Here is a 114,140-nt window from a genome sequence, read left to right as displayed (position 1 = left end):
CTGACATATGTTTCAAATAGTGTATTTATATTATTATATTGTTATATTGTTGTTCTTTCATTTCTGGATAATTGGATCATTTCCGCATGTTGTAATAACCAGCATTTTTTCATAGTTCTGAAACCTAAGAATGCAGAGAGTCTTCATGGAATAAGAGAAGACAGGTAAATAAGAGGCCCTCTGAGTTCCCTCTAAAAGCCCCTAGACAATCTAAACAATGGAGCTCCTCTTCCGCAGCAGTGAGTGCTGAAAGCCCCCAGGCTCTGCCGCCCACCTCCAATCCCAGGCCACACACACGGAAACGAGGCCAGATGCAGCAGCCTTCGATCGTTCTTGGCTTAGGATCGGAAACCCAAGCAGCAGTGGTTTGGGACTTCTATAAAGCGTAAAGATTGGGTAAAGCTGTTTTAATCCTTAGGCTCCTCGCAGAAAATTACGCAGGGCTACAAATGATTTCTTTTCTCTTCACCTAAGGCATCATTTGCCTGAAAGAAATGAGTTGCAGAGTACAGTTAGAGGAAGGAAGTCCCCCTGGCTAGACTAAATTTGTCCTATTAGAAATGCAATGGGGTTGTAAACAAACACCTTCAAAGAGCAGAAGAAGGCAGGGAGAAATTTGGGGTCCATTTTTCATCTGCACTAGTAGTTTTGAAACTCAGCTGTGTCTCCACTGGGATTCACGCACGTGTGGCGTATCTGAGAAGATGTGGGGTTGTGAAAACTGCACATGCATTTTTCATGCACTTTTGAGAGTAGCTGGATTCGAAAAGACAGAAAGTGTTATTATCACATTCCCTGCCCATCCACCCATTGTCACCTTCCCAGATCTAGAGATTCAAGCCCTGGGAAATAACTACAGGCAAACACGAATGGAGATATTTTTCTGGATATTGTTCCAGATATTGTTCTGGAAGATATCGAGGCATCAGCCGGCTGCTTTTGTTTCCAGGCAAGGAAATGTGATGTGGAGTCAGGGAGCAGGCCATTGTCCCCACCCTTCCAATTTCAGGCACACTGTCGGGCAGCACATGGACCTCAGGCTTCCCATGGAAGGCGGCAGCAGGCTCAGTGGTGTGGCAGCCTTAAGTAGCTGCACAGACGGGAAACATAGAGGAGCTGGAATGTGGTAACCAGAACTGACTGGGTGATAAGCACTTGAGTGAGAAGCCCTGGCATCCTGTGACACAGCTGCATACTTGTCTGAGAGGTGCTGGAGATCTTATTTTATGTAGGAGAGGGTAAGAGTCAGTGCAATTTGAGTCACTCCCACTAAAGAGTGCTTGGGACCCACAGTCTTCTGAGACTCAGGGAAAGGCACAGCCACTTAACATTTATTAAAGACCCACTAAATGCCAGTAATGTCCCAATGAATATTGAATGAATGAATGAATCAGTGAGTGAATGGATGAAATAATGAATGAATAAATGAAACTATTAAGATAATAAAGCGCAGTCTCTAGACCACGGTTTCTCAAACTGTGGCCCCAGACCATCAGCATCAACTTCCCCTGGGAATTTATTAGAAATGCAAATACTTAAACCCCACCCCAAACCTATTGGCCTCCAGACTCTGGAGGAGAGGCTCTGCAATGTGTATTGTGACAACCCCTCCAGGTAATCCGAGGTGTGCTGAAGTTTGAGAACCATTGCTCTGGTGGAGGAACCCCAAAAAGAATGGGGCAGGCCAGGAAGAAGACAGGAAAATGCCAAAATAAAAATGATAGAATAAAGCAAAAAGTTGTAAGAAGATTCGAAACAGCATTTGTAATTTATGTGAAGTTATTCTCTACCTTTTCCTTCTTTATGAGAGTTCGTTTCCTCCTTGACACCTCATCCGTTGGTTGAGAAAAGACAGAATACACTAATATCACATGTTCTGCCAGCCAGACAACCCACCTACCCAGCCCTATTGATTCTAGCCTCTTTCTCAAAGCAGGTTATAACATGTAGATACTGGGAAAAGAAGAAATCTGGGAGACGACAATCACAAACCATAGAATGGAAACCAGGAACACTTCTGGGTGTGGAGGAACTCTCTATGGAAAATTACAAGAAGAAATCAAACCCTCTACAAGCCGTCACCAGCTCTGGACCCATAAAGAAACCTTCGATAGGAAAATCACACTGTTTTCCAAAAGGCGGTCATAGGGTTCCCAGGGCCACATAATGTGTAGCATAGACAGCAATTATAAGCCAAAAAGCTTTGGTGAGGAGCCTGGAATGGGTTCTGAATTGTGAAAAGCGAGCAAATATAAAACAGTATAACACATAGAAGAAAATTAAATATTTGCATAAGAATTAACAGGTTGCTTCCTTATATATAACACACCTCAACCATTTTTTTCCCAGGAAGTAACCAAGGCTTTGGTTAAGAATGCACATTATTTTGCAGTTCTTTGTGTTGGCTAATAAAGTAAACTTGATTGAGGTAGTCACCAGGTTGGAAACAACACTTTTTTTTTTTTTTTTTTAATCTTTGGGCTAGTTGCTCATAGTATAGAAATAGCCAAAAATACAGTTTATGACAATAAATCTGCATCTAATTCCATTGATTTAAGGAATTTGTAAACAAATATTCTTAGCTGGGTGCTTTTGGCAAGTGTTATGAACTGAGTGTTTGTCAAAATTAGTATGTTGGAATTCTAATTACCAACCTGAGGTAAATATGAGGTAAATGGAGAAAGGGCCTCCGGAAAGTAACCAGGTCATGAAGGTAGAGCCCTCATGATGGAAAGTGCCCCGGTAAGAAGAGACAAAAGAGAGCTTGCTTCCTCTCTCTGGTCTCTGCCTTGTGAGGACACAGAAAGAAGGTAGCTATCTGGGAACCAGAAGGAGGATCCTCACCAGAAGCCAACCATATTAGCACTTTGATCTCAGACTTCCCAGCCTTCAGAACTGTAAGAAATAAATTTCTGTCCTTTAACCCATCCAGTCCAGGGTAATTTGTTATTGCAGTCCAAACTAAGACACCAAAATATTTTATTTTGCTCAGTTTCACCTTCTGAAAAACTTGTTATATCCAGCTCATAAGGTTATTCTAAAATCTGTTATACATAAAGCACTTAACACACTGCTTGTACACAGAAAGAAGTAATGGCTCATTCACTTGTTCTTTTCTTCTTGCAAGATGATGCTATGACTAAGATCTCTCTAAAGAGATCCCAAGAAAATGCTGATGGATAAAACATTGATCAATACATAATTTCAGGTTTAAAAAATAGTTGTCATCTTACCAAGTTACCGATGCAACATATTATCCAGAATTTGCTTACTATCTCCTTCTATACTTGACAAAGTACTTAAAATTAATCAGGAGCATATTTGGCATGCTACCTTGGATTAAAATCTCTGGTCATTTTTGCCATTGGTATTTAGAATGAGTCTACGGTAACCATGGTGAGGCTCTAGTAAGGTGGGTCCTTGACAATGTAATTGAAATCATGGGACATTTGTCATACAAGGTATTTAGTGTAGATCATACTTTAAAGATTTGACCTCAGGCAATTTGACACTTTCAGCCTGGTTAGGCACACTCCCTCTAGGTCTCTAACAGTATTCCCAGAACAATAATAACTTGTGATAATAGTAGTACAATAGTTTAATAACAGCACTTCATAGAGTTGGTATGAGGATTAGATGAATCCATAAATAAAAGCCATTATCATGCAACAACAATAAAATGCTAGCTTTTTCACTACTGGGACACGTGATAGGGAAAATAAACTTTAGAAATATTCACCTTTTATGGGCAAAGAGACATTCAGAGTTCATCATGCCCATTTACGTACTGATCTGGGAAGACGTCATTCAATCATTCGCTCACTTTATCTCGCCAGTTCTTTTGCTCGGTATCTCCCTATTATGGAGAAACTTCTAATTTTCAGAGACTAATTTTCAGAGGCTGAGTTTAATTGTCTTTGGACTTCTATTCTTTTGGGGTTTTTTTATTTAAAACCTTTCTGGTGCAACTACAATGTGACAAGCATTATCAAGTCACTTTTGATATAGCACCAAAAAAGATACGCAGTGGGCTAGCAGTCAAGGAATATACAGGATCCGACCTTCCAGACTGGATTGTCTTCTAAAACTTTCAGCTTTGTCAGTTCTCCGCCTTCTGCCCATCTGCCACCCTTAGAACCTGCCCACACCCAACAGACACAGCATCTACGTTCAGATTTCAAGTCTTCCCATTGTTTTGTAGAGCATGCCTACACACAGCATCAAATATGACAATTCTAATCTGACCAAATCTGTCATTTGCCAAGTAATGGTACTAGACTGAGTTGATTTGTTTTATAGATTATTCATTTTCATTTAATGAATAATTCACCCACCATCCATCATAAGTTTCAAACTGAACCAAAGCTTATTTTCACTTATTCCTTTATTGGATCCTGGAAAAAAAATGCATTTTTTCTTTTCCTTAAGTAAGAAAATAATCCTTTAAAATTAGTTGAATTTCAGCTAACAAGTAGGTAACTTTCCCTCTCAAATACATATTTTTAAATAAATAAGTATAATAAGATGGGCTTAGAATTTCTGCAGCTAAAGGTTTTAAATGCCCAAGAAGTTGGTGAATCTAAGTATATCACAAAATGTTTGTATTGCTTTCTTAAGTTTTCCATGAAGAGAATAATTCAAGATTAAAATATATAACTTATGCCTCAACAGTATGTCAGGCTAGATACTCTCAAAGGCCTTCTTACTTTAAACCTAAACCCAGGATAAATAAGGAAAAAAAAATACATAATCCACTGTTTACAAGTTTTCTAAAAAGAAAGGACTCTCCAATTCATAGCTTTCACAAATTGTTATCACTTTGTATGAGGTGAATATAAGCATGCAAAGAAGAAGAAGAAAAGAAAAGAGAAATTTTTAAATTATCAGAATCTAAATACGAATTTAGTGTATATACAAAATTTTTTTTAAAGTTTTTTTATTTATCTATTGGACACAGAGAGAGAGAGACTGCAAGTAGGCAGAGAGGCAGGCAGAGAGAGAGGAGGGAAGCAGGCTCCCCGCTAAGCAGAGAGCCCGATGCCGGGCTTGATCCCAGGACCCTGAGATCATGACCTGAGCGGAAGGCAGAGGCTTAACCCCGAGCCACCCAGGCGCCCCTATACAAAATGTTTAAAGGAAGACAAAGTGAGTATGCAACAAAAAAATTAAATAAGGACATATTAAAGAGAAATTTTAAAAAATAACAGAAAGGATAAAACAAACTGTTGAAATTAAAATTTAATGGATGGGGCATCTGGGTGGCTCAGTTAGTTAAACATCTGCCTTCAGCTCAGGTCGTGATCCTGGGGTCCTGGGATGGAGCCCCACAATGGGCTCCTTGCTCAACGGGGAGTGTGTTGCCCCCTCTGCCTGCCTCTCCCCGCTGCTTGTGCTCTCTCTCTCTGACAAATAAATAAAATCTTAAAAATTTAATGGATAAAAATTTTAGAACTTCAGAAGGAGTCCCCAAAACTGCATTCAAAAATGCCCTCAATTGGATGGTCAGCTTCTGAGCTGTGAATGTGCAAGGCAATCCTAGAGAAATGCAGTAAACGGCAGACAGGAAGCTCAAGAACGGAGGTGGATTTCAGCAACCAGACAGAACAGGGGTGTTAAAAGATTGCTATTAAAGATGGAGGAGACTTCAGGCCTGAGACCTACCCCTGTGAGGAAATGCAGAACAGAAAAAGACATAACAAACCTGAAAAACAAGTTTTGACTGAATCAAGGTCATTCACTACAACATTTTGACTAAAAATCTTAACACTTTTTGGAAGAATGTCATCTAAGGCCTCTACAGTTTATCATCCATAATCTGAAAAGCAACTGAAAGTTATAAGCATACTAAAAACAAAAGCAAATGACCAAAGAGAAAAGGCAAGAAATAAAGAGATATAGGTGGCATCCATATGGCCACCACAGGAGCAGGTGTGTTGCTTGCCCTAGCCACCTGGAGAAGCCCAGTCCAATGCTATTTGGCCACATTCAGCATCTGGGAGTGTACCTCACTACACACTGGACTTCCCTTAGCCCAGGCTACTTCTTGGCCAGTCTTCTTCCCATGTGCCTGTGCAAGTCAGGGCCCTCCTACACCAAAATGGCCCCAATGGTAGGCTGCCAGTGGTCATCAACCCCAAAAGCAACTGAAAATTCTTGTCAGAAGAAATTTGGCCAGCATAAATAAGTTCTGTAAAATAAGACTTGAAAACCTTGTCCTATACAATAAGACTTGTATAAATTTTGTTTGGACCATACATTAGAAGGCAGGGGGAAAATGGCTGTCCATCACATTTTTAATTGCTGAGAGGTGCTCCAGCTTTAGCCAGGAGTTGACCTATATTTACAGGATTCAGACTTTTTAGAATTACTTGTTCACTGTAAAAAGAGATTAAAGAAATTATGAGGTAAGGCAAGAAATCTCACCACATATAGGAATCTTTATAGTATTCACATGACTATAAAGCTATAATGTGCTATAGTTTTTATGGTATCCACATGACTGTTCAAAGTATAAACACATTTATCCTGAGATCTATGTAGTAAGTAAGAGCCTTTTGTAAAGTGTTGCTTATTTGTAAGCTGACGTATATGAAATAGTCCTAATGAATAATGAGAGTTACTAGATGTGCTTGAAATGGGAACTTTGTTCCTGAGAAAGTTATAGCAGTCTTTCTTATTTCAAGTGTATTATGGTGCTCACTTGTCTCTTTTGTTTTTTAAACAATAAAATATGCCATGTTATGAAGGATTATAATCTTGTTGCTGAAACAAGAAAAAATTTTCAAAACAATTCCCGCTTCTGTATAAAATAAGATGTTCTACTGCTATTGTTCTTTCTACCCGTCCAGCATATTAGTGGTTCCCTGATGTGCTGTGGGCAAGTCCATGAACTAGCAGAATTTCTGCTGGAATTAATTTAAGAGTGTCTGATTCGATGCTAAACAAACATCAAGTGACAATGTCCTTTTTTTTTTGTCATGGCTTTAGCTTGATAATTAAGGTATATTTTTGTTTAAAACCACGCCATTAGTTTTTAATTTGCTTCCAGAATTGGAAATCTTTTTCAATCAATATTTTAAAGAAATAGGAAACCATGATTATTTTTACTCTGGAGTGCTAGTTAATGAATACAAAGAAGTTAGAGAGATTTAGAGATATTCATCATTTAATAGTATTAATGTTTATTTCAGTATATTTAATATGGATAACATTTTAGGAAGAGGAAAAATATTTATTGATTTAATGTGGGAAATGAAAGGGGTCCCAAGAGTGGCTGACTCCTGATTTTGGCTCAGGTCTTGATCTCAGGGTCGTGGGATAGAGCTCTGCATCAGGCCCCATTCTCAGCCAGAGTCTGCTTAAGATTCCCTCTTCCTCAGCCCCACCTCTCTCCCTAAAGTGAATAAATAAATCTTTTTTAAAAGTGTGGGAAATGATGGTTAGGAACCAAATTCTATTTCAAGACCTGTGACTATATTACACATTATACAGCGGATTTCATTTTTCATGACATGTCTTATTTTCCTAAGCTATAAAGCAGAGATAATGATTTTTAAAAGAGAGAGAAAGAGAGATAAAGAATCCACAAGTGACTCAGACTTTAAAATACTAGGATTGGTAAGTTAAAAAAGCAAAAGATAAGGAGTGAGAAAATTTCGACAGGAAATTGGGACCTATAAAAAGAAATCAAATGGACATCCTTAATCTGATATATATATATATATATATATATATATATATATATATAATTATGATAAATATATATGATACATATCATATATATACCCAATAAAAAATTTATTTGGGTTTAAATAAAATAAATTGAAGGTTTCTAAAATCAGAAAGAGTTCCCTAGGAAATATAAAAAAACTAAGTGTCAGAGAGGAAAACAGGGAAAAATAAAAACAGTGTTTAAGAGAGACATTGGACAAACTTCAAAGATTTAATGTGTAACTAGATGTACAAAAGAAAAGAGAAAGACAATGTGGCAGAAACAATACTGGAAGAGATAATGACAGAGAATTTTCAAACTGGCAAAAGACATCAATTCAAAGCTCCAAAAAAAATGCCCTGAGATCAAGAAAAGATATGTTAAAGAAAACTATCAATAAACACCTCATAGTTGACTTACCAAAAATGAGACCAGATGGCGCTGAGAATTTGTAAACTGAAAGGGGGGTCAGACAAAGACAGATGAACAGAAGCACAGACAGCTAAAAGGATGGGAAATATAGAAAGGAAGATATGAGACACAGTAGACATAGTGATGAGACAAGATTTAAAACAAGAATAACCTGAGGTGTAAAAGAAAGGAGATAGAATCTGACTAAAGCAGTATTTGAAAATAAATTGGCTATGATTTTTCAGATTTAAGAAATGCTACAAACCTCAGGAAGGATTATTACAGATAAACATTTTATATAAAGGAAGCACTATAAAGTTTGAACAGTTGAAGCATAGTTGTATTTTACAGTGGAAGCTTAGAGATAAACTTTTATAACACACTGATTTTAAAGAAGAAGCAGATCAACAACTGCACAAGCAAATGACCTAAGGAAAGGCACAGATAAGGCACAGCCAGAATCAGAATTCTTGAATTTAGATTAGGTGAGGTTTTCACTATACAAGACTTTCTCTCTTATTTAACTTTATATGTCAGCTGCATTTTCCAAAGATATAGATCCTCCTATCATTTTAAAATTATACTTTGTTAACTAAACTATTTTTAAATCTTTCTTGCTGACTTCCATATTGCCAAACAGATTGGTAATGTAAAAAAGTAATTCAAAGTCCATCACTCGCTCAGGCTGCTTTATGTTAGAGGTAGAATGGGGACAGAAATTCAGATGATTGAACTTCCAATCACAGAGTATTTTTCACATCCAGCTTGTTGATGTTGCTGGTTTTTAATATCAATGGTGCACTGTGTGTTTTTTTTTAACATAAATGTATTATTTGTTTCAGGGGTACAGGTCTGTGATTCATCAGTCTTACACAATTCACAGAGCTCCCCATAGCCTATACCTTCTCCAATTGTCTATCATCCAGCCACCCTATCCCTCCCACCCCCTACCTTCAAGCAACCCTCAGTTTGTTTCCTGAGATTAAGAGTCTCTTATGTTTTGTCTCGCTCCCCGGTCCCATCTTGCTTCATTTTTCCCTCCCTTGCCCCATGATCCCCCACCCTGCCTCTCAAATTCCTCATATTAACTGAGATCATATGATAATTATCTTTCTCAGATTGACTTATTACTCTTAGCATAATGCCCTCTAGTTTCATCCACATCATTGCAAATGGCAAGATTTCATTTTTGATGGCTGCATAATATTCCTGTGTGTGTGTGTGTGTGTGTGTGTGTGTGTGTGTGTGTGAGAGAGAGAGAGAGAGAGATCTATAGATATGTGAGATATGTATAGACATCTTTTTTATCCATTCATCTCTTAATGGACTCCTAGGTTCTTTCCACAGCCCAGAGACGCTTCCAGATTTTAAAGAGTGATCTTTAAGTTAGAGCAGCCAGATCATTAACGTGCAGCTGGGGCTGCTACTCTGACCCCCAAGCCCAAAGGGGCAAGTGTAAGTGATGGGCACTTGAGCTGAAGATTCTTTAGGTTCATGGTTTAGAAGAGACCCATTTCACCAGTAGTTAGCAATCTTAGAAAGTTAGATAATCAGGCACTATGCTGACAGAAAAGTTGAACTGTCTACCACACAATACAGGAAAATTGATTTTTTTGCACTCTTTTCTCCAAGATTAAAGATTACCTCCTCTTCCTCCCTTAATATATTCTTCCTCTGTAAATTCAGTAATTCCCTCTACTTATTTCCGTTATTTTCACTCATCCCACTGGTATTGTCATTTGAAATTAGTTGGTTGCTCTTCTTGGTTTCAGGCAACAGAAAACCCAGAAACCCTACTGAAGTTTCCACAAAAAGAAATGTTATTGACTAGTTTCACTCAAACATCTGGAAGTAAAGTAGGCTTCCATGCAGTTCATTCATGTCTGGCTAAGTTTCTCTGTAGTCCTTTTGGCTACATCCTTGGCTGACTTTCCTCCTGATCACAAGGTGGCTTCATGAAGCAATGGACTCTGCCTGATCCCTCTTTCACATCTAGGTAAAAAAGAACAAGCATCTCACAGCCATCAAACAAGATTTCTCAGGTATGTACAGAAAACAATCACTATAGATAAAAGAATGTCATATAGGTTTACAACTTGGTTACATGTTTATTGTTGAAATGATAACCATTGTAAATGATACTGAATTGCCTCTGGAGCTGGGTGTGATATTCATCCCACACAAATCCTTAATTTCCTGGCTGCTACACAATGGGAAACAAAATGGCATTAGGTAGACATGCAAAACATCCATTATAACTGTGGTGGATTTTGTTTTTCCTATTGTCTCTATAAAACCATGACAACCTGCAAGATAGAGACAGTACTGACATATCTCTGTATCTTCAGGTCCTACTTCAAAGCTGGCATATATAATCAGTATTCAATAGTCACCTGAATGAATGAACAACTAAAATAACTAATAATTCTTCTCAGAAATGTATTTGTCATCAACCATCTCGTAAATGTATTGTAGTTGTAATAATATTTGCACAACACCATATTGTTCAATCCCACCCTGCATGGTTATAATTTTTACCTATTGCTTTCTGGGTGTTTCACTTTGTTTCAACACATTACCGATTATTTTTAGAGCTGCTATTAACACAGACTTCAATTCCTGTCCTGTTTTCCCCTTGAGCAGTGAAGCAGTTGCCATGGAAACGGAGTCCAATACCTCCCTCTAGAGCTTCACATCAATGCAATTTGATGTGGGGGACTAACATACTACTTCCTACCTGTATTTTATAAGTCTGGAGGTATAATACCTCAAAAGATGCAAGTCATTACTGGGGTAAGGCGTTCTCGATAAAGTATGGGCTTGACAGCTTGTCCAAGAGATGTATCAGAGCTCTCATCAGGAAATAATCCCCTAATCAGAGCTGGAAAAAGGTTTTCATGCTTGAATTGACTAAAAATTCCAAGTCACAAGGTAAATTTTATTTCAAGATGGGAGGAAGGATCATTTTAATTGGCACCATTCATTCAGCACAAGGTCACAGACACATAACCTTTCTTGGAGAACCGAGTGTGGTGATTACACGGGATGCTTCTTCCCCATCTCCACCCTACACAAAAAGTGAGGTTTGGAATCAAATCCAGGTAGACTGATAGAGGAAGAGAAGTAATTTCCCAAGTATATCTTGCTGAGGCAACTCCCATCAGCCAAAAGCTGTTCTCTGAAAAATTTATAGATCTAAGCCTTAGCTTTAGTACTCTCAGCACCTGGGAGAAGGATACATTAGCTATGTGGGAAGCTAGGTGGGGAACCAATAGCATTGACTGTATATGAGCAGAAATGGTTAATTACCAAGTCCTAAGCTCTCGGCTGGAACTGATTTTCATAGTGTAAAATGAAGCTTTGACCAGAATCTTTTATTTGGTGGACATATTTGTTATGATGGAATTTTCCATCCTTCCATGAAATACATGTTTACATAGTCTATCTCTACGGGTATATATCTGTGGGTAACCTGGCTTAACTCAAGGACATGGAATGGAAGAAGCCGAAATGGGGAAGATGCAGGTGATGACAAGGCTGTGAGAGAAAGATTAAAATATTAGATGCAATGATATCGACAGGACCTAAAGTGTAGTGACCTAAGCAAAGTGGGTTGTGAGTAGACAAGGCACAGCCCACTAATCCTAAGAGGTATTGAATCTTAGAAACGAAGAGATAACAATGAGCACACGGATGAGAAACAAAACAAAAAAGTACACATACCAACTGGAACAGGGTATATAGACTGAAATCAGCACCAGAAAAGAAGAGCCAGGAAGTGAGTTTAGACTGTAAGACAATAGTCAGGATATCCCCGATTCTGTTGTAGGATTCCAATAGATTCCTTTATGCCATGTTTTTAAGTTGGAGAAGCAAAAGATCTGTTTTTAGAATTTGTTTTGTTTTTAACTGTCTACTTCTTTGGTTTACAGTCCTGGCTCTACCAAAATGATTTTTTAAAGATGACACTCAGTGTTGTCTGTTCTTGGTCTGTGCCTTCCCTGTCTCTTTCAAAAGGGAAGTCTAACCATGAGCTAGATCAAGCCTCATATTCCCAGTGCCTTGTTTGCCACAGTTTTGTTCTTTGCTGTGTAAACACTTGCCCTCATCCTAGCCCCCTCCCAGCTGCTCCCAAGGAACATTCAGTTCCCATCATTTTTCTGGAAAGAAGGAGGTCAATGTTATTAGTGGAGTGTTTTCTACATACCACCAGGTTTGGAAATATTTTTTGTCAAGACATGCATAGGCTTTCTCACACTGAATACTTCTACAACAAAGCCAGCCCACACTTGGCCCGTTTCTACCTAGGACTCAGGAGCATTCAAGTTTGCCAGGTTCTCTGCAGGGTATTAGTTGGGGCTGTTTTCTTGGCTCCTTCATACTAGGCCCATTTCCAGGTGGCTGGGTACAGATCTTGTTCTTACTTGATTTGCTTTGGACAGAATTGTTGACCTGCTCCTTCTCTACCCCTTTCTTTTTTCCCTATATTACTTAAACCCAACCCCCCACATATGCCACCACTTCATTCACTATGTCCATTCTTGCTTTCTCACCCATTCTTATTTTCACAATCCTACTCTTCTCCCTTCTCTTAGTCCATTATATAATGGCTGGTGGGGGCTAGACTGGATTAAGTGAGGGAATGTAATAGAAGGAGATGTCAGAGGACAGCTCAAGGCCTTATGGGCCATTATAAAGACTTTGGCTTTTACTCCTAAAGAAATGGGAAGCTACTGGAAATTTTTCAGATAAGGAGTAGACATGGTCTAAAAATGATGGAAAAGAATCACTCTGGTTGTTATTTTAGGAACAGTCTGAGGGGTTGTGGGGCCACAAGAGTGAAATCCAGAAAACCATCTGTAAGCCATCAAAATAATTCAGATTGAAATGATGGAGTCTCGATCCAAGGTGGTCATGATGTAGAAAAGATGTCAGGGTTCAAAGCTGGTGGCAAAGAAAGAATTCTTGATATGTCTTTGGTGCAAAAATCTGGTTTTATCAAAGCATGGTGACAGGACCCATGGGCAGAAAGAGCAGCAATCATGTCATGAGGAGTGGCCCATCATATACTTTCAAGTTGGGAGGGGGTTACGGATAACATAAGCCTCCCAGGTTGATTAAAAACATGGTTTCCAGGATCCTGATGGAGCTATCTATTGTAAGGAAAGGTGATTTATTACTGTTTAGTAAATACTCAGTCATGAGACTCTTCAGATATGTATCACTGGGCCATATGCTTGAAGGTTGATTGCCAACATGTATCTTGAGGGGTAGAGATAAAGTAAGTTTCCAAAGGAATTTTTATATGTTGAAGTAGACTTACAGGATCTTTGGGGTTGGGCTAAGATTGCCCCTTGCCCTTAGCAAAGTAGTAATGTCAAGGCAGCTGAGTTGCTAGAGGAATGTCACTCTGTCCATTTCAAGAACTTGTCAATGGGCAGTAAATAGTAAAGAAATTGAATTTTTCTTTTGCCTTTGTTTCCCACACCAGTCACAATAGAGGTGATAAGATGAGGTCATATCCAAATATATGTAGTCAAGCTGAGGTTCCTGACAGTTTGAATATAGGGTATGAGAGAAAGAATGGAGGAAATTGATTCTATAGGTTTTGAACTGAACAATATTTAAACATTTACATACTATTTCAGGAAATCATGATTGTGTCAGGCATTATCCTAAGCCTTTTGCCAATCACAATTCACTTAATCCTCATAATCCCATGAGACAGATGTTATTAGCATTCCCATTTTATAGATGAGGAACTTGCTATGCAGATTGCTTAAATAACTTGTGCAAGGTCCTTGTGAATGTTGTTGCCATTAGTTCAGATGGATCAGTGTAGGAGTAGAATGAATTTGGAACAGCATTAGAAGCTTACCTTTCTACTTTTTAAGGTCTAGAGACCACTAGTCATCCAGGCTCAGCCCACATTTGCCTTTAGCTGCTATTAGTTCATGGTATATACATTTTTTACCTACAAGGGTTAAACCAGCTACTCTAGGTTGGCATAAGGACTCCCACAGCTTCAGCTTCCACTGGAAATAGTGGCATGCTGGTAACATTTACCAGTCCTTCAGTGGGGAAGAAAGTAGCATTTTCTGAGCATTTGTTGATTTCTGTGATGCAAATATCCTCACCAAGCCAATTTCAAACAACATAGTTTTGTTGAATATGAAGTTTAGAAGAGAAATACACAATTTGCCCTCAGCTATAGCACACCACTAATTGGAACCTTTATAATGATTTTTTAAATGCTACTGAATATCTAGCAATGGTAATTCAGGGCTCTCAAGTTAGGAGAATTTATGATTGGAGACATAGCCAAACTAGCTGGGAAAAATAATTTACATTTGAACTAGAAGTTGAAGTATAGATGATAAAGCAAGAATAGACAGAAAAAAATCAAGAATGTGGAATAATGAAGGGGTTATATAACTATAGGAGAGGTCAGCGGTTGAAATAGCTGATTCCTGGTTGATGGCAGAAGGGTTCGGAGCAGAGATGACTAGGTTGCAGGATTCAGCCAGTCAGAAGTCTCAAGAGTAAGTGGAGGAATCCAGTCAATGTAGCAGAGAGGAATCAGAAAACTTCAAGAGCAGGCAGTAGCAAAAGAGGCTCAAGCATAGTGTTTATCAAATGAGTGCTTCTCCAAACCATTTGCTTCTGAAGCTCCGAAAAGCATTTTAAAAGATCTTTATGATGCAATGTGTCTGGGTTGGATAAGGACCTTCTTAAAAGTTCCATAAGTTGGGGCGCCTGGGTGGCTCAGTGGGTTAAGCCGCTGCCTTCGGCTCAGGTCATGATCTCAGGGTCCTGGGATCGAGTCCCACATCGGGCTCTCTGCTCAGCAGGAAGCCTGCTTCCCTTCCTCTCTCTCTGCCTGCCTCTCTGCCTACTTGTGATCTCTCTCTGTCAAATAAATAAATAAAATCTTTAAAAAAAAAAAAAGTTCCATAAGTGATTTATATATAATACTAGCTTTAAACCTGGTAAACAATAAAGGCAGGAGGACTCGGGTTATCAAGGCATTCCAAGACAAAATAAAAGACACCTAATTATGAGATTAGAGTTTAGGACCAGGATAGCAATACCTGAAAAGAATGGAGCAAAGATAATATTGCAGCCAAGTAAATGTGATACACAAGAACTGATACTGAGACCTGAACACCAAGAGACACATAAGGGACACTTAGCAAAACTATGTAAAAGCTCCTGTACACATCACCAAGAAGTTTTCAGCTTCATGGCAGTGAGTGCCAAGAGAAAATTTTATACAGGGAAATGACACCACCATTCTACTTGCAAAATAGAGTGGAGGATAGAATGCAAAGAAACAAGACTGAAAGGCAGAAAACTAAGGGAGCAAATGAAGCAGATGCCGATAAAGGCATGAACAATGGCTGTGACAATAAGGTGGGATAGTGAGATTGGTTTTAGAAATATTTTAGAGTTAGAACTCATATAGGATATTCGATTGAATATAGAGAGGGAGAAATAGGCAGAAATTGAAGAAGATTGCCACATGTCCAAAAAAGGTGATTCAGCAAATACTTGCATTCAGGGAGATGGGCACCTAAGAAGAAAAAGAGATGAGGAAGTGTATATTCATTAGGAATCTTGATTGCAAATGAGAGAAAATAACTCAATTGGCTTAGGGAGAAAAGTGGGTTTTCTTGCTGCATGAAATCTAAGAAAGGATTAATAGTGTAGTAGTGTACGACAATAGTGTAGTGAACTATGATAGCTACAGTGTAGTCTTCTTAGGACATTTTTTAATATCCCTTCTAATAAGGTTCTCAGGTTTTGAGCACAGCCCCGTCTGACCTACCCATGCACACAGATGTACCATGTGAACTGGGTCTGGCCAATTAGAGTACCCCATGCTTTTGGCCAGAGTGATTAACTCAGAAGTGGTAGCTCATAAGACATGAGCTGAGCCAATCAAGGGCCCTCATGAGACTTTTTATTAAAACTAGCAGAGAGCTTTTGTCTTTGGGGTCACTGTGTAGGAAGGATGAAAGACTGGGGCAGCTTGCAACTCTCATTCTCAGCAACCTAGAAATTGCCTAATTGCATGAAGTTCAAATGAGACTAACTGAAACACTGAAACAAGCAGAGATGAGAGATGGATAAAAAGAGATCCAGTGGAGCCCCGCGTTGGGCTCTCCGCTCGGCGGGGAGTCTGCTTCTCCCTCTCCCTCTGCTCTTCTGCCTGCTTGTGCTCGCTCTCATTCTCTCTCTCTCTCTTTCAAATAAAAAATAATATTAAAAAAAGAGAGAGAGAGAAAGATCCAGCTGTTCTGAAGTGTCACTTCCAGGCATAAACAGAGGCCTGGTTATTTAATGATCATGTTAGCTACTTTAATCTCCCTCCCAACCATATAAGTGGACATATAAGATAAATCTCACTTTATATGGACATATAAGTGGACATATAAGATAAAAAAATTCTTTTTTCTCCCCTAAGCTAGTTAGCAATGGGTCTCTGTGATATAAAGTATAAGGTTCTCCGTTAAGACCTCCAAAAGGCTAGAAATACAACTAGGCCTCAGGAAAACTACATCCAGGGTCTGAAATATCATTCGTCCTACACCTTTCACCTGCCTTTCTCTGGACATTGGTTTCATTCTCTCTCACTACAGACCACTTTCATTTACATCGTTAGAAATGTGACCACAACGGCTCCCTAGTTTTACTTTCCATAGGTTCTATCTCTATTTTTGAACTTAGTTCTATCTCTATTTTTAAATAGGTTTTATCCCTATTTTTGAACTTGGAAGCACAGAGAGTAAAAGGCAGTCTTACTCTCTGCCTTTTAGTCTCTGTGCTTCCAAGTTCAAAAATTCTAAGAAAGGATTCTAAGTGACCCACTTCAGGTCATAGAATAATAGATCAATCAATCGTAACTAGGGTTTTGAAATACTCTGTTTGACTTAATATGGGAGAGGCTGACATCCCTGAACCAATCAAATGAGGCCAGTGGGGCAAATTCCTGTAAGAAAATAGCAACACTCAGGGAAGCTTAAGGAGGAGGCACAGGAACAATCCCAAGAAGAATGAAGTAGTATTCCCAGAACAAGGACAAATATAGCTATCAGTGTCCCTTACTGGAAGATGATGTTTTAAACACATTGAATTTGGGGCCTGTGCAGGGCCAAAAGGCGACCAAGGAAGTATGGCCTGTTAAAATTATCAATCAGGTCTATCAGGGACAATGTCTGGATATCATTGATTCTGATGAAACAGATCCCTTTGGACTATAAACTGCAAATTTAAACTATAACCTATGTATAATTTTACCCCAAGATTACCTAGAATTTCAGTGTTCAAGACAAGCATGCACAATTTAATACGGTTATGTGCTATAGTAGAGTGGCATTGTGAAATAGGAGAAGAGAAAAGGTTGGGAATCAGAAAGGAAGGACTTTAGGAGCAAAACATCCTTATCTATGTCTCTGCTCTCTTGGGCAAGAGACCAAGAAACAAGGTCATGAACTAACAGAGCCCTGGGACCCCAAGCTTTTTGGTCTGAACAACTGGAATAATGAGATTGCCATTGACCAAGAAAGGGAAGATTGTGAGTAGAGCAGAGTTGGGGTAAGTTTGAGTTTTATCTCAGATATTTAAGTGGATATGTCAGGTAAGCTATTCAAGAAGTTATTGGATTTCAGAAGAGCAATCTGGGTGTTCCAATATTAAGGGTCAGGGATGAAATGAGAAACCAGATTGATGAAGGAGTCTTCAAGAGGCTGGAGAAAAACTGGGAGAATGTGGTGTTCTGGGAGCCACATCAATGAGAAACATCAAATAGAAGGGGAAAATCAGCTGTGACAGATCCTGATGAAGGATCACATAAATAATGACAGAGAAGTAATTGTTGGATTTAGCAATGGGGCTGCCATCGGTGATTTTGACAGTTTCCATTAAGTGATGGAAGCAAAAGACGAAAGTAACACTTTAGCCATGGATGCCAGGAGAAAAGACTGAAATTAAATGGGACACAGTTCTGGAAACCAGAGGATGCATAAGATGTAACATCTTAGGACTCGGACTTATCCATGTTCATGATGTCCCATAAGGTGACACGTCCCCCATCCCCAGAGACACCATGGGAGAGAGAAAATCAGGTTTGGGGAGGTTATTTGATAAACTGAGCACTATTGGTATGGCTTTTATTTTGCTAAGAGGGACTGAGTATTAGATAAAGCTTCTGTTTAAATGAACAATCAGACTAAGATTTAAATTAAAGTTAATGTTTTCCTGCTTATCAGCAGTGGAGAGAAAAAATCAAATCTATTAAGGACAAAACTAAAGGAACTACCTTTATTCTCATATTGGATTTGTTGCCTGTGTTAAGTTTTTCACCTTCATGGGCTCTTTTTATTATGTTTTTTCCAGGTATACTGAGGTATCATTGACAAATAAATATTGCATATATTTCTGGTTATGTGATGATTTGATATACATACACATTGTGAAATGATTACCACAATCTAGCTAGTTAACATATCCATCACCATACATATAGTTATCTTTTTGTGAGTGTGTGTGGTGAGTATGCTTAAAGTCTCAGTAGCAAATTTCAAATTTACAAGTCAGTATTATTAACTAGTCACTACACTGTACATTACATCCCCAGAATTTACTCATCTTATAACTGAAAGGTTGTACTCTTTGACCAACATTTCCCCCAGGTCCTGGCAACCACCATTCTACACTGCATCCTTGAGTTTGATTTTTTTAGATTCCATATAAAGTGAGATCATGCAGTTTTTCATTTCCTTTCTGTGACTTTCATCCACACCCCCAATGACACTTCTCATTTGGCATTCCACCATAAGTATTACATTGACTGTGAGACCCTGTGAGATATTGAGAAAAATCACATGGTCATGCCAACCATCAAGGTATGAGAGGCCATACATGTTCATTGGAGGGCATGTTAAAGATGATTTATGCAAAAGGATATCCTAACATCGGGCTCAAGAGATACTACATTTTTGATGAGTAAAGCTAAGTAAAAACTTTTAATTGAATGTGGCACTGTAATAAGTTGTTCATCGTCTAAAGATGTAGACTTTAAATTACCTAGATAAACTGTTCCCTTATTTTTAGATAATCAACAGGTGAGCCCTCCAACTATACAAATTTAAGGCATGTCCTTTGTTCTTAACAAAATTGTGATGACCTGTAGGCCAAAGTCAAGTGTTGTGGTTTGATCAGTCATTATGTAAGGTAGAATCAGAGCTAGATCTGTGAGAATATGGATTTCATTTTTTATTAGTTTTAATATCATTATTATTATTACTGGTTGACTTGTTTCTTTGATTTTGTTTTTGGGGGTTTTTTTGTTTATTATAATTTTTGAGGATTACTTGTAAGAGATGAGTCACAGAAGACAGAAGTATCTTTCCTAGAAGATAGCATGAACAGAATACTCCAACATCCAGAAGATATAGTGAGAAGAGACATCCTCTGAGGTCCTTTTAGAACCAACAACGCTCTGCTCCCTTGGTGAGCTATAGCTATGAGAACATGGCTGTGGTGCCACATACTCATCAGTCACAGCAACAGATCTTTCTTAGACTACTTGGTTGCTAGCCTGGGGAAGCTAGAACAAGAAAGGAGAAATATGAAAGATGTCACACTGGGAGTGTGAACACCTGGGAGGCTCCCGTTGGAGATTGGCAGACAAAATTGCAAGACTCTTGGATGCTGAGATCTTGTAAACATAGTGTGGGAGACATTGTAATCTGGGTATTAAAAATAAAACAGGTTTAATTTTATATACGAAGACTGGTGAGGATTTCTTTCAACCTCCTTATTAGGTACAAACTAAGTGTCTTGAACAAGATTACCCAGGAGGAGACCACGACTTGTGCATCAATATTTTAAGCTCTAGGAACTTTTAATAATGTCAGCTAAGAAAGTAAAATAACACAAAAATCTTCTCTGCCATAAAGTCAAATGCAACTTTATCGGAAAATAATCTTTCTCCCAAATACACGATGCAACCGTAAGGTACTGTAAGAGCCCAATTCTTAGAGTATCTCCTGATTTCTTACTGAGAAATCTTCTCTAAAATCACAGATTATCAGAAACACTTTTGTTTGAAATTATTTCAGTAGGAAAAAACATCCCACTCTTGTCTGGAAGAGTTAAGTTGTGAGGCAACAAAGCAGCCTTGATTTCCAGGCCATCTGTAGAGTTTCAGATAGTGGGTCTCTGCACATAACATCTGACATCTATTTTTAAATGTTTCCAAGAAAGGTCCATTTCAGTTCTGGACTGATTTTGGCCTCTTTACAGATAGCACCACTTTGCTTTGAGCCCATCGAAACTCTGATGCATTTACATTACACCTAAACTCCATTCTTTTGCAAAGTCCTTAACTCTTTTCCTTCCTTTGCTGAAACACGCCATGACTCCTTTGATGTGCAATCCCCCACATCTCAATGAGTCAGTAAACCGGATTTATTTAGTCTACAGGTTTTTCCCACAGGCTCTCAGGTGTATTGGGCTAGGAAAAGACCACGTCTTAGATTTTAGAGTCTCCTTTAAGCACAGTAAATTATCTGTATTTTATCCTGTTCCTTAGCAGAAGTAAAAAAGTGATCTGATTGCAAATCAAAGTATGTTTATAGCTGAAAGTTTCCATGTTATAAACATAAAAAATTCTTAAGACCAAAGACAGAAAAAAAAATCAGCCTTTAAAATGAAAACAAAATAAAACAAAACAGAGTTGGTTTCCTTTCACTTTGCTAAAACTCAGGCTGTGCCTCTTAGAATACAACAATGGCCAAGAAGAGGGGGTTTTCTCCTTATTAATATGATAAAGCAAGTAATAGGATATGACCATTGCATCACTTGAGAGATACTGATAAACTTGAAATATGAACCTCCAAAAACCTTCTTCCCAGTCCTCGTTCTTGACTTATGACATTATTTTCTAGCTCACTAAGAAGCAGAAAACAACAACAACAACAAACAGAAGAGAATATGCTCCAACTCCCACCACTTCTTCCCACCCTCCTACAATTGCACCTGGATACTATTACTATGGGTGACCTCTCTGTGCACCTAACAAGGGCTATGCCCTCTGCTCTCTTGCTAGATCCCACCTGCTCATGCCCATTCAAGGGTATTGTTCCAGTATTTCGCTTCTTTTTTTCCCTAGTATTCAGCATCCAGGTCAGTCCCCAGCAATCTCCACTCCTGGTATCTATGCCATCATGTAATCTCCTCTCTCATTGAATCAGGGAAGAACCACGTGACCCACAGAAGACTGTGAAAGCAATAGTGTGTGACTTCAGAAGCTACATCATAAAGGACAATGATACTTCCACTTTTTTAATTTCTCACACTGAGAAAAGCTGCATCATGTCCTGAGAACATTCAAGCAGTCCCATGGTGAAGCCCATGTGAAGAGGAACTGAGGTCTTCCACCACCAGCTAGACCCAACTTGACAGTCACGTGAGTAAGGAAACTTGAAGGTAGAGCCTCTAGAACCACATCTTCAGATGTCTGGAACCTCAGCCAACATCTGCTGCAGCTTTATGAGACATTCAGTGAGAGTCCACCCAAGATGCTCCTGAATTCTTGACTCGAAGAAACTGTGAGAGATAATAAATGTTTTGTGTTCTTTAAGCCACTACATTTGGGGATAATTTGTGTACAGCAGTAGATAACTAGTACATCTCCTGTGATCAAAATACTTCCGTGGCTCCCAATTTTTCTCAGAGAAAAACCAAAGTGCTCTTGATGACTTACATCCTATTCATTGTTACCTCTCCAACTTCATCTCCTCTTTCACTTTAGTCCCAGCTATAGTGACCTCTTCACCATTCCTCAGATATGCTTCAGGGCCTGTGCTCACCATTCCCTCCCCCTCTCCCCTACCTCTTTCAGGTCTTTACTCAAATGTCTCTCTCTGGGTGAGGCTCTTCCTGGCTGCTCTTCCGAAAACATAGCATCCCTACATGCACTCACACCCACACACATTCTCCATTATCCCTTTCTCCTCTGTTTCTTTTCCCCCAGCATATATTACTATTTAATATACTATATATATTCCTTATTATCTGTTTCCCCTTATTAAGGCAAAAGTTGAGTCAATGCAAGGAATTTTGTCTACTTCCAATGCCTGGGGCAGTGCCTGATTTGTTATAGTACACACTCCATAAAGATTTGTCCAATGAGTATATGAATGTTAAGGCTGTAAGAATACTCAATAGTAGCTTTAAAAATGCTTCAGACATAGACCTTTTGTGACCCACTCCAACTTTATAAAGCTCCTTCTAAAATTTACTGCTAGAAAGGGCTTTTCTTTCCTAAATAATTATTTCATCAAAAAAATGCAGTTAAATGGTAAACTATCCAAACCAACTGTTTGCCTTTTTCCTTGTAAAACTCAGACAAAAATTGAAATTAAACTATAGTAATTATGTGAGTCCTTAGGGTCTGCGCCTTTTGTTTCATCTTGATTGTTTTTCTTTTTTTAAGTTCCCTGTGTTTTATCCTTCATTCTTATTATTTCACTGTGTTCCCATTCTACACTGCTTCAAAGACATTATGAAATTAATATAAATAAAAACAAATAAGTAAATACTGTTTTCCTTAACTCACAACAGGAGATTAAAACCATCATTGGTTTACTATACTTATGGAAATACGAACTTTTTAAGGAACAAAGCTTTAACTCTTTTGCGAACCCTTTTAAAAAGTCAACATAAGGTAATAGTTTTATTATTCATCAAGATAAACTTTATTGTAAAATATTTTACTGACAAATATGCTATGAGTCAAGACAAGAATATTTATTTCAACATTAAGTCATCAATTCTGAGTACCGTAGTATATTTTATCCAATTTCAAATTATTCTTGGAAAATTTTATTTGCTTTCATTATATTATAAAACTCTTCTTGAAAATTATTTGTGTTAAATTGTTTCCTTCTTTTCCAAAGAACCTAGGAAGAGTTCTTTTAAACACTAAAGTACAGGATTACACTATCTGACAAATCAGCAGGGTTTGTTTTTTTGCCTTCCCACAATTCATAATTTTTCATCATATATAGAGACCCTCAAAATGGGGAGCAGGAGCACACACCCTACAGGATTCTCTAGGTCCACTTAGCAACTAGGGCAAAGAGAGAAAATAACTGAGATTTTTTTAAAGCTGTTATATCCACACCTACCCCAACGGATCATAAAATGATAAACACAAGTTTAGAGATCACATATGGGTAACATTGGTTTTGATTCTATAGGAAAGTAAAATAGTACTTGACAGTAGATGTTTCACTTTGTAAATACTTCTCATAGTTAGTGAATAGTTGAAAAAGATCAACAAATAATATATAAATTATATAATATATATACATATGTATGTATATAACCATATTTTAAATGTTATATACTTGGTACAGTTCATCTGACTGAGAACAGTATAACTGCTATAAAATAATCACAAACTTAAAGTGATAATATTTTCATATATTTTAATTTTTAGAACAGTTTTAGATTTACAGAAAAAATGAGAAGATAGGACAGAGTTTCCATATACCACCTCTCTCCCCTCTCAGATTTCCCCTATTATTAACATGTTGCATTGGTATATATCATTGCACATTAATGATGTGTTGCATCATTACAATCAATGAGCCAATATTGATAGATTATTATGAACTAAAACCCGTAGTTTATATTAGGGCTCATTTCTTAGGTTGTACAGTTCTATGGGTTCTGAGAAATGTGTAATGCCACATATCCACATTACAGTATCACACAGAGTAGTTTTACTGCCCTTACAATCTCTGTGCTTCACATACTCATTCATCCCCTCCTTTCCTTGAAATCTTTGCAAACACAGGCCTTTTTCTGTCTCCATAGTCTTGCCTTTCCCAGAACAACACATAGTTGGAATCTTTTTTTTTTTCAGATTGGCTCTTTTCACTTAGCAATATGCATTTAAAATTCCTTCATGTCTTTTTGTAATGTGATGGCTCATTTCTTTTTATTTTTAAACAATATCCTATTGTACGATGTACTATGGTTTGTCTATCCACTCACCAATTAAGAGATCTCGGATGATTCTCGTTTTTAGAAATTATGAATAAAAGCGATACAAACATTTGTGTAGGCATAAGTTTTAATTCATTTGGGCAAATACCTAGAAATGTGATTGCTGCATAATATGGTAAGACAATGTTTAACTTTGAAGAAACCCCTCAACTGTCTTCCAAAGGAACCATACCATTTTGCGTTCCCACCAACAAGGAATGAGAGTTTCGGTTGTTCCACAGGCTTACCATTAGGTCAAATTTTTGGATTTTAGCTATTTCATTATGTATAAAATGGCTTTAAAATGCAATTTAATTTGCAACTGCTGTTTTAATTTGAAATTGCTAAATGATATATTATTCTGAGCATCTTTTCATATGATTGTTTGCCATTTTTGTATTTTCTTTAGTAAGACATCTGTCTGAATCTTTATTCCACTTTTCAAGTCGTATAGTTGAGTTTTAAGAGTCTTTTAAATAATTTTGGATGAAAGTTGTTTATCAGGTATGTATTTTGCAAATATGTTCTCCTGTTTGAGGGTTGCCTTTTCATCTTTTTAATAATGTCTTGCAGGGTAGTACTTTTTTAATTTTAATAAGTCCAATTCATCAGTTGTTTACTTCATTGATTGTGTTTTTAGTGTTGTTTATGAAAACTCATCACCAAACCCAAGTTCACCTAGATTTTGTCCTATATTATCTTCTGCAAGCTTTTAAGTTTTGTGCTTTACATTTAGGTGTATGGACCATATTAAGTTAATTTTTGTGAGAAGTGTAAGGTCTGTATCTAACTTTGTCTTGAACATGGATGTCCAATTGTTCCAGCACCATTTATTGAAAAGCCTATACTTTCTCCACTGAATAGCCTGTGTTCCTTTGTCAAAGAATAGATGATTACATACTTGGAAATCTATTTCCTTGGCTCTATTTTCTGTTCCACTGATCTGTATCTATTTTTTCACTAATACCACATTGTCTTCATTGCAATACCTGATCGTAACCCTTGAAGTTGGGTAGTGTCATTTCTCCAACTTTGTTCTTCTTCAGTACTGTGTTAGTTATTCTGGATATTTTGAATTTCCACATAAACTTTAGAATTGATTTGTCAATTTTCACAAAATAACTTGTTGAGATTTTTATTGGGATTGCATTGAATTGATAAACCAAGTTGGGAAGAAGTGATATCATAACATTACTAATTCTTCTATTCATGAACATGGGATATCTCTCCATTTACTTAGTTCTCTGATTTCATCCATCAGAACTTTGTAGTTTTCTTCATATAGATCTTGCAAGTATTTTGTTAGATTTATAGTATTTTTTTTTATTTTAGTGAGTGCTAACATAAATAGAATTGTTTTTAATTATAAATTTTATTGTTCATTGCAGGTATACAAGAAAACAATTGACTTTTCTATATTAACATTGTATCCTGTAACCTTTCTGTAAGTGCTTATTAGTTCTAAGAGTTCTTTTGGCAATTCTTAGGAGTTTTCTATATATACAATCATATCATTTCTGAACAAAGACAGTTTTATTTCTTCCTTTCCAGTCTGTATACCTTTTATTTCTCTTTCTTCTCTTATTTTATTAAGTAGGACTTTCAGGATAATGTTTAAAAGCAGTGGTGAGAGGGGTTACCCTTAACTTGCTCCCGATCTTAGGGGGAAAGATCTAGTTTCTTACCATTATGTATGCTTGCTGTAGGTTTTTGCAGATGTTCTTTATTCCCTCTCTTTTCCTAGTTTGTTGAATATTTTTTTCATGAATGGGTATTGGATTTTGTCAAATGCTTTTGTTGCATCTATTGATAAGATCATGCACTTTTCCTTTTTAACCTGCTGATATGATAGATTACAGAAACTGATTTTTTATTGTTGAACCAGTTTTACATAGCTGGGATAAATCCCATTTGGTCATGGCATATAATTCTTTTTTATGCATTGTTACATAGCTTATATTAGCTAATATTTTGATGAAGATTTTTGCATAAATGCATCTATAAGAGATATTGGTCTGTAATTTTCCTTTCTTGTAATTTGCTTATCTGATTTTAATATTAGGATAATGCTAGCTTCACAGAATGACTTAGGAAGTGTTCTTGTTGCTGTTTTCTGGAAGAGATCATAGGTAATTAGTATAAGTTATTCCTTAAATGTATGATTCACCAGTGAACTCATCTGGACCTGATACTTTCTGTTTAGAAGGCTACTATTAATTGACACAATTTCTTTGATAGATATAGGCTTATTCAGATTATCTATTTCTCCTTGAATGAATTTTTGGTAGATGGTGTCTTTCAAGGAATTGGTCTACTTTATCTAGATTATCAAATGTTTGAGCATAGAGTCGTTCAGAATATTCATTATCCTTTTAACATCCAGGGGATCAGTAGTGATATGTCTTTTCCATTTCTAATAATAGTAATTTGTGTCTTCTTTATTTCTTTTTTTAACTAGTCTGGCTAGAGGTTTATTAATTTTAATGATCTCTTTAAATAATCAGTTTTTTGTTTCATTGATTTTCTTTATTGATTTCTGGTTTTCAATTTTATTAAGTTCTACTTTAACCTTTTTTTTTTCCTTACTTAGGATATAATTTGTTTTTGTTTCTGGTTTCCTACTGTATACAGTTAGATTATTTATCTCAAAACTTTCTTTTCTGATATATGAATTCTATAAGTTTCCCTCTAAGCACTGATTTCACTTCATTTCATAAATTTCATAAAGAGTATTTTCATTTTCATTTCGTTTGAACTTTATTTCATTTTGAGAACTTTTCTTTGACCCATGACTTATTTAGGCATGTTGTTTATATTCCAATATTTTGGGATTTTCCAACTATCTCTCTGTTATTTATTTCTAGCGTAACTTCACTGTGGCCTGAGAGCATACTTTCCATGATATTTATTCTTTTAAACTTGTCAAGATGTAGTCTATTGTGGTCAGTGCTCTATGTGAACTTAAGGAGAATGTCTAGGCTACTGTGATTGGATGAAATATTATATAACTGCCAATTAGATCCAAATGATGATAATGTTATTCAATTCAACTATATCTTTACTGATTTTTTGCCCACTGGATCTATCAATTACTAATGGAGGGGTTGAAGATTCCAACCACAATAGTAAATGTGTGTTGATTTCTTCTTTCAGTTTTAACTGAAACATGTTTTTGCCTCATGTACTCCGACACTCTGCTGTAATGTGCATAGATAAGATTGCCGTGTCTTCTTGGAAAGTCAACCCCTTTATCATTATGTTATGCCTCTCTTTGTCCCTGATAATTTCCTTGTTCTGAAATCTTCTTTGAAATTAAAATGACTATTTTCAGTTTCATTTTGATTAGTGTTAGCATGGTATATCTTTCTCCATCCCTTTTAATCTGTGTCTTTATAATTAAAGTGGGTATCCTGTTAATAGTATGCATCTGGGTTCTGTATATTATTTGCTCTATTGTTTAATTAGTGTATTTAGACACTCACATTTAAAATGATTATTGATAGAATTGGATTAATACCTACTATAGTTTCCTATTTGTTATCCTGTTCTTTGTTTCCTTTGTCTTTCCCTTTTTTTCTACTTCCTTTGGTTTCAATTAAGCATTTTATTTTTCCACTTTCTCTCTCTCTTGGCCTATCAGTTAAACTTCTTTTTTACCATTTTTTAAGCAATTGCCTTAGAGTTTGAAGTATACATTTAAAACCAATTTAAACCCACTTTCAAATAACACCATACCTCTTCACAGATAGTGCAAGAACTTTATAGTAGACTATTCCCAATTCTTCTCTCATGTCCCTTCTGACTTTATCGTTATTTTACTTATCCTATAAGCTATATAACCATGTAAGCTATAACCACCTAATATGTTCTTGCTATTTGTTTTGAAATTATCTATTAGGTCAATTAAGAATGCAAATAAAAGATCTTAGTTTTGCCTCCATTTACTTTTTTTCTAACTTTCTTCCTTTCTTCATCTCGATCCAACTTTCTGAACTATACTTGTTCCTCTCTGTGAAAAACTTCTTTTAACATTTCTCCCAAGATAGGCCTACTGGTAATAAATTAATCAATTAATTAATTTTAAAAGTCATTAGTTTTTGTCTGAGAAAATCTATATTTCCTCTTTACTTTTAAAAGAATAATTATACTTAATTCAGATGTCTAGATTGATGGACTTTTCTTTCAATATGAAATATTTCACTATATTCTCTTCTTGCTTGCATGGTTTCTGAAGAAAAGGCTGATAAAATTCTTACCTTTGTTCATCCGTAGATAAGGTATTTTCCCCCAAACTGGCTCCTTTCAACATTTTTCTTAATCTGATTTTCTGCAATTGAATATGATATGCCCACATGTACATATGTTCTGGTTTTACCTTGTTTAGTGTTTGTACTTCCTAGACCTCTGATTTGGTATCATCTGTCATTAATTTTGGAAAATTTTCAGCCATTATTACTTTAAATATTTCTCTTCCTTTCTCTTTTTTCTTTCCGTATTCTCATTACTTTGTGTTACACTTTTTTGTGTGTAATTTTCCACAGTGTTCAGATATCCTATTGAGTTTTTTCAATACTATGTTCTCTTTACATTTATGTTTGCAGAGTTTCTATTGCCAAATCTTCAAGCTCACTGACTATTTCTTGGCTGTAAAAAAGCATTCTTCATTTCAGTTGCAGTGGTTTTTGTTTTTTCTTTTTTTCATTCTTAAAATGAATGAAAAGCATTTTCTTTTCATTCTTAAAGTTTTCATCACCCTTATTACACTTTTTGTCTTGTATGTTAACTTTTTCCAACAGAGCTCTTACCATATTAATAATAGGTATTTTAAATCCGAAGTCTGATAGTTCCAAAATCTTTACCGTATCTGAGTTTGGTTATGAGGCTTGCTTTATCTCTTTAGATGTGTTTTTTCTTGCCTTTTAATATATCTTGTAATTTTTTTTACAAGCCAGATATGATGTATCAAATAATAGGCACTGTTGTAAGCAGGCCTTTAGTGTGAGATTTTCTTTTTACCTTGCCAGAGTTAGGTTGTGTTTAATATTTGCTATAGCTGTAGGTGTCATAGGTTTCAGTTTCTCCTAATATCCTTCCTTCTGTCTCTTGTTTTGTCTTTGAGCTTTCCTAGAAACTCCTTAAACTGTGTCTGTGTCTTGCAGCCCTCTCAGTTGTAATCCACTGTTATTGTTGGAACACTTTTTATATGCTCATAAGGTATTGGGGAATGGAAGCACTCTATACTCTTATGAGTAAGTCTCCATTTTTAGTGAGCCAGGATCCCTGAACTGTAACCCTCAGAGAAGTTTCCTAACCCTTTTTTTTCTTCATCAGAGACAGGAAAACTAGAAGGGGCTCAGATAACCCAATTATTCTTCTTCCAAGTCTGATAAAGCTCTGATAAAAATGTTTATCTAGAAAACTAGGCTTTATTTCAGAGAACGGAGGTTCTGGGCATGTTTCATAATGGCTACATTTCCCCTCCTTTTGCCCGAAGCAAGAGGACATTTTTCTCTGATCTTTACTCTGAGAACCTAGCAAGACTCCTGAAGGTCAACTCCTGAAGGTATGGGTGCTCTCTGGTCACTGGGTCCTCACCATTACTGTTGAAGAGCCCTCTACCCATTACTGGCTCTGGTGAGGTCATAAGGTATGATTCTCTGCATTCACCTACCTTTGCAGTTTTCAGGGAGGTGATTTACCTTGTGACCTCAATTATCTGGTAGATGTAAGAAGAGTTGCTGATTTTCAGTGTGTTCAGCTTTCTTCTTATCTGCATGACAGGAGTGATAACTCCAAGGTCTTCAAGTGCCATAGCAGAAACCAGAATTCTAATGATATTTTTTAATACATTTTATCTTTCGACCACATAAAAGGGTGAGGTACACAGATCTTATTATGTCAGTAATAACATAAAAAGGCAAATAGGTTTAGAGAGAGCAAATGAATTTTCTAGAGATAAATGGCTAGTATATGCAGCTAACCTGGATTTTCTAGTGCCTCCCCAAACTTTTCTGATATAGGCTTTTATGTTTAGACATTAATGCATATGAAACAACTCGAAAGAAGAATTTTAGTTAAGCGGAGGACCATCCGGGTTTGGATTAGGTCTATGGCATGATGAGAAAAGCACTGGACTTGAGACATCCTTTAATAAATGTCCTCAATCCTGACTCAGCCCCCAACTCACTTTAAGATTTTAGGAAATTCACAACAATGTGAGTCTCAGTTTCTCAATGTGAATCTGAAGCAAGAATGAACCACATGATCATTGAGGTCTCCTGAAATCATGAAGTGAAACAATTCGAAGTTGGACTTAAGCACTCATATTTTGGGGGGAGAGAGGGTTTGTGAGGAAAGGAGAATTTGTTTCCTCAAAATTTTTCCGAACTCTGAATTTCTGAATTAATCTCTTCCCTTGGGTGAAAAGCCTTAGCTTCCTTAATTCTTTATATGATGTGATACTTTTCCTTCCCATCTGCTGCTTACATTATTGGGTGTGTATGCTTACACTATTGGGTGTGTGTGTGTTTGTTTATTTTGAGAGAGAGAGAGAGAGCATGAGCAGGGAGGGCCAGAGGGAGAGAAAGAGAGAGAGAGAGAATCCCAAGCAGGCTACACACTCAGTATGGAACCTGAAGCAAGGCTCAGTTTCACAACACTGAGGTCATAACCTGAGCCAAAATCCCAAGTCTGCTGCTTAACCGACTGAGCTATCCAGGTGCCCCTGGTTTTTCATTATTGTTTATGAATATGAATACTGTTTAAAGATTTTATTTTTATTTATTTATTTGACAGAGATCAAAAGTAGGCAGAAAGGTAAGCAGAGAGAGAGGAAGGGAAGCAGGCTCCCTGCTGAGCAGAGAGCCTGATGCAGGGCTCAATCCCAGGACCCTGAGACCATGACCTGAGCCAAAGGCAGAGGTTTTAACCCACTGAGCCACCCAGGTGCCCCGTGAGTACTGTTTAAAGCAGGACTTCCTTCCAGGATAACTCATCTTTGAGCAGTCCTTATGCTTTCTTCCTCTTACAACTCTACAGTCATTACCAACTACTGAATTGTCTCTGTTAACTGTCACTTCCTCAGAGAGGCCTTCCTTGATCTCTTAGACTAGGACAGAACCCGCCACTTCCCCTTTTCTGAGCTTAATTGTTCATATCTACGTTTTTTGCTCTTCTGGAATCCATATGAAGGAGGACTCCTATAGGTCACTGCTGTACTCCCAGGGCTCTTGAGTTCAGAAAAGTGCTGTCCAACAGAAATTTTTGCAATGATAGTAATGTTCTGTAATCTGCATATGTGACTATTGAGCACTTAAAAAGTTTCCAGTACAAATAAACCACTGAATGTTTACTCTAATTTGAATTCAAATAGCCATATGCAGTTAATGGCTACATCCCTGACCATGGAGGACTAGAGCAATGTTTCTCAAAATTGAAATTGAAATGTGAGGAATCAGTATTTTAACTCCTTCTCCAGGTAATTCTTCCCAACAATAAAATTTGACTATTGATCTAGAATGTGATTCTCAAGACTGGCTACACATTAGAATCATCTGGAGGAGAAAATGATACCTAAGCCACATTCCCAGAGATTCTATTTCAGCTGGTCTGCTGTGGGGTCCAGGTATTAGTATTTTAAGAAACTAAATAAAGCAGGGGCTTCTGGGTGGCTCAGTTGGTTAAAGCCTCTGCCTTCTGCTCAGGTCATGATCCCAGGGTCCTGGGATCAAGCCCCACATGGGGCTCTCTGCTTAGCAGGGAGCCTGCTTCCTCCTCTCTCTGCCTGCCTCTCTGCCTACTTGTGATCTCTGTCTGTCAAATAAATAAATAAAGCCTTAAAAAAAAAAAAAAACTAAATAAAGCAGAAAACCTCTTCAGTGATCATAATGTACAATCAAGTTTCAGAGGCCTAGAACATATGTTCTCACATGGTACTTAGTACCTATTAGATAAATACACAGAAAAACCGGTCTGTGTGCATTTAGAAATGATCAGTGATTACAAGTGAAATCTTATGATGCCACAGAGATGTTACTGACATTAGTGATTCAGAAGAATTTCTTGATGGTGATAACAAATTCAGCTTTAGGTAGCCTTTTATGATTGTATGAAATTCCTTGGCCCTTTGCTTCATCCATAATTAGTACAAATACCACCTAACTCTGTCACCTTTAGAGGGTGACTCGCACAGAGCTCCCTAAACGATCATCTCTTAAAATACACAAAAGCCTTTCTAGTTTCCTGGTTGATCCACACACTGCCCAAAGACGCCTCCTCAGGGTCACGTGAGTCACAAGACCGCGCTCCCCGCGCAGCAGTTGGAGAAGGTGTTTCTCAACCTGCAGCCCTGGGTGGCCTCCACGTCTCCTTTATTGCAGTACTCCCTCCTTCTCCAGGCGTTGTGCCCTAATTGTCCCCGCAGGAAAATAATGGCTGGCTGGGCAGCTGGGTCGCGCGGAGGCAACAGACCTCTGGGTCATAGGTGCTAGAGCCCGCCCTTCTCCCGCCCAGTCATAGGTAATTTGTCCCGGCCGGAAGTAAAGGCCGGCGGGGCTGTCCCAGCAGCTGGGGAATAGGCGGGTGCGGGCTCCGCCGCTGGCACTGGGGAGACGGACCAGACCGAGTGGGTGCTGAGCTGGAGGGAGTTACAGCGCCAGCCCCGATCGCAGTGAGTACAAGCAACCAACTCGAAGGAACCCGGTAGCTTTGCAGTGGAGCGTCTCCTGATTTTTCAGAATGCGCTGATGATTAAAAAGAAAAAAAAAATCAAAGCTCAGAATAAAAAAGAGAAAAAGAAAGATCAGAGCTCAGAATAAGTATGTTCAAGCACTGAGAATTTTACCGAGGATGTCGGCAGATCTTGCCGGGAGAGTTGAGGAAATTAACATGAAACTAAAACTGAAATCTTAGTCGCAGTAGAAGAAGCATTATTGATTAGAACGTGCCAAGTCCTAACAAAAAAAAAGGTCTACATAGAAGTTTAAATTGACAGGAAAAATTAAGAGGAAAAACATTTACAAATAAATGAAATAAAAGTACAAAAAGAAAAATGAATGAATAAAATATCAGAGAACACTTGACGGCAAGCACTTAAAAACTATTTTATTTAAGTGGTTTGAGACTTGTTAACAAGTCTGCACTAAAAAGAATTGGGAGTTATGTGCTAAAAGTGATATTGCTTCACTTTTGCATATAAATTTTATTGATTTAGGAAGGTAGATTCTTCCTTAACAATGGTGTGTATTGCCAACTTGCCAGCCCACATTGAAATTAGGTCACTTGCTTTCTGAAATGTCCTGGACCTGTATGCAATAAATTTCATTTATTTGCAGGATATAACTTTAATATTGATAATGTTTACTCAGCAGTCAAAATGCAGTTCATACTCTCAGATTAGCTCTTCAAATTATTACTGCAATAGCAATGAAATCTAAGAGGTTTAGGGCTGTCAATGGTCTTTAATAAAGCCATCTTTTCACTTAAATAATTTGCCACTTCTGAAAGTTAGGCATTCTCTTATCAGTTTGTGTTTATAGAGGTTTTGTTTCACTTTGCTTATTTTAATTTAAATGGAAAAAACTAATTTCTGAGCTATCACCAATATCGTGTCTTCTTAGTCCTGTGATATCCTTCCCAGGTAACTCCAGTTCCTTGGAGCTATTACGGTCCTGATATTTTAGCAGCAGTACACCTGCTTGATTCTTGAGCGATATTCCATGTAAGCCATTGCAGGGCTAAACTTTACTTGTGCCTAACAATAGGACTATTATTTTTATTGAAGTAGTGTTATTATGTCAGTGTTTCAGTATGTCTCAGGGTCTCTTCCTCAATTTCATCCCCAAGGAGGATATTGTCTTACCAGCATTTGTTTTGGTTTGTTTTAAGAAAGCCCATACAATTTCAAATAGATGTTTTTCTTACTAAGATTTATTGAGAAATTTTGAAGTTATCCCTGTTTTCAGTTAAATTATCCTTAATAATGCCAAAGGATATATGTCATAGGCAGTTCTATATTTAATATTCTTTGCAAGAACACATAACAATACATGGAAAAATGAAACACCTTTATTTTTTTAAGATTTATTTATTTATTTGAGAGATAGAGAGAGTACCCCAGCAGGAGCATGGAGGGGGGTGCAGGGAGGGATAGAGGAAGACAGAGAGAGCATCTCAAGCAGACTCCCCACTGAGCATAGAGCCCCATGCATGGTTCAATCCCAGGATCCTGATATCATGACCTGAACTTAAACCACGGTCAGACGTGTAACTGACTGAGCCACCCAGGTACCCTAAAATACCTTTATGGTAAATATCATTGTAAAATAAAACAGCAAGGAAAGCTGATTTCAGGTGTACTTTATTCAACACATACCCCAAGAAGTCATCATAACATTAAATTTGGAGGGGGGAAAAAGACTGGATTGATTACCTTCCATTCCTGAGGGCTTAAGGAGATGAAGTGAACCAAAAAGTCAGTGCACAAAATATGATTTCAAAATGATATTGTGGGAAGATTCTGATTACCTCCTATGATAAAATGACTCATTTGTGTTATTTTTTCCTCAGGTAGATTATACAATTAAAAGAGTAAATTATATTCAATAGCCTTTTCTAATGTTATGAAGAATGTCTGATTCTTGGCTCTTTGTGGTTTAGATCCTTTTCTTCAAAAGGAACCAGAACTTTTTGACAAGCTTAGCAGGGCTCTCCAATAGAACTTCCTCTAATGGCGGAAATATTCTATCATCTGCATTGTTCAGATAACTACTGGCTATATGTGACTATCAAGCATTTCATATTAATTACCTTGGCTAAGGAACTGATTTTTTTTACCTAATTTTAATGAAAATTTAGGTAGCCACATGTGGCTAGTGGCTACCAGATTCCACAGATGGTTAACTGCCTCACATTGTTCTACTGACTAGGTGATAGCATTGTGCTCCATACCACAGTCATTCTTGTATTTTAGGAGATTCCTTTTTTTTTTCATTCCAAATTTTTATTTAAATTCTAGTTAATTGACATATATTGTAATATTGACTTCAGGAGTAGAATTTAGTAATTCATCACTTACATATAACACCCAGTGCTCATCACAACAAGTATTCTCCTTAACCATCGCCCGTTTAGCCCACTCCCCACCCACCTCCCTCCATCAACCCTCAGTTTATTCTCTATCCTTAGGAGCCTAGGATAGGGATCCCTAGGTGGCTCAGGGTGGCCTGGGATCAAGTCTGGTTTTTCCCTCTGCCTGCCACTCCCCCTGCTTGTGCTCTCTCTCTCTCTCTCTCTGACAAATAAAATCTTTAAAGAAAAAATGTTAAAAAAAAAAAAAAATTTTAGGAGATTCCTGAAGGGATACCTCAAGGACCTAAACCTTGAAGAGATTTAAGAAATTCTTGAAGAGATCTTTAAAGGGTTCTTTTATCTGTTTAGTTATTTTTTCTTTTTAAGTCATAAAGATATAAGGTTTCATGAACTACTTCAACTAATACACACCATGAGGGTACTACTGATGAGGACAGTGCCTTTGTCTCTACGTAATCCCTGAATCTATAGCAGCAACACAATCTACATGTGCCCTTAAGCTCCTATCTAAAATTTTTTAAAAGCTTTTGCTTTTGAAGCACTGATAGTTCTTTTTTTATATATTTATATTAAAAAGAGGGGAAGGGGCAGAGGGAGAAAGAATTTCAAACAGGATCCATGCCTAAGGCAGAGCCCCAAATGGGAACCGATCTCATAACCCTGAGATCATGACCTAAGCTGAAATCAAAAGTCAGATGCTTAAACAGCTGAGCAGCCCAGGCTCCCCAGACTGTAAGTTCTGAAAGTCTTCACATTTTTAATTGTCATTAATTGTCATTTCATTTTTAATTGTCACAACAACCGTTTGAAGTAAATTGAGTCCTGGTCCACCACAAATCTTTTCATTATGCCAGTCCACGTACACAAGAGAATTTTTTTATAATATAATAAGAATTATCTGCAGAAGTGCCTGGGTGGCTCAGTTCGTTAAGCATCCAGCTATTGGTTTCAGCTCAGTTTGTGATCTTGGGGTCCTGGGATGGAGCCCTGAGTTGGGCTCTGAGCTCAGTGGGGAGGCTGCTTAAGGATTCTCTCTCTCCTCTCCACCTCATCCCCACTCTCTCTCTTTTTCTCAAATCAGTGAATGAATCTTAAAAAAAAAAAAAAAAACTGTCTCCAGATTTTGGAAGAAGTTAGATTTTCAAGCTCTGAAGACAAAGTTTTTTTTTTTTTAAATTGTAGATTAATGATCAAAAACTATTTGTTGGTAAAATAAAAGAAAAAAACAAATGAACGTGGAGTATGAACATAATACATAATTTCATAGTGTCCTAACTTTTTATCTGGAAGAAGGAATTTTAGCATTACTTTTTGAAAAGCTCAATAAATATCACATAGTAATCACAATTTATTCATAGTCTCACAATTTCTTACTGGTTTTATTTTTATTTTATTTCAGAAGCTCTTGAAAAGGACATCAAGTGCAAAGTGAACCAGCTCACTCCCAGGCAGTACTGGAACCATGAGCAGTAACGCAACAGACCTGACCGTTGGTTTTGTGTCCTCTTCTGTAGCTGTCCTTTTGTTTGGCTCAAACTTTGTACCACTTAAAAAATACGATACTGGTGATGGTAATTATTCTTCCTTCATAGTTAACTTTAAATTATATATAAATGTGAAGTTCTCTTTTTTGGTGGTTTTTTTGTGGTTTTATTTGTTTGTTTGTTTTTAACGATGGCTACAAACTTTATTCTACCTGGCACCACATAAATAGAACTTATAAATAAATCCTTTGATAATGCTCATTCCATTTTTTCTGAGATTTAGTCAGTATAGATTGGTCTTAAGGTTGTGTTTCATGGTAAAGCTAGGAGAGTGACTATCAGGAAAGACTTTTAGCCTTATCTGTTATGTTTACAGAAGAAGAAAGTTAGTTCTACCAATATACACTTGTTTTGAAAACGCAAATTGCAAATACACTTCATATAATAGAGAACAGTTTGAGCACAACATGGATTTTGTGCTTATGCGCCATTTTGACTCTGATACAACACTAGGTGAGCACAGAAAATGGCACCCAGATGAATAAAAGTACATAGGAAAGCATGAGATGCGCTTGCTCACACACCCCTCAACATTCCAAGGCTCCCTCAGTACCACACCTGTTCACATCTGGTGTTAGGATCCCCCCATCCACCAGCTTCACAATAGCTCCAAACTGCCTCACTTCTGATGCCCACTCCCATAAACAACCTTCAAGTCTTTTTCAAGTTGAGGTGCCATATTTATTGTAATACTTGTGAATTTAACCACTTAGCTAGTGTAAAACTGTACTTTTTTTAAATTGGGTTCCTGTCTTTTTTTTTTTTTAACTAGGTTCCTGTCTTTTTCTTTAAACACATTGTTGATGAAATGTTTTTTGAGTGTTGTTCCCTTTTCCCCATAAAAACTGTGGTTTTTATTATGTGATTTTGCATAGTGCGGTGTTTTTAGGAATGCACGTGGCATGTTAAAGTTGACCTGACTGTAATGTGAACTTCGGGAAAGAGAAGCAGGAGGTTGATTGTTTGTTTTTTGTTTTTTAATCCACCTGCCTATATATAGTCAGGAGAAGAAGACGTTCAGATGTTATGCTGAACACCTGGTGGGAAGCCCTTACTTTATCACCTCTGTTCCTTTTGTCTTGCTACTACTTAATAGAATTACAAATCTTTTTCCCCAGAGCTTTTCTCCTCTTTTTCTTTGGAATTAGGATGGAAATGGAAACTACTAAAAGAAGAACAAAATCTATACTGAGGGGTAGAGGAACTGGTTTTCAGGTGTCTCCCAACTACTGTGATCCTGGACAAGTCTCACCAGCTCTTCTGTTCTCAGTTCTCAATTCTAAAATGAAAAACTTGTAAGATGAAGTTCTCTTTCATCTCTGTGATCTTCCTTTTTTGCCCTAGGGGCTAACAGCCACTTTTTTTTTTCTCTCTCTCTCTCTCCTCCACCATGAGATTGAATTGAAATAGGCAAAAATCTTCCACAGGTAGAGTCAGAAGTGCTACAGTGAGTTATCCCTGCCCTAGTATTTCTTCCTATATCGACTATTTCTTTAACCTATGAATCCCTAAACCCTTGAGGGAACAGAAGCCTGGTATAGCTAGACTTCATATCACCATGTCATCTTCAGCTAACTGGCAGATGGCAACCCAGAGCACAGAAAGGAGAGTGCCCCAACCCAGAATGCTAATTCTTAGGTTTGGACTGTCAGGCTCATCACAGGCATTCAACTCTAGCTGTGAGGGGTCTACCTGTGGCCATAAGTGGCTTTGTGTTTATCCCAATGGTGGTATAAATGATCCCGAATGGTCTAAATTACCATTGTGCTATTGAAGTTCTTAATGCTATGTTTTGGTGAAAGATGGCACTAGGTGTGGCATTCAAATAAAAATATATAGATTTGGGCTTACCAATACTCTTTGGTAGAAAATTCTTGATTTGTCTAACAGGTGAAACAAACAAAAGAATGTTAAGCAGGAATGCACTGTCCTTGGCAAGCTCTGGAGTAAACAGTAGGTTTAAATTTCAGCTCTACATTAGCTGTTGAGACACATTGCTTCATCTCACATTCATTTTCTCCGTCTTTAAACTAGGGTTAACTATGATGCATAGTAGTTGTAAAAATTACATTAAGTGTGCAAAGTACCTGCATATAGGCATTCATTAAGTGGTGACCATTCCTCTAATAATATTGCTTTGATACCCCTAAGGGTTAATTTACTCAAATCAGTTTGAACCACTGAAACCAATTTCTTTTATTTCCAGGAATGTTTCTCCAGTGGGTACTTTGTGCTGCCATATGGTTGATTGCCGTGGTGGTCAATCTGATATTACATTGCCCTAAATTTTGGCCTTTTGCAATGGTTGGCGGCTGCATTTGGGCAACAGGTAATGCATGATTTAATTTATTTGGTAATCACTTAATACTATGACCACAATAACTCTGGTTCATAATAAAAAGAGATAGCACAAACAACAATTCTGAATAATCCTTAGACATAGATACTAGAAATTCATTTCATTCAGATGCTCAATAAATATTTTGGGTACATTTTCTGACTTTTTCCTCTTAATGATTTCTTTCTTAGTTCCTGATAAAAATGATAGCAAAAATGTTTCAGTTGCTCTCTTTCTGTTCAAGCATAACTCATATATTAGTTTAAGTGCTCTAGGCTTTCTTTTCTCTATGTTAATTGGAAAATGTTTTTTTTAAATAGTAGTCTCTACTAATATAGTATTTAAGACTTGTTCTTAAAAGTTGGCAGACACATTTTCATTTCAAAAGCATTGGCAAAAAAAAAAAAAAAAAGCAAACAAAAATCTTCCCTCTGTTGCTTTAACAATATCTGAAATTATGTAACTGGAATTTATACCTTTGGCCCGTCAGGACAGTTTTTCTTCTATTAATATAAATATATCCCAGGAGAATTCTATTCTATTTAGCAAAAAGATTTCCAAGTATCAAAGATTTTTGGAGGTTAATTTCATTAAAAGCAAGTAAATTTTAAAATATTAAAAACTTATTAGGTACCCACTAAATTTGAATCTCTGCAGAATTAAATGATTTAGTGAAGTTCCTGAGTTGGAGGACAAAAGAGCTCACTTTTAAATTTCCACTGGAATTTAAGTTATTATACCTCATTTATACCTTGGTACAATTATGTTTATCACATCTAATGGGGAGAGAGAAACAGAAAGCTCACTGTATCCTACATCTCTTTATAACAACTATAATATTTATAATTACCCAGCAGGCTCTATTGGGATTCAGTGGGGAGGGTTGTAATTTGAGAAATATTGCAGATGTGGATGGTATAGGTCATAGTAACGGAATGGAGATGGGGAGTAGAGGAAAGGGAGCAGCCAATGATGATGTAGGGATTTTATCATAGGTGATTAGGAGGGTGGTGGTATCACTGATACAGGTGATGAAAATAGAAGTATGTGTCCAAAAAGAAAAATGATGAGTTCAGTTTGGGACCTTTTGAGACTGAAGTTCCTGTTGTTCCCACATTGGGGGACATCTGGTTGGAGATGTCCTGTTGGGAACAGACACTAAAACTGTGAGAAGGTCCAGGCTAGAGCAATAGCACTGGGAGTATGTGTCTCTAATTGATAGCTGAAATCTTGAAAGGGCAAGTGCCCAAAGAAGGCTATATAGCAAGAGGAAGAATGTGTTCAAGGGGAAATATTTAGGGGGCACCTAAATCCAGACAGTATGACAAGAAAGAGTACCCTGTGACAGAGAGAGACAAGAAGGAATCAGGAAATGAAGGCATATTGAAAGCCACCAGAGGAAATCTTTCAAGAGAAGATTGCAGGACTGAGGCCAGACTGCTGAGTGGTTAAGAACTATTAAAAAAAAAAAAAAAAAATCATGCATTTGGTCCTGAGTGACCTTCCAGAGCACAAAGCACTGAATACAGGGTTTTAGAAGGTATGTCAGTGAGCATGGGAGAGCATAGTCTGGGGCCATATTGGGCCAAAGACTTCTGGTCTTTGGCTCTGGTTCAAGTCTAAGAGGATAGTCACCACTGATTTTATCATTGACAGTTTCTACAAGAAGTTATAGAATAGAGACCTACGTTAAGGATAAAGAGTGCTGGTGCAATTAGGCAAAGAGCTAATTCATCATTTTTCTTTGTAGGATTTTGTTTTATGCCTAGTTCTTTTAGCAATCATCAACCTGAGTTTAATGCCCAAAAGTGTAGTTACTTAATTTAAAAACTGAGGAATTGTGCTTGTGCTTTCCTAAATTTGTCCAAATCCCATAAACTTCATCTGAAGTTAAAAATTAATTCAATTTGGGGCACCTGGGTGGCTCAGTGCCTTCGGCTCAGGTCATGTTCTCCGGGTTCTGGGATATAACCTCTCTGTTCAGCAGGGAGCTTGCTTCCCCCTCTCCCGCTGCCTGCCTCTCTGCCTACTTGTGATCTTTCCCTCTGTCAAATAAATTAATAAATCTTTTTTTAAAAATTAATTCAATTTAAAAAAAATTAATTCAATTTATAAATTTATTTTTGTATTAGAAATAACATATTTTTTTCTGTATGTTATATCTCCAGGGAACATTGCTGTTGTCCCAATTATCAAAACCATTGGTTTAGGCCTTGGAATCTTAATCTGGGGATCATTTAATACCTTAACTGGCTGGGCAAGCTCAAGGTAACACAAAGTAATTTCAACTAAGATTCTCTACACTGATGTAAGGCAAGTCCTAGGGATTGGGCTAGCTGAGAGGAATAACCTGGTTTTTACCCTTACAGAGATTATAGCTGGTAAGACATACACATGAAATATGCTACTTTTAATTATTATTTGCCTGAAATTCTAATATCCCATCTAAATATTTGGTTAAGATACAGTAAAAAATTAACTCCTCAGACCAGAAGAAGGAAGAAAGGAGGGAAACTGATGTGCATTTCCCTTTTTTATTGTGTGACAATTTCTTGGACATGTTATATGCATCATTCTCCTCTCACTTTCACAAACATGAGGTAAAGCACTGCCTTAGAGCTGAGAGACAAGGAGACTGAGTAACTTGCTGAATGTCACGGAATGAATAAGCTAGGCTTCAAACCCAGGTCTTCTAGTTCTAAAGCACATATTCCTTATGGATCCTGGGCCATGGTCAAAAAACCATGGCCCACCTTCCCAGCCACTTTTGTAAATAAAGTTTTCTGGAACACAACCAAACCCATCCATTACATATTGTCTCTGGCTGCTTTTAAGCTAGAGTGGCAGAGCTGAGTAATTGCAAGAGATCATCTGGCCCACAAAGCCTAAAATATTTACTCTCTGGCCCCTGCCAGCCCCAGCTCTGGAGGGGTCCAGCAGGGTCACCATAAATTAAAATTTGATAAAATTAAATATTCAGTTCCACGCTGCACTGCTCATAGATCAAGTGTTCAATAGCCACAGATGGCCAGAAACTACCCTGTTACACTGTGCACCTGTAGAAGACCCCCCCCCATTATCATAGAAACTTCTATTTGATTGTGCTGCCCTTGTTCGGTATTCAAATTAACACTCAAGTGGAGTTTGAGAAAAGGAATACAAAGGAGGGTGTCACTCTTACCTTAATTTTGGGGCTCCTCTTCCCTCTCAAAGCATCAACCTCAGTAATAATAAAACAAATTAACTTCCAATCTGTTCTGTCCTTTCCCCGTTCTTTCACCAGCTTCTCACAGGTGTATTTTCTTTTGCTTCTTCTACTTGCCTCTTTCATTCTTGCCCTGAATGGGCAACAGTACTAACAGTAATTGTTAGTAACAAATGCTACAGTTGATGTCAAGGCATGAAAAAAAAAAAAAAGGTGATGCCAAAATGTTGTGATCTTTAACCAAGCAGTTACTTAAACGTCTGTCTCAATAAACACTGTACAAAATTGCAGCCAATTAATTAGGATTCACTGAGCCACTAATGTATTTTGTTTTTCTTCTTCCTTAATCTTAATAAGAAAGGACACTCACAAGAACTTTTATGTATACTAACTCATTTTAGATATCTTTATAAGAAGGAATGGATATATATGACAATTATACCTACCTTATAGGTATCCCATTTTAAACATGAGGAATTGAAGCACGGCAAAGAGTTGTTCAAGTCACAGTTAGTAAGAGAGGGATGTAGGATTTGAATCCAGGGATCTGACCCTGAGTTCATGCTCTTGAACACTGTGATGAACACATTTTCAAAAATAGCTATGCTGATGCAGCTTTCTCAATTCCAGGTTTGGCTGGTTTGGAATGGATGCAGAAGAAGTATCAAAACCGGTGCTAAATTACGTCGGAGCTGGATTATCAGTAGTGAGGTACACAGTCGTTTTGGACTTAACTCTTCTTCTAAAAGTTTAGAATGCCTTTCAGAGATCCCAATGTGTTTACATTTTTTTTAAACCTGCATTTCATAAAAGTGCGATGATTTGCCCTCTGATTCTTCATTTATATTCACAGATTTGGCTTTCAAGGACAAAAGTGTCAGCTCTGGGGTCCCAAGTCCCAAGCCCCAGCTTTAGTTCTCAAAAGCTCTGAGACCCCGGAAAATCATTGAGCTGTTTTGAAGCTCATTTGCATTTATCTGTGATCTTTAGAAAAATCTTAGTACATAGGTCCTAAATTAGAATCAAAAGGCACATTATTTTGCAAACTCAACTATACTCTATAAATAAATGTTATGCTGGCTCCCCAGTGCCCCTGGAGTAGTCCTTGATTCTCTCCTCTTATCTTCTCTCATTACTCACTTCCTCTTTGCTCACCCCTCACCCCCCACCCCACCCCCACCTGCTGTCACTTCATCTCTGCTCATCCCAGTCAGATAACTACTCTCTCACATATGAAAACATGTATTCATTTAAATATGTGTTTTGGGATGTATCTGTGTCTAGTCATATGCACTATGTGAATAAAGATGAAAATGACTTTAGCGCCTGGGTGGCTCAGTGGGTTAAGCCGCTGCCTTCGGCTCAGGTCATGATCTCAGGGTTCTGGGATCAAGTCCCGCATGGGGCTCTCTGCTCAGCGGGGAGCCTGCTTCCCTCTCTCTTTCTCTGCCTGCCTCTGTCTACTGTGATCTCTCTCTGTCAAATAAATAAATAAAATCTTAAAAAAAAAAAGAAAGAAAAGAAAATGACTTTAAATCTCTATAGGTCAGTGTTCAATCAATAAAACTCCAGCAGGAATTAGGTCACCTTAAATTCAGTCCCCTTTCCTTTCTAGTCTCCATTTATATTCCCTCAGTGCTTCACATAATGGATAGCCGTGCCTGGAAAGATTTTAGTACTTTTTTATTCTTCAGGGAAAGAACACTCTATTTCTCTTCCTCCTGCAATGATGGCTTTTCCCCTGCCACATTCAGGAACAATCTCTTTGTCATTGAAATGTTGCCTAAGAGAGTGGTTCCAGGCCAATTGGAGAAGAAATAACATAGGTTATTCTAAAAAAGCAGATTCCTGACATTTTTGGTTAGAGGCAATTTTCTGTATTTTGTACAATTCACAGAGCATCCTAGCTTTGAATAGCTCTCCCAAAAACAATTTATTTACACCCCAAAATTGTAATGTAGCATGCCCTAGTTTTGACTTAATAGTAATTTAAGGCCAAATTATTCAGTCTGTCAGGCATTGTTTTTCTCCATATTTCTTCTTTCTTTAGAAAGTGTCCATTCTCTAAAATGGCAAATTATTCATGTTCTACCCACTTCTATCTGTATGCCCTTGGGCAAATCACTTAATTTCTCCAAGTCTTGATTTCTTCATCTGGGGCTAAAGTGAGGGAAATAATTGTGTCAGCCTTATAAAATATTTTGAAGATGAAATGAAAAGAAATATGCTAAGTACTTTGTATATTGCTAGGTAGATGGCTAACACTCTAAAATTTGGGTAATTTGTACTATAATAATCATTATTTGTATCAATAGCTAGTTCATGTTCAATTACTGGTTTCCCCTGGGGGGGGTGTTATTCAGCTCTGTAGTAAGCTGTCGGTGCACTTGGAGATCATGCAGTTTGGTTTGGAGCTTAGTCTGTGCCACAGAAATGTGATTATCTCTTCCTGTAGGGCATTCCAACTCCCTTCTGGGTTTCTTTACCAAGAGGACCTCTGGAAGCTTTTGTTTCATTATTTTAACTCCATTAAATCAGTTAGTTCAAAAGGCATTCATTGAATAAGCTTGGAGTTTCATGGCCTGTATAAGGAAACTTAGAATATGGTCATATTTGTTTAGTCACCTCCTATTGCTCTTCTTTTTAAAAGGATAGGTGAGATAGATTGTTTCTAGCCTTACATTTTTCCTATATGTGGTATCACTCAGTTTCTACAACTAAAATCACTCTAGGTATTTTATTTTATTTTATTTTATTTTATTTTATTTTATTTTATTCGGGAAGGGGGTTGGCAGAGGGAGAGAGAATCTTAAGCAGGCTCTACGCCTAGCATGGAGCCCCATGAGGGGCTCAGTCTCATGACCCTGAGATCATGACCTGAGCCATAATCAAGAGTCGGATACTTAACCGACTGAACCACCCAGGCACCCCAACTCCAGGTATTTTAAACAGCAAAGCATTTCATACAGGAAAATTTTCACAAAATTGCAATAAGGCCCAGTGGTGCAAAAGGAGGAAGGGCGCTCTGCCCAAAGCCCTGGAGCCCACACTCCAGCCAGCCCAGCTGCCTCTGCCCTGAGTTACCACCACTGCTGAAACTACCGGAGCCGCCATCAAAACAAAACAGCCTCTCCCAACTTTTAAGCCTGTTCTTATGCCTCCTGTTGGCAAAACTTAGCTGCTAATAGAGTTTGGGAAGACATGCTTTTCAGCTTTCTAGGCACCATGGTTCAGGAGAGAATATATAAGAGTGGGTGTGAAGCAGACACCAAGAACAGTGTTTTCTAAAACAAACTTAAATGAAAATCCAGGAGTCAGAGTTCATTAAAAAGCCAATTTCTTTGCCAATTAAAAAAAAAAAAAAGTGCTTTGGATTATCCTTGAGTCTGCTCCCTATTTCTTTCTCAACTTGCTGTTCCTGGAGAGTTGTATGTAAGGAAACCAGTTTTTGTTTCCAGCCCTTACCTTTCTTCAGAGCCACAGTCCTTATATCTAACTAGGGTCAAACTCCACATCTCTACCGAGATGCCCCCAGGCACCTCCTCCCCAGCCTGAGGTGAGATAACCAGTGGAAGAGAGAACCCTGCGGGGTCAGGACGTGGTCAGCAGTCCTACAGACACTAGCTGTTAGTTCTTTTCTCTCTACCTTCATTATTTCCCAGTCAGAATTACTTTTCTTGTTCTCCCCTTCCCTGTCAACTGGTTCTTCTTCCTGTGTTCCCTGTCTCATAGAATGTAATAGCCATAGTTATTCAAATTCAAAACCCTAGTCATCTTGAGTTTTTTTCCCCTTTCATATCCCATCCTATATCTAATCCTGTAAACATTTTTTCCCTAATGTTTCACAGGTTCTTTCTCTCCTTTCCCCCAGTTCCTTAATATAAATTCACCTGTATATGATTGTAAAAATCTCACATCTAGGGGCCCTTGAGGGGCTCAGTTGGTTAAGCGTCTGACTCTTCGTATTGGCTCAGATCATGATATCAGGGTCATGATCTCAGGGTCATGAGATGGAGCCCCTAGTCAGGCTCTACACTCAGCTTGGAGTCTGCTTGGGATTCTCTCTCTCCCTCCCTCTCTGCCTCTCACCCTGCTTGCTTGTTCTTTTTCTCTCAAATAAATAAATAAAAATCTTTAAAAAAAAAAACAAAACAAAACTCAGAGCCATGGCCAGGGAGTAGCAGCCCCTGCTGCCTAGGCTTAGGTCCTTAGGGAGGAGAGATGGCAGATGACCTCAGTGCTGCCAACAGGAACATGGAGGCCTGGAAGATCAAGAAGCTCATCAGGAGCTTGGAGGCGGCCCACAGCAATGACACAAGCATGATATCATTGATCATTCCTCGCAAAGACCAGATTCCACCAGCTGCAAAAATGTTAGCAGATGAGTTTGGAACTGCATCTAACATTAAGTCCCAAGTAAAATGCCTTTTAGTTCTGAGAGCCATTACATCTGTACAACAGAGACACAAGCTTTAAACAAAGTACCTCCAAATGGCCTGGTTGTTTACTGGGGTACAATTGTAACAGAAGGAGAGGAAAAGAAAGTCAGCATTGACTTTGAACCTTTCAAACCAATTAACACATCATTGTATTTGTGTGACAACAAATTCCATTCAGAGGTTCTCACAGTGCTCCTTTTGGATGACAGCAAATTTGGCTTCATTGTAATAGATGGTAGTGGTGCACTTTTTGGCACACTACAAGGAAACACAAGAGAAGTCGTGCACAAATTCACTGTGGATCTCCCAAAGAAACATGGTAGAGGAAGTCAATCAGCCTTGTGTTTTGCTCTTTTAAGAGTGGAAAAGTGACGTAGCTATGTTCGGAAAGTAGCTGAGACTGCTGTTCAGCTGCTTATTTCTGGGGACAAAGTGAATGTGGCTGGTCTGGTTTTAGCTGAATCAGCTGACTTTAAAACTGAACTAAATCAATCTGATATGTTTGATCAGAGGTTGCAATCAAAAGTTTTAAAATTAGTTGATATTTCCTATGGTTGTGAAAATAGATTCAACCAAGCTATTATCTACTGAAGCCCTCTCCAACGTGAAATTCATTCAAGAGAAGATTTTGATGAAATCAGCCAGGACACAGGCAAGTACTGTTTTGGAGTTCAAGATACACTAAAAGCTTTAGAAATGGAAGTTGTAGAGATTCTGATAGTCTATGAAAGTCTGGATATAATGAGATATAGTCTTCATTGCCAAAACACAAAGAGGAAAAAATTATCTAACTCCAGAACAAGAGAAGGATAAATCTCATTTCACAGACAAAGAGACAGGACAAGAACATGAGCTGATTGAGAGCACACCCCTGCTGGAATGGTTTGTTAACAACTATAAAAAATTTGGTGCTGTGTTGGATTGTCACAGAGTCACAAGAAGGATCTCAGTTTGTGAAAGGATTTGGTAGAATTGGAGGTTATCTTGCAGTACCAAGTAGATTTCCAGAGAATGGAATACCAAGGAGGAGATGATGAATTTTTTGACCTTGATGACTACTGGGTAGTCGACATGGGTCTGGCAAAACGTGCCTCACCCTCCAGCATCCAACCCAAGGAGCATACCTGTGGTGGAATCCAAACAGTTCAATTATATAAGAGAATATTATGAAAATGTATACAGCAACAAACTGGGCAACCTGGAAGAAATGGACAAATTCCTAGAAACATACAAACTGCCAAAACTGAAACAGATAGAAACAGAAAATTTGAACAGACTCATAACCTGCAAAGAAATTGAATCAGTAATCAAAAATCTCCCAACAAATAAAAGCCCTGGGCCAGATGGCTTCCCTGGAGAATTCTACCATACATTTAAAGAAGAGTTAATACCTATTCTTCTCAAACTGTTCCAAAAAACAGAAATGGAAAGAAAACTTACAAACTCACTCTACAAAGCCAGCATTACCTTAATTCCAAAACCAGGCAAAGACCCCACTGAAAAGGAGAACAAGAAGCCAATATATCTAATGAACATAGATGCAACATTCTTTTTCTTTTTTTTTAAGATTTTATTTAGTTATTTGACAGAGAAAGATCACAGGTAGGCAGAGAGGCAGGCAGAGAGGCAGGCAGAGAGAGGAGGAAGCAAGGCTCCCTGCTGAGCAGAGAGCCCGATGCGGGACTCGATCCCAGGACCCTGGGATCATGACCTGAGCCGAAGGCAGAGGCTTTAACCCACTGAGCCACCCAGGCGCCCCTAGATGCAACATTCTTAATAAAATACTAGCAAATTGAATTCAAGAGTACATTAAATTATTACTTTATTATTTATTTTTATTTATTAATTAATAATTATTAAATTATTCACCACAATCAAATGGGGTTTATTCCTGGGTCGCAGGGGTGCAGATCTCTGCCTTACAACTCGAATAGTTCCAGAACTTAATCCATGAGCATTGGATATTGAGAAGAAAACCAAAACAAAACCAGACCCAACCCTGCACTTTGGTTTGTCATGGCGTCACTGTAGCAGCCTAGAACTAAGTTCCTAAAATGCCACTTTGGACTAATTTAGAAAAGAATTCCAGTTGTAACTTTTACTTGGTGGTAAAATTGGTTGTTCCTCTATTTTATGAAAGAAAATTATTTTTTTAACCTACATACATAGAATCAAAAATACTTTAACTACTGTAAACCTTCAAAAGTTAATAGAAATTAGATAATTAAAAACAAACTCACATCTACTTTACCTAGTTCCATTTTTTTCTATTGCCAGTGTAACTTTCTTGTATCTTGTATCAATCATCACTCTTCTAATTAAGAACCTTGGAAGACTCCCATTGGATTCAGAATAAATCTGTCTCCTTAGTCTGGTATGTCTTCACCATCACAGATTCAACCCTTCCTAGATTAGCCTTCTCCCTGTATTATCAATTCCTGACCCAGATTATTTATCACACCATACCCCAGACACTTCCCCCAGCCCAAACACACTTTCCTCAGCTTCCTTGGCCTCCTGTAAATATCAGTTGAGATTTCTTGGGTTGTTTTCTTGTGTTATTTTCTTTATTTCCCTTCTTCCTAATTAGAGTGAGTTGCTCCTAAACTTCCATTGCATCTTGAACTCTTATTATAGAAGGGTCTGTTTTGTATTATTCTTACAATTCCTTTATCCTTGAACTGTGAGATCCTTTGAAGGATGAAGTCTGTTATTTTCTTAAAATACCATTCTCCCACCATCACCATTAGACTTTGCCACACAGTGCCTGAAACTTAAAAGATGCTCAATAAAGACTTGTTAAATTGTCAGGGTAAACACATACAAACAAGTTCTATTAATAGTAAGATGTATAGAGGTACAAATCTAGGGAAACTGGAAAGATCAAAAATGTAGAGAAGCACTCTTATGTATAACATTGATTTTTTTTTTAAAGATTTTATTTATTTATTTGACAGAGAGAAATCACAAGTAAGCAGAAAGGCAGGCAGAGAGAGAGGAGGAAGCAGGCTCCCTGCTGAGCAGAAAGCCCGATGTGGGGCTCGAACCCAGGACCTGGGATCATGACCTGAGCCGAAGGCAGCGGCTTAACCCACTGAGCCTCCCAGGTGCCCCACATTGATTTTTTTTAATTGTCCATGCTTTTGACAATATTCACAGACTTTATCATATATCTTTGTGTCTTAGACACTGTACCAAGTTCTGTAAGTCTGTAGCCCAAAAGGCCTTGTGATCTATTTGGTTTTATGTTCGTATGCATAAGATAAATTTCATTACCTGGTCCTAACTTAGTGCCCTGCACCCCCTCTTGACCTAACTGATCTGACTTACCTATTTTGTGACAAACACTAGTCACACGAGCTCAAAACCACTGAATTCTTGGTCCTGATTTTTTTTTTTTTTCTCATGCTCAAAACCCCCCTCCCATCCAATATTCCCTTTATTTCCTAACATATTTTGAGATTTTACCATGTTCCCAAAAGTACGCTAAGCATTTTGCATGCATTGTTATTTAATTCTCATCACATTTCAGTAAAATTGGCCCATCCCCACTTCTTTAGATGGAAAAAGTTGAGACTTAGAGAGCCTAAGTGATTTGTGGGAGGTCATATAGTTGTTTGAAGAAACACTCAAAGACTTTCTCCTTGGTACCGTTCAAGTATTTCTAATATACCGTCTTATATTGTCATTAGGAAAACATACTCATCTATACAAAGTTGAGGGTTTTCATGATAATTTTGAGAAGAAAATGCAATTGAGATGTCTAATAATAGCTTTGCAAATTAGCAGATATGTAAGCACACATTTAACTAAGATACACACGTTTAATTAGGTTTCATGCATTCATTCTTAGTGAGTGTCAAGCGCTTTGAGGACCTTGAAGGAGATCTTATCTTCCATTGATATAGAAAATCTGTAGAGAAAAAAGCTCACAAGGACTTGTGGTAAATGGTCTGGATTATGTGATGACTATTCTTAGTATTGTGGGAATTCAGAGAAGAGGAAGAGTCAGTGAGGACCAACCTGGGAAGAGGGAGGATTCTTGTCACATTCAACCTTCAGTTCTTCTTTAGTGTGGATAAGAGGAGAGTGTGTGCTGTGTTCAACTAAGAAAGATAAACAAGCAAGAGCAGGTGGTTGTGGAAGATGGGGGTGGCGGAGAGGTTGGAGCAGGGACAGGTCAGAGACGAAAGTCGCTGTGGAGAATTATGTGGAGTAGGTTATGGGGAACATAATGCAGAGAGTAATAAAACTCAAAAAGGACAGTTACATTTGCTATAGAAGGGAATATGGAACCATTCAATTTTTGAAAGCAAGTAAGAGGCTGAACTAAGAAATTTTAAATTCGTATTAAAAAAAATCACACAGGGGCACCTGGGTGGCTCAGTGGGTTAAAGCCTCTGCCTTTGGCTCAGGTCATGATCTCAGGGTCCTGGGATCGAGCCCCACATCGGGCTCTCTGCTCAGCAGGAGGCTTGCTTCTCCCTGTCTCTCTCTGCCTGCCGAGCTGCCTGCTTGTGATCTCTGTCAAATAAATAAATAAAATCTTAAAAAAAAAAAATCACACATTATCAGCACTTGTCTGTCCTTTGCTACCTACACTATTTCAGCCTCCTCTGTACTTTGAAAACTCCTCTTATATCTTTAACTTTTGAACCATGCAAACATATTTTTTAAGATTTTATTTATTTATTTGACAGACAGGGATCACAAGTAGGCAGAGAAAGAGGAGGAAGCAGGCTCCCTGCTAAGCAGAGAGCCCGATGCGGGGCTCGATCCCAGGACACTGGGATCATGACCTGAGCTGAAGGCAGAGGCTTTAACCCACTGAGCCATCCAGGTGCCCCCATGCAAACATATTTTAAAAAAGGAATGTCAAAAGTATACCAGAGTTGTTAATTTCCTTAAGTTAATTTAATATTTTAACACATTTTAACCTATTTGCATGGTTCAGAAGTCAATAATGGTAAGCGAAGCATTTGTTACAAAGATACTGGACATGAATAGAAAATGCAGTATGCAACAATGTCAAAGGGGGGAAGTCATTAGGCTTATGCATGTGTTTTCATCTCTTAAATTATACTCTGGAGATCTTTCCATATCAGAGCACAGAGGGTGTCCTCATTTCTTTTTTTATATCTATGAAGCATTCTGTTGTGTGACCATGAAGACTGCCTCATCTGAGTGTGGGTGTAGTGGCCACGGCATCTCTTCCATGGGGGCTGTGCATTCTCTGCTCACACCCGTGGTACCTGTCTGCTGAAGTTTGTCCATCAAGGATGTTGTTAAACGTCTAGGGTTTTGTCAGTATAACAGGTGGTTTTCACTTGTATCTTTTTTTAACCATGTGATTCCAGAGATAAGCAAGAATAAAAGAAAGATGCAGCTATAGACTGAAACAAGAAAATCAAGAGAAAGATCTGATTTGAGGGGAAATTTCATGAGTTAGGCTTCTAACTCATTGCATTTCAGGACACAGGAGATGTCAAAGAGAATGGCATCCTAGAGAAACGGCAGGACCCCTGGAGAAGCAGCAGCATGGCAGTAATCATCCGAGCATTAGGACTGGATTTAAGCTGTGTTTTCTCATAAAATGCAGGCAGCTTGATATGAACCAGGGTTATGATAAACATCACTAAAATTTATTTTCTTTACAGTGCTTTCATATTTTTGTTCATCAAAAGTGAAATACCAAATAACATGTGTTCTGTGGACACCACACCATTAATGACAGATCATGTGAGTACAGTGTGAGAAACAATATGATTTGAAACATAAAATTTAGATAAAAGGAAGATTTGAAACAGATGAGAAGGTAGTTTTTTTTTTTTTTTTCATTCAAGGCCATTTACACTATGTTTGAGTATTTATTATAGTTAGGTCTGTGTGGCAACCAATCATGATTGCCACAGGAAAGCTTCTCAGCAAACTCAGAGGTCTATTTATATCTGTTAATGGTAGATCCCAACTAGAAGGTGTATATACAAGCCCATATTTTGGAATGGCTTAAGGATTTCTGTGGTGGGAGGACCCTAAGTACAAAAGAGTAATATGAAAGTTACTTAAGAAAGAGGGAGGGGGGCGCCTGGGTGGCTCAGTGGGTTAAAGCCGCTGCCTTCGGCTCAGGTCATGATCCCAGGGTCCTGGGATCGAGCCCCACATCGGGCTCTCTGCTCAGCAGGGAGCCTGCTTCCCTTCCTTTCTCTCTGCCTGCCTCTCTGCCTACTTGTGATCTGTCTGTCAAATAAATAAATAAAATCTTTAAAAAGAAAAAAAAAGAAAGAGGGAGGAGGGAGGTATTAAAGTAGGCCAGGGGAGAGCAGTGGGGAATAGCTCAGAGGCAACCAATGAAAGGAAAAATCAAGTTGTAAGAAAGGAGGAGTAGTACTTGATTTTCTTCCTTTTTCTCTTTCATCACATCCTGTTCCACTCAAAGGTAATGACAAGAAATATGTAAGAAGTTGCTGTTTGACCTTGAAGAACCTGAATTAGTCTGGGGTAGCAAATCTATATTAAACAGGAACAAACTATAAGAGATCTGATAAAGCACAAGGGCCAGTGGCTACATATACAAAAATGATTGCAGAGCAAACCCCCATGGCCATGAGCCAGACTCCAGTCCTTCCTGTTTCAAGTCTCTCTTCTGTCTGCTGTGGGTCCAGTGCTATCCAACTGCCCTCAGAAAAACCAGAGCCCTACACCCCCACAGCCACACTATCTCCGTGGAAGGTGCTGGCTCTACTCCTTACTTCAAAATTAACATTTTCTTCTCCCTTCCTTCTTCCCTCTCAAAACGCTTATCGAATAATGTGACTGAAATGTTAGTTAAGTTGACACTAAAGTTAACTAATAATTAGCTTCAGGATAAAAGGAAAGAGATTTATTAACCTATAGACATCTCTAATCTGGAAAATGTTGCAGAGAGAGAATGGAGGAATTGAGACAGAGTGAAGGGTCCAATATTCCTTACCTCCCCTAGGGATTCAGATACTTGCTGACCAACCACTCTTCACACCTAGGGAGAGAAAAAGAAAAATGCAACTCTGAAAAAGATACATAATAGGTTAACTGCCTTAGATTTTTCTAGGCACGGTGGAAGGGTATAAGCAAACCAAGTGTAAAGATGCATAAACTGCATGATTGGGTAATAGGCAGCCATACATTATGAGCTCCTCATCATTGAAAAAAAGCATTGTTACCAAACTTGCGTGAACACATGACAAGTAATTCAAATCTAGTCTCTTAGCTCTTACAAAGGCATCAGGAGTATCACATTAAAGTAATTTCAGCTAAAATGCAAAGATGATTACATTTGACATTAGAACTATTATAAATTGGCCTATAATTTTTCTTGACTTAGAATATTAACCTAAAAATGAATCTTAACCTCATCAAGAAACATGGCTGGAAATGTTTTATTAACTAATTCAGTTAAAGAAAACTGAATTTTAAAAGTACCTGTCAATTTTAAGTATCCCATAGAAGAATATGAGTTTTCCTTGGTTCTAATTTTTTTATAGATTATTAAAACTTGCAGATGAAACACAAACATTGTTAACTTATGTTACTTTTGATAGGTGTATCAAAATAGCCATAGGTTAAACTGAAAAAATGTAAACAGAGAAGTTGCCAACTGCCCAACCTTTTCTGAATGAAAGAGTAACAGAATCACAAACGTTCGAATCTGAAGATAGGCCCAGGATCAGAATGCATAGTGTCACGTGTTCCTATTTTAAAGTCTGTTTGAGAAAGAAAGATTAAAAACATTGAAAATCTTCTTGACACCAGGGTGATTATCAGTTGAATGCTGTTTTTGTTTTGGTTTGTGCCACTATTTTCCATAGGTGATCAACAGCACTCAAGATTCCTGCCCTGACTGTTCCTGGGTGGATAAACTTTCTACAGCACAACAGCGCACAGTGTAAGAAGAGGTTCTGTTACCCTTTTTCTTATTTGGGTAAAGTAAGGATTCCCGGAGTGAAGTGGTAGTCCTCTAAGTTCAAGAAGCAAATGGTAACATAGGCTTTGACCCTCATAGTTCCATGGTGGACAGACTTTCTTGTTTCCTGCTGAATTTTCAGGTAGGGAGGTCCGTGATCTCAGTGTTTCAAGAAATTCCTAAGCCACTGCAGTATATCTCTAGCCAATAAGTAGCTGACAAAACCAATCTCCTTTTGCAGCACTTTTGTGCCTAAAGTAAAAGAGGTAATACAGGCCACAGCATATATTAATCAACAGGCTCTCAGCAATTATAGTCAAATTAGGCAATACACTTCTCTAATACTGCTTGGCCTCCAAAGGAAATCCCTACACTCATATTGGATGATTTTATAATCTCAAGATATTCATTTTCAAATATAGTAGTAGAATATTTTGGGTCCATAATAGTTATACCCCTCACTGTCGTAAAGACTGAGTTTGGCTCACCAGGAGCCCCTGTATTTTAGAGTTTCTTGTGGTATGTTTTTGGATTAGCAGAGAAATATGGAAATATGTAAGTGGTACCTTGCATTTTACAATCGGTGACTGTTTTGAACTTTATGTGGTGACACACATAAGCGCTTCAAGAATATAAAGCATTTCCTCTGTTAGTATCCACACTAACCTCAGAGTGGGGAAGAGGCTGTGCCTGGTGCCTAAGAAATGCTCAATAAATATTTGGATCAATTGAGTGAAAGAATGAGCTCACAAATAAGCTTCAGAAGATAAATACATTGTTGTTTTTGCTTAGAGTAAAACAGCTCCCAATAAAAGGCAACAACAAAAACAAGAACATTTTTTCACAAAGTTTCTCCCTTTTAAGGGAATATTTGTTAAGAAAAACATTTTTTATTGTCTCATGATTAGCCAGACCTGGTGTGTTAGTCTGGTCTGTGTCTGGGACACCGCTTTCAGGACAATGGAGTCTAGGCTTCCCCATGACACAGGGATTTCCAGTGTGGATGGAACTGATTGTCAGGTTGGTCCTGTGAGTTCCCATTGAAATAGACTTTAAGAATTTGTTTTTACAGGGTGCCTGGATGGCTTAATCATCAAGCGTCTACCTTCAGCTTGGGTCCTGATCTCTGGGTCCTGGGATTATGTGGGGCTCCCTGCTCTGCAGGAAGCCTGCTTCTCCCGCTCCCGCTCCTCAAGCTTGTATTCCCTCTCTCGCTGTCTCTCTCTCTCTCTCTGTCAAATAAATAAATAAAATATTTTTTTAAAGAATTTTTTTACATTGAAAAGGAATGTTTTTTTGTTTGTTTTTGCTTAAAATTCTTTCCTGTTTCATGCCATTGCCCTTTATATTAAGTTAAAGGGAGTGTTCCAAAATATTAATCATCTCTCCCCAAAATTATTGGGAAACTTACCTCATGCAAACATAGCACAAGTCTCAGGAGTCCACATGGTTCCATTGCTTAAGATGAAATATTTTCTTTTTACAATAGGAAATGTTTTACCCAAAATTGCCAAATTATTTGATTAAATCAGTGCCTCCTGACCATACCCTAGTCAACGAAGGCATGGGCAAGTCCAGGGATATCAACAGTTCTTGAATGAGCATGCATTAGTATTTTGTCTATCCTAGCCCTGTACTAGATATTGAGTGTTCAAAAAGAAGCATAAGGCATATAGTCAGTCCACAAATAGTTCATATTTAGAGAGCCAAGTTCATTATGCAGACGGTATAATGATAGCAATGGTTATGTCTGTGTTAGAACAATTTATAATGATAACCCATTATAATTTCTGTAAATTGTATATTTCTAAAACTAGGAAGTGGGGGACAGAAACTGCACTTTCAGTCCTGATGCTGCTCTGACCCTAGAGGATATTGCATTGACTTTTTGACAGTCATAGAGTTTGAAATAGATGTGTGATTCTGCATAACTGCCTGTGATTTACACTTAGAAGCATGCTTTAGTTATGATTGCATTTGTGTGTTTGTCAGAAATATTGCTGTGGGCCAAGATTAACAGTGATGTGTTTGTTTTTTAAGGGGCTGCACTCTTGCAGTGATATCTGGAATACTCTATGGGTCTACATTTGTGCCCATCATTTATATCAAGGACCACAGCAAAAGAAATGACAGTATATACGCAGGGGCAAGCCAGTATGGTAAGAGTAAAACATTTTTCTTTATAAATGAACTCAATACCTGTTTTGCTACTTAAGCATATAAAAAGAATGTGATCATAGTAAATCCTGGTACATAGATTCGACTTACTTTTTCATTGTAAGTGGTAGATTAGAAAACCACCGAAGACTAAAAGTAATAAAGGACTGTTTGAGTCTTTTAATATGATCGTCAAAATACAAATATAATCAACTTTATTCTAGTCAGGGTTGATATAGGCTACTTAGATCTTAACACACAGTTCCTGGATTTACAGTAAGATTTGGAGATTATTTTCCAGTTAGGTAATCTCTGAGAAAATATGTATTCTTCTGCTCTTTTAAAAAAAGCTAAAGTGCAGTACATACCACTTTAAAATCAAGTAAAGGCCAAAGTATAACCTGCCTAAAGGTCAAAGTATAGCCTAGTCAGAGGATATTGTTTTTAAAGCATAGAGTAGTATATTGAAAAGCCCAACATAATGCCCCCAGATTATCTCAGTTTCTAGGGATAGATTGAGTCTGTCAGATATAAACTCAACACCACGTGCAATAGCCCTTGTACAGGCTCATCAGGAGATTAAAGAAGGTCTACTTCAGGGGTCCTATCATTTTTTTGAAACATGGCTTCCACCCATGAACTCATAAAGGAATGAGATCATAGGTAATAAAGTTCTAAATTGGATGGAACAGAAAATTAATGTGATCTACATTCAGATAAGGGAGAAATTTGGCAGGCAAAAGTCATGAAGGAGAGACTGATGACAAAACTGGGATTTGAAAGACTTTAACTGAGTGGCTAGACTGTGTAGACACCATTGTTTCTTCGTTCTTGTTTATATTCAGTCCAAATAACATTCAAATCTTTTATGAACTTGTCCTTTTTTTTAAGGTATTCTACAAATACTTTTTGGGTTTTTAGTATTTTCATCTGTAAAGGATAAGAACCAATAAAAATAGAATAACATAAGATAAATTAAAAGAGAAGGAAAAACAAGAGTGAAAAAAGTAAAACAGAATCAGGAATGAGTCTAAAAACTGTAACATATTTTTACACTTGCTAGAAATGAGCCATAAATTTGGCTCTAAGATTTCTTATAGACACAAGGGAAATCAAATCTGTCCCACAATTCAGTGAACACAAGATAAAAAGAACTAATCATCCAGGAGTACGGTTGTTCTTGGTCCTGGGCCATAATAAATAATTTCAACAATCTCTTTACATAAATAGTACAATCAATCCTTAGGGACCTTTCTTACGACAACTTTAATGCCATCTAATAGGAACACACTTTATTCCACTTTATTAAAACATAATTCTAGGGAGGTGCAATTTTTTATTTAACAAACACAAAGTATTATATGCACTGTACTAGCACTCTTCTAAGCACATTACAATAATAACTCAGTTGACCCTCATAACAACCTTATTAGTTAGGTACCATTATTATCCTTGTTTTACAGTTGAGAACATTTAGACTGTGAGAGATTAGGTAATTTGCCCAATTCTCAAAATTAGCAAGTAGTAGATTGCAGATCCCACTCATGTGGTATGTGCTTTTATTAACGATGTTATGCTGTCCCTTGTGGTAGTTCATACACATGTTGTTCTTATATGATCCAGAAGTAGGGTTTAAGATTTTAGAAGAACAGACACACTGATTGACCTTCAAGCTTTTCCCCTTAAACATGACCCCTCACTTTTGCCAGAATTTCCTTTGAGAGAAACATTGAGTCTAGTATGACCTTCCCAGCCAAGCACCTATCATATACACATCTGTATGACTAAAGGACAGTCTGCTCAAACAGTCGGTGCAGTTGGGGTTTCTCAGATATTATACCACCATCATGTGTCATTAACTCCCCCATGTAATAAGGCCTATAGTAAACAACTAAATAAAACCCTTTTTGAGATAACTTCCTGAATATCCTCTCATATAGTTGTCATCTGCAACAGAGATGTTCGTCTCCAGATTGGTCACCATATAAAATTAGCACTCTCCCGTATTTTTCACACCACCCCCACTACTGTCTACTTGGAGATTTGCTACATTGGCATTAGTAAAATTAAGCCTGAAATCTATTTTTAAAAAGAAGATGGTTTTCACATAATATTTATAGTTTCTTATTTATCTTTCCAAGATAACTGTAAAAATTAGCCTTCTAGATCTGATTATAGTAACTAATTTACTACTTAATATTTCTAAGTTTTAGATATGTTAATTAAAATTCTTTATAAACAGTATGTAGAAACCTAAGATCATAAAATATAATTAATAGTTCCTTTACTTTTAAGGTTAATTTTGGTGAGTTTGTTTTATTTTTGGAACCCTAGATATATTTGAAATGAATAAAAGGATACATTTGAGTCTTATGGTCTGTATTTTCAGATTTAGACTACATTTTTGCACACTTCAGTGGCATCTTTTTTACAAGCACAGTCTACTTTCTGGCCTACTGTATAGCCATGAAAAATAACCTTAAGCTATATCCTGAAGCAGTCTTGCCAGGTAAGAATATTTACTACCAAAAAAAATCTTCTTACTCTGTGAAAGTATTCTCTACTCACTTAGCTTGAATAATCATCTCCTGGAAACCAAGCCACCCTGTGTGTCTTTATCTGTGTATATATGTTCATTCCCTAGTTGCTCTGGCCCAACTCACCAGTAAATGGGAAAGATTTAAAAACCATGAAACTTGATATGAAATGCCAGTTATTATAGAACCTGAAACTTGAAAAATGAATCTAAGGTGATTTCCTATGCCAAAATACCTTGTGTATTGACAATCAGACTCTATTATTTCTTCCTCATTATCTAAGGATGCTTATTAAAAGTCAGAGTCAATAGAACTTTGTAGTCACTTAGGTAAACAAACATTTTCTCTGAAAAGGAAGGAGAAATCCATATTAGAGTTTGAAAAGGATATATGATAAATGCACATGCTTTGGACTTAATCCATTTGGCACTGGTGGTAAAAAATATATATATATATATAGTTTCTTATTTTTTAGGAGTTTGCCATAAAGCAATATGGAATATAAGTCCACAAGGAAAAAATTTTAAGAACAAAATAAAGCATATGTCAGAGATTCATTTTGAATACCTGATTTGTTTAGGTCAAAGTATGCCTGTATACCATTATAAAAAGTGATAGAGTATTTATTGAACACCTAGGTAAATATCCTGAAAATTTTATCTGGTATTTCCATTCAAATTCTAGGAGCTTTTTTTTTCCCCCTTAAATGGTGTTCTCAGAGCATGCCCAGATCCATTATCTTCCCTAGGTCCCTCTCCACTACCAAATCTTTATCTCAACTACAACTTTGGGTATTTTATTTAATGTCAATAAACTGAAAAGGTTGATAATTATACCCACGGCCATCAAGAAGAAAAAAAAATGACTCGGTTTCCAAATGGATCCTAAAACCATGTTGGCCAAATATGTCGATAAGAATGCTTTGATAGCGGGTGCCTGGGTGGCTCAGTGAGTTAAGCCTCTGCCTTCAGCTCAGGTCATGATCTGAAGGTCCTGGGATGGAGCCCCACATCGGGCTCTCTGCTTAGCAGGGAGCCTGCTTACCCCCTCTCTCTGCCTGCCTCTCTGCCTACTTGTGATCTCTCTCTGTCTGTCAAATAAATAAATCTTTAAAAAAAAAAAAAGAATGCGTTGATAGGAGCACTTTAATATTCCCACTGTATCTAGAGTGTGGACTTTTCAGGAGAGGAACATGGCTTGTAAGTGTGCACTGTTTACGTGTGTTTCAGGATTCCTGTCAGGAGTTCTTTGGGCAATAGCCACCTGCTGTTGGTTCATAGCTAACCATGCTCTCAGTGCTGTGGTCAGTTTTCCGATAATCACTGCTGTAAGTAGCTGAATGTTTTTCCAAGTTGTTTTTCAAATGTAAATCTGATTTCTCTGAAGCATTCTTAGTGAATCACTGGGGACTACCATGGAGTTCGATTTTTTAGGAGTACAGTTTGTATGACAGATTCATGTAGATTCACCAACACCCTCTCATCTCACGTCCCTAATTGCTCAGGAAACATCGCTAACCTCATTTTAGCAGGTTTGTTCATTCTTGATATCCTTGCAGTTTTTGTCTGGTCATTTTACTTACTGTCATTTTGGATACATTGTAATTTTCTATTTATAACAATGCTTATCTCTATGTAATATTTACAAATTAAAAATGCTTTTGTGCATATTCTAAATCTCCTGACAACCTTGTGAGACAGAAAGGACTTCAGACTCCTCATATGGTCCTTTGGTATTTTTAAAGGCTTTCAGAAAGTTCTAAAGCAAACTCTTGTCTCTGGATGAGTCATGTGATTAAACATTAAGTTTTGCTTTGTGTTTACAACAGGGAGTAAATACAATGGGATAGTAATTCTTCTTAACTGGTAACATTATTTCTTCAGAAGATATTATTTATTTTCTAGCACTAAATTCTTAATAGAATGTACCATATGGGGCCTTTTACAGGGGACACTGAATAACAATAAATACTATTTCTTTTTTTTTTTTTTTAATTTTATTTATTTGACAAAGAGAGATCACAGTAGGCAGAGAGTCAGGCCGAGAGAGAGAGTGGAGGAAGCAGGCTCCCCGCTGAGCAGAGAGCCCCATGCGGGGCTCGATCCCAGGACTCTGGGATCATGACCCGAGCCGAAGGCAGAGGCTTTAACCCACTGAGCCACCCAGGCGCCCCTAAATACTATTTCTTAAAAAAAAAAAAACTTATAATGGACAAGATTTGGTTTTTCTGTCACTGTTTCTTGTATTAAATTATGGTAAAGATTTAGGATAAAACATTAATGCCTAATTCCATGGAAATAAATTGCTGAGGTAGGTGCAGTATGGGCAGAGAGTTGATGGGAGTAATCACCGTGGCTCTTGGAGACTTGCCTGTCAGATGAACTATTCTCCAGCCACTGTGATATAAACACAGTCTTCTCACCCACCAGGTTCAGCTTCTCTTGGTGCGTGGGGATTATTACCTGTGAATAACAGGTGTTTCTGGGACTTGAGGGAATTGGGAAAAATTGCTATTAGGTTCTTGCTTGGTTTCATTTTTGTTATTCTAGTCAAGAACAATATTTTCCACATACAGAAAAGATCCAGTCTTTTCTTTAAGGAACTTACATTCTTCTTTATTTCTTGAGAGAACTGGATTTTTTTTTAACATCATTTTTTTTTAGTGGAAAATTTTAAACATGCCCATCATCTAGCTTCAACAATGATAAATATGATCAACTTTATTTTATCAAAAGAGCACATTTTTTGTTATTCTAGCAGCACTGTTCTTCCCAGGTACATATATTTCCACTGTTATATAGCCATTGGTAGCTAGATTGTGAATTTCTTGAAGGTAGCATCTATAGTTTATTACAAATAACATTTAATTAAAAAGGAGAGAGAGAAAGGAAGGAAGGAAGGAAGGAAGGGCGGGAAAGGGAGGGAGGGAGGAAGGAAGGAGAGGAGGAAATGGAATGGGAGGGAAAGGGAGGGAAACGGGAGGGAGAGAGGGAAGAGGGGGGGGAGAAAGAAAACAGAAGAAATGATGTAGCAGCAACAAGGGCTTGATATCTCTGCTCCAAGTCTTCGCTGACAAATCTGAAAGCTGACTCAGTTTATCCAGAAGTTCAGCTTCTCAAGGTAGCTCAAGCTCACCTTGTTTTCAAAGGCTCATTTACAAATATGTAATTTATATTCATTTTACGAAAGGAAAATATGCAATCCTAATTGCCAAAACAGCTATGTCTCTTATCTAAGATGTGCTTCCTATTTGGCTCTCTTTTGCCTGAATCAAAGAGTATGTACACACTTTGACCTGTGCTTGTTTTACTTTTAGCAAAGCACCACTTTCTGTAACCACATTACTCCTCGCAATAACCCTTAGACCACGTCTAAAGTAATATTTAGGAAGTGATCAGCCAAAAAGCCTCAAAGGTCAGTGATACCTTTTGGCATTGTCTTCTATCATGTTCTCTGAAGAGAAATAAATTTCCAGATTAGAGAGGATAAAATTCTTGAGCGATTTTGGCTTGATAACATTAGTATTATATTTCCTTTTCTATTGTTTCCTTCCATCCTGTCCAAAGTCAGTATGGAATTGCCTAAAGGACACAGATGCTTCTTGTTTGGTTTGGATTTTGAGGCTTAATATCTTACGTCATTGATAAAAGTTCCTTTGACCTATTTCTCTGGCGCTTTTGATGTTGAATTTTCCAGACACTGATAAACAGAGAGTAATGTATTTTTATTGCTTCGCTTACATCCCTGGAGTGGAGTCAGACTTTGTTGACCCAGTCATGTAGACAGTTGGAGTAGTGGAGGGCAAAAAAATCTGTTGGAATTGTTTATGAGAAACCCTTCCAGAGTTTATGCAGGGCTGGAAAAGGAATCATAAAAATGCTGATACGATACACTTTCTCCACAAAGACCATGATTAATCCAAATACCAATTTTTTTTTCCTTCTCAGCTAAAAAAAGTTAATAAACTTGAGTAGCTTCAAGTTTCAAACTTCAGAATCATTCTTTCTTTCCACCTCGTTTCTTCTCACTTACCTTTCCTAGATTATTTCATTCCTGTCTGAATAAACCTTTTGTTTATTTTTCCTTACATGGCTTTTCTATCATCCTATAATACTGTCTTTAGCATCCACTGGAGTTTAATGTCAGACATAGTTCACCACCATGCAATAGTACCAGTTTAAGAATTTTTTTTTTTTTAAAGATTTTATTCATTTGACAGAGAGATAGAGAGATCACAAGTAGGCAGAGGCAGGCAGAGAGGGGGGCAGGAAGCAGGCTCCCCGCCGAGCAGAGAGCCCAACGTGGGGCTCGATCCCCGGACCCTGAGATCACGACCCGGGCCGAAGGCAGAGGCTTAACTCACTGAGCCACCCAGGCGCCCCAAGAATTTTTTTTAAAGTACAGTATTTGACGGGTCCAAAAGAACATACTACAGTTTCTTCGGTTATGAGATTGCTATATGGCAAATAAAGTTATAAATTATTCCCACACTTTGGGGGCACCTAGGTGGCTCAGTCGGTTAAATGTCTGCCTTCAGGTCATGATCCCAGCGTCATGGGTCGAGTCCCACTCGACCACTCGATGGGACTCCCCCATCGAGTCCCACTCCAGGTTCCCTGTTTGGTAGGGAGTCTGCTTCTCCCTCTCCAACTCCCCCCTGCTCATGCTCTCTCTCTCTCTCCCTATCTCTCTCTCTCAAATAAAAATAAATAAAATCTTTAAGATAAATTATTCCTACACTTTCTCCTATTATACACATTTCTAGTGTCCTAAGCTCACTAGAAAAAAAAATAAATCATTTGCTTATTAAAATTTACTATAAATAGATCACATTTATTTATGTAAATCACATAATAATATGACATCATCAATGTAATAAATATGAAAACTATAAAGAAACAAGAAAAATCTTTATTTTTTTACTGACTGCTACCTTAGTTTAATGTTGAGTTAGTGTTGAGATTATGAATAGTTTTCCCTGACAATACTGTTATACTGTTTTTACAGTAGAAAGTTACTCAATGGAAGTATTAGGTCAGCTCTCCAATATACTATATTTATGTAGAGTACAGGTCACAGAAAAAGTAACCAATTTAATGACAGTTTTTCTTTTTATTCTAGGGTCCAGGATTTATAGCTGCAATGTGGGGTGTCTTCATGTTTAAGGAAATACAGGTATGTATAAGAAAGGGGACAGATTAAGAAAACAGGTGTAGAGCCAGGTAAGAAAGGTATTTCATACTATGTTTGTGTCATTTCTGAAAACTGTATGTGACCCCTAAGCACTTCTGCCTCAGATGTTCAAAATGTTATCATCCCTAACAAGGAAAGAAAATACTAAAGATATGATAAGTATTATGAAACATGTTTCTCTCCACTCCAGTAGCCAGTGGAAAATGATTTAATTGACTTTTTATTTCCCATAAGAGATTTTGGTTACATAATCCAATAAAATATGATAAAAGGAAATTTTATTTAATGTAAAATATGATAGATAAACAAAATGAAAGTTTTTTTATCCTAAAGATTAAAATATCCTTGAGGTAAATGGAATTTGGGAATAAATTCTTCTGTTGGTTCTCATGCCTCCCAAAGGCCTCCATATTAAACCAGCAATTTTATAGGAAAATAGTATGGTAGCAGGTGACTACTACCCCTTCTCTTTCAAGTGTAAATGATAATGATTTAAAATTTCATTTATTAAATAGCTCTAGGATGTGTGTGTGTATTTTCACTAAAAATTGTTAGGGACGCTTGGCTGGCTCAGCTAGTGGAGCATAGGACTCTAGATCTTCAGGTTGTAGATTGGGTGTAGAGATTGCTTAAAAACAAAATATTTTTTAAATATTTTTAATTGTTTTAGAATTTTTCTCATTAGCCTTTATTTGAGGAATATATGTGAATAGTATTTTGAAATAGTTTTTATTATAAATATATATAAATCAAAGACAGTCTGTCAAGGTAGCATAGATATATTTTCTGTCTTCATATGCAGCTGTAATAACAAATAATTCCTGCTTCTAAAAAGATCTGATGTTTCTAATCTCTGGGAACCAAAAAGCAACCTGTGTACCTGGATAATTCTTAAAATGATTATTCAATTTTAGATTTAAAATATCATTTCATTTTTCCCAAGTGAAATGTTTTGATTTAGAAAGCCATAATTTGATAGCACAGGATTCTCAGACTTAAAAAATAATAAATTTGCTTAGGATATATGCACCAAGATCTTAATTTTTGTACTTTTTAAAATACAAAAGACAACTTAAAACATTTATAGATCCATAAATTGCTTCCATCCACATTTCTCATTTGTTTTAGTTAGGGTTGTTTTCCACAAAAAATAATTATATGTTCAAAACATGCCATAATCTTTTTGCAAATATTTCTTCTGCCTCCCAAAGGATAATTACTGCTATTTAAGAATTGGGTTTTTATTAACCAGTATAACATCCTGAAGCCTTAGAAAACCACAAGTGAGCATAGCTTATTTGCAGTTACAGATAGAAAGAAGCACAAACGAAGAATAGATTTAATATAAAGGATTTGAAAATTCTTTTAGTCACTACTACTGTATTAATTATACAAACTTAAAAAACCCACTTCCATAGTTATAAGAACTTGAGAGAGAGAAAGAACCTCTAGCCATTCAGCCTAATGGTAATTCCTGACTCCTCTAAAATGATGCTAAAAGTCATTTAAAGAAAACTTTTTTTTAAAGGCACCTATAAAAAGACAGCTCAGATCGAATAGAGAAGAATTTTCTTAAAATGATAAGCCATGACCAAGTAGGGCTTAATTCAGGAGTGCCAGGAAAGTTTATAAAATGCAAATTAATCAGAGTATTATAATATTAGGTAAACAGAAAAACTATGTGATAATATATATTCAAAAGACATATGCTGAAATTAAAAACCAGTTTTTAATTAAGAGAAAACCTCTTAGAAGTGCTACAAATAGGAGAAATCTGTCTATCAAAAACAACATAGCTAAGATAACACCTAAAAGTTCTCTCCCAATTATACCTCAGTAAAACTGAGGAGTTGAAAGTCAAAGATTTATCTATATTATTCAGTATCTTCTGGAGATCCTAGCCAGTATGGTAAAATAAAATTTAAAAAATAAAATTAAAAAAGAAGAGAAATAGATGTAGGAAAGAAAAATGAGAAAACTGTCATTTGCATGTAACATTATCTGCTTTAGAAAGCTAAGTGAATCAGCTGAAAATCTCGAGATCTAATAAGATCATTTGGTAAGTTCTGAAATAGGATAAATATAAAATCAAAAGCTTTTTAATATGCCACCAATAACCAATTTTAAAAAGGAAAATAAGGGAAACTGGATGGTTAAGTAGGTTAAGCGTCTGGCTCTTGACTTCAGCTCAGGTCATGATCTCGGTGGTCCTGGGATCGGGCTCCATGTAGGGCTCTGCACTTAGTGGCAGGGGGTCTGCTTGGGGATTCTCTGTCTCCCTCTCCCTCTGCACTTTCCCCCGCTAGTTCTCTCTTTCTCTCTCAAATAAGTAAATAAATCTTTTCTTAGAAAATGAAAATAAATGCTATTAAAAATTACAAAAGTTATAAAAATATAAGAAAATAATCAACAAGGAATTGTTAGATTTAGAAAATCATTCACTTTACCACAGAAGTTTCCTATAGAACGTAAGAAAATATCAGAACAAATGGGGAAGCTTACCACATTCCTGATGGAGCAACTCACAATTGTTAGTAGGCAGTTGTTTCCAATTACATTCAGTGTGATTCCAACAAAATTCCAACGGAGTTCTATCTGGAATTTTGAAAGTGTGCTCTAAACTTTGGCCAAGTTTGTATGTAAATGTAAAGAGAAAGAAGACCAAGCTGGAAGCAAAGATTGACTTTTATTGACTTCTGGACTTAAAAAAAAAAAAAAAAACATAAAAATGGAAAAAAAAAAACCTACTTACAAATCTGTCTGCAAACAAAATTCAAAATTTAAGAAATATCCAGTGAGACTTGTAATAAAGTGAAGGTGCCTAATTGCCTCTTAACAGGTAGTTTAAAGCCAAGTTTTAAATACTCTACCTGCCAACTCCTTTAAGAAAGAGCTAGGAACTAAACACTGAAACCAAAATCCTATTGGAATTTTTTTTTAAGATTTTACTTATTTGAGAGAGTGAAAGAGAAGGCAGGAGCAGGAGGAGCAGCAGGCAGAGGGAAAAGTAGGCTCACCACTGAAAGCCCAATATGGAACTCCAACCCAGAACCCTGGGATCATGACCTGAGCTGAAGGCAGACATTTAACCAACTGAGCCACCCAGGCGCCCCCTATCAGAATTTTTTGAATTATTTTTCTTAGAAACAAGATAAGACCTAGAGGAAAACAAAAGCAAAACATGTATCTTTCCTTTTAGGCCCTATTAGTTATGTCTTGAAGCAGTACTTGAAGACACATATTTGAAAGTCTACAACCTACAGCAGTAAGAACTTAATCTGAGATCCAAGCACTTTTTGTGCTAAAGAGTTTTAATGATTTTAGTTAGTCCTAATGCCATCCAGGCACCAGCTGGAGGCGTTTCCACTTTCCACAATGCTCTTTTATATCTGGTATTTGTTCATCTTTGGGAAGTTTGTTTTAGAATTTTACTTTTAGCTATTTTAAGCTAGATGTACATTATTATCTTTAGAAACAAACTTCAGACACAATGTCTACAGAAGTAACAATGCGGGGAATTACTACCACAACAGTTTGTAGGTCAGTAGCTACTCCCAGATAAAGAATGGGATTATCTGTTATCTTAGTAGCTGTTTCAGAGATCCAAGTTTAAAACTTTTTGCTTTGGGGAGAATGTTAGTATGATCTTTCTAAGTGTTAATATTCACTTTTGACAAAGGGAAAATATTGCTATAGCCCAAATATAATCAGTCTTTGTCTTTAGGAGACTGGGCAGTTTAGACAGATTCTTAACCTTAAAAGGGAAAAATACTTTAATCTCTGAGAACATCATTCTTCTGACTACGTAGACAATAAAGGAGAGAGCCCAACAAAGTATTCACATAATTAGGTTGTATAAAGTGCCGATAATTGTTTTTCTTATTTTTTTTAAAGGTTTTATTTATTTGACAGAGAGAGAGACTGCAAGTGAGGGAACACAATCAAGGGACGTGGGAGAGGGAGAAGCAGGCCTCCTGCTGAGCAGGGAGCCCAGTGCAGAGCTTGATCCCAGGACCCTGGGATCATGACCTGAGCCAAAGGCAGATGCTTAAGAGTGAGCCACCCAGGCACCCCTATTTTTCTTATTTAAGTCATTGTATCAATTGTCTAATTCACAAAGGAGATTTGGGAATCTCCTGATTGTATTCCTTCTTTGAGCCTATATTTGAGTGCCTATTCTCCATCAGTGCTGATATCTAGGTAAAGTTGCAGTCTTTAAAACTGACAAGATGTCAGGGAAACTTAAAGCTCAGAAGGAGAGAGAGAGAGAGAGAGGTTTGAGAGTGTGTGTGTGTGTGCGCGCGCGCGTGCGCGCGCGCACCCGAGCACGCCCAAGCACATAAATAAGCTGCTCTGTACTCGGCGAGGCTTTGTGGTGCTTTCATTTGTGGAACTTGCATTAGAGTGACTTCTGGTAGTACTCATACTCACAGTGAATCAGAAACTTCAGTTGGCCCCAGCCCAACTTAAAAGACCTCTTCCTGTCATCAAATACAGATCATTTCATCCATTTTCCCCCCAATTCTTTATGAAGTTGAAGAAAAAAGATATGAGCTTTTGGAATTTCGGCTATGTATTAATTGATATTAATGTTATAGTAAGAGATAAAAATAATATTATATGATTTGACTATCAAGAGATCTCAATGCTGTTTTAGAATTTTATCTGAAGTTAGGGAGGTACTGGTCCTGTTTTACTTTATAATGTTCAAACCTTGCTTTAGAGCATCAGGACTTACAATTAAAGAGGGATATAGTGTGACAACCATTAAGATGGAAACAGCCAAGGAGCCTGAAACTATTTCATATGAAACATGGTCAAAGGAGCTAAAATAATGATCCAGAAAATATAAGCTTTAAGAGCATAAGACAGTTATTTTTTTAATATTTGAGGGTTTATCTTTTGGGATAGAGATTAAAATTGGTCTATCTGTACCTCTGGAGATAGATAAAACTTACAGTAAATAGGAACACCTGGGTGTCTCAGTTGGTTAAGCATCTGCCTTTGGCTCAGGTCATGATCTCAGGGTTCTGGGTTGGAGTTCCACATTGGGCTTTCAGCAGGGAGCCTGCTTCTCCCTCTCCCTCCGCCTCTCTACAACGTTCATGCACTCTCCCTCTCTCTCAAATAAAAAAATAAATTTTTGAAAAGGAGAACTTAAAGTAAATAAAATATCTCTACTTAACACAGAAAGATACTTCTTTGTTAGGGACACTGGAGTGGACTGTCAGTTAAGCGTCCAAATCTTGATTTCAGCTCAGGTCATGGTCTCAGGATAATGAGATAGAGCCTGGTGGTCAAACACTGAACTCAGTGGGGAATCTTTTTGAGATTCTCTCTCTCCCTCTGCCCCTTCCCTCTCTCTAAAATAAATAAATAAATAAATTGTTTAAAAAAAAATAGATACTTCTTTGTTAATCAAAGGTGGACTGGCTACATTGGGAAGTAGTTGTCAGTGTTTCCTGTCTTTAAGACCAGTGCACGTACCCCTAGCTGGGCAAAGCAAACTTAGTCTCTGTTTCTTCCTCACCCTTCAGATCCATCTCTGTCTCTCCATCTGCTCCTCAGCACCTTTGCCCAGGAAGGCTGTCATTGCCTCCTTCATCATCTCCTTACACCCATTCTGGACCCCTCCAATCTGTTCACCATCTGCAAAAAAAGGGTGGACTTTATGAAATGTGAATCCCATCTTTTCACCACATCCAGCTGCCTGTTTCTTTAATGTCTTCCCATTACTTGGAAAAATAAAACCCCAAAGTGTACATGGACTGTGAGATCCCCATAAGCTCTGACCATAGCATTCCAACCTGGTTTTGCTCCGTTTGACTCTCATAATCTGTGGACACACTGCCTTCCTTTCAATCCCTGGCAAGTATCACACTTAATCTTACAACAGAGATTTGCACATAAAATTCCTTCTACCTGGAACCCCTACTTGTTTCCCTACCCGATTAATTGGTACTTATGGTTAGAAGCTTAATTCCTCACCCTCCAGACCAGCCTCACTAAGATTTCTTTGTAGCCCCCCTCAGAAACAATCATGGTCGTTTACTTATTAACACCCCTCTCACTTCGTAGCATTCTTTCTGTGATGATTAACTTCTATCTCCCATCAGGGCACATTTCCTCAGCATTTTAACCCCCGCATATGTTGCTGCAAAGTGGGTGCCCACGTGTATTTACTGAGTGGGTGAATTAGGAAGGTTCTAATGGGTTTTTGAGAGACTCTGGATGATTATTTGGCAGGATAGCAAAAGGCATACTGGTGGATAGAGCAGATGGTTAGTAAGGTCCCTAGAAATCTTGACATTCTGTGTTTTCTGCATGTTTGATTCATGTTTCCTTAATTACACTTACTTTTTTTTATTATTCAGGGTCTACAAAACTACCTATTGATGATATTTGCATTTTTCATCATCTTGACTGGAGCATTATGCACGGCTTTCTCCAAAATCTAACAATCACAAGACCAGCAGATGGCAGCAGTGGGTAAGAGAACCCTGCTACAGGACTTGAGTGATTATGCTGAGAAGAGAGTTCATTTTCTTCCAGCAAAGGGATCTCAACCCGTCTTGGACTGGGTAAATGATTTTTTTTTTTTTCCACAAACGTGAGAATAAAGGAGAACTAAGTTTCAATCTAGTAAAAAAATGGAAAATTCTTCTAATGAACTATTTATGGTGGTAGGACTTTACTGGGTGACTAAAATGTCGGCCTTTTACAGCATTATAGACAAGAGTGCTCCTTTTATCACAATACACACTCGGTGTTGCATAATCAGCAAAACAGGGTGAAGTTCATATACACAAAGAATTTTATACATGTCCAAGTTTCCAACGTATTACCCTCGTTAATGAAGAGAGGCAGAAAAATGTTGGGGAGAGAAATGGGGAGAATACCTACCTTAAAATAGAATTAGACTCCAAAGCTATCTAGATCCTTTGCCAGAAAAAGTAAATGTCAGTGTTAGTAATTGAATATGAAAAGGCCATTTCATTTTTTGCCCAAACTTAATTTTACTTCAAATTAATATTGCTCAACTCTACATCATCCCCTCATCTTAGCTCAAAATGCTTTTGATTATCTCCAGATAAAATCCATCTTCAGAGCACAAAAGTTTCCAACCATTGAGAATATGTGTCTAATACATATACAGACATATGCAGGTAGACACACGTAAATACACACATGTGTATGTCTGTATGATTCTAAACTTGGGGGGAATTCTAGAGTTGCTATAGTGAGGGTCCTGCTTATTAGAGTAAGAATTTGCAGGGGTCAAACACTTTGAATGTAAAATTTATTATTATTTTTCTGAACTATACCTTTCTAAAATCCCTTTTTAAACTGGAAGTTTTCTTCCTGTTTTAACTGGTGGTTTCTATTAGGGAAAGAAAATTAATGGACATGTTATTTTTATATATATATCAAAAGAGACAGAATAGCATTCTGCTTATGTGTTTGTACTCTGGTACTAACCCAGGTGGGTTTCATCTTCATTGTATGACTTCAAAGAAGTTCCTGAGCCCCCTGTATCAGATTCCTCATCTATAAATAATAACGATAATAATAATGGTTATTGTAAGGCTCAAATTAGTTAAAATCCATAACATGTTCATGAGTATCTGGCACTTGGCAAACATTGTATAAGTCTTAGCTATAATTATTATCTATTGTTTAAGAATGAAGATGTGTCTATAGATTGGAAGATATTTTGTAAGAGCTACTGGTCTCACCACCAACCCATCCAAACAACTAATTATTATTCATTCCTCTATTTGAGTACAATTTAAATAATGATGCTGGAATCTCTATTTCATTATTGAATTCTTTGATTGTAACACCTTACCAAAACTCATTTGAATTTTAACTGGAAGTATCACTAAATTATGTTGATAACTTTAAATAAATTGACATGACAGAAAAGCTATTTTGCTTACTTGAATATATTTTCAAATTTCATATTGATTTAATTATTTAATTAAGCATTTAATTATTCTGTAGTTGAGAATGCCAATTTATACACAAAATTTTAAATGTGAAGTAAAGCAATTACAGAAGAAAAATGAGGGAAAAAATCTTATTACCACTATACAGTTTCTGCTACCACACAATGCTTTTAGTGTTAAGAGTGTTAAGAGGTAAGGGTAGTGGGGTTGGGTGGGGGGACAAGCTTTTCAAAATGGTTACCATGTAGAAAACTTGCTATGTAGAGATTAGTCTAAACAAGTGATTGCCAAATTTCTACTTTCTTTGCTCAATTTAAGAAATTAACACCTATCTCTCCAGAACTTTTGAGGCTTTGTTTTTCCTTGTCTAGTATGGTCAGATTCTTGTGTTTTAACTTTTTCTTGCTTCGCTTTCTGTCTCTGTATACAGAGAAGTCACTACCTTAAGTAGGGGAGTGGCAGGCCAATGAGGCCGGCATCCAGATTATGGGAATTATTTATTATCAGAATAAAAACTCCTAACTTCTCAAAATTCCTAATGGGCTTTATGGAATTAATAGTGCAACATTTCCCCAGAGTTAACAAATCTCCATTCCTCTTGTATTCATTTATTTGTACTACCTATATGTATCAGTATTTGTGAGCTGAAAAACACATTTGAGTTAAAAAGGCAAATTGTAGAACCATGTGCAAATATGATACCATTTAGGTAAAATTTTAAGAATCAAAATAGTTTATATTTTTCAATAAATACGATTCTATAAGTATGATTTCTATAAATAGAAAATCAGAAAAATACATATAAAAAGGTCATAATAATGCTTGCCTCTAGTGAGGATAAATGAGATAATGGCAACACTGGGGTCAATGTGAACTTGAGCATTATCTGTAATACTCTAATTTTTATGGCAATGAATTCATATTTTTTCTTTAATATCTGTTAAAGAGTCAATAGCAAAAGAACTCCAAACACATGTCTAAATGTTGAAGTAATTAACACTAAGTAAGGAAAATATGGGTGTATGTTATTTTCCTCATTTTTTTAAGTACTTTTTAATTTCAAAGCAAGCATGCACATGCACAGACAAATAAAAGAGATCAAGGTAAAGTTGGGAAATTTTCCAACTTAAAAGTCCCACCTTCTAAGGATAGAATCTAGAAACTCACTTTCCTAGCCTCCCTTACAGTAGGATGTGTCATTCATGGTTATATAGCCTCCAAATAGACAAAGTAATCTAGAATGACAGAAAACAAATTATGGTAGCCTGGGACATGAGGGTTAACTACGAAGAGTATAAGGGAAACTTATGGGTTGCTGGAAGTGTCCTGTATCTAGATTCTAGTGGTAACTACATGAGTGTGTATATTTGCTCATAATAGTCTCCACCTGAGTGGGAGAATTTTATTGGATGCAAATTATACCTCATTAAAGTTGATTAAAAGTTTATTAAAATAGGCTATCTGTGTGTGTGTGTGTGTGTGTGTGTGTTTTAATGAGGCCAAATTTCTGAAACAAGTGTTTTAGATAGGTCACAGAATATCCAGCAGGACCATGGAATTGACGTTGGAGGCTACATAATCAGGAACGATACATCCTACTGCAAGAAAGGATACTATATTTTATGAAAAAAATTTTTGCCTCTTTTGAGATAATCATGTTTTTTCTTTTTACTCTGTCAATATGGCGAATTACATTTATTACTTTTCAAATATTAAACCAATTTTGGATTCCTCTAGTAAACACTACTTAGTCATGATGTGTTTTAGCCTTTCTATATATTGTTGGATTTAATTTGCTTTTCTGTTCATGATGGATATTGTTCTGTAATATCAGGGTAATGGCTTTAAAAAGTTTGCAAAGGATTGGTACTATTCTTCCTTAAATGTCTGGTAGAATTCAAAAGTAAATCTATCTAAGGCTCATTTTCTTTAACATATAGGTTGATTCACATCATCTATTTCTTGATTGAATTTTCTTAATTTTTTTCTTTCAAGGAATTTACTCATTTCATATACATTAAGATTATTAGTATAGTATTGTTTATAATATTTCTTCATTCTCCTTTTCATATCTATAGGATCTGTAGTAATATCCACTTTTTTTTTAAGATTTTATTTATTTACTTGACAGAGATCACAAGTAGGCAGAGAGGCAGGCAGAGAGAGAGAGGAGGAAGCAGGCTCCCTGCTGAGCAGAGAGCCCAATGTGGGACCCTGGGACATGACCTGAGCCGAAGGCAGAGGCTTTAACCCACTGAGCCACCCAGGCACCCCAGTTGTCCACTTTCTCATTCTTGATATTGATAATTTGTTCCTTCTCTTTCTATGAACATTCTAGCTGAAAGTTTATGAATTTTATTCATCTATTCAATAAATTAGCTGTAGATTTACTTGAGTTTTCTCTACCCTGTTTTTCTCTTCAATTTCATTGATTTGTGTTCTCTATTATTTATTCTGTTTCTTATAAGTTTTTAACTTGCTCTTATTCTCCACCCCCCTCCTCTTTTTCTGTATCTCCAATTATACATACATATATTCTACCTTCCTTGATCTTCCCAAACTCTTATTTCTATCTACTTAACTCAGGAAGCCTTTTGGGCTCTGTGTTCCTCCTTACAGCACTGCAGCCTGTAAACTCTATGTAGGCAGTAAAATTGAAAATTACAGTGCTCAGCTTATTCGATTCCCCTTCTGACAGGGATCATGGTCATGTCCAGCGTTTGGTCCAATGTTTCATACGTTTTGCCCATTTTGTTGTTTCTTCAGTGTATAAAGATTAACATGGTTCTTATTACTCCATCTTTACAAGAATTAGAAATTCTCTGATTAGCATTTTGTTATATTTTAATTTCAACTTCTCCTCCGTCATATTTTCATGAATAGCAACATCAAAGAATAATTAGGCATTCTAGTTGGTTGAATATGTCTCCCCCCAAAATATGTCTAAGTCCTAATTTCTAATACCTGTGAGTATGACCTTATTTGGAAATAGGGTCTTTGCAGATGTAATTAAATTAAGGATCTCAAGATGTGATCATCTTGGATTTAGGATGGACTCAAAATCTAATGACTAGTATCCTTATAAGAGAAAAGAAAGAGATTATTTGATACAGAAACATGAGAAGAAAGCCACATGAAGATGGAGGCAGAGATTGGAGTGATGTAACTACAACCCAAGGAAAATGAAGGATTGTGGGAAGACACTGAGCTAGGAGGCAGGCTTGGAAAGTGGTTCTCCTTCAGATCTCCTGAAGGAACCAACTGTCCCAGACTTTAGCCACTAACTGTGAGAAAATAAATTTCTGTTGTTTTAAGAATTCAAGTTTCTGATAATTTATTGTCTCATCCCTAGGAAACTAATCCAATGATCTTACAAAATAAGACACACAAATGCAACCCATAACCTTTAATATTGGCAATACTACTATCCAGATAAAGATGTTGGCCAAGCTGCAAAGCAAACACAGAATAAGTAGGAAAATTACATGTTATAAAGATCTCAAAAAGTGGCTTTTTGTCTTAACAGAGTTAAGTAATTTATCATTGGATAATACAGGATGGGGCATACCTCTCTTCCTCTATAAAATGCAATAGAATATGTCAGATGCAGAAAAACTCACCACAAAAAAAAAGAACAAGAGGCAATACCAAAGGCTAGGGACCTAATCAATACAGACATTGGTAAAATGTCAGATCTAGGGTTCAGAATGATGATTCTCAAAGTTCTAGCTGGGCTCAAAAAAGCCATGGAAAATATTAGAGAAACCCTCTCTGGAGAGATAAAAGCCCTTTCTGGAGAAATAAAAGAACTAAAATCTAACCAAGTTGAAATTTAAAAAGCTATTAATGAGGTGCAATCAAAAATGGAGGCTCTCACTGCTAGATTAAATGAGGCAGAAGAAAGAATTAGTGATATAGAAGACCAAATGACAGAGAATAAAGAAGCTGAGCAAAAGAGGGACAAACAGCTACTGGGCCATGAGGGGAGAATTCGAGAGATAAGTGAAACCATAAGACGAAACAACATTAGAAAATTGGGATTCCAGAAGAAAAAGAAAGAGAGAGGGGAGCAGAAGGTATATTGGAGAGAATTATTGGAGAGAATTTCCCTAATATGGCAAAGGGAACAAGCATCAAAATCCAGGGGGTGCAGAGAACCCCCCTCAAAATCAATAAGAATATGTCCACACTGCGTCACCTAATAGTAAAATTTATAAGTCTTAGCGACAAAGAGAAAATCCTGAAAGCGGCCCGGGAAAAGAAGTCTGTAACATAAAATGGTAAAAATATTAGATTGGCAGCAGACTTATCCACAGAGACCTGGCAGGCCAGAAAGAGCTGGCATGATATATTCAGAGCAATAAACGAGAAAAACATATGGCCAAGAATACTACATCCAGCTAGGCTATCATTGAAAATAGGAGGAGAGATAAAAAGCTTCCAGGACAAACAAAAACTGAAAGAATTTGCAAACACCAAACCAGCTCTACAGGAAATATTGAAAGGGGTCCTCTAAGCAAAGAGAGAGCCTAAAAGTAGTAGATCAGAAAGGAACAGACAATATACAGTAACAGTCACCTTACAGGCAATACAATGGCACTAAACTCATATCTCTCAATAGTTACCCTGAATGTTAATGGGTTAAATACCCCAATCAAAAGACACAGGGTATCAGAATGGATAAAAAAAAACAAACCCCATCAATATGCTGCCTAAAGAAACTCATCTTAAACCCGAAGACACCTCCAGAATTAAAGTGAGGGGGTAGAAAACAATTTATCATGCTAATGGACATCAAAAGAAGGCTGGGGTGGCAATCCTTATATCAGATCAATTAGATTTTAAGCCAAAGACTATAACAAGGGATGAGGAAGGACACTATATCATACTCAAAGGGTCTGTCCAACAAGAAGATCTAACAATTTTAAATATCTATGCCCCTAACATGGGAGCAGCCAACTATATAAACCAATTAATAACAAAATCAAAGAAACACATTGACAATAATACAATAACAGTAGGGGACTTAACACTCCCCTCACTGAAATGGACAGATCATCCAAGCAAAAGATCAACAAGGAAATCAAGGCCTTAAATGACACACTGGACCAGATGGACATCACAGATATATTCAGAACATTTCATCCCAAAGCAACAGAATACACATTCTTCTCTTGTGCCCATGGAACATTCTCCAGAATAGATCACATCCTCGGTCCTAAATCAGGTCTCAACTGGTATCAAAAGTTTGGGATCATTCCCTGCATATTTTCAGACCACAATGCTCTGAAGCTAGAACTCAATCACAAGAGGAAATTTGGAAAGAACCCAAATACATGGAGACTAAACAGCATCCTTCTAAAGAATGAATGGGTCAACCAGGAAATTAAAGAAGAATTGAAAAAAATTCATGGAAACAAGTGATAATGAAAACACAATGGTTCAGAATCTGTGGGACACAACAAAGGCAGTCCTGAGAGGAAAATATATACAGTACAAGCCTTTCTCAAGAAACAAGAAAGGTCTCAGGTACACAACCTAACCCTACACCTAAAGGAGCTGGAGAAAGAACAAGAAAGAAACCCTAAACCCAGCAGGAGAAGAGAAATCATAAAGATCAGAGCAGAAATCAATGAAATAGAAACCAAAAAAACAATAGAACAAATCAACGAAACTAGGAGCTGGTTCTTTGAAAGAATTAATAAGATCGATAAACCCCTGGCCAGACTTATCAAAAAGAAAAGAGAAAGGACCCAAATAAATAAAATCTTGAATGAAAGAGGAGAGATCACAACTAACACCAAAGAAATACAGACAATTATAAGAACATACTATGAGCAACTCTATGCCAACAAATTTGACAATCTGGAAGAAATGGATGCATTCTTGAGACATATAAACTACCACAACTGAACCAGGAAGAAATAGAAAGCCTGAACAGACCCATAACCAGTAAGGAGATTGAAACAGTCATCAAAAATCTCCAAACAAACAAAAGCCCAGGGCCAGATGGCTTCCCGGGGGAATTCTACCAAACATTTGAAGAAGAACTAATTCCTATTCTCCTGAAACTGTTCCAAAAAATAGAAATGGAAAGAAAACTTCCAAACTCATTTTATGAGGCCAGCATCACCTTGATCCCAAAACCAGACAAGGATCCCATCAAAAAACAACTACAGACCAATATCCTTGATGAACACAGATGCAAAAATTCTCACCAAAATACTGGCCAATATGATCCAACAGTACATTAAAAGGATTATTCACCACGACCAAGTGGGATTTATTCCAGGGCTGCAAGTTTGGTTCAACATCCACAAATCAATCAATGTGATACAACACATTAATAAAAGAAAGAACAAGAACCATATGATACTCTCCATAGATGCTGAAAAAGCATTTGACAAAGTACAGCATCCTTTCCTGATCAAAACTCTTCAAAGTGTAGGGATAGAGGGCACATACCTCAATATCATCAAACCCATCTATGAAAAACCCACCGCAAATATCATTCTCAATGGAGAAAAACTGAAAGCTTTTCCGCTAAGGTCAGGAACACAGCAGGGATGCCCATTATCACCACTGCTATTCAACATAGCACTAGAAGTCCTTGCCTCAGCAATCAGACAATAAAAAGAAATTAAAGGCATCCAAATCGGCAAAGAAGAAGTCAAACTATCACTCTTTGCAGATGATATGATACTATATGTGGAAAACCCAAAAGACTCCACTCCAAAACTGCTTGAACTTGTACAGGAATTCAGTAAAGTGTCAGGATATAAAATCAATGCACAGAAATCAGTTGCATTTCTCTACACCAACAACAAGACAGAAGAAAGAGAAATTAAGGAGCCAATCCCATTTACAGTTGCACCCAAAACTATAAGATACCTAGGAATAAACCTAACCAAAGAGGCTAAGAATCTATACTCAGAAAACTATAAAGTACTCATGAAAGAAATTGAGGAAGACACAAAGAAATGGAAAAATGTTCCATGCTCCTGGATTGGAAGAATAAATATTGTGAAAATGTCTATGCTACCTAAAGCAATCTACACATTTAATGCAATCCCTATCAAAATCCCATCCATTTTTTTCAAAGAAATGGAACAAATAATCCTAAAATTTATATGGAACCAGAAAAGACCTCGAATAGCCAAAAGAATATTGAAAAAGAAAGCCAAAGTTGGTGGCATCACAATTCCGGACTTCAAGCTCTATTACAAAGCTGTCATCATCAAGACAGCATGGTACTGGCACAAAAACAGACACATAGATCAATGGAACAGAATAGAGAACCCAGAAATGGACCCTCAACTCTATGGTCAACTAATCTTCGACAAAGCAGGAAAGAATGTCCAATGTAAAAAAGACAGTCTCTTCAACAAATGGTGCTGGGAAAATTGGACAGCCACATGCAGCAAAACGAAATTGGACCATTTTCTTACACCACACACGAAAATAGACTCAAAATGGATGAAGGACCTCAATGTGTGAAAGGAATCCATCAAAATCCTTGAGGAGAACACAGGCAGCAACCTCTTTGACCTCAGCCACATCAATTTCCTGGGAACATTGCCAAAGGCAAGGGAAGCAAGGGCAAAAATGAACTATTGGGATTTCATCAAGATCAAAAGCTTTTGCACAGCAAAGGAAACAGTTAACAAAACCAAAAGACAACTGACAGAATGGGAGAAGATATTTGCAAATGACATATCAGATAAAGGGCTAGTATCCAAAATCTATAAAGAGCTTAGCAAACTCAACACCCAAAGAACAAAGAATCCAATCAAGAAATGCGCAGAGGACATGAACAGACATTTCTGCAAAGAAGACATCCAGATGGCCAACAGACACATGAGAAAGTGCTCCACATCACTCGGTATCAGAGAAATACAAATCAAAACCACAATGAGATACCACCTCACACCAGTCAGAATGGCTAAAATTAACAAGTCAGGAAATGACAGATGCTGGCGAGGATGCGGAGAAAGGGGAACCCTCCTACACTGTTGGTGGGAATGCAAGCTGGTGCAACCACTCTGGAAAACAGCATGGAGGTTCCTCCAAAAGTTGAAAATAGAGCTACCCTATGACCCAGCAATTGCACTACTGGGTATTTACCCTAAAGATACAAACGTAGTGATCCGAAGGGGCATGTGCACCCGAATGTTTACAGCAGCAATGTCCACATAGCCAAACTATGGAAAGAACCTAGAAGTCCATCAACAGATGAATGGATAAAGAAGATGTGGTATATATACACAATGGAATACTATGCAGCCATCAAAAGAAATGAAATCTTGCCATTTGCGACAACGTGGATGGAACTAGAGGGTATCATGCTTAGCGAAATAAGTCAATTGGAGAAAGACAACTATCATATGATCTCCCTGATATGAGGAAGTGGAGATGCAATGTGGGGGGTTTGGGGGCTAGGAAAAGAATAAATGAAACAAGATGGGATTGGGAGGGAGACAAACCATAAGTGACTCTTCATCTCACAAAACAAACTGAGGTTGCTGGGGGGAGAGGGGCCAGGAGAGGGGGGTGTGGTTATGGACATTGGGGAGGGTATGTGCTATGGTGAGTGCTGTGAAGTGTGTAAACCTGGCAATTCACAGACCTGTATCCCTGGGGATAAAAATACATTATATGTTTATAAAAAATTTTTAAAATTTAATTTAAAAAAAAAAGAATATGTCAGATGATTTTTGTTTGTTTATTTTTAAGAAAGAAAAGAACCAAATAACCTGGAATATTGCATAAAGTGTTTTAGGCACACATCTCTGTATAGAAAAAGCTGTGACAAGAATTAGATAAAAGGAATAGGAACTTTTTTTTAAGTTTCTTGATATTTACAGGAAGATTCTTCTTGCAGACAAAGGACACCAACGCTAACTCTGTTGTTTTTTAGCTACTGAAGTCTTCATGAGGGAATGTATCTCACTTTTTGTTGAAAACAACAGTTAAACTCCTATCTTTTTAAGCATCCTAAGGAAAATGAAAAATAAAATTGAACAGAGGATTTTAATATGTGTTGTAACTTATCATTTGTTTACAGTGATGCTACTGTAATCTTTATATACTTGACTCACATGACATGGAGGTTGAGAAATCTTAAGATCTGCAGTTGGCAATCTGGAGACCTGGGAAAGCTCCTATAGTTACAGTCCAAGTCAAAAACCTGAGAAAGAGAAGCATTGATGGTCGAAACTGCTGTCTACATTTGAAGGCCTAAGAACCAGGGTAGCCAATGCTCAAAATTCTACTCTTGAGTCCAGGTCCTCCAAAGGCATGAGAAAACCCACATTCCAGCTTAAAGACATTGAGGCTGGCAGTGAATTCACTCTTATCCAGCCTTTAATGAATTGGATGAGGCCTCTGACATGGGAAGGGCAATCTGTTCTACTTGGTACACCAATTCAAATGTTAATCTCTTCCAGAAACACACTCATACACACACCAGCAATAATGTTTAACCAAACACCTGGACACCCTGCAGCCCAGTCAAGTTGACACATACAGTTAACTATCACAAGTATGGTAATGCATTTTGTGGTAATTAGCTCTTTAACCATAATAAGAATTTGAGTTTAAACCCTTAAGTACACTGCTTGGTATTACTATTCTGTGAAGATTGTTTTATAAGGTGTCTGAGACTATAAAAACATGTTTATTATAAACACACAGAAGAACATGGAATTCTTGGGAAGTTCTCCTCTGGGTTATACCTGATCTGACAGTAATTAGAATTTCACTTGCTTATATTGAAGTCAAATTAATCAAAGGTGTTGGAAGCAGGAAAGTAAGGAATCTAATAAAAAATATGGTGAGAACTTTTTAAAAAATTACACACAGTCTGAAGAAGGAAATGATATAGCCTCTCCACATACATAATGTATTTCTCAATTGAAACATGACATATTGCTCTTGAAAGACAAAGTAAAGTAAGTTGTCATTTACTTGACTGGACACAGCATTATGAGTTTGGTGGTCAATTCATTCATGATAAGTTTTAAAAATACCTAAAATGTTTTATTATATATAAAATTCCATAAATTTTGAGGTTAAAAACCTGTTAAGACTATTTTCAAAAACAATGTCTATATTTGGTTCAAAATATGATATAATAAGACATAGAGGTTTGGGGGAACTTTGAGAATTAGTTTCAGTGAGGCAATTTATGAAACTTGCATGTTGATAGAACATGGATAAGAAGAGTTAAAGAGACAATAACAGTCCAACAAATAGAAAAATTGTAATTGAATATGACATTTACTTGATTGAGGCACAATTTATATACAATAAATGCTCACCCTGATCAATTTTTACGAAGTTAAACATTTGACCTACCATGACACAAATCAAGTTATAGTCTTGCTTCTATCACCCAAGAAATTTCCCTCATGACACTTTGTGGTCAATTCCCCAGGCCTAGGCCTTCTACCCCTCCCCACGCACATCGTTCTATGCAATAGCTGTTCTTCCACCACTATAAATTTTGCTTGTCCGTATAATATATATAGTGAAACCATAAAATGTTTCCTTAGTGTTTGGTTATTTTCCCTCTGCATAATGTTTTTGAGGCTCAGATATTTTGTTGGTTGTCTTTGTTAATGAGTAGTAATCCATCGCATTTTATGAACATGCCACAGTTTGTTTATCCACTCTTCCATTCATAGACTACGAACACTCCTGCACTAGACTTTCTATGGATATATGCAGGCATTTCCTTTAGACATGTACTGAGGAGACAAGCTGCTGGGTGGAGGTGAGTGAACGCTGAGAAAAACGGCCCTGATAGCCAGGAACTGGGTCCAGTACTCTCAGGCCTTGGGTTTCTGTTGAACAGAAGCAACTTCACAGAACAGTATCAGTCAAGGCCTCTCTGTAACCAAATGGATCAAGAAAAAAAACTCACAATCATGTCTGAACACAGACAAAACATAAATATTGTCCGAGCCACAAAACACCCCTTCTGGTTGAGATGAGTGACTGGCTGCTTTACCAATGGACAGCTTTGGCCTCTCTCTAGTCTTCCCCCGTCCTAGACAAGATTTATAAAGACAACCAGTCATAGAATTATCCACTTCCTGACAACATCCAATCCAGAGCAAAGATCCACTTTATTAAACCCTCTCCAAAACCACCTAACAGAGTCTCAACCCTAATTGTAATTACCAATATACACAAAATAGGGAAAGAAGGAAGAAGTTAAGGACACCACAGGAATCAAAGCAGCAAAATACCAAGTGTGGGAAACTGTACGGGACAGATGATGACTTGATTCCTTCAACAAATACGCATGTGTGTGTACATACGTATTTCTGTACATCTATATAATGTATATTCAGCTGTTTATATGTATGCATGTGTGTGGAGGTATACATTCAGAGAGAGAAAGAGAAAAGGATCTATAGATTTAAAACAACTTCATAGACATGTGAATCAAAAGCAGTATGTGGACCTTATTTCAATCCTTATTTCAAGAATAAAGCAATTGAAAATTTGAAAACTGACTAAATTACCTTGAAGTACGTTTAGGTTTGATAATGGTATTTTGGTTACTTTTTAAAAGTGTCCTTTTTTAGAAATTCAAACAGAATTACTTCTGAATGAAAACAAATGAGGTCTGGGATTTGTTACAAAAGGCTACAGGGCTGGGGTTAAGTGGGTTGGTCTTTTAATAACAAAGCTGGATGTTCACTGAAAGTTGCAGAAAATGGTTGATGGGTTCTTGGGGTGGTGTTATGTTATCATTTTGCACATTTGTGTATGTTTGAAATTTTCCCTATTAAAAAGTTAAAAGCATTTTTTAAAGTTAATATCCAGTAGACTAAAAATAGCCTGTCATTTACTTAATTTGCCTTTCTTTTATTACTTGTTTTAATATTTTTCTGTCAAAGTTTTCTCTTCGATGAATTGACATTTTGTGCCGCAATCCTTTGATCTATTAAAATACTAATATTTTCTTCTGGATTTGCATGCCTTCCACATTAAAAAAAAAAAAATTGCTCCTCCTTCTAGTTTACCATCTGCCCATCTCCTCAAGGAGTTTTATTTCAGCTTAAGCACACTCCTGGTCATTTCTGTGATACAAGTGCATGTCTTCACCTTCTCTTTACAGTCTCACTTTCCTTAGACCCTTCGTGCCTCTTCGCAAAGCTCCAGGCATCTTAATCTCAAGATAGGTTTCTGATTTATCTTTGTAGTTCTCCCTCACTGAATTAGGTAGCCAACACAATATTTTTTTTAAAAAAGGTACACCATGAATATTTATTGAATGAATTAAAATAAGCCAAATCCCAAAGGCCTTGTTTGGTGCTAAAATTATCTTCTATCACATATTTAGGCTTTATATTGAAAGATGTTGGGTAAGCCTGGTGGTGGGTATTAAGGAGGGCAAGTATTGCATGGAGCACTGGGTGTGGTGCATAAACAATGAATCTTGGAACACTGGAAAAAATTAAATTAAATTTATAAAAAAGAACCCCCCCCAAAAAAAGAAAAAAAAGAAAGACGTTTATTTGAGAAAGAGAAAGTTTGAGATACTAAAGTTCAAGACCATTTATAATTTCACTGTGTGACTTTTTTAATAAGAGCTCACATCCAGTTAATACAATAGATAAAATATACAAAGTTAACAGGAAACCATTTTAAATCCTCTAATTATCTGAAAGAACAAAAGTAAAACATAGATTCTGTCCTATCTTCCTTAGTTAAAAACATGTCTTATGATTAGAATAAAAAGAGGAACCAAATAAAATTATTTATACATTTTAGGGATGGGGGGGATTTTTTTGAGGCTCAAGTAATACAGCAGTAAAAAATTTTGTTGGCTCTCATATGAAATTATACAAGATGATGTTAAAACTAAATAGTCAAGAAAATGCAGGCTTTAATTTTCTCTAGGTAGAAAAATTAATATTCCAAATAATGTATCTATTTATCTATTTTTCTTAAGGATCCATACTCTAAGATATGTCTAAGGTTTGTATACAGTAGCCAAAAAGCACTAGGTTTGGTTGCTGGGTGAGATTCTATATCCTGATATTCTTTGACAATCATGTATGTATCTGTGTTCCTAAAATTTTCATTTTAATGTTCATGATAAAATAAGGCATTAAATAAGTCACAGCCTACTTCCCTAAAATGAAGTAGCCTAAGAAATCTAGAAAAACATTCCTATTTATTCCTACATAAATTGTAATGTACATGAATACCTAAATTCCAAGTATATAGGCTGTGTCATCTAATACAACTTACTACTTATAGCCCCTGCATTACAGGGGAAAGTTTCATCTGGTTGCCTCACCTTTAGTTATTAATGTGTATTAAATAATCATTCATTTAATTTCTCTGTAAAAATACATTTTCAATTTTGACCACCAGAGGACAGTGTAGGTTTAATTGTTATAGTCTTTATGTTTTTTAAAAAAAAAGTTTGGACTTCTTTCTCTTTTTTTCCCCCTGCATCTCTCCTCTGAAATGCCTATATTTTGTCATTTATGGATTTTTTAAAATCTGAACTGAGAAACCCTACTTTCTATCTCATACCATACATTCAGTTGAATTGTCAATATGACATCTGATTTTCAGTCTTGGGTTTTTATTACTTTTTGACTTTAGTCTTTATCATTTAATTTCCTAGCAGTGGAACACATCACAAAATAAATCCATTTTTAGAGTTATGTAAACAGGAGAGTGTGTTGCCTGAGAACATTCAGGACATAGGAAAATTCTAAAAGCCAGGGCTACCCGCAGTGGTGAATGTGGCTGATTAAATACTGAGCTAGCAGTCACATTATTCTCTGACCTAATGACAGAGAGACATCATTACTAAATCATTAGGCTGAATAGCTTCAGGTTTCTCTATGATGCTCTAATAACTCTTTTTCAGCTTCATTAGACATTTTAGGTCACAAAGACCTGGGACTATTTGCCCTGCTATTTTTGAAGACCTTTTTGCAACCCAGAGGCGGAAATGTTTTCCCAATAGGCTATTAAGTAATCATTTGCTGTAATTGGATGGATTCTGAATATGGATTCTTACAGCTTCTTACCACCACTGGGTGGAGTGGCTTGAAGAAGGGGTGTCCTCAGTTCCTATTTCCTGGGTACAAAATGATGTTTTACTAAGGTAAACGTCTGAGGTGAAGTCGGGTACCTAATGGTCCTGTTTCAGCTCTGAAATGCCTAGTGGAAAATTACCAAGAAGCAAATTCCATGGAGATAGGAAAGTTGGACATGTCTAAAATACTCAAATCATAAGCTGAGATATTTTCCAGAACCTTTTTCATTTCTCTTCATTTACACAACAAAAGTCATTTCAAATCCTGTCTCTTCACTGGTATCATCTTATTTGTGATGCTTCTTATTGAGGACCTCAGGTCTGAAATTCAAAATCACATATATGTGCTGTCCTGGTAATAAAGCCGTCAATTTTAATATGGGAGTGTTACAGATTTCTTAAATAAGTGGTAAGAAAATATATAAAAATCTAAATCTCACAACATATTCCAAGAGATTTTTTTTGTGCATTTTATGTGGGGGCTGGGGAGCCAATTGGAAGGCAACTTGGAATTGAATGTTTTCTTGTAGGAGGGATTTTCTGCAGAAACCGGGCTTTCTCTACGTGCTGCGCCATTTTATGTAAATTCGGGTCTCTTTTCTGTGGCTGTTGCAAAAATTCAAAATACCTAATTATTTCTGAACTTCAATGCTTTGTGGAATTGATTTCTCCTCCTGAAAAGATGTTTCAAAATTATAAATCAAAGGAAGACAACGTAATTTCCCTCAGCTTTTGTGTGGTTTTACTAGGTTCTGTAGCCCCAGCTGTTTGACTTAACTATTCAGTCAGGCGAACTTTTCAGAAAAGTCTCACAGAATCCAACAGGGCTTTCTTATGGCCCTTCCTTAGGCAGTTCAATTGTGGAAGAGAGAGAGAGAAAGAGAAAGGAAGAGAAAGAGGGAGAGAAGCACATCAATATAAATTGTTATTCACATTAGCTGGAGTTTAAACTACACTAAAAGAAATTTCTTTAAAGAACAAGAACCTTCTTTTTTTATCATAACTTACGATGCCCATCTACATTCTCACTGAAATGGACATAGGTTTTGTTTAAATTGGTTTACCAATAAAAGGAGTTTATTTTAAAACAATGAAAAAAACAAAAGTATAAAACAAAATTAAATAGCATCTTGATTCATTCTATCATTCTTTCCCAGTCTCTCAGTTTCTATCTTTCACACACACACACACAAACACACACAGGCACACACTCGGTCTTAGAGATTATTTCTTACATCTGTTACTAAAAAACAAAATGCTGTTATTAATATACTTGCATGTATATTTTGTGCATTTCTGTGTATATGTTTATAAGTCATATTCCTAGTAGAATTATGATATCATAAGATAGATACACATTTTAAATTTTGATAGATATTGCCGTAATACTCTGCAAAAGTTGTAATTGTATTTTAACCCTGCTAACAGATTTCTCTGTAAACGCAAAGTGATTTTTATCAGTTTCTCAATTATTTACCAATATGATTTGGTTAAAAATGGCATCTAAACATCTAAGTGTGTCTAGGTATGTATTAGTTTGTGAGCAGAATTGATCATTTCTTTCTATGTATTACTAACTCCTTGTATTAGATTTCTCTGGAAATTTCTTCTTGTTCCTATCTCTTGACAATTTTTTCTAGGAAGTTTGGGGACTTAAAATGATAATTCGTAGGATTCTTTTGTATATTAAGGGAATTAAACTCTTTGCTTGTGGTGTACTTTTTGGTAAATACTTTTCTTAGCTTATTTTTCATTTTGCTTTTGTTGATGATTACCACCCATACGTTTAATTCTTACAAGGTAAAACATATCAAGTGTTCCCTTTTAACAGATTATGGTCACACTCTCAAAATAATTTTTATCAATCTCTGTAATTTTTTCCTAACACTTTTATTTACATGTCTTATATTTAAATTGTTAGTTCATATGGAGTTAATATTAGAGCTATGGGTGAAGATTTACCTAAGTAATTTTTCCAAAAACCCCTTAAGTTTTCCCAGCACCATTTGTTGAATAATTCTGCTTTTCTTCGATGTTCTGAAATGTTTTCAATGTATGCTAAGTCCTATAGGTACTTGAGTCAATCTCTAGATCATGTAATCATTTTTTGTGCTAGACAAAGAGTTGTGCTTACTGTGTCTTAATAGTACATCTTAAAGCTGGTTAGCTTATTCACTGGGACTCCTCTTCCCTTTCAGGTTATTTCTGGTTATTCTTATATGTTTACATTTCAAGCTAAATTTAGAATATGTCTGTCTTGCTCTAAGCAAACAAATAGCAGCAATAATACATCTGTTTGTTTGTTTGTTTGTTTGTGGTTTTGGAGTTTTTTTTAGAGGAGGGAAGGAGCAGAGAGGAAGAGAATCTTAATAGGCTCCATGCCCAGCACGAAGCTGGGCATGGCGCTTGATCTCACAACCTTGAGATCACGACCTGAGCCAAACCCAAGAGTTGGCCACTTAACCAACTGAGCTACCCATGGGCCCCCATCTATTGGTATTTTGATTGGATACCATCTAAATCTGTAAATTTAATTCTGGGGTGATTTACAGCTTTCAAATTTTTTAGTGTTTTGGTTGTGCTACTGCATGGTTTTATATTTTATTATTATTGGTTTAAAATGCCAGTTTGGGGAAGAAAAACAGTTCTTGATTTTATTTATCAGTTCTATGACTTGTCTTTTATATTTCTGCTGTAATCATTTTAATCCTCTATTTTTAATCTGAGTTGGGTTTTTTTTTTAAGGTTTTATTTATTTATTTGACAGACAGAAATCACAAGTAGGCAGAGAGGCAGGCAGAGAGAGAGAGGAGGAAGCAGGCTCCCCACTGAGCAGAGAGCCTATGTGGGCTCGATCCCAGGACCCTGAGATCATGACCCAAGCCAAAGGCAGAGGCTTAACCCACTGAGCCACCCAAGCGCCCTTGAGATAAGTTTTTAATTCAATATTTTATTCTATCTCCTATAGTAAAGTATAAGTATTTACATCTATTAATTTTTCTCTGAATATAGCTTTCGACAAGTCACCTAAATTGTGATATATCTAATTTTAATCTTCATTTTCTAGACATTCTGTACAATTAGTTAAAATATTGTTCTTCACAAGAATAATTAAGATCGCATTTTAAAATTTCCAGATGGTTGGGCACCTGGGTGGCTCAGTCCATTAAGTGTCCAACTCATGATTGCAGTTCAGGTCATGGTCTCAGGTGAAATGGAGCCCTGTGCCCGGCTCTGCACTCAGTGGGGAGTCTGCTTAAGATTCTCTCTCTCAGCCCCCACCATCTGCTCTTCCCCTCTTTCTTTCTCTCTTTCCCTCAAATAAATAAATAAATCCTTAGAATTTCCAAGTGGCTAAAGTTTTTAAATTTTTATTTTTGTAATTTTTATTCTTCATAAAATTAATGTAATCCATATTCTTTCTAGTTAATAAAATTCATTGAAGCAGTTTTTGTGCACTAAGATAGGATCAATTTCTATAAATACTTAATGGAAGCTTGAAAATAAGATGCCATGACTGTTCTCAAGCATTTAAATTCTGCATAAACAAATCAAATCAACCCCATTTATTGTCTTTTTCGCACCCTTTAAACCAAATAATTATTTTTAAAATCTAATCTGTCCATTAATGTTTCCCAAAAGGATTGTTTTCCTATTCATTTCCTTTTCTATTTCTTATAGGTTTGCTTCTTGAATTCTGATGTTATACCATTTAGTTCAGAAAAATTTATTCCAGTTAGATCTTCATCACAGAAGGTAAAAGTTCCACTGTGTCTTTTGAATGCACTTTTTGACCTACCTTTAGATGAGCCGCTTGTGAACAGCATATAACTGAGCTTTGCTTTTTGACCCAATATGAGTCTTTTTATCTGACCAGAGAGTTTATGCTTTATCATTATCCCTACAAATCCTGTCTAGTTTCCTTTCTTCCATCTTATTTTATGTTATTTTTTCATTTTTCGTAACTTCCCTTTCCCCTTCTTTTTCTGTTTAATCTGTATTTTCTGACCCTCTGTCCTTGTAATTACAAAGTGTGTGGGCCCCTCTTCACTTTTCTGGTGTGGTGTACTGTCTCTAAAAGCGTGAACCAGAGACTAACAGAATCAGCTCGGTTCTTGTCACACAGGCAGATCCCAGGGCTCCTGAGAGGAGAAAAGTTGTGTGCTCTTCACAAGCTTACTGTGGTTCTTTTAACTCAACCCAGTCTTATTTTGCAAAATATCAAACATATCAAACATACTGAAAATTTGTGTGACAAACTCAGGTTTGAAAATTTGAAAGAATACTAATAGAAATACCTGTATCCCCTTCATCCAACTTTAATAATTGTTAACATTTTGCTCCCTTAACTTGTGCTCTCTCTCTCTCTCACTCTGTCTCTCCTCCCTCTCTCCAGCCCTCCCTCCCAGAGTTCCGAAAGATAGATTCCACCAATCGTGTAACAAATCATGTCACATTATTTTAACAACTTCAGCCTTTATTACTGAAGACTAGAATATTGTGCTTCATGATCACAATCTTATTGACACAGCCAAAAAGCTTAATATTGATCCAAATCCATTATCTAATATGACGTCTGTGGTTGATTGTTACATTGATGGGCACTGTGAACCTCTGAGACATTAACAAAAGAACCCATTGCAAGCAGAGACTAAATAAGCATATGCTGACCAGGGCCTGTCCTCATGGAAGGCTGCTGATGCCACTGAGGACACTGGTCTCGCCCTCTTCGAAAGTAAGAGAGCCTGTGAAGAGAGGATCCCAGCCATCCAGTCGTTCCTCCAGCTGCATGAGCGAGTACTAACAATATCAACAGAAGAACCTCCCAAGCCATCCACAGATCCCTGATAAACAGTAATTATTTAAGCCACTGAATTTGAATTTGTTACACAGCAATAGCTATTTGACACTTAGTCTATATTTAAATTACCCTGATTGTTAAAATAATGTCCCTTATAGCTTCTTATCACTTTTTTGATCCAGATCCATTCAAGACTTACACACTGAATTTAGTTATCATGTTTCTTTACTGCCTTTTTATTTATACCAATTCCCTGTTCTAGCTGTTTTTATCTTTAATGATATTGACTTTTTTATTAAAGAATCTCAGCCTGTTGTCTTATAAAATAGTCTATAATCTTGATTTGTCTGATCATTTCCTTGTGAATAGCTGTAGTGTAGATATTTTTGTCAGACTACAATAGTTAATGTGGTAGACTTCCCATTATATCATATCAAGAGAGGTGCTGAGTTTGATAATTTGATTAAAGTGTTTCCTATCAGACTTACACATTATTAAAAAAATACTTTGAGAGTTTGTAAATATCCTGTTCCCCACCTAACTTTCACACATTGGCTATAGCACCCAGTGATGATCCCTGCCTGAATAAATTATATCAGTGACTGCAGAAAGGTGATTTTATAATTCTATCATTAATTGTGCATTTTCTACCCAGTATTCATCTGTGAAAATAAACTTTTCCTTCTCCATCCCTTCTCTCTTTTTCTATGGGCTTGAAAACTTGTTGTTGTTGATGTTGTTCGATGGGTCAAAAATCTATTGTAAACGTCATTGTTTTTAATAGTTCAGTTCAGCCAGCAGGGAGGTCCCTCAGTGCCCCCTCCATCAATCTTTGTGTGCTTCTTAGCTTTCTGGTACATTAATTCACCCTGCACTTCTCCCACCCAAACCATTATCAATCCTTTCTTCAACGAGATTAGTTCCTTTTACTGGGAAATGACATTTAGAAACCAAGAATGGTCTAATTCTCTTGCATACTGGAGAAATCATTTTACTTATCTGTATTTTTCATTTGTCATTTACTTCCCACACTTCTTTTCTGCTGTTTTGTACTATCCAAGGAAAGGCCATGTGTTAGACCTTTCTAAATATCATGGTTTTAATGAGGCTGTTATACTTAGATATGCAGTTTGCTCAAGAATATTGTGGGGAAGGGGCTGGACCTAGAAAATTATAGCTTTAATTTCAGCAATTCCTTTCAGAATTTTTCAGGTCTACTGTGTTCCTGTCCCAGCGAGTTACCTCCTTTTACCTTCTATTACTTCCTGTTCAGAAAAAGAAGATGCCCCCGGCAACAGCTGGGCATAGCTCAAAGAGAAAGCATGTAGCTCATAGCTGTTCATTTGGTTATTAATCTGTATTCCTCCAACGTTGTTCAGCAGCCTGCTTCTCTGGACTAAGAGTCTAGATCTGACAGAGTAGAGAGGACACCTCTGCACTTTTCCTTGCTCTTCTGCAGCAAAGAAGAAGCCCTAACAGAGGCATTTCCAACTTTTCCTATGGCTACCCTCACTCTCATTTCTTGGTCTTTCTAATAAAGGATTTTAGCAGAAGCCACAAGATAATTTCTGCCTGGCTTCATCTAGCACAGCTCATGTGTTAAGTCTTTTTATTTCAAGGGGGAAAAAAAACCAACATAAACCAGCTTGAGATAAATAGAAATTTATCCATTTATATAAATAAGGAGAGAGTAAGTGTAATGGTATTCAAGCATGACTTGAGAATTGGAGGGTGCTCAGTCTCTGTCCCTCATCCCATCTTGTTCTTGTGTCCCACTGCTCCCCTATGTTTTCTAGGACTCTCATTCAGCCCCACATATCCTTGCTTGCTTCTGCTTTCCTTATTCTTATATAGGCTATCCCTACATGGTAGTGAGACTTCACAAGCAGCTCCAGCTACTTGCCATTCTTGCTCTAACATCTCTTTAAGAAATCACCTTCCATGTCAGCTAGGAAATGGAGAATCCCAAAAGAGAACGTCAGGCACATGCTTACCCTTGAAGCAATCACTAGACTGGGGGCATAGACTACCATGAGTGGGTGGACTGTTTATTCCCAAGTGAGGAAGAAGGAATCTGTGAGTGGCACCCCTAATAGAACATGAATGAAGAGAGAAAAAGACCAGGAGGGAAGAGGCACATCAAACAGAAATAGCATGTATCTACTACAGCTCAGCTTTTATAATAGCGGTACCTCTGGCCCAGAAGATATGAGGCAAACATTTTGGTATTGTGATCACTATGTCCAATGTTGCAGCATCTGCTAATCCAACATATCAATGGCTCTTCAGAAGCATATGTGGCTTCACGGCATCAGAAACTGACCCTGACAGAGAGCCGGAACGGAAAAGGAAGTGGGAAACTCCAAGAACTATATCATTCAGTTTAGACTGAGTCAGGCTGCATCTCCAAACAATCCCAGAACTACAGTGGCTCACACAGCAGGGTGTCTGTCTTGCTTTGAGCTCTGGAGATACACATTGTCTTCATTCCAGGACCAAGGCTGAAGAAGCAGCTTCCATCTGGAGCCTTCCATTCTCCTGGAAGAGAGAAAAGGGAGAAAGCAGAACGACATGATGGTACCTAAAACTTCTGAAGTGTCACCATTACTTCGACTCACACTCACCTTTCCCTGGTCAATGCCAGTGTCCTGGCCAACCCCGGTATCAACAGGGTAAAAAGTATATTCACTCAGCAGAGACAGCGGAGTCTCTGGTAGTGTAGCCAGGTAGAAAGTGGTCCAGTAGAGAAAGCCAGCAAATTATTTTCTCAGTAATACAATTGACCACAATATTAGAAGGACAAAGAGAACTGTTTTTTTTTTTTTTTGAGGAGATATAAGCTATCTCTGAAGACTCCTAGGAATCATGTGTCAGTAAATTGTAAGGGATATCCTAGCGAGAGTTTCTCTGAAATACCACCCATTGGACCCAAAGAGATATTGCTTATATGCTTGTTCTAGGGACACAGTGAATATACCGAGCTAGGGAAATGTGAAAGGAAGAAGGAGAAGCTATATATATGTCTTCCCTATTTCAGGAAAGAATGGCCTATTCTTTGGATGGCCATATTGTTGTATCACATAAAGTGGGATACTTTGGAGTATAGAGGGGGAATTTTTGATAAGTATATTGGGCCAACTCATAAGCCTTAGCAAGTCAGGACTTATAATCACTCTACTTTTATCCCATGAATTCCATTGATTGTAATAAATAATTTTTGTATATTCTAATTTATTTATTCCCACACATGGGTCCCCTCACTGGACTTACCAAAATTTTAAAGAGCACTGTTAAAAGTACAGCTTACTGAGCCTTATCTATAGAATTTAAATACCCACATCTGAGTGAGTCTGGCTGAATGTGATAATATCAAAGTATCCAATAACTTCCACTTCTGGTGCCTCCTGTGGAAATATTATACTTCCTACTCCACTGACAGGTACTTTAACCATGTGACCTATATTGGCCAATGAAATGTAATTGGAGTGAAGCTCTTGTCAGAGCAGAAGCTTCAAGGCCGTTAGTGCTTCCACCTTCTCTTTTTTTCCCTATGCCAGGAAGATCAGCAATGTTCCATATGGGGACTCCTTCTTCAGCCTTAGTCCTCAAGGGAAGAGGACATGGATCACAGCTACAGCCAGCCTAAAAGGGAAGTGTAGCATGAACAGAAATAAATCTTTTTTGTAAGTAACTATGATTTGGGGTGCATTTGTTTCCACAGCATAACCTAGGAGGATGTGTCTGCCTCTCGCTTGAAAACCCTAATCAGCTTAATTATTCATGCTCCATTAATTTTATTCATTGCTCAGTTCTGTTTTTTAACCTAAGCTTCTTACACAGGACAAAGTACAGATGATGTGTCCAGTTATTATCGACCGTATTAATTTGATTGTTGTATTTGTAGTACTATTAGATTCACTACCAATAATTTACCCTAAATAGTTTTGAGGTACTCTTGCATTTTTTTTCTAAAAGAAGGAACTGTACACTGTAGACAACTCGAAAATAGAGAGTATAAAAATTCACACACCATCCCATAAAACTTAGATTAACTACTGTTAATATTTTAGTTAATTTTCAAGTGCTTCCCAAAGATATATTAATTATTCAATCATACTATACAGTATTAAATATCATTTTCTCATTTATTTCTACAAGAATATTTCCTATATTGTCAAATATGCCATAAAAACATTTTAATTAATATACAGTGTTCCAACATGTCAAAGTCATAACTGAGCTGACCCTCTCCCAATTGGTTGTTTCCATTTATTACTATAATTAATACTGTTACTAGCACCTTTGTACTGAATCATATAAGCATCTCTATTTTCTTATATTAAAGTGTTGGAAGGCAAATTACAGGGCCAAAGAGTATAAACAATTTTAAGACTTGTAATATGTATTGCCAAATTGTTTTAAAGAGAAGTTCTACCAAAAATATACCTATGTGCATTTGCCTTACTGCACACTGACCAGCATTGTACCTGACCCTTATTTTAATCTTTCCAGTCAGATAATCAAAACTAAGCTCATTGTTGCAATTTCCATTTCAAATACGCTAGAACATTGTCATGTGTTTTTTAGCCATTTGTCTCTTCATATGATTTCTGTTTCTGTAATCTTAATGTAATTGGTCCACAGGGAGTTTTATACAAAGTCCCCACCAATTTGCAAATGAACTTTCAGAATGTATCTCATTTGTAAGTTAGAAGCTATTTATATTAGCTACAAGAAAGATAGCACACTACCAAACTCTCCCTCAGTGCTATGCAATAGAACTTTCTGCAAAGTTAGAAATGTTCTGTTTCTGCATCATCCAGTATGGTAACCACTAGCCACATGTGAATACAGAGCCTTTGAAGTGTGGTTTAGTGTGACTAAGGAACAGAATTTTTCAATTTTATTTTATTTCAATTAATGTAAATTTTAATTTTAATAGCCATATGGGGCTGATGATGATCATATTTGACATCACAGGTCTAAACAACTTACTCATCTCAGGGAATGGGTCAGCCTAGGGTTCATACTTGACCTACTAAATCCATAAGCACGAGGGACAAAAGCAAGATCAAGGGGAAAAGTGCATAGTGTGAGGCAAGCTCAGTATATATGCTCAATACATTTCTGCAGGGTTTTCTTTTTTAATTATTTAAATTCAAGTTGGCTGATATATAGTGCAGCATGGGTTTCAAGAGTAGAATCTAGTGATTCATCACCCACACAAAACACCCAATGCTCATCCTATCAAGTGCTCTCCTTAGTGCCCATCACCCATTTAGCCCAAGGCTCCCAACCCCCTCCCCTCCAGGAGCTCTCAGTTTATTCTCTATAGTTAAGTCTGTTATGGTTTGTCTCCCTTCCTGTTTCTATCCTATTTTATTTTTCCTTCCCTTCCCCTACGTTCATCAGTTTTGCTTTTTAAATTCCACTTGTGAGTGAAGTGGTATGATATTTGTCTTTCCGACTACTTTATTTCACTTAGGACTCACTATACTTCTGTTTCCATCCATGTTGTTGCAGATGGCAAGATTTCATTCCTTCTGATGGCCGAGAAATAAATAAATATATGTATATGTATATGTATATGTATGTGTGTGTGTGTGTGTGTGTGTGTGTGTATATATATATATATATATATATATATATATATATATGTAAACTCACCTTTTCTTTATCCATTCATCAGTCAATGGACATTTGGGCTCTTTCCACAATTTCCATTGTTGATAATGCTGCTATAAACATGGGGGTGCATGTGTCTTGGGTTTTTCAATTCAAGTGGTCATGTTACCCTTGCATATTTCCCATGTACCAGTCTGTGTGCCAAATGCTTTTATATAATAACACGTATCCCCACAATAAGCCTATAATATAGCTACTATCAATTTTTCCTCCATTTTACAGGTTAAACAGCTGAGTCACAAAGAGGTCAGCAGGCCTAGGAACATAGAGCTAATAAGTGCCAGAGCCAGGGTTCAAGCCCAGCTAGTCTAGCTCTGAAATCCTTGCTTTTAATCCATCCACTCCCTTATATTGCCTGTGGGTATATAATCACCAGGGGAACATAGTATGTATTATACTTAATGAAACCAAGTATGCTATTGCCTGAAATGCTTCTAACAAGAGATAAACCTTTTATTTCAAAACTTAGAGTTGTTTTTGTAATATAAAATAAAAATTTTAATAAAAATCAGCCCTGTCTGGCACATGGTTATTTGGAGGAACAAGGGAAGTAAAGCAAAGGGAAGCATTATTGTGTAAACTAATGTACTGTAACAGTAAGTGCTCATTTTTATGTTCTATACTGTTCTATACTATTATGTTCTATACTGTTCTAATCAAGTATACTTAAGAGACAGCTTTGCTTACATCATTATCCTAGAAAATGTAAATGTAATAGTAGTCAAATTAATAGTTATTCTGAGTATCTTTGCTGCTTATGTGAAACAGGAGTAGACATGAAATCATGCACATGTGTTTATATTGTTTAGGATTTGTATATCTCTGGTGGATATTTACTTTTACTTGTTTGTTTCATAATACATAGCAACTGAGCTTTCTTTATACTATATGAAAGGTCAACAATCATGTATGACAAAGTTGAACATGGAATAATAATTTGTAGTGATTTAGTTGCTTATTACTTCTAGATACTTCAGGACTGCTTATAATGTCTGATAAGAATAGGCTCTGACACTTTAAACACCTGGGTTAAACCCCAGTCTTACCACTTATCACCTGAGTAAATCTTATCATAAGTTTCAATTTCTTCTTCATTTGTAAAATGGAGAATATCATCCCTACAGAAGTTCAAAGAATGAATGAAATAGTAGAAAGAGGGTGTCATTGGGTCAATGCTAGCAAGTTGCCCCACTTTGTAGGTGTCCACAAATGGCATTGGTCTCAGCGATTCTATAACAGCTGGAGTCTGGATTTCAGTCCTGAAAGCACAGAAACTAAAAGTCGTAGGGACCTTAGACAGACTGGCCTCGGCAATTCTGAGTCAACCTACTTACACAGAAGAGACAAGTATACATTGTTGTACTTTAGTTTTAATGAGAGCCTCTGCCACGTGAACCCTCTGGTGCATTCCATCCCTGGAAGTACGCTACATGGAAAGCCAGCTGAACAGAAAGGTTCTTGCTGAATGAGGAATCAGAATGAGGAAAGTGGATTGTTTGATTTAGGCATACAACATAGCTGGCGTATCTTTCTCCACCAATGTCTATGATCAACATACCACCCCCAAAATGCCACTTGGGTACATTATTTTGAGCCTAAGGCAGTTGAAGAAAAGCAGATGTAGAAAGGCTCTCTGATCTCTCCTTTCTACCTAAAAAGCGGGACATAAATTTCCTGTGGAAAGTATTTCCTCTCCCAGAAGAGAATATTCTTATCAACTCTCATCACCGGAGAGGAGGAGTTAGCACCAAGATGAACAACTATACGAATAAGCCTACTAAAGTAACCATTACCTTCCCTTAGTCTTCCCCTATACCTGCCAGGCACTTTCCCACAGTACCACCCTAGTGCACATACCTTTTCTCTTTGTCTTGTCACATCTCCCCAAGATATTGTTAAAATGGTATATAAGCTCTCAGGCCCATCTGCTTCTTTGAGTCCTCATTTCTTACCTATGAAAGCTCTGTGTACATGTACAAATATTAACATCAAATAAAATGGGTATGCTTTTCTCCTACTAGTCTGTCATTTGTCAGTTTAATGAGAGGCTTAAACACAGAACCCAAGAGGGTCTAGGAAAAGTCTTTTCTCCCCTATAGCTGTATTTGTCATGTTGTCATACTATTCCAGTTCAGAGGGCTCCTGATTCATTCATAGATGGGCGTTCTCAAAATTGGCCTCCACTTTTTGTTTTTCCTCCAAGTTTCCATCACATTTTTTTGTTTTTCAAGTTTTTTATTTATTTGACAGAGACCATGTGTGTGCACAAGCAAGAGAGGGAGAAGTAGGCTCCTTACTCAGCAGAGAACGCAATGCACCTGGATCCCAGGACCCTGGGATCCTCATTTGAACCAAAGACACCCCCCTAAGTTTCCATTACTAATCAGTTTCCCTTTTGATTGATACAGTACATAAAGAAAGGCATATTAGGGGGACGCCTTAGGGGGACGCTCAGTTGGTTAAGCGGCTGCCTTCAGCTCAGGTCATGATCCCAGCGTCCTGGGATCGAGTCCCACATTGGGCTCCTTGCTCGGCGGGGAGCCTGCTTCTCCTTCTGCCTCTGCTGCCGCTCTGCCTGCCTGTGCTCGCTCTCTCTCTCTCTCTCTGACAAATAAATAAATAAATAAAATCTTTAAAAAAAAAAAAAAGAAAGGCATATTAGGGGCGCCTAGGTGGCTCAGTGGGTTAAAGCCTCTGCCTTCGGCTCAGGTCATGACCCTGGTGTCCTTGGATTGAGCCCCACATCGGGCTCTCTGCTCAGCAGGGAGCCTGCTTCCCTTCCTCTCTCTCTCTCTGCCTGCTTCTCTGCCTACTTGTGTTCTCAGTCAAATAAAATAAAATCTTAAAAAAAAAAAAAAGGCATATTAACCTTCAGTTTTTTTTAGAAAGGAGTCTTCTAGGCCTAGTGCTCTTCTTTCTTTTTAGGGCACTTTTTCTGATTTTGTAGATAAACTCTCAAGAGATGGTCTTCTTTCTCTCCCTTTATTGTTTTTTGTGCATTCCTCAGTTCATGGTCAAGCATTAACTATAATACCTACCTCATACCACCTGGTATTTAGTAAGTATTTGATAAATGCTAGGGTTTTTAAAAAATTTTTCCTCATCATGAGTTTATCTTTATTTATAACCATACTCTACATCAGAGAAATAAAGTCAAATTTTGTCTGCCATCTCAGTTTTCTGCCATCTCATTATATTCTCTCAAATGATATTAGCTAAAATTAAAACTACCCAAACTGCTTTGCAGCTGCTACTCAATCATCCTATCAGGCAAACCTCCTCAGTGTTAACAGCATATTAAAACACAGGTCTCTCTGGTGTGCCTGGGTGGCTCAGTGGATTAAGCAGCTGCCTTGACTCAGGTCATGATCCTAGCATCCTGGGATGGCATACCATGGTGAGCAGGAGGGAACCTATTTCTCCCTCTCCCTCTGCCCTTCTGCCCAACTTGTGCTTACTTTGCAGTGCTCTCTGTCTCTCTCTTTCTAATAAATAAATAAAAACTTTTAAATAATTAAATTAAAAAATAAAATAAAAAGCAGGTCTTTCCTACTGTGTGGAAGTAGAACATTCCGATGAAAACTTCCAAAAATTAAAATGGCATAAAGTGAAGAAGAAATCAACATCAATTTATATGAAAAATGTTTGAGCACTCCCAGACCCAAAAAATTACCATTCTTAAGCTTTTCAGATACCTTAGAACACATCTTACTAACAAATGGACAGAATAAAATTGAGATAAAGCACGGATGTTCATAGACACGATTCAGAGCTCTGGCAGCTTGATGCTGAGAGGCTGAGTGTCCTTCCTAAGCAAGGAGCTTGCGGGGGGGGGGGGGGGGGGGTGGCTTGCTGCTCCAGGCACATGTTGTCTCTATAAGCTGGAGAAAAACCCACACGAAATGCTGTTTTTCCTTTTTTTTTTTTTTTTCTTTTTCGTAAAAGTAAAATTCCCTTGGATTTCTTTTAGTTGCCGAAAACAGGTTTGTCATCTAGGTCTTTTATAAAAGTGACATGGGGAAACATGAACTTTCAAAAAGTTGAGGATACCTGTAGTTTCACTGATGATAGGTTTAGGAACTTGGAGAAGAGTATTCTCAAAGGAGTTTTGTTTTAAAGGAAGAGCAGGAAAGAAATCAAGAGCAGCTATATTCATAGTATTCGTTTAGCAGTTTGTTTCTTCTCCTTCACTTCATGTTAAAAAGAGAAAAACAAAATGGGATATGGAAAGGATGAGGCACAAAGAGAAAGGCATTTTTAATATTTCAAAATCACAGGTAAAAACTACTTAACCGTTTTCCTCTGGAGACATTCTTCGCAACAGTGAGGAATAGTGGTCGCCATTACAATTTCTGCTCATTTGTACAGCTGTTTGACCACCTGCTCCTGCACTTAAAACATGCCTCTTAACTGCTTCTGTATTTTAAGTGAGAACATTTTCTTTCTTTTTTTTTTTAAAGATTTTATTTATTTATTTGACAGACAGAGATCACAAGTAGACAGAGAGGCAGGCAGAGAGAGAGGGGGAAGCAGGCTCCCTGCTGAGCAGAGAGCCTGATGTGGGACTCGATCCTAGGACCCTGAGATCATGACCTGAGCCGAAGGCAGCGGCTTAACCCACTGAGCCACCCAGGCACCCAAGAACATTTTCTTCTTTTAGTCTTTGATGTATTGATTAACTAATGAGAAGCCCAATGGCTGGTAGACAGGCAAGAAACTCTGTGAACAGAAGACCACAAATCCATCAACGGAGGAATAAGCCTCAAAAAAAGAAGCGAGTGGGGCGCCTGGGTGGCTCAGTGGGTTAAAGCCTCTGCCTTCAGCTCAGGTCATGATCTCAAGGTCCTGGGATTGAGCCCCACATGGGGTTCTCTGCTCAGCGGGGAGCCTGCTTCTCCCTCTCTCTCTGCCTGCCTCTCTGCCTACTTGTGATCTGTCAAATAAATAAATAAAATCTTAAAAAAAAAAAAAAAGAAGAAGAAGCGAGAGCATTGAGAGGAGCTGGGAGGGTTCAAGGCTGGGTAGGCTTCGGCCTCCCACTGAGGTATTTAAGGGGCCAATGCCCCAGGCCATGGACAGACTACATTAAGCCAGGGTGCAGAGGACAGACTCAGTAGGTCCAAACCTGCACAATTTGAATCATCCACACTAGGGATCGGTAGCAAATAGGTGACCTTAGTGGAACCAGACAAATGGGAATCGCCAGCAAGGAAACCATTTACACCTACAGAAGTGTGAAGTCTTTCCTCACGTTGTCACTAGAGATACTCATTATGAAAGGAAACTAGACATTATGCCCCTTAGGTGGGCGACTTTTGAGGCTACTTGTAAGTGAGGGAAATGTCTAAATATTTAGCTTAACGATTCTCTGAAAAAAAAAAAAAGCCAAATTTTCATTTAGACACTTATAAAAACCTGGAGTAAAAACTCTGAAATGTTTATCTTCCCTCTGGAGACAATTATTTAGATTTCCATAGGCAAGAACCCAGAGACCTTTTCTTTTCTTCCCAAATGGAATTTGTTTACATTAGGGAGATGGGGTTTCTCTTTGTCTCTCCAGAGACTGTACTTCTCCTATATAAGTGCCTAGGCTCCCAGTTTTGAGGTTCCCTTCTTGTAATGACCAAAAGATCCCTTTGCACACACTGGTCTGCCCATGGAGTCCTCCTCACATTGCTAGAGAAAGGGCAAGACCTGGTGCCAAGGGAATTGATGTAATTATTGCTCTAAGTAATAATAACCTACTTTGATCTAGAAATGCACAATATGAATAAATACAGAAATTAAAAGCTCATCATATATCTTAGGTGGAGAGACAGGTAAATAATATAGAGATAGGTATGAATATATAAAATGGTAATATATATTTTGGTAATACTCCTTATTCATGCTCCGTGAACATGTGTAATTTTCAGTGATTGAACTTTGCACCATCACTATTTGAGGGTAGCGTATGATATAGAAAATCACAATGATTCTAAAAATGTGGTTTGATTCACATATACAAGCTTTTGCACTGGAAACCAAAGCTACTTGGGCTATAAAAGAGTGCCCTTACCACCCAAGATAGCCATGAAATTTCAAGAAAAATAATTAGTATCTTCCTGCTATTATTAAAATGACCAAGCATGTTTTGCATAGGTCACTATATTCTAACTTTTTCCTCCACTTTTTATAGATACTGGCATTATCTACCGACAGTCCCATTCCAGTGTTTTGCATAGAAAGTCCTTACTGGCCCACTGCAATGTCAAGACATTCAAGGTTTTCGGGGCAGAACATTCGACTGGAGAGATCACAAACTTGACTGGGACTTACTTGATATAACAGCATATTTTAGAGATTTATTTTCACTGTTGACCAACCAAAATATAGAGTGCATCCATCTCCTGCAAGCAGTGCAAAGTGAATGTAATAATACGGTGATAGCAACAGTGGACACATTTTCTGATGATGTCATGGTAGCTTCTGTTTTTTATAGGACCTGATCATGAACAAACTTTAAAGAACTGCCTGAAAACATTTCGACTATTATGAAGAAACATTTAAAAGACAATAAAACAGGATATTCATTGAATTAAATGTTTAAATGATTTGAATAGGTGTCCCTGATGATATTACCTTGCGGATTCTGTGGGTATTTGAATTCAGAACCCTTGTTTAAAGTATATGAAAGGAAAAGAAAAACAGTATTTCAACACCAATAGACTATTCTTAACTGCTGTAGCTCCTTCGCTATTTTGTATAGCTTGATTCAGTCTTCAAAGACCATTTCAAATAGAGATATTTTTTTCTGAAGAAAACTTTCCCTAGGCACTACAGAGGAATTAACTGCTCTCCCAAAAATGCTTCATTCATTCCGCTAATCTGTTACTTCCCTCACAGTACAAATTAAGTTCAAACATGCAGCCGCCATCTAGACACCTGCATCTTTCGTATGCATTTTTTTAAATCACCAGAATATAACAGATACTTAATAAATATTTGTTGATTTTTGAAAAGTGTAAATGCATTTTTTTAGCATTTGTATTTTTATCTATGAATGCTCTCAGACACTATTAAACACATATGGAAATACATTAATTTTTGCAAGTTAGAAAAGTACAAATTAATTTGCGGACAAGAATTCAATGCCATTCATGCCACTCTGTGACACCTCAAGCAACTTCAGGAACATTCTAACCAACTCCTCTAGGTTCTATATTCTTTCTTTCTTACCTCCACCACATACTCTTCATGATTATAGTCCTGCATGTTATCTTTCTTGCCCTTCTCTCCCTGACTCCTCGTGGTTGATGGCAGAAAAGAGCATCTCTTTGAGTAGTGCTGAGAGCCACAAACTGTTGAATCTTGATTTGGAGCATTGCATTGGTCTGAAAGAATTAATACAGCTTTTGTTAGGAGTGAATTAGACTTTGGAGAGGGTATCACCCAACATTCCCTGCATGATAATTTTCCTATACTTTTCCGTATTTTTCTAGAACTATGGCTTACTGATCTATAATTCATTACTATGTATATTGTTCACTTCAGCAAAACATGATTGCCTTTAATTGTGGAAAGAAAAATCATTTTTCTTTTAACTTTGTGTGATTATAACCAATCCAAGTAATTTCCTTTACGTGAAACATCTCTGATGATAAATACCAAACCGTTCACAGAAGTAGCTCTGTTTCCAGAATTTTGGAAAAAAAAACATTGTTATGTGGAATGAATTCTGATATTTTTTGAAATTGTTCTCAGGAGTTTGAACACAAAGCAGGTTGTATGTCAACATTTACATAAGCCATTAGAACTATCAGTTCACAGTGTAGAAACGCTGTGAAAAAATGGACATTACTATGGATAATAAGTTTTGCTCCATTATATCTGGCAATAATTAAGTTGAAGTTGAAGCAAGTTGGAAGATAAGCAGTTGTCCTCTGGCTAGAAACTAAAGACATATTCATGCTCAGTATTTGAGGGGAGAGGTAAGGCTAAAAGGAAGCCTATATTTTAAACCTTAATGCCATCAAAAATTTCCTTTAAAATCCTTCTGAAGCTTTGAATATGAGAATATTGTATGTCATTCCTTTTTATTATTCTAAGACCAAATTTACTAAAAATTTTATGCATTGCTTCAGTAATAACTTGACATCTTTAAGTATTTTCTCAGTAACAGTATGCCATTGCTATATTTTCATTTTAAATATTTTCATCAATTGTTTTATTTCTATGAATTTTTATTTATTCAATATAGCCTGAGTTACTGAGATGAAAAAAGGTATTTCAAACAACAAAACGTATATGATTTAATTTCCATCAGGCTTTCAAAATGAGTAGATTAGAGCTAAACAGAATTTTGTATTTAGCTCAGTTCAGTTTTTCTATTAAGTTTTTTTAATTTTAATTTCAGTATAGTTAAAATAGTGTTATGTTAGTTTCAGATGTACAATATAGTGATTCAACAATTCTATATATTAATCGTGCTCTTCATGGTAAATGTATTCTTAGTCTCCTTCACTTATTTTACCAATTTCTTTACTGACCTCCCCTCTGGTCACCTTCTGTTTGTTCTCTGTAGGTAAGAGCCTATTTTTTGTCTCTTTTTTTTTTCCCCTTTGTTCCTTCATTTTGTTTCTCAAATTCCACATATAAGTGAAAAGTATATGGTATTTGTCTTTCTCTGACTGACTTATTTTGTTTAACTTTATACTCTCTAGCTCCATCCATGTTGCTACAAATGGTAAGATCTCATTCTTTTCTATGACTTAATATTCCATTACGTGTATGTATATACCATATCTTCTTTATCAATGGACACTTGAACTGCTTTCAAAATTTGATTATTGTAAATATCATATATCCTTTTGAATTAGTGTTTTCATAGGGTAAATATCCAGTAGTGTGATTACTGGATCATAGGGTAGTTCGATTTTTTAATTTTTTAAAAACCCCTGAAGTATTTTCCACAGAGACTGCACAAGTTTACATTCCCATCAATAGAGCACAAAAATTCCTTTTTCTCCACATCCTTGCCAACACTTGTTTCTTGTATTTTTGATTTTAGCCATTCTGACGAGTATGAGGTGGTATCTCATTGTAGTTTTGATTTGCATTTCCCTGACAATGAGTGACATTGAGCATCTTTTAATGTGTCTGGAGAAATGTCTATTTATGTCTTCTCTCTATTTTTTAAATTGGATTATTTGCTTTGGGGGCATTGGGTTGTAGAAGTTCTTTATATATTTTTGGATACTAACCCTTTATCAGTTATGTCATTTGCAAATCTCTTCTCCCACTGAGTAGGCTATCTCTTGGTTTTGTTGATTATTTCCTTTGCTGTGCAGAAGACTTTTATTTTGATGTAGTTCCAGTAGTTTATTTGTGCTTGTATTTCTCTTATCTCAGGAGACATATCTGGTAAAAAGCTGCTATGGCTGATGTCAAAGAAATTACTGCCTGTGCTCTCTTCTAGAATTTTTATGGTTTCAGGTCTTACATGTAGGTACTTACTTCATTTTTGAGTTTATTTGTGTGTATGGTGTAAGAAAGTGGCTCAGTTTCATCTTTTGCACATAGCTGTTTAGTTTTCTCAATATCCTATGTTGAAGAGACAGTCTTTTTCACAATACGTATTCCTTCTTTTGTCAAGGTGCAATTGACCATATAACCATGGGTTTGTTTCTGGGCCTTCTATCCTGTTTCACTGATATATATGTCTATTTTTGTGCCAGTACCATACTGTTTTGATTACTACAGCTGTGTAGTATAATGTGAAATCTGGAATTCTGGTATCTCCAGCTTTGGTGGTTTTTTTGTTTGTTTGTTTGTTTTCCCAAGATTGTTTTGGAAAAAAAAAAAAAAAGATTGCTTTGGCCATTCAAGGTCTTTTGTGGTTCCATACAAGTGTTAGGATTATTTGTTCTAGTTCTGTGAGGAATGCTGTTGGTATTAGTTCAGTTTTCTTTCAGGTGGATATATTGTCTTCAGAGCTTTTACATGTTAAGTTAAAATTACCTTAATTTAAATTTTTTAAATTAGCTTCTACATTGTTTCAATTGCAGTCAATCCAGGAAGTAAGAAAACAAACCTTAAACTCTGCCCCACCCCCTCCACTGACATGCAAAACGTTTCTTAAGTTCCAAAAAGTTGAAAGGATTGAAGTAGCATAAAGAAAAAAATATAATAAGGAATAATAGAACAAAGCAAAATTCCAAGGTGCAGAAAAAGACTGAAGTTATTGGTAAGTAAAATTAGTAAGAATGTCACTGAAATTAACTAGTGCCATTAAAATTAATTAAAAGAGAAGAAAATTGAACAGAGAAGAACAATAGAAGAGAAAAAATGTGTACTTACTTGCATGGTAAAACATTACAAAATATAGCAAAACAGTTTCTGAAGCTGGCTGATTTAGAACTTGAGGGTTACTTTATACTTTACTGAAAAGAAATTATGAGTTGTGAGTTGTGTAATAAAGCTACATCTTCATTTTGTCTATAAATCTATAATGCAAGGAAATTGGACTATACTATATTTAAATCTCTTCAGACAAAACATACCATTGATTGATAGATTCTCTTCATGTATACCCACAACATGTGAAGATGTTCAGGATGCCAGGCCAAAATATACCACTTTGATATATTGATTACTTTGAGCTGAAGGCATTTGAGAAAGAGCAAATGCAGAAAGATTTCTCTGAACTCCTTGTAGGTGTTTAAAGACAGAACCTTGAAAAGGAACTCAGTTGTCATAATCTCCTCCCCAGGAGTTTCACCAAACAGGGAAGACGCCTCTTATTACAGGAGAGGATGCTAGAAGTTGACACCACACCCAGATGAACTTTGGCCCAGATGATCATACTTCTTATCTATTCCACTAAGGGCCCTACATCTTTCCTAAAAAGAATTTACTCTTCCCCAGTGACCTACATCCTCCCTTCCCCTGTCTCTATTAAGACAAAGATAGGCGCCCAAATCTCACTGGTTTTTTCCAATTCACTTTTGTTTTCCTGTGATACCCCAAGCACATAATATTAAAATTAATGAATGTGTATATATGTTCTCCTATTAATCTACCCATTGTCAATTTCATAGACTAAGCTATTGAGCCTAGGAGGGTAGAGGAAAAGTTTTTTTCTCTGCTACATATGCAAACTTTCATATTTACCCTGGAATTCAGAGATAAATTTTTCACACTGAAATCTGCCCAAATACTTTAAAAATATGTTTAGTCTAAGTTTACTGACTTTTATATTACTATAGTGATGGAAAAACTAAAAAAGATTCAACACTGGAGGCAAGAGAAGTATCCAGTTAATAGACCTGGCAGGTTCCTCTTCTGAAGGCGGACATTGGTCAGAGCTGCCTCAGAAGAAAAGCAGATACAATGAGCCACTGAGACCATCTTGTAGGACTCACAAAAACCCTGATCATCCCAGCGTCTTGGGCTGAATTGAAGTCAGAGAGAGACACCTGGCCTGCACTGAGTTAAGGAGGTCCCAAGAGCACAAAGTCAAGAAAATTTTCACATGTACTCCACTTTTCCATAATTAAAGTCAAGCATTTGCTTGCAAAATTTGAAAATACATTTTGGGAAAGTCTGAGTTTACCTTTGCCAAAAATATTCACTTGAAAAACTAATCTATTTTTTGTATGTCTAAACAGATGTCAAAGATGCCTTGAACCACCTTAGCATAATTATACTTTTCAAACACATCAAAGTATTAGTCTCCCATAGAAACTCGCTTATGAAAATAGATGTTACAGCAACAAATAAAAATGGAACAGACAAGTCTTGCCTGTCAATTTTAATTATCAAATGTTTATTATTAAGTTGGTAGTTAGTTTTGCACATATTAATGTAGAATAAATTGGAACTGGCAATTACTTTCAAAGCAAAAAAAGTTCTGTAACTTTTACTTTCTAAAGGTACAATGACCTGAACTTTCTAAGTGATGGAAAAAAATGTGCTGTGCCATTTTCTCCCCCTTGATAAGTCATGACATCCAAAGAAATGTATATTACCAAGCTACTAGGAATTTAAAACAGGATTTTTTTAAAGATTTTATTTATTTATTTGACAGATAGAGATCACAAGTAGGCAGAAAGGCAGTTAGAGAGAGAGAGAGAGGAGGAAGCAGCCTCCCCGCCGAGCAGAGAGCCCGATGTGGGGCTCAATCCCAGGACTCTGGGATCATGACCCGAGCCAAAGGCAGAGGCCTTAACCCACTGAGCCACCCAGGCACCCCCTTAAAACAGGATTTTAAAAGATAAAGCATTCTTATTTTATGGGTTATTTTGAATATTAATAATTATAAGAATGTAAGTTTTCTTAGAGGTTGTCTCATGTTCAGAAACATGTGAGGAGGACAGATGTGAGATTAATCATATACAGTAATCCTAAAATAAAATTAACACCTTTGAACCAACCAATAATAACCACAAGACACTTTCTAAATATCCTTATCCACTGGAAAGAACAAGATATTCTTTTTTTTTTTTTTTAGATTTTATTTATTTATTTGACAGAGATCACAAGTAGGCAGGCAGGCAGAGAGAGAGCAGGGAAAGCAGGCTCCCTGCTGAGCAGAGAGCCTGATGCGGGGTTCAATCCCAGGACCCTGGGATCATGACCTGAGCTGAAGGCAGAGGCTTTGACCCACTGAGCCACCCAGGTGCCCCAGAGCCAGGTATTCTTAAAGAAATAGCTGATCCAGGGGTTGAGTAGGGGAAGTACATGATGATCCTAGACCAACTTGTGCCAGAGAATAAGGAAATTCTTGAGAATGATGAGAACCTACCAAAAAGACCCAGGAGACAATCTGAAGAAGTTTTAAGTGGCCAAATGTATAAAATTTTAGAACTGAATAAAATAAAGATGTAAATGAATTAAAGAACTTAACAAACAAGAATCCATATTGATATAAATAATACCTAAACTAGAAGAAAAACTTTACCTTAGAGCTTTACCAATAAATATTGAAGGAAAGATGGAATTTAAAAATTACCATTTGGCAGCCATGACACTAACACTTAATTCAAGGCAAGACACAAAGAGTGAAATTTTTATACATATTACATGTACATGTACATATACATACACAAAGAGAGAAAGAGAAAGAATGACAATGGGAAATGTGCTAGAAGGCTAACAATTAAGGAATTTGGGCAATGCGTATATAGATTTCTCTGCCCGCACTTTCCAGCCTTTCCACTACCATAACATTGTATCAAAATTTTAAAGTTACTGGAAACCTCATTATTTCAGACTCCATTAAGCCAGCCCCCAATATAGTATTTTCATTTGTTAACAATGTCTTATTCTTAAAATTATTTGATTCAGTATTTCTGTAGATTTCCAATAGCTATACTTGAAATTCATAGAAAGAAAGTAATTTTTAAATAGTTCTAAATGTCTGGTAAAGATTAAAAAACAACTAATAATAAAGACTAGAGTCTAATGTTTTAAATATTAAACAAATATATTGCAAATTTGCTATTTACAGAGCCAGACAGTATTCTAGGCTCTGGATTCAAAATGAGATTGTCTTGGGAGCGGGGGTAGGGGGTTGGGGGGGTGGGGGTGCTGTGGTGAGTGCTGTGAAGTGTGTAAACCTGGCGATTCACAGACCTGTACCCTGGGGCCAAAAATACATTATATGTTTATTTAAAAAATAAAAAATTTAAAAAAAAATAAAATAAAATAAATGAGATTGTCCAGGAAGTAATGACCAAGTAGCTATGCATTCAATAAAGAATGAAGAAAAGTGTGAAACACTTTTGTGGATGGGGGAAGAATGAGTCTTTTCTTTAATATACACCATTGTGCCTCTTCTATCAATTTAATCTATGAATCCTTTGTGGAACACCTTTCGTGGGCAAAGACTGTTCTCTGATTCTGTGTCAAAGATCATGCAGATAACACATAGGTCTTATTTTTCATGAACTCAAATTTTAAAAGAGTAAGCAGGGGGGAAAGAAGTATACTTAAGTAGTGCTAATATAATGGAGACCAAAATATGGAGCTATGGAAAGAAACTTTCTTCTTTATGAAGAGAACCTTTCTTTTTTCTCTTTTCTTCTTTTGAGAGATCTGTTAAGGTTTCTAGAAGAAAAGGATGTGATCTGCCCCATTAAGGATGGATCTATGCTACTATGGGTAGGTTGGTCTAGATGGAAGGAAAATCTTCTTTTAAAAATGTCTGGAAAATGCAGATTATGTTTTGAGAAAAGAGAGTGATCATAGGGCCAAGTCATAAACAGCAGCCAGTCAACTATTCTCTCTTGCCTTGCCATTCTCTGGAAGCCAAAAACCTGTGAACTCAGGGAGATTCTGTGAGAGAAGAGAAAATCTATATATAGATTTGTCTCTGGCCACAGTTCCTGGAACAGAGTTCCTAAATCCCTTGCAATTTCCTAAGTGATAAGAATAGTAAGAGCACTTTTTGTTATAATGAAGCCACTCTGAGTGGGCTTTTGGATGACTCCAAGATGGAAGCTGGTCACCAGAAAGACCAAGCCATTGAAGCTTAGGATTTTCAGCTCCACTCCCCCTTCTACCCATCCTAATAGTAGACATTTCGGGGAGTTTCCACGTTGGAGAACACATCCACACTGGGAGGGGGATGTACTTCACCTCCATGGAAATAAAAGCTTCTGTGCTCAGGACCCTTTAAGACGTCACCCTATGTTTCTCTTCATCTGGTTGTTCATCTGCATATTTCATCATATCTTTTAATAAACTGGTAAATGTAAGTAAGTGTTTTGCTCTAACAAATTAATTGAACCCAAGAAGAGGATTTTGGAACTTCTGATCTGTAGCTGGTTGGCTAAAAGCACAGGCAACAACTTGGGCTTGCAATTGGCGTTGTCGTCGTGTAGCACTGAGGGTGGGGGAGTCTTGTAGGACTGAGCCTTTAACCTGTGGAATCTGATGCTGTCTCTGGGTAGATAGTGCCAGAATTGAGTTGAATTGTAGGACACTTAGCTAGTTCACAGAGGTTCACAGAGACTGGCTTGTTATTTGCGGGGGGTGGGGAGCGGCGAGTAGGGAACCTCTACACATTTGGTGATCAGAAGCAAAATGTTTCATGTGACTAGTAAAGGAGACACACAGCAGAGAAAATCATAATCAAGAAGAGCCAAGTGATTCTGGGGGAAAAAAACTGAGATTTTTCCATTTATATCTCCTTCATCTCTGGAAAAGTACAGTTCAAGCCATCTCTACAAATTACATGAAATCATTTGTTTTGGTTTTTCCCATCATTCTGAGTTCAGAGCCATCAGCTGCAATCCTGAGATCATTAAGATTGAGCTCTGCTGATCATTCTCATAATACAAAGTGAATTTTATTAGACATGAACCTGGAAATTATATCTGGCATTAAAACTAATTATTGACATCAGAGGTTTTAAAAATGACATTTTGGGGATGTCTGGGTGGCTCAGTCAGTTAAGTACCTGCTTTTGGCTCAGGTCATGATCCTAGGGTCCTGGGATCAAACCCCACATCAGGCTTCCTGTTCAGCAGAGAGTCTGCTTCTTTCTCTTTCTCTCTCTTTTTCTCTCTCTCTCTCCCCCACTCTGTCCTTCCCTACCACTTGCTCGCTCTCTCTATTTCTTTCAAATAAATAAATAAAATCCTTTAAAAAAAATGACATTTTGGTCTATTTTATAAACCAAACCAACATGTCCATTTCTAACCTTTATTAAAATAACATTAACTGCAAAGATAATATTTCATTAAATTACTTTCTGCCTCGCTTACTAAAATGTAAAATGATTTCTGATTTTGGTAGTTGCCATTCATAATAATCTATTGTAAGGAACTTTTATTGTGTGAAACTTTAAAAATGTCTAAGCACAGACAATAGGCTATAAATATGTGAGCGCGTAGGTTTTAATTTGGACTCAGAGTAGTTTCTTAGCATTTGAAAAACAGTAATCAGAAGCCTATGTTGCACAGATAGCTCCCCGAAGTGTTTCAACCCTCTTTTTCTCCAATGCTAAAGGGGTTGTTATTTAACATAAGGAATATAAGACCTTTTCCCCGCTGGCAGAATAAATGGTCAAGATGTGGGTCAACTAGAAATAGTATACAGGTACCTCAACTCCTGCAGAAGAGAAGGATTTAGCAAAGCTAACAGCCAATATCCTCAAAGCCATTCTCTCAGCCTAAGGTCTCTTCTGAGTCTTTTGTATACCCTTTCTGAAAGACCATGCCACCTGATCTGACTTGAAGTTTGGCTGAACAAAACTGCCCCCATACTGTTGCAATTGCCTCACGAACCTTTCATTCACGGTGCCTGACGGAAAGCCTACGATGATGGTAAGCTGAGACTTCAAGCTTACAGACTCTTTGCCCCTTTTTTCACCTCTTTGACAATAAATACTTCTATTTGTAATGGGATTTGGTCTGAGACAACAGGGGTCGTCATACCTCACCTATAAGCAAGACTGTGGACAACTGTAGCCCTCAGTGACCCTTAACTTCTAGAGGTTACCAATATCTACCAAAATAATGTCATAATTTTGGCCCAGTTGGCTTACAGCAGTTTGTAATAGAAGGTCTCCTGCTAAAATCTTTTCAATAACCTTGTAAACATTATGGTATTGGGAAACAGGTAATAATGTTTCAAAAAAGTCTAGAGGGGCTTGGCACTGAATGCATATTGATGGTGGGCAAAAGGCTAGAGATCTGGGGGTACCAATATAGGCATAATGGTAGAGACATCGAGTAATTTATGATCCAGTGGGAAATGGATGCTTAAGTTTTTAAGTATAATACAACTTGATGGGTATAAGGACAGAAATATGCATCTAGAATTGGGAGTGAGAAGGTTCTTAAGATAAGGAAAAGCTTCCAGTAAAAATAAATAATAAATAAATAAATAAATAAATAAATAAAAGAAAAACTTCCTAGATAAAGAATCTTTGATTCAAGTCCTAATGGAAAAAATAAGATTTAGTCATGAAAAGTCAAACAACAGGGAAAGGGTTTATAGTGACAAAGACACATTAAAGAC

At 37.1% G+C, this 114,140-nt stretch overlaps 1 protein-coding gene and 1 pseudogene across 5 annotated transcripts; both read left to right on the top strand.

The window, feature by feature from the left end:
- The first annotated feature begins 32,507 nt into the window (after positions 1 to 32,507).
- Positions 32,508 to 103,773, top strand: TMEM144 (transmembrane protein 144). Of its 5 annotated transcripts, XR_007125152.1 has the most exons (15): positions 32,508 to 32,852; positions 36,672 to 36,843; positions 39,023 to 39,145; positions 41,323 to 41,422; positions 42,990 to 43,070; positions 52,456 to 52,537; positions 54,643 to 54,719; positions 56,778 to 56,896; positions 59,284 to 59,403; positions 60,661 to 60,758; positions 64,553 to 64,606; positions 70,999 to 71,205; positions 90,329 to 90,403; positions 97,356 to 97,490; positions 103,312 to 103,773. XR_007125152.1 is itself a non-coding variant. In XM_047717807.1 (12 exons), the coding sequence occupies exons 2-12, from the start codon at positions 36,735 to 36,737 to the stop codon at positions 71,080 to 71,082; spliced, it is 1,047 nt and encodes a 348-aa protein (XP_047573763.1). In that variant the 5' UTR covers positions 32,508 to 32,852; positions 36,672 to 36,734; the 3' UTR covers positions 71,083 to 72,545. The 5 variants fall into 5 exon arrangements, 2 of the variants coding, with proteins under 2 accessions (XP_047573763.1, XP_047573764.1); XR_007125153.1 differs by lacking the exons at positions 97,356 to 97,490; positions 103,312 to 103,773 and adding an exon at positions 95,006 to 95,278; XR_007125154.1 differs by lacking the exons at positions 90,329 to 90,403; positions 97,356 to 97,490; positions 103,312 to 103,773 and adding an exon at positions 81,638 to 82,239.
- Positions 46,578 to 47,933, top strand: LOC125093100 (eukaryotic peptide chain release factor subunit 1-like; annotated as a pseudogene).
- Positions 103,774 to 114,140: the final 10,367 nt, after the last annotated feature.

This window comes from Lutra lutra, chromosome 2 (genome assembly GCF_902655055.1).
Source record: "Lutra lutra chromosome 2, mLutLut1.2, whole genome shotgun sequence".
NCBI lineage: Eukaryota > Metazoa > Chordata > Mammalia > Carnivora > Mustelidae > Lutra > Lutra lutra.
This window is presented reverse-complemented; position numbering and strand designations above follow the sequence as displayed.

Excerpts from the sequence above, each read along its gene's own strand:
- TMEM144 (XM_047717807.1), top strand. The coding sequence starts at position 36,735 with ATGAGCAGTAACGCAACAGACCTGACCGTTGGTTTTGTGTCCTCTTCT. Across the intron at positions 54,720-56,777 it reads ACAGCACAACAGCGCACAGT|GGGCTGCACTCTTGCAGTGA; the intron begins GTAAGAAGAGGT and ends TTGTTTTTTAAG. Across the intron at positions 60,759-64,552 it reads GTTTTCCGATAATCACTGCT|GGTCCAGGATTTATAGCTGC; the intron begins GTAAGTAGCTGA and ends TTTTTATTCTAG.